The sequence below is a fragment of the Mytilus trossulus genome, chromosome 9, assembly GCF_036588685.1.
Source record: "Mytilus trossulus isolate FHL-02 chromosome 9, PNRI_Mtr1.1.1.hap1, whole genome shotgun sequence".
In the NCBI taxonomy this organism is placed as follows: domain Eukaryota; kingdom Metazoa; phylum Mollusca; class Bivalvia; order Mytilida; family Mytilidae; genus Mytilus; species Mytilus trossulus.
Genome location: NC_086381.1, coordinates 16,003,184 through 16,135,732, shown reverse-complemented (window position 1 = coordinate 16,135,732; position 132,549 = coordinate 16,003,184). Strand labels below are relative to the sequence as shown.

At 32.0% G+C, this 132,549-nt stretch overlaps 2 protein-coding genes and 1 long non-coding RNA gene across 12 annotated transcripts; 1 reads left to right on the top strand and 2 right to left on the bottom strand.

The window, feature by feature from the left end:
* Positions 1-8,608: 8,608 nt before the first annotated feature.
* On the bottom strand, positions 8,609-12,694 carry LOC134684247 (uncharacterized). Its single transcript, XR_010101221.1, has 3 exons — positions 12,581-12,694; positions 11,820-11,945; positions 8,609-8,706 (listed from the first exon to the last, which is right to left on the bottom strand). It is a non-coding gene; the product is annotated as an uncharacterized LOC134684247 (long non-coding RNA).
* Positions 12,695-51,770: 39,076 nt separating this feature from the next.
* LOC134685209 (caprin-1-like) lies at positions 51,771-65,936 on the top strand. 3 transcript variants are annotated; one of them, XM_063544720.1, is made up of 11 exons: positions 51,771-51,974; positions 54,044-54,106; positions 55,563-55,649; positions 56,455-56,616; positions 57,082-57,625; positions 60,447-60,787; positions 61,404-61,533; positions 62,299-62,373; positions 62,458-62,532; positions 63,659-63,787; positions 65,013-65,936. In XM_063544720.1, exons 1-11 carry the CDS (start codon positions 51,861-51,863, stop codon positions 65,117-65,119), a joined length of 1,827 nt encoding a protein of 608 aa, XP_063400790.1. In that variant the 5' UTR covers positions 51,771-51,860; the 3' UTR covers positions 65,120-65,936. The 3 variants fall into 3 exon arrangements, with proteins under 3 accessions (XP_063400790.1, XP_063400789.1, XP_063400788.1); XM_063544719.1 differs by having other exon boundaries at positions 62,299-62,532; positions 65,016-65,936; XM_063544718.1 differs by having other exon boundaries at positions 62,299-62,532.
* Positions 65,937-69,145: 3,209 nt separating this feature from the next.
* On the bottom strand, positions 69,146-127,661 carry LOC134685208 (serine/threonine-protein kinase BRSK2-like). 8 transcript variants are annotated; one of them, XM_063544710.1, is made up of 21 exons: positions 127,256-127,661; positions 111,503-111,597; positions 104,003-104,088; positions 100,520-100,660; positions 97,798-97,914; positions 97,368-97,401; positions 93,897-93,965; positions 92,926-93,072; positions 92,414-92,448; positions 90,350-90,401; positions 87,827-87,939; positions 87,101-87,201; positions 85,546-85,563; positions 84,391-84,451; positions 83,565-83,633; positions 82,646-82,851; positions 77,103-77,145; positions 76,645-76,768; positions 75,099-75,276; positions 73,940-74,115; positions 69,146-73,329 (listed from the first exon to the last, which is right to left on the bottom strand). In XM_063544710.1, the coding sequence occupies exons 1-21, from the start codon at positions 127,344-127,346 to the stop codon at positions 73,210-73,212; spliced, it is 2,076 nt and encodes a 691-aa protein (XP_063400780.1). In that variant the 5' UTR covers positions 127,347-127,661; the 3' UTR covers positions 69,146-73,209. The 8 variants fall into 8 exon arrangements, with proteins under 8 accessions (XP_063400780.1, XP_063400779.1, XP_063400781.1 ...); XM_063544709.1 differs by lacking the exon at positions 90,350-90,401 and adding an exon at positions 89,710-89,761; XM_063544711.1 differs by lacking the exon at positions 90,350-90,401 and adding an exon at positions 89,710-89,761 and having other exon boundaries at positions 82,646-82,848.
* Positions 127,662-132,549: the final 4,888 nt, after the last annotated feature.

The following is a 132,549-nucleotide window of genomic DNA, read 5'->3' as shown; positions in this document are numbered from 1 at the left end:
GACAAAACATGCAAAATTATAAACATGGTATCTGTTTAGGTTTTTAAAAGAACTCGGGCATTTTTTCCTTCATTGACAACTAAGAGCAACACTAGTATACTGGTGTTCAAGTATCTTTTTCCTTCATTGACAACTAAAGGCAACACTAGTATACTAGCTTTAAAACCAGGTTCAATCCAACATTTTCTACATAAGAAAATGCCTGTACCAAGTCAGGAATATGACAGTTGTTATCCATTTGTTTGATGTGTTTGGACTTTTGATTTTGCCTTTTGAATTTTGATTTTCCTTTTTGAATTTTCCTCGGAGTTTAGTATTTTTGTGTTTTTACTTATACTGGTGTTCAAAAATCATAAATCCGTGATACAAACCAAAACCGAGGGCAACACATCAACTAATAAGTAAAGAAATTCTCGAATTGATATCGTTTTAAAATCAATTCTTTAAATTGATACCATTTTCCGTGAGTATACATCTTAAATTCTTCGATTAATCTTTACCTGAAGTCACGTGAAAGATTTTAATGAACTCAATCAATGTAAAACTATGAATGATTTGAGTCGGGAATTTATATTCCACAAATTACTTGAAGTTTCATTCATAAAAATAAAATTTAGTGTATTAGTGCATTTTGAAACATTTTTAAGTTAAATAGAAAGAAAATTCTTGTTTCTACTGATACAGACAGTATTCAAATAGCTTACGTCACTGTAATTAAATAATCTTGAACAATATATGTTGAAATGTTCAATAAGGTTATATAAATTTAATTAATCGGTTCTCTAAACAACATCACCAGAAATGAAACATACAGGTTTGGTAATCAAATATGTGTTTCTATGTACAAACAATAAAGTTTTGTTTAAGTTTTTTTCATTTGTTTTTTTGAAAATTTTCACATATATATAGAAGTTCGAACGGTTATCCTAGTTTCCTACATCGTGTAATCTCTGTATTTTTTTAAAGGTTATTATAAAAAAAACAACGACCCTGAATAAAAGGCATTTTTACTGTTTCCCATCAAAAGAAATCAACTCGGCCGTTATTGTTAGTTTCCACTTGTTAATTTTGAAAGGTTAATTTATAAACTAATAAAAAAAAATAAGAACTAAGACGTTGAATTCCTTATACTCTGAAATTCGATTACCGTCTTCTTATCATCAATATTGATGATTTTAAGGAATAATATGGTTTGTAGGTATTCCAGATAATTCCTGTCTGTCCTGTTCCGTTATACTTTCCGTTTAGATTTGATATAAAACAGACACCACTTTGAAACCAAAACGCCCCTGTATTCTTTTTAGCACAATCGCCATAGTCTCTGTCATAGGTGTAAAAAGTGTACCCATTACTGTAATCAAGACTGTTTCCTGAAAGGAAAAAAATAAAGCGTATGTGAATATAAGACAAAATAGCAAATGGAAATAAGACTTGACATCATTTGTAAACATTCAGATATCACATTGTTTTTGATGATTTTGTATAATTCTATTCACATAATTTTTTACATTTTTACCATATAAGCACGAGAATCATCGAATTATTGCGTCACAGAAGGAAGCTATAGATGTCTTAGTCTTGAAATATTGATAAGTGAAAAGACTTTATTGATTGTAACATATATAGATATAGGAAGATGTGGTATGAGTGTCAATGAGACAACACTTCATCCATGTAACAATTTATAAAGTAAACAATTATAGGTCAAGGCAATAACAATCAAAACCAAGGAGTAAACAACGACTCACAAAACAAAAGGACATTTACACTTCAACACGGAGCTTTGGCTCACACCGAACAGCAAGCTATAGGGCACCAAAATTACAAGAGTAAAACCATTCAAAAGGGAAAACCAACGGTCTAATCTATATGAAAACGAGAAACTACATAAAAAGACCCCTTTACATCCGATTCCTAACTTAGGACAGGTGCAAATATTTGCATCGGTATTAAACGTTTTAAAGGTGTCAAACATGTTTATACACATACTTTCAATTGACTAGAATAATAAAGTTCTTATATGTGTTCTTTAACAAAACCTTTAAATAGACTTATTAAGAAGGGATATAGTTACGATACTGTTGTCAGGTCATTAAAGATTGCATATTTTGGCGTTAATATTGATTCACTTATAGGGTCTTTGCATCGGAACTAAACACATTTATTCAAAAAACAGTTGTTGGCATGACACGGATTATGTTCTTCTCATATATGTTATGATGGTATGCTACTAAACCCCTAACGGGAAGGATTGTGCCTGATATTCATATGATGAAGTCATAATCTTTCAATAAGTTTAATTGAGGTCTGGAGCTGGCATGTCAGTTAACTGCCAGTAGTCTGTTGTTATTTGTGTATAATTGTCATTTTGTTTATTTTCTTTTGATACATCTTCTGACATCAGACTCGGACTTCTCTTGAATTGAATGTTAAATGTACATATTTTGTTATGCGTTTACTTTTCTACATTGGGTAGAGGTATAGGGGGAGGGTTGAGATCTCATAAACATGTTTGACTTCGCCGCATATTTGCGCCTGCCCTAAGTCAGGAGCCTCTGGTCTCTGTTAGTCTTGTATTATTTTAATTTTAGTTTCTTGTGTACAAATTGGAAATTAGTATGTCGTTCATTATCACTGAACTAGTATATATTTGTTGAGGGGCCAGCTGAAGGACGCCTCCGGGTGCGGGAATTTCTCGCTACATTGAAGACCTGTTGGTGACCTTCTGCTGTTGTTTTTTCTATGGTCGGGTTGTTGTCTCTTTGATACATTCCCCATTTCCATTCTCAATTTTATGTTATATATCTCATAAAGTAGTTAATACGATGGAGGTCATGTCATACAATTAAGTGGTTGAACTAGCTAGAAAAATACGTTTAACAAACCATAATTCAGTTACCTTTCTCCCTTTATTTAACAGTTACCTGCATTGCCTGAATAGCCCGATACATCTAAACGGTAAGTATCTCCGGAATTAACTTTAAATTTTGAATAGTTTGCTTCTACTTGTACGCCTTCACTGTCTCCCGACACAATAAAGAAATATATACATGTGCTTTGCTGTAATTTACATTGAGAGCATGCAGTAATGAATCAATAAAATTGAGAATGGAAATGGGGAATGTATCAACAACCCGACCTTAGAAAAAAACACACATTGCTGTCGTCTCGTTAGATCATACATTTTATTATCATCTTTATTGAAGACACACAAAATCTTTACAAGTAATGAATAACTTATTTTGAATTAGTTGTGTGAAGCAATTGGTTAATCATTGCATTTGTCAAATAACCTCAAAACACAAAATTTTACCAGGATTATAATGTGATACGCCAGACACGCGTTTTGTCTACATAAGACATAAGTGATGCTCAGTTATAAAGCCAAACAAATACCAAGGTGATGAAGGCCACTGGGGACCCAATATTTCTAAACGTTGTGCCAAATACGGCTAAGGTGGTCCAAGGACACAGTTATCGTCCTTTGGTTTTCGTGAATATAGTCCCTAGTGTGAACAGTGTATAACTTGGATTTTTATTTTGTTACTCTTTCCCAATAAATTTCTTAATATTTGATGCATGAAATAGTAAGAAGGGAAACGAAATTACATGGTTGCTGAATCTTTATGTTGAGTAAAGATTTGGTCTAGTCCAAAAAGGTCAAATTCTATCACGTCTGAAGCTATCAAACTGAATTAAAGACCCCTGTTATCACAGAAATGTCAATAATTTGAGTTCGAGCTGGTAGGCGTTTCTATAATTTTGATATTATATGTCCCACTAGTAGTACACTACTGTAAAAAATCTTTTTTATAAAAGAGCAAGGGCGATTGTTTTAATTTGAATCTATTGTCTAAAACAAATACACTACGAAATAAGTGTGTTCTTTGGCCAGGTAATCTATGCCTGGGATAATAGAATCTTTACATTTTTGTAAACATGAAATTTATAAAAATGACCATGTAATTGATTTTTATGTCAACACTGAAGTGTTAACTACTGGGCTGGTGATACCCTCGGCGACAAAACATAGTTACTAGGTTACTAGAAAATCCTGAGGGAATCGCATGAACTTTAATGTGCACGAGATTAGACGCGTCTATCGGGTCTGCCAATTCTTCTATGAATGCATCTCCCGCCATGCGCGATTGTGAACTCAAAAACAAATCTGTAAATTTAGAGATCAGGCAACTTTATGATATCCAAAGATCTAAGGCCTCGAAAACATGTCGTTAGTTAGTTAGACACCGACACATCGTACATGTTAATCATTTCGTACTTGTAACCGTAAAACTTATGCATTATCAATTTCAGTGTTTCCTCCTCAAAATTTTGTGAGAACAATGTTTGTGTTCTAGTACCCTTGTTAATGTACTCCGTAAAGTATGAATCAGTCAAATTATCATTATCTAAACTAAACAAATATGCTGTCTATAAAAACTAGAGGCTCTAAAAAGCCTGTGTCGCTCACCTTAGTATATGTGAATTAAACAAAGGAAGCAGACAGTTCATGACAAAATTGTGTTAATTGATTGTGATGTGTTTGTACATCTTACTTTACTGAACATTCTTGCTGCTTACAATTATCTCTATCTATAATGAACTTGTCCGTGTAGTTTCAGTGGACAATGTTAGTACAAATTTACAAATGTTATGAAAATTGTTAAAATTGATTATAAAGGACAATAACTTCTTAGGGGGTCAATTGACTATTTTGGTCATTTGACTTATTTTTGAGTCTTAAATTGCTGTACATTATTGCTGTTTACAGTTTATCTCTATCTATAATATTATTCAAGATAATAACCCAAAACAGCAAAATTTCCTTAAAATTACCAATTTAGGGGCAGCACCCTAACAACGAGTTGTCCCATTCATCTTAAAATTTCAGGGCAGATAGATCTTGACCAGATAAACAATTTTACCCCTCGTCAGATTTGCTCTAAATGCTTTGGTTTTTGAGTAATAACCAAAAACTGCATTTTACCCCTATGTTATATTTTTAGCCATGGCGGCCATCTTTGGTGGTTGGCTGGGTAAAAAAACACAAACTTTAAACTAAATACATCAATGATAATTGCGGCCAAGTTTGGATTAATTTGGCCTGGTAGTTACAGAGAAGAAGATTTTTGTAAAAGATCATGGATATTTACGAAAAATGGTTAAAAATTGACTATAAAGGGCAATAACTCCTAAAGGGGTCAAGTTGGGCAACTGACCATTTTGGTCATGTTGACTTATTTGTAAATCTTACTTTGCTGAACATTATTGCTGTTTACAGTTTATCTCCATCTATAATAATATTCAAGATAATAACCAAAAACAGTAAAATTTTCTTAAAATTCCCAATTTAGGGGCAGCAACCCAACAATGGGTTGTCTGATTCAACTGAAAATTTCAGGGCAGATAGATCTTGACCTGATTATCAATTTTACCCCATGTCAGATTTGCTCTAAATGCTTTGGTTTTTGAGTTATAAGCCAAAAACTGCATTTTACCCCTATGTTATATTTTTAGCCATGGCGGCCATCTTTGGTGGTTGGCTGGGTAAAAAAACACAAACTTTAAACTAAATACATCAATGCTGATTGTGGCCAAGTTCGGATTAATTTGGCTTGGTAGTTACAGAGAAGAAGATTTTTGTAAAAGATCATTGATATTTACGAAAAATGGTTAAAAATTGACTATAAAGGGCAATAACTCCTAAAGGGGTCAAGTTGGGCAACTGACCATTTTGGTCATGTTGACTTATTTGTAAATCTTACTTTGCTGAACATTATTGCTGTTTACAGTTTATCTCCATCTATAATAATATTCAAGATAATAACCAGAAACAGTAAAATTTTCTTAAAATTACCAATTTAGGGGCAGCAACCCAACAACAGGTTGTCTGATTCAACTGAAAATTTCAGGGCAGATAGATCTTGACCAGATTATCAATTTTACCTCTGTCAGATTTGCTCTAAATGCTTTGGTTTTTGAGTTATAAGCCAAAAACTGCATTTTACCCCAATGTTCTATTTTTAGCCATGGCGGCCATCTTGGATGGTTGGCCAGGTAAAAAAAAAAAACTTAAACTAAATACATCAATGATGATTGTGGCCAAGTTTGGATTAATTTGGTCCGGTAGTTTCAGAGGAAAAGATTTTTGTAAAAGTTAACGACGACGGTCGACAGACGACGGACACCGACAGACGACGAACGACGGACGACGGACGCCAAGTGATGAGAAAAGCTCACTTGGCCTTTTAGGCCAGGTGAGCTAAAAATACAGCATTTTTATAGTTTTTTTCTCTACTGTATTTGATAAGGGGTTCATTGTGGTTGTAAACAAAAGAAAGATTATTCATTACCTAAACAAGTCATTCGTATCTACGTTTCATATCTATATTTAATGCGTTTCCCTCGGTTTTAGTTTGTTACCCCGATTTTGTTTTTTGTCCATGGATTTATGAGTTTTGAACAGCGGTATACTACTGTTGCCTTTATTTGTAGCAACGTCTCTGCTTTATGAGATGATGTATTTAATCTTTCAGTTGATCGAAGGGAATAGCAGTGTAAAGAGTAGACAAGGAGTTTTTTTTATATAACTTTAGAATTGAAAATATTGTAATTGAAGATCTTTAGATTTTTTTTTAAATCCACGTCCGATTAACACTCCCGGCTGATTTGACCTCACCAAAGTATTACTACAGGCCATATTTCGAACAACGGTATACTACTGTTGCCTTTATTTACTGTGAAAAGAATGTTGTGTCAAATATCTTCACGACTAAGCTATAGATTGTTTCTTACAACATTTTTTGGGAGGTTTAAGTACCTAGTAAACTGGTATGTAGTATTCAAATTGTTTTATGTTAATACCGAAGGAATATGACAGTTGTTATCCATTCGTTTGATGTGTTTGAGCTTTTGAATTTTGTTATTTGAGTAGGGACTTTCCCTTTTTTAATTTGTCCTTGGAATTCAGTATTTTTGTGATTTTACTTTCTGTCGTGAATGGTAAAAGATGATATGTGGGATTCCAAATTACTGTTTATACATATAGAAATAGTATCGTAAGAGGCTTTGTATATTTGAACAAAAACTTATTTGTTACATATGAAAGATAAAGCATCTATCATCTCGGGATTCATAGAAGATTTTGAATACGCTTTTCAATGCTTAAACAAACATTCAAATAGAATGTCGGTAATTGGTTCATCTTTTGGCATAGTCCGCAACTGCATCCTTCTGTATACAACAGTTCTTCTAGTTGATTGGAATGCAATATTGTGGGCCATTGACTCACAACTCTGTTTAATGCTTATTGTTTCAGATGCCAAGGTCTTCAATTATGATATAACCAGCTTGAGTTTTAATTGATTGTGGATGATGCACAAAAGCAATCAGGATTTTATATACCAGGCAATGCAGTTTAAAAATTCCCTTCTGAAAATCTTGTAATCAATAGGGTATCAGTATAAAATATGACCTGTGTACGTTTATCTTTGTAGTAGCCCGGTATTGCTTTAGTGGAAAATATTGCTTACATTTATAACATTGATGAACCGATCATCTAAAGACAAGATGTAAACAGCGGTTGAGTAAACGTTCGATGACCACGACACTTTTTTCTGAATACGCAATCCCTAGTACTTTGTCTATCCTATATGGTGTTTTTTTAGGTTTCAATGCTATTCGAATTTAATTTGATTTGGCTTCAAAACAACGATTTTCATATGAATACAAATAAACTGATCATAGATACCAGAACTAAATAAACCAGACGCGCGTTTCGTCTACAAAAGACTCATCAGTGAAGCTCGAATCCAAAAAAGTTAAAAAGGCCAAATAAAGTACAAAGTTGAAGAGCATTGCGGACCAAAATTCCTAAAAGATTTGCCAAAAAACATGTTTCGTGTTCTCATTATAAGACTGGTATCTTTAAAAAATATATATATATCTTGAAACGCTACGATGGATAGATGAGTTATTAACATAACTTTCACATTAAAATATGTATTCACTGTAGAATCCCTACTTTGAATAGTTGTTTTGTGAAAACCATTACAAGAGAGAGCAATTTGAGTCGACGTGTAGTTTTATCAGACGTTTTCGACTGTCAAAAATAGCTTTATTAGAGATGTTCTCAATGTTTGTGCTGACATAAATTATCATTGATATGATTGTATTTTTGAATTAACTGTTCACAAAATTTAGATTTTAAGAATACTAAGGCTTTTCTGCCCCAGGCATAGATAACCTTAGTTGGATTTGGCAAAACATTTAGGTATTTTGGTCCTCAATGCTCTTTAGCCTCGTACTTTATTTGGCCTTTTTAACTCGAGCGTCACTGATGAGTCTTTTGTAGACGAAACGCGCGTCTGGCGAATATACAAAATCTTGTCCTGGTATCTATGATGAGATTATTTGAACCGTCACATTATTAACTTCCAATTCATTAGCCTTTAATTTAGTAAACATGTATGTTAGTGTTTGTCGTCTGTTTTACATGTGTTTCGATTTTGGTTTGTTGAAGGTCAAACATGTGTGGACCTGTACGAAAAATTGAAGTTTTATCAGTGGTTGTGAGATCGAAAAAGAACATAAGAGATTAATGTAATTACCTAACCAATTCTCTTTATCAACTCTTCCGAATCCTTTGGTGTATTCAGACAACGTTCTGTAAAAATCGACAGAATCATCAAACCGCCTTTGTATAACCTTCCAAAAAATATACAATGAAAACATTATAACCTCACTCGTCATTAGACACTGAGTGGCAAATCATTCAATACCAATATATTTTACTGCTGTTTGGTTACTCTGAAAAAGGACTTATATACGTCCCTGCTCTGAACAACAAATTATTTATTTTGTTAAAAAATATTTCCGTACTACATGTACTCCTTACAATAAAATTACTAGATTTGCCAGTGAACGTTATTTTTTAACTACATTCTGTCCAAGGTTACATCTCCTCTTTTAGTCGTTCAATAAAGTTTTCTTGCTTTTGTTAATATGTCGTTTGATTGAGTTAAGTCCTTTCAATTTACCATTTATAGTTTGTCTTTCTATGCTGTGATATTATTTCTAGATATTAGTCTATATAAAATTGAGAATGGAAATGAGGAATGTGTCAAAGCGACAACAACCCGACCATTGAGCAGACATTAGACGAAGGCCACCAATGGGTCTTCAATGTAGCGAGAAACTCCCGCACCCAGAGGCGTCCTTCAGCTGGCCCCTTAATGAATATGTATACTGGTTCAGTGATAATGGACGTCATACTTAACTCTAAATTATACACAAGAAACTTAAATTAAAATTCATACAAGATTACCAAAGGCCAGAGGCTCCTGACTTGGGTCAGGTGAAAAATGGCGGCGGGGTTATTAGACATGTTTTATTTTGATCTCAACCCTCCTCTATACCTCTAGCCAGTGTAGAAACTACAAACGCACAACAATACACACGGTAAAACTCTATCCAAGAAAAGTCCGAGTACGATGCCAGAATATGAAATGACAATAATACATAAATAACAACAGACTACTAGCCAGCTACAGACCTCAATTAAACTGATTGAAATATTATGTCTTCATCATATAAACATCAGGCGCATTCCCTCCTTTAGGGGTTTAGTATTATACCATTGTGTTATTGTTCTATAATAATTTTTGTATTCTTGTCTTTTATGTTTGCTTATGTGTTTTGTCTATATGCCCTTTTGTGCTTCTTTGTGTTTGATTTATAGTGATTAAGATAATAACACAATGTTAACTGCTGTATCCCTATTTTTGGCATTTTTGACAAATATGACTGTTTGTTTTGTTCTCACATCGTTGTCAATATAATGAAATTTGATGAGAATGTCATACAATTGAGAGGTTTAGCTAGCTATAAAACCAAGTTTTATCCATTATTTCTACATAAAAAATGCCTTACCAAGTCATTGATATGACAGCTGTTAGCCATTTGTTTAACGGGTTTGTGCTTTTGATTTTGCAATTTGAATAGGGACATTCTGTTTTAAATTTTCCTCGGAAATCGGTATTTTGGTGGTTTTTTTTATGGTAATTGCAGCACAACTTTCATTCTTTGGACTCTGGATTCGGGGATAAAAGCGAACTAATTAACAGAGTATGATGAAGTAAACATTGGATGTATTACATTCGAAAAAAAAGAGACTTTTAATATTTAAAATTCTGTATATGCCCTTTTGATCATTAACCTCCTAATATTTATTATCCCTGGATTTCAAATGTTTCAATACTTCTTACGAAGGTTAGTTCTTAAAAGCACCTCGGACACACGCAATGTTTTCATTAACAAAGTTTTTACAAAGAAAAATCTCGGTACACTCAAAGAAAAATGAGAGTATACTCACAGCAAAATGAGAGCAGATAAATTAAATAGAACAGGCCCTACAAATAAGTACGTGAGCTTTCATCGGGGAGTTTACCCATAACTTTATATACCTATATGGAGTTATTTTCTTTCAGAACGTCAGGTCATTCTTTTTCAGAATCAACCCGGACGATACCATGTTTCAATGGTATATGCTCCAAGGCATAAAATAATTACCTGTGTAGGGTCATTATTTTCCTTGAAAAACATGCAATCTATGATTTACTTCAAAATTTTATTCGTCTAATAGTTTTTTGTTGCCGATTTGGAAATTTATTTTCTAAAGTACAACCGATGATAGATGTAAAAGAAACCGTCATTGTAGACCCGCAATTTAATTTTAGAAACAAATAACGAGAAGTTTTGTTGATTTACCGCTATAATAAAGAAACATTATCATATAGGTCAGATGAATTTTAATGTAGACTTTCATAAAATAAATCCAGATTTAACATGTATAAGATTTTGAAAATCTAAATAGGTTGATTGCTTAACGTCCAGTGGCAAATATTTCATGCATGTTCAGAACGATACACACTGAATAGGAAATCATACTGAGACCTACATGTATTTATATTCGTCTTCGTGTCAGTTCGTAACTTTTTAAAATTTATGTATACCTTTTACTCTATCAAATGATCAACTAATAAAATAATCTTATATTCTATTGAATAACATTAACATAACTCACTAAAGGGTCGGGTGCGGGTAGATATAATTTTATCCTGATTATCCTTAATAAAATGTATTGCTATTCGAAAGACAATCTTTCTGAATTTTTCATTCGATTCAAGTAAAATGATTAAATAAATAACAATTTTTCCGCCATAGAAATAACATAACAAAACAAAACGAAACGAAAAAAATACCCCTCCCCCTTTTCCATAAGCTAAGCGGTACAATAAATTACTTACATTGTGTCTTGTATTGTCATACACCGTTATCGGATGGTAACAATACATTTGTGTCTTACTTCATGCAGTTACAGTAATATTTTTATTGTGTATTGATAACAATTTTTAAAAGGTTTATATCTTAATTATTTAGTGAGTTTTATTTCACATTTTAAATGAGCCGCAGGGCGTATTAAAACCTGAACGCATTAGAAAGGAATATCCCACTTTAGTGTTGTCGGTAAAAAAGGATACTAAATTTTACAAATCTTTATAAAATTAATATTTTTTGACGGTATATAAGTCAGATAATGCATATATTAAGTTTTTTCTTTCTCGGGGTGTCAGGATTGTTCAAAGAAAGACCTCCCTCCGGTCGGTCTTTCATTTGATCAATCCTGACACCCCTCGGTGTGTTCTACGACAAGAAAAACCTTAAAATATGCATTATCTATAACATAATGAAAGAATGGAAAGTCTTACATACAATTTATATTGTAAATCATAAGATTGTATTTCAGTTAATAAATGTACCGTCCATTTCTTCTCCCCCGTTACTACACAGTATACAGATATTCTTCTCGATGATGTCTTTCCTTTAGGGTACTGTATACACACCATCGTTGTCGATGTCAATGTCTTCACATTCAGATGGTAGATCTAAAGATAAAAAGGCAAAGACAATATACAATTCAGGAAATGAAAATGATGAAAATAATATTTAAATATAACATCTTTTTTTTTTGTCTTTTTCTTACCAGTTTGACTGCTATTTATACACCCTATGCCAAGAAATAACGAGAAATCCTTTTGTTATTTAATGATTGTACCGAGTCAGGAAATATTAAAGACTTTAATTGATATTTTTTTTAAATTCTTAACATATAATGTCTGGCAGGTTTTTGATTGTGCCCAAATATTAGCATAGATATTATCCATTTACCTAGGCAAAAAATATAAGTTAATATAAGAAATTGAATTAACATAATATATCTTAAATGTCAAAAACCGTACCGACAATCGGACGATAACCAAATAAATATAAATAAACAAATAGATGTATGATCTTCAAAATTGAATGATTGGTGATGAAATAAACCCATCATAATATAAATCAAGCTAAAAATAAAATTCTTATACAATTCAAACAAAATACCAAGGACCTGTTTTATGTACAAAACCAAAACAAAACAAAAAGCAAATATAATATACAGACGTTTGGTCTTTTCTTTATTTCTGAAATCATAATTAAAAAAAAAACTATTTGAAGTCACTTATATTTTCGATGTACTTACTTTTCACACAATTTATGCCATTCCAGTACGTCGAACTTTCGCAGACACACGTGTCACTGGAGTCACACTCTAAATTTTTCTGACATTCAATTGACGAAGAGCAATCACCACCCCGTTCCTTTTCTGTTATTGAAAAAATATAATGAAAAATATTGTTGTTTTATAAAATAACATACAAGTGATGATTTTTTTTTATGTAAGGTGTAATACCACTAAATTGTAGTACATCACATCCGGTTTCATACGAAAAAGAAACGATTTTTTGTTTTTCTTTGAATTTTACAGTTGTAGGAAAGTAATCCTACTATTCATTGCAGTAATAATTCTGAGTCGTAAATATATATCGTGAGTTTTTAAAAGCAGCATTCTTTTTTTATTTGGTGTTTCTATATAAGATTTTGTAAACCTGAGGTTGCATGGTTACTAAATCTTGTAAACAGGAAAGAAAGGTTGGAATTTTGATTGGTTAACTCCCTGTGATGGTTAATATCTTATATTCAATGACATTGTATGTGACATTGTGTCTGTACTACTGGATATAATAAACCTTTACTCATGCCGAGTATTTTTTTATTTGAAACAAAGATAAATTATGGACAATTTTTCGACAATTGTAATTTAACAAAGACTGATAGTGAAAATCAATAGTGGCATTACAACTATAAAGTGTTTTGCTTTTAATTTTGAATAGTTATGTTTCCATTTATTATCCTGATACATGAATTTCTGCTAGGCTACTTCTGCAAGAACTAAGTATACCTATAAATTATCGCGTTTTCTGCACATTGATATTTAAAAATGCTCTATGTTGTGTCGACTGCTTTTTACGATTTCTTTACACAGAATACCCGATTACCTGTTAATCACCACTGACATGTAAACGCATGACAAAAGTAAGCTTGCTAACATCTTCTCGAACATTGCGCTGGGATTAGGACAATTATATTTGTTGTAAGAAAAGCTTTGTGCTGAACATGTTTAAACTATTATCGATTTCACTAAGACTGTCAACGGAGGTTTGTTGCTGTTCTCAACTATTAATATATGAAGCAATCTTTAGGTTTTCAGAACTCGATACAAATTGTATGATGCTTTTGTTTCGAAAATATTAATCTTTCTAAATGTTCAGAACTTTTTTGACATGCTCAACATTTTTATATCTAATTTTCCTGGTATTACGAAGTGCCTCCTTTGATTTTTGGAGTGCATACACAGGTGCTTGGATGAGAAAACAGACATATAACCAAATTAATCAAACTTGCCGAAGCCGCGGTAAATAAATTTTTTGAAGCAAACATGACAGACCTTGAACAATTGAAATATTTTGTCCATGTTAATACCTACAATCATGTTAAAAAATATAAGAAAGAAAATACGTACTTAAAAAACATTGCTCGTTTTCTGATTCCCAATATTCTAAATCTGTACATTTACATTTTCCATCTCTGCATTCCATCGAGTCTTTACATTCAGCCGTAGTCTGGCAAACTGATTTTTCAACTTTCTCTAAAGTAAAAAGATGGGTTTAGTTCATTCTTTATTTTCAAACGACTTCAATAAAAAATGTATCCAGTATAAAATAGGTTCAACCAATTTCCTTAGTATTGTTACATTCATAAGACCAGAATTTGTCTACTTATTTGGCCGGCTTTGGCTATACCTTTTCTTTATTTTGGTTGATAATTAAGTTTTTGGATTTGCAAATCTATTGGTGTGAAACATCACTGGAGAGAACATTTTGATACATGACGGGAGGGATTATGCCTGATATTCATATGATGAAGACATAATCTTTCAATCAGTTTAATTGAGGTCTGGAGCTGGCATGTCAGTTAACTTCTAGTAGTCTGATGTTATTTATGTATTATTGTCATTTTATTTATTTTCTTTTGATACATCTTTTGACGTCTTTTAATGTGCGTATTGTTATGCGTTTACTTTTCTACATTGGCTAGAGGTATAGGGGGAGGGTTGAGATCTCATAAACATGTTTAACCCCGCCGCAATTTTGCGCCTGTCCCAAGTGAGGAGCCTCTGGCCTTTGTTAGTCTTGTATGGTTTTTAATTTTAGTTTCTTGTGTATATTTCGGAGTTTAGTATGACGTCCATTATCACTGTACTAGTATGCATATTTTAGGGGCCAGCTGAAGAACACCTACGGGTGCTGTAATTTTCGCTACATTGAAGACCCATTGGTTGCCTTCGGCTGTTGTCTGCTCTTGGTCGGGTGGTTGTCGCTTTCACACATTCACCATTTCCTTTCTCAATTTTATTGCAGTGGTTTTTTCAATTTTGATTAGATTAAATGAATTAATGCGTATCTAAAGACAATACTTTGATTCATTTTTGAAAGAAGATTTGTTTGTTAAGGATGTTCTTTGCAATTTAGCATACCAAATATCTATTAGTTTGTTAAATGTTGGTGACGTTTTCATAAAATATGTCTAAATGATGTTAAAACATTTTTGAAGCTATGATAAAATTGAGAATGGAGATACTGTGTATTTTAATAAAGCTCTAAACAGAGAAAAAAGTGCACAACAAATACAAGGGACAATTGATTATATCTTTCTGTTATTTCATTGTTTTTACTGTTGATGGTAAACTGTTTATGCATGTTTTGAGATAATACTTAAATCGAAAAAAGGACAAAGTTTGGTATCATCAACAATAACGCACATACATTTACTTCCAGAAGATATCAAAACTTAAATTCATTAAAAGAAAAACCTTTCAAACTTACTTGATAAACATTTGTGTTCTTCAAGATATTCTGTTTCAGGACAATTACAAGTACCATCAAGACAGGGTAACTCTGTTCTGAATTCAAACTGATCACTGCATGTCATTCCTGGTAACTTTTCTTTAATGATAGAAAAACATAAAAGTATATCGTTAAAATAACATCAAAAACAACCCAAGAAGGCGACCATTTATACTATAACTGCAGTTAAATATAACCATGTTAAGAACCATAATCAACTTTTACATACAGTTTTTTTAACTTTGCACAGTGTATTTATTTTTGATAAGAGGGAACTTGTTTTATTTGTTTAAATAAATAGATTGGAAACTACATATATATGTTAATATGTTTTATTACCACATATTTCAAGATAAACGAATACCTACCTACATATATTTTAAATGAAAAAATAAAATCACAAACATACTGAACTCCGTGGGAATTTCAAAACGGAAAGTCCCTAATCAAATAGCAAAATCAAATGATAAAACACATACAAAATTGGACAATAATTGTCATATTCCTGACTTGGTACAGGTATTTACAAATGTAAAAAATGGTGGATTGGGCCTGGTATATAGCGCTTAACCTCTCACATGTATGACAGTCGCATCAAGTTCCATTATATTAACAACGATGCGTGAACAACACAGACATAGTAGGTAAAATTGTCAAAATAGCGGTACAGCAGTCATCGCGGTGTCTCAATCTCAATTAGAACAAAATCAAACAAATGTTTAACAAAGAAGCACAAAAACAGCATCTAACAAATTTAATAACCACGTTCATTGCTTACTTATATATGTTTTATTAATCAACCTATAAAAGATTGAAATATTTGAAGTCCTGTCTCTGAATGTCAAGGTTCACATCAACTCTAGTGCAGATTCGTGTGTTTGACATCAGAATGTAAACGTCACACAAGAAGAGATATAAAATATATTTGGCGTTCAAATTTCAAAATTAAAATAGAACAATAACATAATTGCATTATAATAATAGAACCCACAGAATGGCAGGAAGTGTAATGGACAGGGCCCCACGTCATATGTACAAAAAAAACACAAAAAGTCACACGTACAAAACACACCAGCAACAATGAACGGTAATACAAACAACACATTTGCGGGATGTATAAGGTCAAATGGATATCACCGAAAACAGACCAAACAGTAAAAGTAATATTAATAATAGAATGAAGACAAATAAAAGAACAATATATTTACAATTTTAACGTTATTAAAATGATTTATTATATACATAGTAGTAAATACAGATAAATTGTATGTGTAATACAGTCAATGACAAGCTTGCTGTATCAGTCACCGTGATGATATCGATATCAGCACGGTTGCAAAAGCTTTATCACACCTTTAATCTGTATGACGTCACGTCATCGATTGCAGTCACTGTTGCAAATCCCTAATCTGTATGACGTCATGTCAAACCTATAATCTGTATGACGTCATTTCAAACCTCCTTGTCTGTATGACGTCATGTTACTTAAAAAACATCTACTTGAGGTATATGTATATAATAAAGTGTATATGATATGGATTTTTCAATATCGCATCCGTATCAACTCGAGACACCAATATAATCCCAAGAGCTCTGCTTTTTTTTTTTATCAACGTTCTGATTACATTGTGCAAAGTCTTAGTATAGAAGCTGCAAGCTCTTGAATATCGAATAAGTATATCCCATATAAAAATGAAGTTGATATATTGCTTCAAAGGTGGGGGAAATTAATAATTTCAAAATTAAAATCGTCTCGTTTGTCCTAGATTCTGGTACTGAGATGACTGTGTATGTCAAATTCGAGGTAAAAGTCTAAAAATAAGGCGGAGGAATCCGTGTCTTTGTATCTTTAATTTCTAGTTTCGGTGGATCTATTAATGGAACCCAATCACAAAAGTTCGGATTGTTAATGGAAGGAACATCATCAATATATCTCTTTTATTACGATAATAAAGAAGTTCTTATTTCGAAACAATGTTATACTGAATCTTTTTACGACTGATCGGATTCAATTAATCAATCTTTCTTATTTGTGTCCTTATCACAATGAAGTAGCAAGGTTTTTATATATTCTAACTGTACATATAAGGACTGTAAACATAAAAAAAATACGTACTAATAACACAGTAACTTCCATCCCAGTAATCGGTCTCTCTACTTTGACATGTATCCTCTTTGCATTCTAATGTTTCCTTACATTCTGGATAACTGTAACAGGCAGAATTCACGGTTTTTCCTGAAACATAGGATAATGAATTATTATCTAGTTTACCCGCAATATCCTCAACAACAAACTGCACGTTAAGGATGTACTTAGGTTAGGTTTTGGAATAAGTGTCAAATGTTTGGACTCCTCTGTGTTTTTCCATAAGATAAAAGGTAAAAATAAAATTGACCCATAACACCCATTTATTTTTTAACATAAGACTTAATAGTGCATAAAAGGTCATTTGACAAAATTTAAGCAGATTCTTGATTTTCTTTCTTTTGATTTGAGACCCAAATAATACCAATGCAAATATAAGGTAAATATCCAAGTCAACCTTTTCCCGCCATATTTTATAAACAAATATCTCGAAAAGGAGATCCATGATCTATTAGTATTTTCAGCTTATTCAAGTCCTTAACTAATACTCTCCCTGCTTAAATTATCAATTTTGAATACTTGATTTATTTAATTTACCTATTATCATCTAAGTACATCCTTAAAGTGTTTTTTTTTTAAGTTCCAAAAATAAAAATATTGATAATTTTATAAATCGGATTCCCTTTGAACACTCATTGAAGTATACATGGAATAACCGAAATGCATTATGAAATAGGAAGACATTATCATTGTTGTTGTCATTTGGAGAAATGTGAAGCTGATTGCAGATCTGTGATCGTATCTTTTAACTTGTTATATTTCAAAAACAGGGAGAATTCTCCTTTTGACATCTGTTTGTTGTTTAAGACCTAGATGTCTTTTTTTCTCTATATAAAGTTCCTGGTTTTTATTACATCTTCTCCACATCTCTATTCCTTCACGTTGCTTTTGCATACATCTATAACATACGGATGTGATACTTGAATTCTGAACAAATGTATAGTACATATCTATAATTTGGATACATATCAATCTATCCATACTCAATGTACAAATGGAACCATTCCAATAATCCGAGGAAGGACACTGGCATATCTGACGAAAGCATGATAAACTTGGTTGGCAATCTGCTGTTTTACTGCATTTCTCTTTAGAAGCCTTCCCTGAATGGCAGAAAAAATAGCATAATACTTAATGTTTATGTGTTCTTATGTGTCTCTGCACATTTTCGATATAACTAAAACTTTTACCACCAACTTCACAGTGATGGGATTATATCCTAAATGTGTTCTCATGTGTCTCTGTACATTTCTAAGATAAAAAAAAAACTTATATTCATTAAACTAAAGTTTTAAGTGTTATACAGTTAATAGTACACGAATTATTTCTTTTTTTTCCAAATACCAAATTCTATAATCGAACTACAAATGGTTGGTGAACTATAATCTTATCACATCAGGAGGCGTTTATATTTTATCTTCCACATTTGAAAACCAGCTTTGTATACAATACTTTAGTTTTATTTCATGTGAAAATACTCAATTATTGGCGTTTATTCCTTAATTTAAGTAAATGTATCCAAGACACTTTGAGAACACACAATGACGTACACATGAACGCACAGCACATTCTTATTTTGGCATAAATCTTGGTATCGTCTTTTCTAGTTTTCTTGCATGCAATATTTGCAACCGGATGTGAGGTAACAAACAATCAATCAATCAATCGTTAGCTTTCGACGCGTCAATAATTTTGGAATCATAAAATCAAAACTTTAACGAAGTTAACATCAATTCGAATTGTTGTTTTATTATTTCAAAAGATAATTAAAACATCAATTATGACTTCTTTGAGAAAAGTTAGCATACATGCTGGTTTGTTTTTAAAGAATTCTTCACAATTTAAAAATTAGTTTATATTTTTTGGCAGATTGCGCATTCTACGTTACCACGTTATTGACTGTTCTGGCATATTTGTTGTTCATATGATAACGAACATGATCCTGTTGTCTTAACCATAATATTGTCATCTTTTCTCCCAATATGCTTTTCCGAATTATACTTCTTATTGGGTAATCAGTAACAATATGGGTGCCATCTGTGTAGCAAGATCTGCACTTCTGTTAAGTTTCAGGATTAGAAAATTATTTTCTAAATTTGAAAATGCCTGAACCAAGTCAGGAATATAACAGTTCTTGTCAATTCGTTTTTGATCCGTTTTGTTATTTGATTTTGCCATGTAATTATGGACTTTCCAAATAGATTTTTCTCGAAGTTCAGTATTTTTGTGATTTTTACTTTTTACATGAACGATGGTTTATTAATTTGTTGTTGTCTATGGGTTAGATACGAATCAATTACATATCCTCTATTGTGTGATGTCTCATCATTAGACTTTACAGAACTGTTTGTATTTTTCACACATTGTTGTCAATATAAGTTTATGCGACTGGCATACAAGTGGGGGGTTTAGCTAGTTATAAAATATGTTTTTTACCACCAATTTGTACATAAGGCAATGCTTGCACAAAGCCAGGTATGTGAACGTTTTTTCCGTTCGTTTGAGGTTTAGATTTTGCCATTTGTTTTGGGAATTTTCCTGTAGTTCGGTATTGTTGTTATTTAGCTTTTTATAAAAGTAACACAACGAATATCACATGTAGAGTAATATTTGTTAGCCCTTTCAGAGCACAGGAGATCACCCCTGGTGTGTTGGGGTTTGTACTGCTTAGTCTTGACATGTCTATGATGTGTATATATATACTGTTATTGGTTTTCGGTGTTTTGCAATGATATTGTCAATTTCGTTTACGACTCAAGAGTGCTATTATCACTTTGGTATCTCTCTTATAATAGGTAAAAAACAATGCAAGTTACCGATATCAGATCACTTAATTATCTTACTTCGAACACATTTGTTTTCATCAAGGTAATACGTATCTAGACATGAACATATTCCGTCCACACAAAACAGATCGTCTTGGCATTCCGTTTGAGAATAACACTGCATACCGAATATCTTTTCTGAAATTAACAGTAATTATGAAAATAAAAAGATTTACTCAAACTACTACTTCTTCGTCATTACCATATACAATTTAAAGAAGATATGACATAATTATGTGTTCCCATAAACAAAAATATATAAAATCAACAAATGTCTATAAGATAACATTTTTTTTTTAAATTATATCTAATAATTTTGACAAGTTATATCGCAAATGACATTTCTGGTTTAATGTGACCACAAAAATTCACTGTAGCTATTTCATAAATTGCAATTAACATTTGCGTTTTAAATATAAGGTCATTTTCAATTTGGCATACCCCAAATCAAATGCCAACCACAATGTTCTGGTACAATTTTAACACCCACAAGGTTGTAGTATGATATAACCATATTACAATTGTTAAAAGTTATATTTGAAACAAAACCTTCAAAAATGATCGAAGATTATTAATTATATAAGTTTGTCGCCAATCTTAAATTATTTGAAAATCTTTAATTATGTTTTGAGTCACCTGAATATTGAAACTTTTTGTTGTCTGACAAATGATTATTACAGCATCAACATTCTTGACTGTAAAGTATAATATTAACGTATAACTCCACCCTTTTAAAATTTGGAATCAAAAAGCTTACTCGTAATGCAGCTGGTGCCATCCCATGTTAGATCTGCAACGCACTGTCAGGTACCATCTAAGCAAAGAAGTTTCCGACTGCATTCCAATGAATTTTTACATGTGGAGTTAATCGTGTATTCTGTGAAAAAAGCAAGAATATCTTAATATACAAATTCAACAAGGATGACAACCTGAGCAAGTTCTATTCAATTCAATTCACATGAAAAATGAAAAATGAAAGCAAGTTTATCTCAGTAGTCAGTGATCCAGTACTGACATGATTTATAACATATTTTCTTGATTCGTCGTAATTAATTTGAGGAATTAATAAGAAACAAAGGCTCAAACTTCTTCAGGCAAAGATGACCGTATATGAATTTGACCTTATTTTCAAAGTTCCTGCTGGCTTTATGGAGAAAAAAAATCAATGGTGGGTTCCCGATCTATGACAGAGATTTCTAATAATAAATGACGTCATGCTATCCCAAATCTATGGCAAGTTTTGTAATTTTCTAATCTATGGCAGATTTTATGCAAATGTAGAACCAGGTAGTACATATGAACAATCACTGACTTGTCTTAAGTAAGTTGAAATGTACGACAACAGGGCATGTCTATAAACATTTGTGAAAAATATCTATAATGGTCAACCAATAAAAAAAGAATATAAGGGATATACCGTAATACAGAAATCATGATTAAAATGATCTTCTCCGGTAAAATAAGCATTTCTTAATCTGTGTATTGTAGCTGTTTACACCAATAACAACACTAGAAAAACTGGAAAGCAGTTTTTTGTATTTTTATTTCAGCGTTAATCATTTTTTTTCACTGGTGACGATTTAAGTCAAGGTGGTAACCATTAACTTCATTTTCTGACTTTTAATTCGTGCCAGTCGTAGACGCTAAAATATTTACTATAACTCCATTCCCAAAATATCCACTACTAAAAACAGCTGTGTTCTTGATCGCGGTATTTAGACGGTACATCACATAATTATTGTTCCTCTTATGGATAAAATATCACATCTTCCTTTAACATGTTTAAACCATTGCCAAATTGTTCTAAATGGAAATCGGAAAGTTATTTCCTGAGTATTTTAAACACATGACTCCATGAGATCCAACAATTTTGCTGAAGTCGGCGACGACTTATATGGCGTTATTTTATTATGCGTTTTATTTTACTCTTTTTCCAGGAAAATGACATAGTTTCTTAATCTGCCATAGATTTGAGTATTTATACATTCTTTCACTTGAAACTATTAAGTTTGAGCATCACTGGGGAACATGTAACCAGAAAAGCGTTCTTCGCACGCACGGATTTTATCAAGTGTTATTTTCATTTCATATCCCAATGAATTATACTTACACTCAAACATATACAGATTACTTTTGTAACGTCGACTAACAAAATTTTTGAGCCAAATGCAGCTTGAAACACCTATACAATTGGTCAAATGGTAAATCATTTTAGCTCTTTGTTTAATTGAGATGTTATGGTAAGGCAACCAAAATAAACTATTTATTTCAACATGCAGAGGCAAACATTGTCTTGATATCCCTCCTTTTCAAAATACAAATTCTTCAGCTTACATGTATATTTTTAATCAATCTTTACGTCAAAACTTAATTTACTGGTAGCTTTTTTGTGAACATACTTTTAATCTATTGTTTTCTGTGAAATATTTTGTAATTTTGTTTGTCTTGTGGTCGTCTTTAACCGTGTTGTCTGAATTTTAACTCTCTTTTTTATGATAGATCAACCCCAAAAATGTGTCTTTATATATGTATAAGCTTGAGGCTTTCGTTTGTCCTTCTGAATATATTTTGAATACTATTGAAATTCAGATACATTCATCTTGTAAATTTTCATTTATGTAATCATGTTATAGTAAAGTTCACATCTCATTATATGCATAATTATTCTACCAAACAAAAAATGTTGCTAAATTGTAAACTTTAAGTGATCTTGATGTCACGGGTTCTCATTTGATTTGAGCCTCTCTAACATAATTAACCCAGGAAACCATTTTAACCACAGGAAATTTTTAAAATTTAATATTTATGAATCCTACCTATGTCATTGATAACTGTTACGGCATTTTAAGAAGTTTCTAAAATCTTAATTTGATATTTTCTTTTTCAAGCAGTCCTCCATACCGATACAAAACTTTTGACCAATTATAACAAAAAAATGTGAAATAACAAAAATACCGACTCCAAGAAAGTTTAAAACGGAAAAAACTTTAACAAATGGCAAAACTAAAAGCTCAAAATCATCAAAATGGATGGACAACACTTGTCATATTCATGACTTCGAACAGGCATTTTCTGATGTAGTAAAACGGTGGATGAAACCTGATTTTATAGGTAACTAAACATTTTACTTGTATGACAGTCATCTGAAAATGCATGACATTGTGTGAGCAAAACACATAGACATAATAGTTTATTACTCATCATGGTTCATATGTCAAATATAGATATAACCGTGCAGTATATCTTTGATAGACGGAGAACTCTTATTCAATGATACAGCTCAATAAAGCCAAACAACGTGTGTGCGAAATGAGCATGAACATTATCTTTAAATAATTTTAAATGCCTAATTCTGAAAAAATACATTGTTTTCAATATCAAAAACGTCAAAATAACACAATTTAATCTTGTCTCATGTCTTGGTCAATTAAAGTCTATGTGTTGTTTTGACATAAGACAAACAATTTATGCACTATGATTGTACATGTTCCATTACTTGACGTTTATTTTCGAATATGAGTTTCACAAAATCGACAAAAGGACACGTTGATAATTTCCAAGCCACTCTTATAACAGATATTGGTATAATAAGATGAATGTTAACATATATACAGTACTTAAAGCTAAGATATTAAGGTAAAACAGTAAAGAGTGATTGATAAAGCTTACCTGGTTTTAGTTGATCATTTTCGTCATTTATTTTATCAATAAAACTTCCCTCATTTTCTGCTAAATTGAAAATCAAAATTATAACAACTAATGTTGAAAAAATTTTTAGGAACATAAATCCTGAATATTTCAAACCGATATTTATATATACTTGTCGTTTGGGGTGCTCGAAAGGGTTATATCTGACTAAAAAAGTTACAAATTCTACTACAAGACGTATTGTTTGCATTTTACTTTTTTTATAATGTGATATAACACAATAAGAAAAGAAAATACAGTTAACTTATTTTCTTTTTGTGAACTGAGCACATTTGTATACCAGGTAAAGATGGCGATTTTTTAAGCGTTGAAGTTTACTATGTGTCCAGCCTTTTTTGTGGTTATTGTGGGTACAAAATTTGGTTATCTATGGACTTTTCCTGTGCGTAAATGATACTCTTGCTTCATGAAAGTGTTCGTTTGTTTTGCAGAATGTAGAAACATACAGCCACTACCGTTTGGTCCAGATTGGGATGTTTAAACAGATGATCCGTGTAGTTTGAGTGTCACTAAGTGCGTTAAAACATTCATACCTGTCACCTCTTGTAAGAGGGTATCTTGTGGAAGGAAAAGTGTTTAACCATTTCAACTTCCAGGAGTACTGTTTGCTTGTATCCAAAAATGTGAGACTTGATTTTCGAATATTTTCAAATGATGAACCTACTATACAATACCTATAATTACATGTGAATCAATGGAAAATAGGTTCAAAAGAAATCAGAGGGACAGTCAATCTCATAAATCAAAAATCAACTGACAACGCCATGGCTACACTTCTAATGAATCTGCTTGAGAGAGAAACATTTAAAGAAGAATATAACTTTTGAAAACATCATGACTTTAATGAATATTCGTTTCAAAAGAACTAATTCATTAATACTTCACCAGGAAGTCAAACATGTATATGGAAGGTAAATTTTACTATTATTTATTGAACAAGATAAGAAAATCACTATTATTTATTGAACAAAACAACGGAAGTTCAAAACCGCTAAACCTCACATTTATGGATACTGGTATCAAATGGTAATTTACAGATAATTGACCAGTTTATTGCATTGATGTAAATGATGATGATGATTGCAAACAATCATTTTTCATTAAACAGTGATTTTCATATGATTTGTCAATCATTACATTAAAGATTATGATGAAGGTCCTGAAAATTTGATTTCAAAAAGTAATTTTCTGCCTAATTTGATGATCGTGTTATCTATTTTAACAATTATGAAAGTTAATTGGTGAATTTGCCATCTTTCACATAATTTTAAATTTTAAATAGTTCGGGAATTTACCTACATTACAAAATAAAGGCATTATGTAGTGGCTTTCTTTTATCATTGTTCAATCTAAACAAGAATCAGCAAAGTGCCATACAAAGTTTGTGTTTGAAAAATTGTGACATTTTGAATGCTTGGTTTTAATAACAAATACTGTTATACTGTTTCCTTCAAGATCATACGTACAATTTAAGCAATGAACAATGAAGCGGAAAACCAATTTGATAAATTATTACAGCACAAATGTAATAATGAAACATTTATCAAAGGTATCAGGAATATAATTTAGTACGCCACACGCGCGTTTCGTCTACATAAGACTCATCTGTGACGTTCATATCAAAACAGTTGAAAAGCCAAACAAGTACAATGTTGAAAAGCCAAACAAGTACAAAGTTGAAGAGCATAGAGGACCCAAAATTCCAAAATGTTGTGACAAATACGGCTAAGGTTATCTACTAAAGGCAACAGTAGTATACCGCTGATTCAGAAATCGATTGAAAGAAAATAAATCTGAGTTACAAACTTAAACCGAGGGAAACACATCAATTATAGGGGAAAAGTCATATGTTACGATGTCATAATGTGTAATTATTCGACACGGTAGTAAGACTTATGATCTTATAATGGTCTAAAAGTTACATTTTAGTGTGGCTGTATGAATTGATCCAATCTATGAGGGTAAAAAAAACACAGTTTAGACAGAACGATTCTGAATATTGTTCTGCTTGTCTTACTGAAAAGAAAATTTTGAAAATTGTGTTTGAATATTAAGGTTCATATGAACCATATGCCTAAAAATCACCTCAAAATTTACTCTGAGTACAAACCAACCTGTGCATCAGGAAACGTTTTAAGGCATAGCATGCCCTAGATAGAAAGAATTCAAATGCATTGTATGATTTAGAAAATTCATAACTTAACTGGATTTTACCATGCACTTTTGCAGAAGATGATAGAATTAACAAACAGTTGAGTTTCCCTTGACATGATCCACTAAGGTACACAGTTCAAATCGCTAATTATTGTCAGATATCTATTGTCCATTTATTGTCCATGCCAATCAATACAGCTAATTCCAATCATTATTTGTGGGGAAGTTCTCAAACCCGTTTCCAAACTTATTTTATTTTGGCACCTTTTGGAGGAATAGAAAAAAGTGCACTGCAAAATTCCTGGTAGGTTTTTATTTTTCTTAAACATAAAACATATTTGAAATTTATTTATCTAGGGCATGCTATGCCTTAAAATTTTTACAGATGTGCAGGTTTGTCTGTATTCAGAGTAAATTGTGGGGTGAAAATACAACCATTTTAGCCAAAGGGTACACATGAACCAGGCGTGCATTACTTCAATGTATGCCTTTGCACTTTTTTAACTTCGTTATCTGGTTGTTTATTACGTCTGTCTTTGTTAATGTGTTTTTTTTGGTTAGGAGAAGTAACATTTTGAACTTCATTTTGTTGGGGTTTGTTATTGCATCTGTCTATATTAATGTGTTGAGGTTTGTTAGGTGACACACCAATTTGAACTTTATTTTTGTATCTGTCTATGATAATAATGTAATGAGGTGGGTTAGGTGGAATAACATTTTTAAATCAATTATCTGGTTAATTACTGCATATTTTCTAGTTAGTACAGCCAGCTTCAGATGGTATGAGCCTTACAAGTTGTTGTAATTACTAGTCCAGCAGGTTATCAATCTATCTGGCTGATGATGCTACTTCGAAAGGAGGGTAGTAAACCTGACATAATAATGACTTCACAGTTCAGCTAACAAGCAAGCTCACTGACTTTGGACATGCGCAAAAATGCGGCGGGGTTTAACATTTAAATTTGTTTTTTTTTTATGTCAACCCTGTTTTTGGTAACAGCATATGATTTAATATTTACTTCATCAATAGTGATACCAAAAACCTACTTCGGTATACGAAAAAAAACAAACATTATTTAACCGTTTCTAAGCACAATTTTGGTTGCTTATCTTTTTATCAGCATGATATACAATTGACTTGCTTTCATTTCTTAATGCTAGTTATTCTTGCATGTATTTACCATTCTAACCTGATTTTACTCTAATTTGTACAATTAAAAATCAAAGGGCTTTTTTGTAGTTCAATTTAATTTCTATCTTTTTCGGCTGTTGCTATGGTCAATTTCATTTTCCTGAAGAAAAAAAAATGATGACTCTCAGACATCATATATATGAAAGAAAAATAATTTACGGTAGCAAAATCTTTAAATATTGCTATATTTATACCACATATGGTCGAAAACACAAATTTTTTTAACCGTTGCTAGGCAAAACATGTGTTGCTAGGTTGTTGCTAAGCATTTTATTTATAGGTTAGACAATACTCGGACTTCTCTTGAACTGAATTTTAATGTGCGTATTGTTATTCTTTTACTTTTCTACATTGGCTAGAGGTATAGGGGGAGGGTTGAGATCTCATAAACATGTTTAACCCCGCCGCAATTTTGCGCCTGTCCCAAGTCAGGAGCCTCTGGCCTTTGTTAGTCTTGTATGATTTTTAAATTTTAGTTTCTTGTGTATAATTCGGAGTTTAGTATGACGTCCATTATCACTGTACTATTATGCATATTTTAGGGGCCAGCTGAAGGACTCCTACGGGTGCGGGAATTCTCGCTACATTGAAGACCAATTGGTTGCCTTCGGCTGTTGTTTGCTCTATGGTCGGGTGGTTGTCGCTTTGACATATTCACCATTTCCTTTCTCAATTTTATTGGTCATGTTTTATGAGATTTAAGCCCAATGCGAAGCCGAGGGCTTAAATCTTCATAAAACATGACCAAGTATTGTCTGACCAATTTAGAACATATTCACACTTTCGAGTGACCTTACAAAATTAGTTATTCCCATTGTAATAACCAAACCTTAAAAAGAGTTCACATTTTATAATGAACCAAAACATAGGTAATCATCATTTCAATGGAAGGAATGAAATAGCACTGACATAGTTTATGAGGACCGAATGGATAAATTATTTTCTTCTGCTTCAGGTAAAATTTAATACTAATATATGTTGAGATTTTTCGTATCTTAAAAAGCAGCACAATGTTATATAAATCCCCTTTTTGAAATTGGATTTGTTTGATAAATATAAAACTCTGTATAAGCATTTAAATTTATACCATTCAACGTTAAATGCTTACTTTTTTATTGATAACTTTATATGTATTGTGTTTCTACGTCAAAACATCCTTTGCTTTATATATCAGTCTGAAATTGTTTTCTTGAAAGAAAAAAAATATTCCTCAAATGCCCGGTTTATCATAAATAAAAATTATTTTACCTACATCCTTACCCCAACTGATTATATTTGTGTACCATTAGAACATTTATGAACATTTGCAAAATTCAAAATAATTTGTTTTAATCTTTGCTCTTTCATCTTTAATCAGTAGGCTTTTTTCCAAGGGAAAATGCCTCAGGTGATTGTACACTTCATTAGTGCAGTTATTAAGAGTACACTTTCATAATTAACTGACAATAAAAAGTCATTCATGTATAGCATTTCATATTGCATGGAAAACCATGTACTATGAAAATTAGAGGGTGAAAAACTGACTTTTCATTGGACGAGAAGGGGTGAGTATGTTCTAAAAACTGAAATTGAAGTGACTTTTCATTTGAAAACTCAAGTTATTGTTAAACAAACAATACTATTTTGAATTATGCTTATGTGTAATGAGAAAGCAATGCATACGTGATAATTTGGCTATTTATTAAAACTGTTGCTAGGCAACCTTCCTTTCACCGGAACATAAAAAAATCATAGTTTTGAATAGTTTCTACACTAAGGCTATCAATGATGTATATATAAGGTAGCAATACACAGTTAGGAGTTTAGTTTCGCATTTTGGCCCATGTGGATTTTTCAAATAGGAAAGATATTGTGTAATAAAATTCATTTTTAGACAGATGAGTGCTAATTTAGCCTTTAGAGATGGTTTATAAGAGCAGCAAGATTATTTTTTACATGTTTTATTGGCTGTTTTCTGTTTGACAATCCGTATTTTCATAGCTAGACCGGCCATCGGTCCAGAAACTGATGTACTGTTTACAAACACTCTTTTTCTACACGAAGTTTTTGACGCAATTTTACAAAAAAATGAGATTAAAGACATATGATTTTCTTTGGATTTGCTGAATGATATGTGAACACAGTTTCAGAAAAGGTATTACTTCAAGCGATTAAAATTCTACTTTTAGCCAAATTTTGGGGAAATATGTGACATCCCCCCATTTTGCAATATTTTATAACAAATAAATGCAGATTGTTGCCATGGCAACACCAAAAAGAAATTATATTTTACAATTTTGTATTCTGAATATAAACTCTATGGAAGATTCTGATTACATACATTATGCCCATATATGACACAAACAGTAAGCTTGATATTGCAAGAAAGCAATGAAAAGGGGATGGTAAAATTCATAAGGGCAAATTTTAGTATTTTTTCCTAACTGTTTATTGCTACCTAAACTTATTTGGAAAGGAGGCCAAAAACGCCTCTTATCATACCTTGTCCTTTATTTTCCGGAAACATATTAAAGATTTAGCAAAATTATGAACTGAAAAAAACCTGTTAGTGTGGTCATTTTTTAAAATTTCCTGTTTACAAAAAAAATACTCAGGATTTTCTTATCCCTGGTAAAGATTACCTTAGCTGTATTTGGCACAACTATTTTAGAATTTAGGATCCTCAATACTCTTCAACTTTGTACTTTATAAATATGTTGATATGAGCGCCACTGATGAGTCTTATGTTGACGAAACGCGCGCCTGGCTTACTAAATTATAATCCTGGTACCTTTGATAACTATTTACACCACTGGGTCGATGCCACTGCTGGTGGAAGTTTCGTCCCCGAGGGTATTACCAGCCCAGTAGTCAGCACTTCGGTGTTGACATGAATATCAATAATGTGGTCATTTAAAAAAAATCCCTGTTAACAAAACTTTAAATTTTTCGAAAAAAACAAACTAAGGATTTTCTTATCCCAGGCATTGATGACCTTAGCTGTATTTGGCACAACGTTTTGGAATTTTGGATCCTCAATGCTCTTCAACTTTGTACTTGTTTGGCTTTAAAATATTTTGATATGAGCGTCACTAATGAGTCATATGTAGACGAAACGCGCGTCTGGTGCCTTTGATAACTATAAGTATCAATATTTTTAAAATCTAATAGCTTGAGGTTTTCATTTTCCCTTCTCAATATATCCTGAATACTGTTCAAGTTTAACGTTTGTCCTTCTCAACATGTTCAGGATATAGGTCATTTCTAGAGTCATGTCTTTCACCGGAAAAGATCGTGAATTTCGCACGCCTTTATGACGTCATTTACCAGATAGAAGGCGACACTGTATCCCTGCTCTTAAAAGGTTTCCAGCACTTTCAAAATCGTCTTTCTGTAGGGTAGTATAGAAATAATTAATGTTCTGTAGGTACAAAATCGTGATTGCCGTATTTCTTATGGAGTGACCATCCTTTCGGAATTTAATTTCACAAATATTTTGTGCAGTATAAAATAAAACTTTTTTAACTGTTTGCTCATCATGTGTTTGAAATTTCTATACATACATTTTAGTCACGTGGTGATGGAAGTCACATGACAGATTCGTCTGAAAACCGTATCCCGGAACTGGCCTATTGTTTCAAATACATTCACCTCACATTACTTAAGTTGTGTAAGTTTTGAAAGAAATGTTGACAATAGTGATTCGAATTTGTAAAGTCCGATACCTTGAAGTGATCTTATATGACTGTGTGAATTTCTAACATAATTAATCGAGGACACCCCTTTTTATTATTCTTGTAATGATTTGAAAATATATAGAATACCGCCTATAATCCCAATTGTATATTATTTTTAAAAAAAATACCGGTTACTTTTTTAATTCGTTTGACGCACAGATCAAAATTCTATTGCGGTGTACCGTGTGTGGAAGGTGTATGATGTCATTCTGTGGTTTACATGTTGTGATGTATTTTTTTTTCTGAGTGTTACTCGTTTATTTGTTTTGTATTCAATTACTACGAAATGTTGTCTAAGCTATATTTTTAACATAACCATATAAGTGGGAGGTTTGGTTAGCCATAAAACCAAGGTCAATCCACAATTTTTTCGGTACTAACTCAGGAATATGGCAGTTGTTATCAAGTAGTCCATTTCTATGAATGTTGGCGTTTGTTTTTGTAGCAGTTCAGTGTTTCTGTTATTCCGTTGTAGTCTTCTTATAGTAGATGTGTTTCACTCAGTTAAGGTTTGTGACCTTGATTTGTTTTCGCTTAATCGATATATGACCATTGAACAGCGGTATACTACTGTTGCATTTATTTACAACATATTTGTTTGAAGTCGAATTAATAGGGGAATGCACATGGATTCGTGCGGAGTTCACCACCACCTATGATTTAAAGTATATCCAAACAAGATGTAAGTGTCATACATATAAAAAAAGAGTTAAATAACGATTTATCAGTACGTGAAATTATATAAGGTGAAGATATCATTTTTTGAAGTGGCAGTTATAACCTCAGTAAGCGTTCGTTTGGCTGTGCTGAACGTAGAAATATGCAGCCACGTCCGGAATTGCTATCTGTCGTGTTACATGTGTTACTGAATAAGAAAATTTTACAGTGTGAGAAAGAAAGGAACAAATCTCCAAATCCATTAAAATTTGGCAAAATCAATTAGATTATTAGATATACAAGCATGACACTAACACCACAACAAGATACAAGTCACCAATCTGGTCAATTTCGACGAACGACATTACAAATAAACAGGATATAAAGTATGGGACTGGTTTATTACTTGTGAGCTTACATAGATATGATGGTGTTTATATGATTCAAAAATGACATGTTACAACTCTAAGATACTATAATCTGATTGGTCAATTGTGTCGTCTGTCGTTCTGGTGAAAGACATGACATAATGTAAATCCGTTTTGAAGTGTAAAGGCTGAACTTTCGGACAAAATAAAACCAATAAATATTTTTTTTATTTTTTTTATCCTTAAAGAAAGACAACTCGATTGAAAAAAATGTTTTACGTATCAAATAAATGTCGAAACTTTTATAAAGTTAAGAATTTTCTAAAAAGATGTTGTATTTTTCATGTTTTTAAAAACCGATGTTTGTCATCAAACCTGAAGATTAGAAAAGACCATTTTGTCATAATGTCATTTTATGATACAAATAAATATTGCTTTACTTCTAAATGTATTTTTAGACTATTTAGTTTAAAATCAAACGTTTCTTTTCTTATCTATCAAGTTGAATCAATGTTCACATACACATTTTTAGTATTTATGATCTGTACATATTCTGAGGTTAAACCGAAAGTAAGTCTTTTTCGTTTATTGATATGATATATTTATATAACACATATTTCAAAGTAAATTCTTTTGACAAGTTTATATTACTGTATAGCATTTATTACTTATGTCAGCACATCTTTATTTTTGTTTCAAAATATTGCATATCATTTTAATAGGAAACCTATCTTATTATGTCTATTTTCAAATCAAAAGTGCGTTAACCATCATAAGATGTGATTTGTGAATTAGATGGTGTTAGCCTACCTTTACGTGATTGTGAGAAGCAAACTGCCTTATGAATTGAATTGCTGAAATCAACACAAGAGTAAGGCAACAGAATCGAAAATGAAACAACAACTATTTCATAAACTTCATTTCAGTGAGATATCATCCGAATTAAAAGCCTGTATATAACATGTATAATATACAGGTGAAATGAAATGACATAAGGTACATGTCACAGTAAAAAATATTTATAAAACTAACCGGTATAAAAACAAAAAACATACAAGAATTAAAAGCAATTAGCCAGAAAATAATTGAGGTCTTTCTACATCCATTATCAAAGTAATTGTTAAGAAATTGCTTCCAATTCTTCTGAAAGTAAGTATTGGCGTCCAGTGATAGTTTTCTCTAAGGGACGACATAAAAAAAATCAAAAAATGAAGGATAAAAAAATTTAATTCAAATAGTTTCGGAATAGGGTCAAAATTGCTGCAAGTTTTGTCTAATTGACATCGATTTTATACATATTCTTATTGGTCTATCAGTTTTTCCCAAATTAAGTTAAAAGGGGGTAGGGGGGTTGTGAAAAAAATATATGAATTAAGTTTTTCATCCTACATTTAAATTTTCATGTTGTCCCTTACAAAAAATACACTTCTGTCTGAAATAAGGAAAAATAATTTGCTTTATCCTGTTAGAGAATGTCACTCGCTGATTAATAGGATAGCTTGAATTACACAGATTCGCAAAAGATATTGTTAATATGTATTTAATACATGTTAAAGGAGATAAATTGCAATTTCTAGTTTAGAAAATGTCACTTCCGGTCTATTCTGATAGTTGTTTTCATACTGATTTAAAAGTATATAGGGTGCAATCAACAGTTTTTTTCTATGACGTCACATTTTGAGGAACCATGCATAAGTGACCCTTAGTGGTGGACTGATTAATAAAGATACTTGTATAAAACTAGATATCACTCGAATCAGAATGTTCTCTAGTTTAAAATGAAATAAAAATAAAGTGTACTTTTAATAGTATAAAAAAGTTATATCCAGAGAAACTGGGAAAAACATTGCCTAATTTAAGCTTAAAAAACCTGAAATCAGGTCATGTGCACACCCCTGAAGACATGATACTTGCATATTTTTCATAATCAAAATTGTATGAATTTCATACATTTTTACCAGGTCTTTCAAAAAATGCATGCTTCAGGCTACGTTCGCCTGCTCCGAAAAGAGCTACAGTGGCTGCAAATAAGTTTTCACTTTTCACTGCCAACAAAACAGACTGTTTACAGTGTTGTCTCCCCTCAAAACATGTATATTTAATCTATTTTTTTAAATTATTTTAATCATTCAACCTGCTTTAATTATAGTTAATTAACATATTTTAACAACCAAATACAAAAAACATGATAATTTTTCACCAATTATGTTGATAAAAAGGGACTTCCCTCCATGTCTATTTTTAGTCGGGTAATAACCCCTAGTTTTTTATACGAAACTGTTTATAGCACCCATAGTGTCTATGTATACTTTTCCTTATAATTAGGGAGACAATTAGCTACTTCCGGTTTATTGAATGTCAATTCTGCCCTCAAATGATGGGTCAATGTCTGCCTATAGCCAACATATTTGGTTTCAATATACTGTTTTATGATAAAGGTGCAACAATAGTTAATTCCGTTTTTTACAAGGTCCTTTCCACTTTCATTTTCAGGTTCAAATGTCACACAACATTTAAAAAAAGACTCTTTTGCGTTATAATAAACCAAGTTGACGTAAAAATTAATTAACACCTAATTGAAACATTTCAGGGGCAATAACTTCTTTAAGATTTCATTGTATTGTTTCAGACCAAAGACATCATATAACTTCATCACAATAAAGCAAACATTTTGTTTTATTTCTTTTCAAAGTATTTCTCGTATGGGGTATATATCGTATATGCTGATTTTCCAAATAGATAGTCATTGGCACTCACACCACATCTTCCTATATCTATTTAGGAAATAATTCCTTCATGTTATGCTCTTTGCTCATTTTAACATGGGTAGGCATTATATTTGTCGATATTTTACACTGAGCGTTAGCGAGGTGTAAAATGTGGTCAAATATAATGCCTACCCATGTTAAAATGAGCATAGAGCATGACATGAAGGAATTATTTCGATTCTAATATGACAAATTCAATATATTAATAGGTCGAACCGTACGAAAATACCGTAAGAATGTTTGGCTGTTCCCGTGTCCTACCCGAGGAGTCTGTATATTACATTTCAGAATTGATAAGTTTAAAAACTACGAGCAGGGAAAATTTATGTTGTTCGATAAAAATATATAATAAAAGTTTATGTTAGCTGCTTAAATTTAAATGTTTAAAAGGATAACGATGAAAATAACGTTAATTTAAACAGTAAGTCCGTGCGCATGTGTCAAACATATTTTTTGTGCTCATAAGAACACGGCTTTGTTAACAAAGCGTAATAAGGACGTCATATTAGAATACCTAATTTATTTATCAAGCAGTTTATGAATGTGATTAATACAGGAAAGCGATGTTGTTTTCCACAGATTTTTGTCAATATTACGGAAATCTATGTGACTGTCATACAAGTAAACGGTTTAGCTAGCTACAAAACCATGTTTAATTTCATCTACAATTTTTTACACGAGGAAATACATGTACCAATCCTAGTATATGGCAGTTGTTTTCTATTCGTTTGATGTGTTTGAGTTTTCGATTTTGCTTTTTGATTAAGGACTTTCTGTTGTAAGTTTTCCTTGCAGTTAATTATTTTGCTTTTCTATATATTTTTGTTTCGAGCAAGCAAGCACTTGGGAAAAGCCAGACGAGAGATTTGAAAACATCCCAGATTTTAATATATAATAAGTATTTTTATATGTTGGAAAATATTTGGTGGAGGTCTGAAACATTTCGGATATTAGAACACAAATAGTATTGAACAATAAATTTAAAGAATTTAATAATAAAACTAGATTGTTTTTAAAATTGGATTAAAAGCAAAGTCCAAAATCTTTGTTTATATGAATTATAAAAACAAAGAAACTTACTTAAAAAGTGTCTTGGTTTGAGGTTCAGAAATGTAACTCCTTATATCGCCTATAATTGGTGTACACAATTCAACGTATGGTCTGAACCTTTACATAAAATTGCTTAATCTTTGTGTACTAGTTTAAGGCCCTCCAAAAGGGTCGTAATTTAAAATCCGATCTTCTTCTGAATGTTTACAGTAGTCCGTCCTTCCGTATCTACAGTTTCGCGCAGCCTGGCCTTTATATACAAGAATAGGCAATGCTTTGCAGGTATAAAGAATCCCAGACTTTGATATAACGTTGGGTATCTTTTAAAATATGATTTGATTTTTAGTTCATAAAAATTGCAGAATTTAACCGTATTTTTTCTTAAATAATCATCGAATGTTGCAGTGAATTTCCGTACTTTAGAAAAAAAAGAAAAATATTATAGGATTAATGAACACCAAGCCAAATTCAAAGAAAGAAGTCCATGAAAATTGATAGAAATAAACGCTTTCAATAAGCGGTGGTGACAAAAAAGTGCCATATTCCTGATTTACTACAGGCATTTTTCTACAGAAAAAGGTTGAAATGTGCACTCTATTGTTAACTTTGAAGTAAAATTGAGTGACCTCACATTTTCTTTCTAATAATCAGTGGATGTATCTGTACGGATGTCAAGTTGAAAACGAATTTTGAATGTTGAAAATCGAATGTGGAAAACGAATGTTGAAAGTTTAAAATCGAATGTGGAAAACGTGTGTTGAATGTTGAAATGTTAAATATTGAAGTCGAATGATGAATGTTGAAAATGGATAAAAGAAAAAGAAAGTTGAATGTTGAATGATGAATATTGAACCAACTTGACATCTGTTGTATCTTTATGGTTCTTTTTTCGCACATAGTTTCGTGGTGTAGTGTTTTGTAGGCTGGTGCAGTAATTTTGTATTTTTTGTTCAGTTCGGGTGATTTTTGGTTCGTCTCAATTCCACATTTGGGGGTCAATAAAGGCAATAGTAGCATTGCGCTGTTCAAAAGTCCTAAATCGATTGAGAGAAACAAAAATCGGGTAACAAGCTAAAACCGGGGGAAGTTACGAGAGGAAAACAAAGACACAACACAAACATTTAAGTGCAACAAAAAACACACGACAATGCAACATACATAGAAACTATTTTATAAGTTAACAACTACCATATTCCTGACTAAGTACATGACATATTTTAAGAAAAAATATAGGGTTGTACATAATTTTGTGGCTAGCCCAACCTCGCAATTTATGACAATGTTCAATGTACCGTTAAAATGACAACATTACATGACATGAATACAGTACAAATAAATGCAAGCACACTCAGGACAGAGAAGTACATAATAAAATAACACAATAATTAATTTCGACACATTATCCATAGAATAAGAACGAATACCTATAATAATTTAGGACAGTGTACAAAACAGTGTTGAAGAGTAACAAACAATGCGTCACAAAAATGTATCAACACTGCAAAAAAAGTGATGTCTGTCTCAGTTAAAAAAAAAATGGAAATCAATCGAGATTAGGTTTGTAACTATTTCATTTGATGTATTTTATTGCAATTAATAAGATATTAATATAGAGTTGTGTTAGCAATTATGTAATTAATTTATCAACTTACTATGTCGGTATTTCTTCCTAATCAAACTGTAAAACAAACAAATCCTGTACATATATAATTCAAAGTTGCTTTCAACTAAGATCATATTAATGAACTGGGTAATTAATTATCATTACTTTTACATACCAATTGAAAATTAAAAAAAAAGAATTACAGTTACAACCGATAAGACATAAAGCAATATCTGATCAGAAATACAAATTTAAACAACATAACACGGTTTTGGAGGTCAAGCTGTGTTGTACAAGAATCTATAAAATATTTTGGGATGCTATGAAGAACAAAGACGCTAAATTGAATCAAGTGTGGACATCACAGTATAGAAGCTTACTACATACCAATTGATAATGTAATAATTATGTCATAATGAAATTATCACAATTTGAAAGATTAATTTGTCTTCTTTCTTTTGGTACCTCATTTATAATATATAAAGAATAATGAAATGAATTACATCAGTTTAAAGTTGTCTGATTGGGAGTGAAAAAAACTTTGTATTGTGCTACCTTTAATTTTTGTTTGGTAAGAGTACTTTGATATATGAATAATCATTTTCCCTTTAATCAATTTAGCTTGGGTTTTTTTGGCAATGAAAAAAATATATATTATCATTTCTTAAAAACAAGTATTATATCTTTTTACTCTCTATTTTCAGAACTAGTTCAACACACACAAATGATATGGATGTTCTTGGATTTTTGGTGGTAAGGTTTATCCTTTTCGTATTACCTTTCATAGCATTAACAAGTCTTGATACTAAATTAGAATTAGAGCTATGGTGGATATGGATGCCTATTATGTTTAGCATTCTAATTTCTGTTTTTCTGCCGTGGAAGATTAAATGGATATTCAGATATTTAGTACCTGTAACAATATCAATAGTTCTGTGTCACAATGTGTACATCGAAACATTTAGGTCAATTGAAAAATCAAGCAAATACAGGGAGATGATCCATGACTGCTTGACATATATAAATGTTGCATCGTTTATGAAAGTATTCCAAGATGAACTCGTCTCTATTACAAATGTTATAGTATATCTTCTCTATAAATGGATCCGAAAATTTGGTTTGCGTAGCGTTTTAATATATATAATGATGTGTGTGACAAATGCTGTCGTAATAGTGTTCTTGTCTGACTGTTTTGTATTAATTGCTCAAAACAGGATCCATTACTTTTATTATTTGAAACCGTCTACTATCTCCGTGCAACTTGAAGTTGATTTACGAAACGGTGATTATATATTACCTGAACTACAGTCATATGAAAAGCATCATTCTTACAAAATACTTACTAATGGTGTGTTAACATATGAGGGGTCGTATGCCAAAATAAACACTATTCGTGCACCATTGTGTAGGAAGGTGTATTATCGAGTTCCGGGAGAGGATGTCAAAATCTCATGTAATGCCAAAATATGGAAAACACAGTTCCTTGACTATAAAAATATAGCATTCATTGACGAATATCGGTCTTATTACTGGGAACAAAATTTAAAGCCCATTCATGACTTTTACAAAGAATCATACAGAAAAGATAAAACGTTTTACTTACAAATAAGATCAGTTAGACCCGAAGACTTCAATACGGAGTTTAATTTATGGGTTGAAACAGATGTAATCTATCTGGACAAAATTCTTACCATAAAGGTGAAGATTGGATATTTTTTTCTGCAATTGCAAAAAAACATTGAACATTATATTCACGTTCCAAATGGTTTTGTGTTAAACATTTATAATCTGATGTTCTACGCACAATCGATCCCTGATGACTTAGTAGTTTCCTATAACGTATCAAGTATTGTGAGCAGAAATATTTCTGGCGATACCTCAGCACTTTGCGATGAAAATTTTGATGGTTGTAGTCCCTTTGTACAGTATTTATACAAGCATTTCTACTTATCTGTTTTCGGAAAACGTAAACTAAATTCAATTCAGCTGTCATCTTTACGAAACAAATGTTTTTTTGCAAACTCACTTTCGTGTGTGTGTAATTTTGTTTACGGCAAACACACATTTTATGTCCACAAATATACATTTATAAAGAATCTCAATAGAACTGTGTTGACCGAAATTCAGCTTCCATACACGTTTGTTGTTTTGCCAATAGGTCTGACGAACCATACAAGACAAAAATATGATAATCTAAGGAACGATGTCCTTGATCGCATATCAAGGAGAGAAGACTGGAGACATTCCTTTCAATTTTTCATAGATGACGAAAACTCATTTTACTATTGTATGCAGTATTTGGAAAATGCGGCTATTTTTATCTTTATAAGTGATGTTGGTATGCTATTCGTATTACTGGTCAAACTTTATAATTATATATTTGTGCGGCAGCTTGCGATGCTTTTTCTTATTCAGAGTCCTCAACATGCACTTCCTGATACCTGTCCATGTAACATTGGAAATTTGTCTAATACCGAGGATAGGAAATATGATATCATGATAATCTATAATGAAGAAGAATATAACCTTGTGAAAAATGTGTTCGTACCGTTTTTCGAAAATCATAACTTGTCAGTGTTCGTAGATGATCGTGATATGATACCAGGTAGAACAAAAGCGCGTGCGTATTCCGAAGCAGTCCAATCGTGTAGGAACTTTGTTATCATTGGATCGGATAAATTCGTAAATGACCAATGGAACAATGATTTTATTTTGGGGGATTTAATTCTGCAAATGATTCACGAACACCAAGGACATCACGTGATCGTGGTCAAATGGAATAATGCAGAAGTACCACGAGCGTTCCGTTGGGATCCAAAAATAACAACTAGTGAATGGTCTGAACGCAGATCCACGTCGGAAAACATGGCAATTTTTAAAAACAGAGTTCAGTCAATTCCATGTATTGGGAGAATGTTTTGTTAACTCGAACATAAGAAATAGAGCTAAAAATGTTTATTAAAGGTACAATATAGAAAGTATTGAAAAAAATAGATCTTGAGATACAATCAAAACAAAATAATCTTAGTATTAAAGCATGACAAAAAATCCAGGGTCTTCAAGTTGGTTATGTATCCCTTATTTCTTATTCGTTGATATTCCTTATTTCTTATTCGTTGATATCCCTTATTTCTTATTCGTTGATATCCCTTATTTCTTATTCGTTGATATCCCTTATTTCTTATTCGTTGATATTCCTTATTTCTTATTCGTTGATATTCCTTATTTCTTATTCGTTGATATCCCTTATTTCTTATTCGTTGATATTCCTTATTTCTTATTCGTTGATATCCCTTATTTCTTATCCGTTACTTCTTCCTCATTCTTAAAGTTTTTGTTACTTTTTCTTTTACTCTTACTTTTTCTTCATGTGTTACTTTAATTTCGTTTTAAAATGTTACCCCTTTTAAATGCTTTCTCTTCTTAACTTTGGTGTTAGTCATGAGTTCGCTTTTTAGCTCACCTGGCCCGAAGGGCCAAGTGAGCTTTTCTCATCACTTGGCGTCCGGCGTCCGTCGTCGTCCGTCGTCGTCCGTCGTCGTCCGTCGTCCTGCGTCCGTCGTCGTTAACTTTTACAAAAATCTTCTCCTCTGAAACTGCTGGGCCAAATTAATCCAAACTTGGCCATAATCATCATTGGGGTATCTAGTTTAAAAATTGTGTCCGGTGACCCCGCCAACCAACCAAGATGGCCGCCACGGCTAAAAATAGAACATAGGGGTAAAATGCAGTTTTTGGCTTATATCTCAAAAACCAAAGCATTTAGAGCAAATCTGACATGGGGTAAAAATGTTCATCAGGTCAAGATCTAACTGCCCTGAAATTTTCAGATGAATCGGACAACCTGTTGTTGGGTTGCTGCCCCTGAATTGGTAATTTTAGGGAAATTTTGCTGTTTTTTGTTATTATCTTGAATATTATTATAGATAGAGATAAACTGTAAACAGCAATAATGTTCAGCAAAGTAAAATCTACAAATAAGTCAACATAACCAAAATGGTCAGTTGACCACTTTAGGAGTTATTGTCCTTTATAGTCAATTTTTAACCATTTTTCGTAAATCTTGGTAATCTTTTACAAAAATCTTCTCCTCTGAAACTACCAGGCCAAATTTGAACAAACTTGGCCGCAATCATCATTGGGGTATCTAGTTTAAAAATTGTGTGGCGTGACTCGGCCAACCAACAAAGATGGCCGCCATGGCTAAAAATAGAACATAGGGGTAAAATGCAGTTTTTTGCCTATAACTCAAAAACCAAAGCATTTAGAGCAAATCTAACAGGGAGTAAAATTGTTAATCAGGTCAAGATCTATTTGCCATGAAATTTTCAGATGGATTGGACAAACTGCTGTTAGGTTGCTGCCCCTGAATTAAGTCATTTTAAGGAAATTTTGTGGTTTTTTGTTATTATCTTGAATATTATTATAGATAGAGATAAACTGTAAAGGGAAACAATGTACAGCAAAGTAACACCTAAAAATAAGTCAACATGACCTAAATGGTCAATTGACCCCATAAGGAGTTATTGCCCTTTATAGTCAATTTTTAACAATTTTCATAAAATTTGTAAATTTTAACTAACATTTTCCACTGAAGCTCTTAGGCCAAGTTCAATATAGATAGAATGATTGTAAGCAGCAATAATGTTCAGTAAAGTAAGATATACAAACACATCACCATCACCAAAACACAATTTTGTCATGAATTCAAATGCGTCCTTTGTTTAATATTCACATAGACCAAGGTGAGCGACACAGGCTCTTTGGAGCCTCTAGTTGATGTTTATTTTTATGTATCTGGTGTTTGTTCTTAATTCGTGTCAGCGCATATGTACTACCTTGAACGTTGTACGTTATTGCGTTGTCATATACGTTGTTTGTGCTTGAATAAAGGCAAGAGTAGTATATCACTGTTCAAAAGTCAGAGAATACAGAGAAAACGGATCCGGATTAAAAACTAACAAACATCAACTATGAATAAAACAACAAAATAACAGAAACAGTGAACTGCACAAAAAAACGCGTTGTTTGTGCTTGAAGAAAGGCAAGAGTAGTATATCACTGTTCAAAAGTCAGAGAATACAGAGAAAACGGATCCGGATTAAAAACTAACAAACATCAACTATGAATAAAACAACAAAATAACAAACAGTGAACTGCACAAAAAAACGCTAACATACATAGAAACAGACGATTACAACTGACATATTCTTGATTTGGTACAGGACATTTTACGAAAATGTTTGGGTTGAATCTGGTTGTATTGATAGCCAAACATCACACTTTTCTACCTCAGGAATAGATAACCTTAGCTGTATTTGACAAAACATTTTGGTCCGCAATGATTTTCCACTTTATTTGATCTTTTGTTAAAATATTATTCGAGTGTCACTGAGTAGTCTTTTGTAGACAAAACGCGCGTCTGGTGCAAATATTAAATTTCAATCCTGGTATCTATGACGAGTTTATTGATATGTCAATGTCAAAGAAAATAGTGCTAAAATGACAATACTATGTGAAAGGAATCCAGTATACAAAAAACGCAAGAACACTCAGCACAGAGAAATACATAAAAAAATAATACTGTAGTACATTACATGAGACTGCAGAATACCAACGGAAATCTTTTATGAATTAACGACAACACAGGACACCACAAAAGAGGGACGAAAGATACCAAAGGAACAGTCAAACTCATAAATCGGAAAAAAACTGACAACGCCATGGCTAAAAATGAAAAAGACAAACAGACAAACAATAGCACACATGACACAACACAGAAAACTAAAGATCAAACAACACGAAACCCACCAAAAACTAGGGGTGATCACAGGTGCTCCGGAAGGGTTAGCAGATCCTACTCTACATGTGGCACCCGTCGTGTTGCTTACGTGATTATAAATCCGGTAAATAGCCTAATTCGGTAGGTCACATTCATGAAAGGGAAGGGGATTGTAGTTACGACGTAAGGAACATATCTGATATCATTTGTGAAACGGTTATTCCATAACGGCCAACCAACTCGTGATGGCGTCCGTAAAATTTACGAAGTGATGATTTCAACTTCACCATTTAGAACTCTTGGTTTAATAGCTTCCTTGGGAGCAGCAGCCCTCTATCAAGAAAATCATGATAGGAAATGACATAACAGTCATCACAAACTGCGCGTCAAGGGAATGGATGAACGCCACGTATATTATCAAAGGTAGTCGTGTAAATATATGTCTCATAGAGAACAAATTGATATGTTACAACTATCTTCTTTTCCTCATTTGAAACATCACCAATTGAGCCTTGTCATCAATCTTTACTTCCTAAGAGCAACCAGACTGTCGCAACTATAAAAACAGCATCTCATTACTTACACTCCTTGTGCATTTCCCTTTTGTATGTGATTGGTGTTGCTAGGAAATTAAAGTCTTAAGTCATCTGTGTTCTTTTGTAACCAGATTGCGTTTTAAATCGAAAATGAGGTCGGTGACCCAGTTTTGGTATTTGCTTCTTTTTGTTTTAAGTTTACCTTACCTAAAGAAGAAAGAAAATATAAAGAAAATATTAGTGGTAGATCAGAATAGAAGAATTTGTCTTTAATTTGTTTGTCTATGTTTTTCTTCGATACGTTGCAAAATAAAACCAATCCTCAATAAGGAAACAATAACTTTGTTTTTGGAGCTTATTATGGTCATAATACGATAAATGATTGTATATCCTCGCTGCCTTTTTGGGATCACCTGCCTCTTTTTAAACGTGGCCTATGTCAAATATGCAAATGTACTACATTATATAGAACCTTTAGAATTATAACGAGCTTAACGTTTCAGTTCGCCTTTGTACTGTTTGTTATCACCTTATTGGGACAAGGAAGTGTTTGGTTACACAGGGTGAGTTTTGAAATCCCAATTATTGTACACCATTGGCCAAAATTCCTCTCAATATGTTGAAAACAAAAAAGCATCGCAGACGGCAGAAGAAGATAAAAATAATCAGAAGAAAAACAAAAGGTATTTCCACGAAAAGTGAAAAGACCTAAATAACAGTTGATTCTGGCTATATCCAAGGGTTAAAGAAAACATTATTTATGGATGTTTTTATACCACTTCATACTGTTAACTGTATATAGTGTATCACATAACATTCATATCTAACATATGCAAGTGTTATTTTGATACATTTTGATATATGTTCATATCTTCTGACTAAAAAAGACCAAATAACAGTTCTGCATGACTTTTTTTAATTATGACCCACATATGTATATAACAATAACATTAGTTTGCTTTTAGTTTACCAATAACAAAATCAATATTAATACCAACAAAAACAATATTTAAAGATCTAATGACATTGTTGAATTGGTAACCTTTTGCGGAATATGACAGTTGTTATCCATTCGTTTGATATGTTTGAGCTTTATATTTTGCCATTTTTTTTTATAATGGACTTTTCGAATTGAATTTTCCTCAGAATTCAGTATTTTTGGGGTTCAGTTTACTTTTTAGCCATGCGATTATTTATAGAATCAATAAGTTTTACACGGATCGGATCTAAATCTACAGACACGGTTATCGATTCACACTGACTAGTATCATAATGTCCATAATGGCTGCCTATTCAATTTCGTGATTTAAAAAAACCTCATATACACGGCCGACACTCGGCTAACCGGTTTATTGACATTAGTTGATATTTCATAATAGTAATATAACGTGAATAATATCACGTTTTAGTGAAAATTATGAAAATAAAGTCTGTTAATGGGTTGGACAATTAAATATAGCGTGATATGGATTGGCCGCTGGAATATGCATGAATTCATCATTAAAATCCGACTGTCTTTCTAATACAACACAGGGTATATAAAACGTGTTGTCTTTCTCATATGCACATGCTATTTGTCACTGGACGTCATCAAACCCTAATTTGTCAGCATCATCCAATTTGTTCTTCTCTTCTAATACTTATCATATGTTATTTACAAAGCATTCTAAAGAAGTAAATGGAAAGGAGCGAATGCAGCTACATTTGGTTATCTTGATTTTTTATTCCGTTAAGTTCCTTTCTACTTAAAGTGCAGAGGAGAACTGTAGTTGTCTGCATGTAAACTTCTAGCATTTGTCACCAATTTGAGTACATCGCAATCCGTTACTGTCTCAACACCCAGGGCCTGTCTTTTTTCGATGTTCAAAATATTGCATGCAAGTAAAGTCAACCAATGTGTCATTTTGTGTACATTTTGTGTGTGTAAAATGTGTATAGATTTATTGAGGAGTAACCCGCCTTTTTATTTTATGGATCGTTTATCGAAGCTAGAAAGAAAGAAAAAATACACAACTGGATTCAGCTCATTGTATTGTTTTGTCAGACATGAATAATTTTTATGATAAAATACATTTAAAACGTTATACAATGAAACATACTGAACTTGCAATGATTTTCTCGATAGCACCTGATTAACAGACTTTAGCCAATCCGATTAGCAGACCAACCGCCGATATAGCCGCATACTCAACATAGATTAACCGACTAATCTCTCGGTTACCCGAGTGTCGGCCGTGATATACATATATATATATATATATATAAAGAGACATTTATTGTCGAAATCCGGATATGGTGTACTAAAGAAATATTGACACCGAATGTTTGTGGCACAACATCCTGTCCACAAGTTAACAATTTTTTTTTTTTTCTGTGACGTATTAAATTTATAATAAGATCCATTTTGTTACAACCTGTGATCAATTTTATTTGACAATCGCCAATGGCAGTCAGCAGGGTTAAAGAACATCAGTTGTTCGACCTGTTAGTCAAATGCGTTTTGTTTAAATATACTTTTTCACTCTTTTGGTCTTTTGGAAAATGTTGTTTGTGCTGTTTTTAGACCCTTCTACAACGAAATTTGTTTGACATGCACACGTATAAAAATTGCGGTTTTTATCCAACGCAGTCATAGGTTTGAACGTAGTTTTCAATTTAGACTCGTATATATATATATATAATATACTAAAATTACGAGGTCCAATTTGTCAGCCGTCATCACGTGAAAACGACGAATCAAAGAATTCAACTTTATATACAACTTATATGGTACAAAAGTGTAGATTAAAAATTACACCACTCCAGGCCCTTTTGTTTTCCACGTAATACACTAGTTCAGGGAAACAATGCGCATGTGCAAGATCGATCGTGATTTTGCGTTATCGACTAATTAGATACGAGATTTGATAAACTGGGGGCATTGTCTGTTTATTGATTTATGAGATCGGCATCGTTATTACTGTAGTCAGATTAATGCAGACTTTATTTTCACATGCTATGGCAAACGAAAATGTATACAACATATGACAAACAAAAGGCAGCAGGGAACAGAAATTACAGATTATACAATAATATTATGACATTATATGTGATCTAATTTTCAAAGCGGTTGCATTTGAATAAATGCATAGTTTTACTGTCAGAGATTTATAATAAATTATCTAACTTGTGCCGATTTGGCCAAGAACAGTAGAATAAATATAACATTCTATACGCACAGATCTATACGTTGGACATGATAAAACAAAATGATATTCGTCTTCCAAAACATTTTTATTGCAACATATACGAAATTCTATTTTCTCTTGGAGTATTCAAATAATGTGCCGCTAAGCAATTCTGTTAATATAGATACATTACAACGAAAATCTAAATTTCTTTCAAAACCAAATACTACTTTAAATTATATCGTTTATAAATACAAAAGTTGTTACATTCTTATAAAGCTGAAGAATAGACTATTTTGACCGTTATGTTAATTAATCTTAATTACAAAAGGAACGGTTTGATATATGTCACCTGACTTTGTTACCTTCACGCAAAATGGACAGATTCATGCTGTGATGTTCACTTAGCAGATCGTCTGTATATTCAAGAAGCTACGGGTGCTATTTCATTACCATATCTGAGGAACTGATCTTAGGTCATAAAAATAAACAGTCAATCAACACCTAGGCCATATGGTATCATAAAGTTTTACCTTAAACTATTAATCGCACCAGGCGACAGTTAGACACAATTAATATACCCTTACTAATCGTAATCATGCTCTGACAGTTAGGTACCATTAAAATATATGTTCAAAATGCTAGCCCTGATTGCATGCGTGTATTTAAATATTATTTTTGTGCTTAATTCAAGTGCATCGGATATTGACAATTTTTGAAAGGAGGGGGATCTGGGTCGTTCGGCATTTTATTTTGATATATTGTGAAGCATACATGTATACAGAATATCCAGTTAATTTCAATGAGATTTATATATAAAGATTTTGAACAGAACAAAAATCTTTATATTTTTTTGTTGTATCTTAAGATAGTAAATTTTCACACATATACATATATAGTTTGGCATTTTATTACATACTTTTAACGAACAGTTTTGTCGTATATTCATTTTTGTGTCAGAAAATTCACATTAGTAGGTAGAAAAATGATATTAAATGCGATTTTTTTGTTATACTACAATTACTATAGAAAAAATACCCTCCCCCCATACAAAAAGAAATTAATTATTGACGTCTTGTCGAATGCAAGGAGGTCTTTAAGATTTATGAGTGAAATAGCTGCCTACTTGGATCTTTTGACATCCATCCTTCTTTTTGACAAGTTTCGCGAAAGCGATACTTAGCGATGCTAGGTTCCATCGTCGGCATTTACGCCGACTAATTCAGCATTTAGGTTCAGTCTGTGGTTAAAATTTTGTTTAACATCAAAATCGTTGTCAATCATAATGGAATTTCAAGAAATTGGGACAGAAGCTTCTTTATGTCCAAAATACAGTATCCAGGGCAAATTTTTGCAAATATTTACTTTTATTTTCCCGCATTGTACTACTAGATGGACTTCGTTTTTCCTGAACAGTTAATTTCATGTTTTGTCTGAGGTTAAAGATTTTCGTGCAGTCATCAATAACCGTTTTGTTTAATCGTCCAGTTGCAAGTTAAATGCATATCCATGCAGGTCAAGATCACGATAATGATATATGAATGTTGTAACTATTTTGTTCTACACTGCGCTGGACTTTATCTCGTTTGTTCAAAATGCAACAGTCAGAGTAAAGACATTGAATATATCGTATAAGTGGGTGTGGCTTTTTTGCTAAGATTTTAATTCCATATGACGATCTGTAGCTGTTTGATTTTATGGGAACTTATTTTATTATGGTTTGAACAAGGAACGTATATATACTGTACCAAGGTTTAACGTTCAGATTATTTATACAATATTGAAAACATAACATTTATGAAGCCATGATTTTTTTTGATTTTTGATTTTATACATCGCATAATATCATTCATTACGACTATGTGTTATATAATTGGTACTTCAAATGTTTTCTTTATGTTGTATTTGCATAAATTGTCATGTTTAATGTGTTTATATCTTGGAATACGCATTGTATCATATGTGCTTTGTCCAATGAAAATATTTGAATTTGAATTTGTTATGACCAGCAACTACTTTTCAAAAAGCTCCGACTCACATGACACTCATATGGTTTAGGTTGTTTATCTATATTCTCCAGAAAAAAAGCTAAAAATTATGTAGTGTCACCATTGTATGATATACTGTTTTGGCAATTAATGCCATTACGCTAGCATGTTTCTGGAAATTATTCTCAATAAAAAAAAATTATTCTGCAAATAAACTTCTTCAAAGTTCTTAACAACTTCCAGGGACTTGGAGAATCTCGTTCCTTCTTTATCAACATTTCGTTTTGGTTATTTGCAAGCAGTAATTTTAAATTTCTTTTCCAATTTTCTCACGTAATTTTTAAACAATATGTTCCGAAATTTTTCAAAATATTATTTATTTTACTTTATTACACATAAACAAACAAAAAACAGATGACCCTCAACGACTTCACAGGTAAACGGGAAAGCAGCAGGCGTCCTTATAAACGCCTATTTAATAAAAACACCGAATATTGATGTGTACAATATATGACTATGCCCCCAGTTTATCCAAATCTCGCATATTCTCGCATGAATTTTAATTAAACGTTTGACCCACTCAGAATTCAAGGTCGCGAACAAGCTTTCCCTGAACTAGTCTATTAATATTGCCAATAATTAAGAAGTTCCGGGTCAAGTCCGATACCGATACCAATAGTATAATCACCTGTTACTTATTACCTTATCTGTACGTTCCGCATCTGACAGGGGCACCACCAAACAGTGTATGCAGGATTAATATGCTATATACACGGGTCATAATCACAGGGTTGACACTACTAAATTGTCAAATTGTTACCGATTATAGTATTTTAATCAGTAAGACTTTCTAAGATAACAATACGAATACTAAAAATCTGGACTAAAAATAAGGCGTTTACATAGGTACAGTTTTCAATTTGTTAGCGGGCATGAGTGACGTAAAACAGCGAATCAAAGAATTCAACTTAATTTATAACTAATATAGGACAATGCTGTTGATTAAAAAATACTCCATTCCAGGACCTTTTGTCACACAGTTTTCCAAATAATTAGTATTTATCATGACCAATAATTGATAAGTTCCAGTTCGACGGGTTCAAACAGAAAGATTTGAAAGCAGAGAAAACTGTGTATCTTATAATCCGCATGATTTTATCAGATGACAATACTAATACTAAAGCAAGGCTTGCGCATAGTTATATACTTAAGTCACGGACCCGCGATGTCACGGGTGTGTTCTAGTATATATATATACGACAGTCAGCAGGGTTAAAGAACATCAGTTGTTCGACCTGTTAGTCAAATGCGTTTTGTTTAAATATACTTTTTCACTCTTTTGGTCTTTTGGAAAATGTTGTTTGTGCTGTTTTTAGACCCTTCTACAACGAAATTTGTTTGACATGCACACGTATAAAAATTGCGGTTTTTATCCAACGCAGTCATAGGTTTGAACGTAGTTTTCAATTTAGACTCGTATATATTTATACGACTTATATAAACGAGTCTAAATTGAAAACTACGTTAAAACCTATGATTGCGTTGGAAAAAACCGCAATTTTTATACGTGTGCATGAAAAACAAATTCCGTTGTAGAAGGGTCTAAAAACAGCACAAACAACATTTTTCAAAAGACAAAAAAAGTGAAAAAGTATATTTAAACAAAATGCATTTGACTAACAGGTCGAACAACTGATGTTCTTTAACCCTGCTGACTGCCATTGACGATTTCCACATAAAATTGATCACAAGATGTAACAAAATGGATCTTAATATAAATTTAATACTAAACAGAAATTATAACTTGGGGCCACGATGTAATGCTCTAAACTGTAATGGACTCGCCGATTGTTCTTTTCTTATTTTTCACTTTCATTTCCTTTGTAAGCACGAAACATTCATCTACAAAACCCTATCCCCTCGCTTGCAAATCTATGTTGTATATATTGGAAAACGTCACAATATTGGAACGTCGTACAAAACCATCGCATTTCAGCGAAAGGACCATCGCACCTCCGAGTCCTACATATATATCAGTCCAAAATGGAGCCTTTATCTTTTTTTTTTTTTTTAACATACCGTTCAAAAATCTGAGATTTTATTCCTATCGTATGTGCATACAAATGGATGCTCAATAAATTTTTAATAGCTACATGTATTTACACTTTGACTGATAAATCATGTAAATGTTTCGAAACGATCATATAATGGACATTTTTCAATAAAAGTCACAAAGTTGAATTTCAGGAGGTCTAGGGACATGCCATTTTGGTTATTTTGAACCACTAAGGAATCAATATCTTATTAATCCCTCTAAAAAGAGAATGTTTCTTTGCTTAAAAATGTTTATGATCTAGTACTGACTGCACAAAACAATACTTGTATAAATCAACTTTTTGATACATTTTTTTAAGCGTCTGGGACACGAAATCACGTTTTTATTGAATATAATCTGTCCCAAATATTATTAGATGTTTTCCTTATATAACTACTAGATCTGATATAAAGACTCCTTTCCACTGAAAGTGGAGTGCTCCAATCTGGTGATTTATATTTATAACAGAATGTTTACCTCATTCTTATTTTCGTCTGGAATTTCCTTGCACTTCGCTCAAAGTAAAACAGGTATCCAGTCTACCCGGTGCTTCATAAATTTATCTAATTTGGATTCAAATTATGTTTCAATTTATTCTCTTTCTCTTTTTTTCCTAAAATTCGTGCCTTTCAAGTTTACTTTTAACATATTTACCCATCTCTTGTATTTGAGCAATCAAAACTCCGTACTCTTAAGACTGAGGAACTACGAAAATTATCGAAGCACGTGAAAAATCTATGTCGAGTTGTTGCCGTTGAACGATGCCTGCCGCCTCTACAAAAGCAGAGAAACAAGTCAATTCGGATGCTGGGGATCCAATGAAACAGATCCTAGCAGTTTTGGAAAAAAAAGTTCGAAATCTTGAAAAAAGAAAGGTAAATCATTGTGAATTATTCATTTGCTCATAGAAATTCGACCCTAGCAACTTCGGTTTCTTCATGTATTCTCAATCGATAATTATAACAGTTTATTATATGTGTCATGGCGTTAAAGATTGATGATTAAAGATGCCGCTTTTCATACTTTTGTTGTTATCTTTTGGATTATATGTACAAAGACTATTTAGTATTGTTCGAAAATGGTCATGACGCATTTACTAGACAAAATGGCGGACAAAACCGGAAACGTATTAAAAATGCAAGGTTCCTTAATGATTCCAAAACGGTCGTATTACAAGCAGTCGATTTCTGATAACTTAACATCATTTTGTAAAGAAAGACGTATATTTCAAAGAAAGATTTAATTCTTTCAAACTTCTGTAAAGAGTTCATTTTTAATTCTTGAATCAGACTGAGGAAGATCTTCAATTTTGGGGTATAATAAACTCCTTAAAGTAATTGAGGACCCATTTATGAGAATCTTCCACAACTTAGTGAAATAATAAGACACTATCATCAACTCTATAATCAGGCTCCCAATTTCTTACTGTTGTGTGCCAGTGATCTGGAAGGTTTTTTTCACTATGGGCCCAGGGCCCCTCAAAAATAAATTCAATGGGCCATTTTAAAAAATAATGGGCCATGTTGTCAAATGAGTGGGCCATTTGAATTGACTTCTGTAAAAAAATAAAAAGTATCATTATTTTCCCATGTTTTGGAAAAGAGGTGTTGGTACAAATTTACCTAAAAATTATGATTTTAAATAATATTGTTCCTGTGATTCTGTAATTTCAATGAATATACAATAACTTCTTCCAAAAAGGACAATATTAAAGATAAACCTTTATTTACAATGTTTAAACTGTTACTGTTGACTTGTTTTCATGTTCATGTTTTTTTTAACATTAAGTTTGGGTCTTCGTCGATACCATACTCATTCCAGACGTTCCGTATTAGAGGACATTTCAGGAACGTCCTGTGCACTTCTTGTATTATTATTATTGCTTCATCAAGATGCCAAGAATAACAGTAGAGAGTACCATTAATTGATAGAACAAAATAATAATTCGCTGAAGTCATGTTTACAAAATGTCAAAACGAGCCAAAGACCAAAAAATGACAAGGACATTTAAGCGCCTATAATGGAGACAAAAACTATATTCATAAAATGGCTTCAGGGGTTTTCAATCGAAATAATAGCAAGCTAAACTAAATCAAAAGATTATATATTAGAGTTAAATCTCGTCTGTAATAGCCAAATTTCACAAATGTAAAGTTGTTTATAAAAAATTATATCATGAATGATGGTTAATTGCGTTTTTTGGGTTATCAGTTAAACCGCATGGTTCTATTATAACCATAGGAAAACACCCGAGACGTTAAACCGCATGGTTCTATTACCATAGGAAAACACCCGAGACGTCCTAAAAATATATAGGTGCTCCAATGATTGGAGGAACATTTTACAGTTGTTTCCACACACATGTGGCACGGAACACGATCGGAAATCTATTTGACGATATCTAAACGTTTCGAAACGATGTGAAAAATATCATGCGCCACGTGGGCGCTTACATTTGTCACTCTATGCGCCATTTCTGGTGAATATGCGCTATAGGCGCAGGGCGCACGTCCTTCCCGATCACTGTGTGCACAAGAGCAAATCCTCAAAAGTGAATAGACCACATAAATTTTTTCACTTTCCCGTATATTTCTGTTTTTTATAGCAATTTCAACATCATAATGCTATTAATGTTATTGTGTCACGTTAATGATAAAGTCCCAATTGTTTGATTGCTTCATTTACTCATTTTGACCTCTAAGTTTAGAAAATTGTTCATTTAAGAGAACTTGATTGGTATATTCTTATTTAGGACAGGTTCATTTAAACATGGGCGGATCCAGGGGGCCTAGCCCACCCTTCTGGGGAAAAAATTGGATGATTATATTGGGAATCACTGAAGCATGACTGGATTAAAGACTATGCAAAAATATTTGAAATTATAAATTTATGTTTACATTCTGCATAGAGTATATATGTATATAAGTTCTGCTTATTTTTTCAGGGGAAGTTAGATGCTTACCGGGAGAAGCAGGATAAAGGAATTCCTTTGGAGAAAGACCAGCAGGTACAGTTGTGTATGATACATGTTTATGTATATACTACAGATCATGTTGTATTTTCTTTCACCACCTACCCATTCAATAAGCACTTATAGTGAAATCTTTTGTTGAATTTCAAAATTTGGGTGGACAGACGGGACATGACCACAGTCTAATGCATCATTCTTTTCACTCAAATTTAACCAAAAGGTTTTGTAGAATTATTAAAACAATAGCTTAAGCTCAGCATTCTCAGGTATATATATATATTGTATCAATTACTATGATAAAAAATCAGTTACATATTCCTACACAATGATGGGTATATGAGACCATCCACTGATTTATCCACTCCTACAACTGACTGGTTGAAAAGATTGCATCCAAATGAGCTGTAGTATACTTATTCAAGTTTTATCTGTTATTTAAGTGCAGCGTTTGGACTGCAAACATGCTAAATACCATGACATTGTATCTAATGTATACTAATAAATCTAAAGGCCATTTTTTTGTTCACCTAATAAATGTATAACCGAAGAAAGCTACACGTCAAACCTTTATCTTTGATAGGGTATACTGAAAATTTTACCAATTTACATCTAGTACTGTTTTAAACAATAAGCAATTAGACATCCAGAATTAGCTGATGTGATTTCCCATTTATTAGTCGTTATTATATGTCAAACTTTACCTATTACCATTAATAACTGTAGGTTTCATGTCTGTCAGGCACACCACCAAGCAGGTGTATTTGGGATTTGCTATACACGCCGGTCATGATCAAAGGGTTGACACTACTTAATTCAATCATTGTCACATTGTTTCCTATTGTAGTATTTTAATCCGCATTACTTTATAAAATGACTATACAAATACTAAAAATCTAAAAACATAAAATAAGGTGTAGGCACATTTTCCAATTTGATAGCCAACATGACGAAACGGTGAATCAAAGAATTCAACTTTATTTATAACTAAATATAGTACAAGGCTGTTGATTAAAAAATACTCCATTGGAGACCCTTTTCATTTCCAAATAATTAATATTACCAGTAATTGATAAGTTCCAGGTCGACGGGTTCACTGAACAGAAAGGTTTTGAAAGCAGTGAAAACTGTGCGTCTTATAATTAGCATGACTTTATCTGATGACAATTCCAATACTAAAAACCGGGCTAGAATAAAGGATTAAACTGTGTACATGAATTTGTGATTAATTGCATGCATGTGCTGCCCTTTAAAAATTTATAGTATTAATGTTGATGTAACTTATTTATGGTAAATGAAAAAATGATTGAAATGTTATAAACATGGAAACATATATATTTTACAAAAAAAATTGAAATTAAAAAAATAGGAATAAACATGATAAATTATAGAGAATATGGATTCCATTAGGATTTTGAACATAAGTGTTTGTGAAATTTTTACTGTTTAATAATGTGAGGTGTATTTTGATTTATAAAAGAATGAATTTTTGCAGGTTGCAGTAGACAAGTACAATGAAGTTGACCAGAACTTGATCTTTGCTCAAGAGCTTATGAAGCAGTTTCTTTCCATCAATGCTGATGTAAGATAACTTATACTGTTGATAATTATAATTTCATTCCAGTGTTTTGGAATTAAATGATCATTTCTGCAAGCTGAATAACTTTGAAAGTAAAACTAGGTCAACATTATCAGTTACAGAAAACTTAAGTTTAATAGATATAGGAAGATGTGGTATGAGTGCCAATACAATTTTGAAATCTGATAGTTAGCCTTTACATTAAGAAACCATTAAACAAAACCATTCAACAAAGTGAACAAACAAAAATGGGGTTGTAATCATTTGACTGGAAAACCTTATGTACAGTGCATGTATTTAATCTTGCTGCTCCTTACTATGATTTCTAAACCTCATGCCTTTTCAGTTCATAGATATTTAATTATATTGCTTCAACACAGATTTCTTTTCAATTGATAATGATATTATATATAACTTAAATTTGTTCAGATTTGGCATTTCATACTGTTGCCAGTGTCACGTTTAAACCTTTCAAATTGAAGTTTTGAATATGTTTACAGCCTATTTCATTTGAGTGTGTAGCCAAAGGTAATATCTTTGGTTAGCTTGCTTGTTAGCTGAACAGTGAAGTCATTATTAGCCTCCTAAAGAGTAGACTAGTCCGATAAATAACCAATCTATCTGTTAGACTAGGCTACTTAGAAAGTAGGGTAGTTTACCTAACCTAACAATGACTTCACGGTTCAACTAACAAGCAAGCTAACTAAAGATATTACCTTTGGCTACACACTCAACGAAATCGGCTGTGACATTTTTCAAATACACCAAGAAAGTTACTTTATATTTGATATGACATTTATAAATTTAGGCTGAAAAGTACAACAAGAAGCATGCAAAGAAGGAAAAGTTAGAACGTCAGACTGCTGAACTTAAACGTGTAAAGGAGATGTTGAGAGTTCAAAATCTTCTTGACGGTTTAGGTTCAGATCAAGTGAGAAGTGATTTCCAGAAAGGCAGACATGGAGCTGTGGTAAGTTAGAATATTTTTAAGTATGTTCAGTTTAAGTAAAAAGTTATTTTCAGAAAGGCAGACATAGATGGAGAGGTGGTTAGTTTGGTGTTAAGCACAAAGTAATATCTTTTGTGCTTTGATCAAATTGCATTAATTCCTAGTAATATAATTTGTAGTATTACAAGTTTCTATAAACATTTTAAACTGCAATAATTACATGAAAAGAATATAATAGAACACACAGACAAAATGATAGTGATTGGTATTAACCTGATATTTAAAGAAATATTTTAATATGCTCACGCACAACAGACACAAGACATGTCACTGTACTCTTGCAATATTTTTCTTGCTTCTAAATACATGAAATACTGCTGACTTTGTAATTAGTTAAAAGAAATTCACTCTTCAATATATAAGTTTTATAGAATCTGTGTATAATTATATGCCCTACCATGTTTTAAAGTGCAATCTTAATTGCAGGTTTTGTCGGAAGAAAATCTGAATCAGTTGGATGATTTGTATAAACTGATTAATCCATCTCGGGAAGCTAACAAGGATCATCTAGCTCAACTAACCACTGCCGCAGATCATGTTGTCAACTTAATTGATGCAAAGGAGAAAGAAGTAGTAGGAACAACATACAAGGTATTAAAGGCACTCATTGATGACGTTAGTGGGTGTGGCTACTTTGAACAAGCTCTCAAGGAAGAAACTGCCGAGGAGTGTAATACTGAACAGGAATTTGTGGTTGTCAACGCTCAGGAAGTTCCTGAACCAGACTCTGTAGAAGTTCAGTCTGCATTACCACCAGATGTGTCTGAAGAACAACCTGAAATGACAACAGAAAATGGACAACCACCAATGAACAATTTACAGGACCCAGATTCTTTTTTCTCAGAAGCTCCAACGGCAACAACAACACAACAAGACGTATCTTACCAACGCCAGCGACCATTCCAAGAAATAGTCTCTTCAGTACAAGGCAACTTTAATTTTTTACAAGAATCAACAATTGATATGGAATGTAAGATATGCAATTAATACACGGCCTACACAGCATATGCCTGTCTCACTTGAGCTGTAATTGATTCTGCCACTGTGACTTTACTGTAAAGTGAGAAATTTTTGCAAGGTTTAAAAATTTAGAAAATTTCAGGTTTAAGATTTAGATTTACAACTCTGGTGTAAATAATTTTATTTTGACAGATTTAAACCATGAACAAGAAATTCTCAAAAATAGTAAACTTGTAAATAGGTTTAGGTAAAAAATAAAATATGGTAAAATTTTATGAAGTCTGCAGAAATACCTCACTTTACAGTGTTCATTGTAATACTAAAGCATTTGGAGTTCACCCACCTTAAGTTTACTTTTATTTGGATGTTAGAGCAAACAGGCATGCTTTCTATTCATTTCTGTGTGAAAGCTTGGTTTGATTTATATTAATTTTACTTAGCTAAGAGAAAACAGTTTTAGGGTATGATATACATGTTGTGTTGGATGTAATTTTGATTGGGTTGTTCCATTATTCAAAGTTAGAAAGAAGAGGAATGGGGAAAAGTATGTTTTCCTTGCCATAATACAAGGAAAACATTTGATATAATACCCCACAAATTTAATTTGGCAAAAATAGAACCCTCCACAAGTTATTGATCATGAATACCTTTTGAACCCCTGCAAACTTTTCTGGAACAGTCCTTAGTAAATTAAGATTATAGTTATTGGAAATAGGATAAATTGTTCTTTCTTTACCCAGTATCTTGTAAAGAAACAATACTTAGGCCAAAAAAAAAAATAGGTGTGTTTCCGGTCGCCCGACCGACCCAAATTTTTTGGCGCCGACCCTAACTTTTTTTTCCCGGAAAAAATAAAATTAAAAAAAATCCGGATTTTTTTCATTTTTTTTCCGGAAACGGTTTTTGTTTAGTATAGCCTTTGAATGGCATCTTTTAAACATTTGATTTCAAATAAAATTTTAATACAGTAAGCATTTGTGTGATACAGATTGAAGTCAAACAACGGCATGGCTTCTGCTATGGCCATCAGTCAAAGTGTGTTTATATCAATAACAATCGATGAGTGTCCACACAGGAACGAGAAAAAAAGTATAATAGCCCCATTTTCTAATTCTACCACCTTTATTGATATATTCAATCAGTATCATGACTTTGGATTAAAGAACAATGAATTTACTGTGACTGGAAAAAACCATGAAATATCTCCCACATTGACAGTTGGGGAAGTTGTGTATCAGTTCTGAAAAGTTTGAAAATTTTATAAGCTGGAAGTCCTGGCCAAGTCTTCTGCAACTTTTGAACATGGACTATTCAAATCTTGTATACTTTATACAATGAACTGATGAAAATAACCTGAAAGAATAACAAACTGATTATAAAAATACACAAAAAACAACCGAAGCAGGCCAGTAAAAAAAAATAAAAAAAATACCTACCTACCTACCGACCCTAATTTTTTGGGGCATGCAACAGGAAACACACCTATTTTTTTTTGGCCTTACTAGAAATAGGGGGGGGGGGGCTTTTATATACCTGTATTGATTGATTGCAAAAGGGTTTAAAGCATTAAAAGCTGAAAAGACAAACTCAAGTTTTCTATTTGAAGGAAAACACAATTATTTTTATCTCTTTTTGATTTAATTGGGCTACAGTTGTAGATAACTAAAATGTAATTAATTCAAAATGACTAATAAATATGTTTATACAATATCCTTGCAAGTTGAAATAAATCTGGTTTCTCCTTTACTGTTAATAATATGAGGAATGTGTCTATCCAATCTGTTTTAAGTTTGACACGTTAAGAGTCGTGTACACCAGAGTATCAATGAATTGTTGATAATTATTAGGTGTTAGTCTCCAGCTATCAGCCATGGACTGTTGTAAGTATTGGTTTGCCGTGTATTAAATAAATATATACAATTAACATATAAAAAATAACATCATTCGATGTACAAGGGTTTATAAAAAAAAAAGCAGATACGACATGCACCAACACATTATGAAAGGATATTTTAGTTCTTATTGTATTTTTCCTTTAATTTTTTTCCTTAAAAATTATTTTGATGTATGAAACTTAAATATCTGGGGTAAATATTTCTCTTGAAAAATCACAATATTCTGAAGTAATTTGCTTCATCAAACAGTCTTAGTAGATTTAAATATTTAAATGTAGTATAATTCATATAACATAGCCTGTTTGCTGTGTGTGTGTGCACCATTTTTAATGCCATATACATCACCTATATATGTTATTTGCAATATATTAAACAAGTGTCGATACAATATATAATTGGATCTTTTCACATGTTTGTATAGGAAAATTCCACATGGAAAACATTTGCTTTTGAAAATGATAAAAAATAACACCATTATTAACATTTGGGCTTTAGAAAGTTATGTATATTATTGTAATATTTTTTTGATAACGTTCAATTGTTTAAACCATATTAATGTTTGCACTGGGAAAAAATACATTTAGAAGAGTACATAGATTATGACAGTAGTTTGCTGTCCTAATTGGTAAAACATTTGTTTGCAAAATAGATTTTACACTTGAAAACAACTACTTATATTGTTAGTGAATTATCATATTTTCCCTCTCTTACTCAAAACATGTATATAATTAAAATCAACCAATTCAAAAACAAAAGTGTTTCTTCTGTAAGTGAAAAAAGGTAAAGTTCTGTAATTTTGTTCAACCTGACATGTTTACAGTAAAATTTATTTCTAAATCATATGCAGTTCATGTATTTTAAAGTATTGGTGAGACATCAACCTAACAACTTGTGGTTTTTTTGACAATCAAAGCTAATGTTTACTATATTTTACAGCCCCGCACATGGATCCAGCTGTGGTAGCAGCACATCCTATGCCTGGAAGACCACAATCAAGACAGACCGATAGTGGTATGTCACAGACATTCACCAACTCGGGTTATGGAGGAGAAGTTCATCAGCAGCAACAAACACCATCATTATCACAGACAGCAGAAACACCACAGTCATATTCACAACCGGGGCATTCATCACAATCATATGGACAAAACAGTGACTCTTTATTCAGTGAGGACACTATTTCACAAAAAGTTTTAGGACAAAGTGTGCCCGATTCAACAATTTCCCAGTTTGAATTACATTCACAGATGCCACCTGGTCGCGATTCCAATCAACAGGTACGAGCTTTGTAAACATAATGATGGATAAAGTATTTTCTCATCATCTTGTGCCATGGATTGATGAGTATTGTTTCATGTGTATGTGTATGCATGTTATAGGTCCAGCTTAAAGGATTCAAACTGTAAGTCAACTGAGTATTCTAAAATTTTTCTTACATATAGGACTGTAAGGAAAATAACCTTTATCATGTTTATTTTGAAGTTGTATACCGACTTTGAGGAAAGTAGATTTTAAAATTGGATCTATTAACTTTCTTGGATTGCAGAAAACCTGTCTTTTCGTGGATATGTGATTTCATGGTTTTACCAATGTCTGCTAATAACCTGAAAGAAAATTTGGAATTCGTTGAGCATTTTAATTTGTGGTTCACTTCTATGCACAAAAAACACAAAAAAGTGGTATCCAATGAATAACCAGTATATTAAAATGCAAAAAAAATTTACTATAAGTTTGAAGATCATGTCGTTCTACATTTTGTGTTAATATAAAATGAAATTCAAGAAAGACAGTTAGGGTCACTCAAAACAAAATATGTAATACAACTGTCAGAAAGGACAATTCACAAATTTTGAAATTAGAATTAATAAATGTAAAATTGTATTCTTTGAACAGAACTCCCAGTCCGCCGAGTCCCAAGATAAGAAATTTACCATGAATCCAAATGCCGGAGTATTCCAGTCTCAGTTATACTCTGCCTCTCACCCAGATGGGGAAGACTCACAACAAAATGAACAATCAGAAGGTAGGTACAGGTAGGACAAATAATCAATGAATTAAATGTACACATTAATTTGTGTTTTACTGTAAAAGGCATATTAAAGGTTGAGATTTCCTCAGGTTTTATATCACAAGTGTAAGACCATCACATGATCAATGTTTTCTTGTTGATCTCTGACTTTACTGTAATTAGAACCAATTAACAAAAATTGGGGTCGATTTCCCAGTAAAAATATTAACATGATGAATGACACAGGACGCATTAGAACCATGGTGAGTTAATGCAGAAAATGCTATGCCAAACTAGTTATTATCGTATTATTCTTAGGTTTCAACTTATGGTTAACCCTGTTCTTTGGGTGACATCATCTTGAAACTTAACATATTCCTTGTAATGTGAACTTAAATGACACATTTTTAAGTTGACTTTGATTTTTATGGTCATCTCAGCATGAACACATATTCTTGTATACTTTTAATATTTGCTATAATTGTATTGGACCAAAGCTATTTTAACAAGATTATAGTTCACCTGGCTGTTGCAGGCCCTGGCTACTGGTCACTTGGGAGAATGAAGTCGCTTTCCTATCAGTGACTTCGCTTTTTCTGACCCTCAAAGGCAGTATCTAATTGCCCAGGTGTTCACATTAGCCGCTTTCAACATCAGAAATTTTCCTTTGTAACAAGCTCATGAAACAGCAAAGTTTTACTTACCAGTCAAGGAATTGAATCATTTATCAAAGGCATAGACAATTTATTTTTAACACTAATGAAACGCAATTTTTTGAAGGAGGAAATTTCCAGTCAAGCAATAGTTATAGAGGTAACCAGTGGAAAAGCCGTGGGGGAAGAGGTGGTGACCGAGGTAGTGATCGAGGGGGTGACCGAGGTAGTGACCGAGGTGGTGACCGAGGTAGTGACCGAGGTGGTGACCGAGGTAGTGACCGAGGTGGAATGTCAAACGGCTACAGAGACAGAAATAACCGTGGATCAGAAGGAGGCAATTATAGGGGTGGAAACCGAGGTTAGTATGGCATACTTGCACTAAAATTATCTTCTGTTTTTTCTACAGATTACAGAATTATATTTAATGCAAGATTGTTGCCACATACTTACTGCTGATCAGAAACATATTTTGATATTCCAACATTAACATTTGTAAAGTCAAACCATCATTAAAGAGCATCAGCATGATCACTTGTGAATAGGTTGCAAACGAAAGATTTTGCATTACACAAAAGACTTGACAACTTTAATATTAAATTTACATTTCAACAAACTTATAATTTGATTTGCACAATTTTGAATTCAAAGCGTATGTTAGATTATTGTAAACTAATCAACTATTTTCACATGACCGACTTTTGACTCAGGAGTATATAATTTTCAACAGGTTACTCTTTCTGTGATAGTACAACCTGATAATTGGTCAAGTACGAACAAAGTAAAAACAAACATATAATTAGTGTTATTTGAGGGGAAAGTCTCCTGTTTCAGATGATTTTGTCATGTAAAGAAATGTTAATTTTCCCCAAAATTTTACTGATTGTAAGCTTGGTTTTACTTCTGTAGCCAGCTAATTCCTGACTTGGTAGCAAACTGTTCTACCATAGAAACGGTAACCAGTCAAAATGATTATATAATCCATAGTCAAAAGTCAGTAATTTGAAAAATAGTCTATTCTCATAGTGATTTATAATACTGTTGTTTTTTCGTGTACCCATATAAGAAAAGAACTAAGTTTGACAAATTGAAGATCAAGAAATTTTTGCTTGCATTTATTATTCAAAGTTTTGAAGAATTGACAAAAATGTGAGACTTACTATTTCATATTTCTGTCTTGAGCTTTTCTTGAAATTGTATCAGATATCAGAATGTAAATATATCATTACTCACCAAGTGACAGTAAACAAAAACTATCACAATAAAAATTACAGTCTTTAACACTTCATATTTGCATTATTTTGTATTATTACCTTAAAAATATGTATATTAATAGTTTGTAGTATATATTATAAAAGAAGATCACTCTTTCATTGTCCTACAAATATAATTCAAACTGAGTTGTATGTAAAAAATGCATTTTATTGATATTTTATTCTCTTTAAAACCATTATGATTCACCATGTGTAAACCATTTACTTATTTAGGTGGTTACCAAGGCTACCCACCAAGAGACAACTATCGACCTGATGGTTACCAAGGTTACAATGGCAACTACTCTCGTGATCGTGATGGAGGATTTAAACGTGGTCAATCACGGGGTGGACCTCGGGGAGGTGCGTGTCAACTTTGTACATCTTTATTGTCACAGATGTATTATCCACAATACTGTTACAGTTATAATCCTATTTATGCGTTAATGTCATTCCAGAAATTAATGTCTAATAATAAACACACACATAAACCATCAAGATATCAATTAACTAATTGGTAAAATATTATTATTCAAATATTAATTTTTACATACCCAAAAAAAAAGTTGTCATGATTGAGTCTTGATAACATTGGTAGTTATTAATTTGACTATATAGAGTAACAAAAAACATATCTGAGACAACCGTTTAAGATTCAGATTTATAAGTGGTCATTAACTATACATTGAAGGATGTTTGGATTGACTAAGCAACAACCCTGTTAATATAAGAATGCATTAAAGAGGCATGCAAAAACAGCTCTCCCTTGTACATGGGCTGGGATTGATGTTTATTTTGCATGAATTTTGTTATTGGAGCATGATATTTGTTCAGCCCCCCAAAACATATATATTTATGTGATAAATGTTATGACTATAAGTTACTTCTGAAACTAATAGGTCAAAAAGTTGGAACTACCGTATAAATTTTGGTGGATTTGCATTATTGTAAAAGAGAAATTCATTCATGCAATGACTTTCTTATGTCTTTATTTAATTTGTGTTTTTAGGACTTGAAAATTGTTCAATTGAAGTTGCTTGGTCTGAGCAATTAAAATTTCATATTTCAAAATCTATTCATCAAGAAAAGGGAATTTGGGAGCATTTAGTCATTACAAATTCCTCATTCTTTTGTCTGAATCAAAAAAAAGTTTCTAGATGGCAACTTGACATTCCCTGCATGAGTGGATGAAACTGGAAGGGAAGGAGAAGAATCTTAATGTTTTTGGGGGTCAATAGTTCAAAGTTCAAGGTCACTTACCAGAAAATTTTCTTTTTTCAAAAAATGATTTTTGGATTATGGGTTTAATTTCCTTGCTATAACAGCTGCTTTATGGTTCATTAGTATCTAAATTATAGATTGATTTCAACTTTAATAAGTTATGGAATCGCATACTTCTTCAGTCATTTGGCAAATGGTGGCATTTGTGTCATTCCAACACTCTTAGCAAGCATTTGAAGGCTTGTAATAATATATCTGTTTCAAAGACTGAGTTTATTAAATCATTATGAGAAGTTGGGATTCTTATTCATAATACTCTGATTCACATTGCCACTCAGCTTTTTAATATAACACATTCTCATTTCAGCAGGAAGAGGAGCTCCAAGAGGTGGCCGTGGAAGTGGAAGTGGTGGACATCGTGGTGGCTCATCAGGTGGCTTTGGAAAGCCACAACAGGCACAACAAGTGTCATAGACAGCATGTCAGAAGCTTTTATATATATAAAGTTGTGGATGATTAAGCATGTGGACTGTGGTTTATTTGTGATAGCATTCTTAATAATTGATCTTCGGGCAAATTTGATTACAGTTTTTGAAAGCTTTTTGTTTTCCTTGGGCTTTATATGTTTGAACCATGCATTTGCTAACAAAATTCTAAACATCCTCATTTCATGTCAAAACTTTAAATTAAATTTCCAGAATTCATTTATGTATTGATTGTAAGGGGTACTTATAAAATTGTATGTATGAATGTGTATGTGTCAGACCACTCTTTGTTGTCCACAACTTGATGTATAAGTAGCATAATTCTGCCATTATAGACGTGGCAAGGCAATATTCAACGGCAAACAACGTTTAAACCTAAGTTGTGATTGTACAGATTAAAATGAACATCCAATGAAAGTGCTTCACTCAGATGATTTTTTTGTACTTTAATAATGTGGTGTTGTAGAGACTGATATGAACTCTTTTGTACAAAAATTGATCAGGAATTGATTCAATACCAAGTAACTTACATATTTTTTGTTTATTCATTCAGTGCTATGATTTTGTTTATATTTGCATCTTTGAACAAAACACAAAAGTCAATCAAAGAAAGTATTGATTGCATCCAGCATTTTTGTCAAAAAAAAAGAAAAAAAATAATAAAAAAAAAATAGAAAAATTTTGAGACATTGATGAAACTTTGAATGGTGTTAATCAGATTGTGATATAGTGATATATCGGTGGATAATGTTTCTGTAATCTTTGTAACATATGAACTTGTGCATTAAAAGTTTCATTTAAACATATGTCTTTTTTATGTTATTCTGTTATGCCTTTTATAAATCCTTAATCTTTACAGAAATTCTTACTTTATGGCACAAGGAATCCTGACATGAAGACTTACTTTTCAATATGGATTCTAGTTTAAGAATCCATGTCAGCAGAATGCATTTGAAACAAAAATCTGAATATCTGCTTCTTTATTTCACATGCATACTTGCATAGGGATTACTATCCACTATAAATTATTTGTATAAGGCTTTACATTTCAGAAGATTATGTGTAATATGTCCATTGTCCTTCACTTAGTTGTTTAGTGACTGCTTAAACACAATTATTTTATGAATTTTCACTTACGGTTTGAGTAATAGGATAACTATATTTGATATATAGGTTCCTTGCAAGGCTACATGTTGGTTCACTTGACCACAACCTCAATTCATGATCAGTGATCAAGGTTAAAGTTGTATGATGAGGTCCATTTCTAAGATACCATGGGGGGGGGGAGGAGCTTCCAGGGGTTGGAACACCCCCTTTTTTTTTAGACGATCAATGCATTTGAATGGGAGCATATAGTTGGAACTCCCCCTTTACTCTGGGTTGGGAACTCCCCCTTTTTAAAATGGCTGGATACTATAAGCAGTAGGTCTTCTATAGTTGGTGTAAAGAATGGAGGTAAGGTGTACATGTGTAACTTGTAGGTGTTTTTTTACCTTTACCACATTTTCGTGGTCAAGTGATTTAAGTGGTGTTTCGGTCTTTTTTCTAATACTTTATGCAATAGGTACAACTATTTGGTGTAAGGAAATATTTTAAGATGTACATTTTAGTCTGGCAGGTTTCATTTGACTGACCACATTTCACTGATCATTGTGCAGTGTTGAATTTTATGTTTTAGTCTGTTTTTCTTACGATAACTTATAAGCCAAAAGTTAACTATATGTGGTGTATGGAATGATTATAATGTGTATATGATCTTCTGACTTTGATAGATATAAGGAGATGTGTTATGAGACCAACTTTCCGTCCAAGTCACTACAATATTTGTAAGTAAACCAGGATAGGTCAAAGTACAGCTTTCACCACAGTGCCTTAGCTCCGATGAAAACAGCAAGCTATAATAGGCACCCAAAAATGACTAAGTGTAAAACCATTCAAAAGGAAAGAAAACCAATGTTCTAATCTATAAAAAAATGAGAAACTCTTTAGAACAACATCAACAAAAGACCTCCTGACATGGGACAGGTGCAATCAAATATAAAGGGCATCAACCTTCATTCTTATCCGGAATAATTGTGTAACATTGCACCATAGAAAGTCACACTGGTTTATTTTACCTTGACCTTATTGTCATCAATCATTGATAATATTAAGTTTATATGAATGTTGCAGTTTTAGGACTTTCAACATTAAAAAAACCATAGCTAGTAAATCAGGCGAGACATTTCAGCATGTGCTTTCTTGATCTAATGTTAACTTATAAGATGGGGAAAATAGTTAACAATTAATTTGGATCAGAACATAAAATGTATTATATTTGTGTAGGAAACTGGAAAGAACCTTGAACCATTGGCAAACCTGCAGTGTCGAAATCACCTGCCATATGCAGGTTTTGAACCTAAAACTGAGGTATAGTGTTGACACTAGTGATACAGCAGTTGAACTTCTTAGTCCACTCAGCATTAAGGTTGCACAACATTTAAGATGTCTTGTCTACCACAGTAGATCCCAAGACTTTAATGAGGCTAGATTGCCGAGATGCATCTAACCTTGTATACACATGTGTTAGGTTTCAAAGTTTCCTTCTGTCATGACTTGTCCTTGACCTAATTTTCATGGTTCAGTCACTGCTTAGACTATTGTAGTGTATTGCTAGTAAACTCACTTATGAGTAAAAGAATAAAAATATTTGGTATTTGACATCCGTTCCATGCAACGTCTACATTGTCAGCAGACTAGGAGATCATTTCATGGATCAGTGATCAAGGTTAAGTTCTTGTGATTAAGTCTTTATCTCTAATACTGTGGATTCATTTATTTTCGTGGGTACCAATTTTCGTGGTTTGAGGAAAACTAGCATATTCGTGGATATTTAATTTTGTGGTTTTGGCAAAGTCTACACTCATTCCTTTACAAAGTTTGTATTTCGTTGAACATTTGAATTCGTGGTTCTCCTGTACCCACGAAATCCACGAAAATTGGTATCCAACGAATATTAATGAATCCACAGTACTATAAGCAATAGGTCAACTATATTTGGTGTGTGGAAGTATTGTAAGGGGTCCATGTCAGACTGACATGTTTCCTCTGATTGAGCTTATTTATCATTGCTCAATGCTTATGTTTTTTTTTGTGATGAGGACTCATTTTCATGCCCCACCTACGATAGTAGAGGGGCATTATGTTTTCTGGTCTGTGTGTCCATTCGTCTGTCCCGCTTCAGGTTAAAGTTTTTGGTCAAGGTAGTTTTTGATGAAGTTGAAGTCCAATCAACTTCAAACTTAGTACACATATTCCCTATGATATGATCTTTCTAATTTTAATGCCAAATTAGAGTTTTTATCCCAATGTCATGGTCCATATGTCTTTCTGTGTGCCATTATCTTGTGAACTAGTTTGATATAAATATGTATTGGGTTAAGGTAATATGTCTTTCTGTGTGCCATTATCTTGTGAACTAGTTTGATATAAGTATTCAGCATGATATTCTAGTACAAAGCAGGGTCCATGATACATATCCATTTAAAACTAGTCACCGGAGGTACTAGTAAATGCCAATCCACCAGCTTCATCATGTATATATATTAGATCCATAAAAGGATTGCAACTTGACACACATCATCTGACCTTGAACTCATTGTCATTTTACATAGGTCACAAAAAAAAAATTCCTCATAACATATATTATGAATAAAATAAAAAAAGGAGAGGGTTGAAACGTGTGATACAATCATGCAGTCCTAACTTGCATGTATTTGAAAACTGATTGTCCACGAAGCTATCAATGTCTGAGGGGGGATAGGACCTTTATCGGGATTCCGGGATCGGTTGTTTTTAAGCTCAGGATTTCGGGATCCGGAAATTCTTTATTCGAATTTCGGGACCTCAGAATTCGTTATTTTAAGTCCGGGTTTTCGGGATTTCATGTTTTTTAAGCCCGGGATTTCGGGATCAGGACCCCTCCTACCCCCCCCTCATGTCTAACAATAGGGAGAAAAAAAACTAAAGAAATCACTTGTTTATACAATGTATTTATTTATGTATTTATCACTACATCCTTAATGCATACAATGACTCAGCTATCAAAGTTTAATGTAATATTACAATACTCAAAACACCTGTCCATTTCTACCAGATGGTTATTAATGAATGTAAAATTTCAACAAATCAGACAAAATATTGTTCAAGAAGAATACTGTAAATTCAGAAATTAATGCAAGGTTATTATCATTGCGAAAAATGCGACTGAGTTGTAAACCCAATAATTCAAACTCGCGATTTTGAAATATTTTATATGAATTTAACAGGATTTTTCTCAAAATCGTAAAAATTAAAATCGTGTTTGAGTCTAAAATGACAAAATCGCAATAATAAATGCACGGAATAATTTCTGAATTTACAACACATTAATACTTTGCATCAGAAGGTTTTTAATAGTTATACAAGCCTTACAGTACAATAAAAGGATTTTTGCATGAATATTGTTGAATATTATAATTATAATTATGGTCGGCAGTAAAGGTGAATATTCAAAATTGTCAACCCTTAAATGTTATTTCTCTGGGCGCACCATGAAGTGAAATAACTTTTACCCTGGACAATTTGGATATTCACAACTTTTACGGGGCAACAAGTGTTTTTTTTAATACTGAACTAAAAGCTGTGTGTCTTAAGATACATATTTAAGTGTTGCCTTGCTGTAGATATTACTAAAGTACTTCCACCAGAGAATTATGTAGTGTCTTAGAATTACTCATATCACAAAGGTGAGGGGCAAAGGTAGACTTTCTAAAAATTAAAGATGCCCTGAGAAGAACTGTTTGTTATAATATTCTAGTTTTTTTCTTGTCACTCGATAGACTTTTTACCTGAAATCTTTAACATAATTCAAATCAAAAGGCTAAAAAGGTTATTCCCAAAATAAACAAAAGGGTTATTCATGGCTGGGTGTAATGTTGTAAGGTTATTCCTCCTGCCTGGTAATTAAATCAAAATTGAATGAATTATTCCATGTGATGTGATAATGTATTACCGAATCAAATCATTTATTATATCTGTGAGGTATAATAACACCACTTGCAGAAGTAAAATTGAACTTGCGAACTCATGCAATATAAAATCTACTTGGGATATTATTCACCAATACTCATACAATAACTACTATAACATAAGTAAATAATAGGAGTAATAATCAGGTGTTCTGAGTTTTGTAGTATTAATGAAAGACCTAAGAAATACATTCTTATACATAATCATAAATGGTGTACAAAAATCTGTATATAATTCTGAAATGTTTGACATACGATTACATTAAATTCTTTAAAATCATACATTACCCCTAAGGATATTGTTAATACATGTTGTATGAATGTCTTAAAGATAGTAATTAGTTCTTTTTCTTAATGTTTTTATAAATCCACACACGTCAGGATTTTGAATGTGCAAACCAGCAAAAACTGCCAAAATTAACTCATTTTAAGATCCTGTTATCAAATATAGTTTGGCCATTAGGTATGGTCAAGTATAGGTTACATATAAAAAAAAAATTATATGAAATCATAGTGATATCACAAGTGACCTTTCAGCACTTAAAAGTCTGTATTATATAACCTGTTCAATTATCAATAAAAGTTAAATAGTTTTGAAAGGATTGAATAAGTTTTCTATTTTTTTCCAATTTCAGTAGCCAAATCCTCCTTTGCCAATCTGCTTAAGTATCAGGCCGTAGTGAAAACATGACAAACAAAATCCTGCTCAAGTTTCCATTATTTAAGGTGTTACCTAACACCTTAACTAAAATCAATTTGGCTTGTTTAATTTTCTTAAAATTTTGACCCTTTGACGAAAATATAATAAAAAAATAAAAAAATTTAACCAACCGTTTAATCAGAAAAATTACACTGGTTATATAGCAGTTTGACAGACACTAACTTTGATCATTGAGAAGCTTAATATTTCCTTAAACACACAACGTCATCAAAATGTTCTGCTGATCTTACAGAGTTATCTCCCTGTAGTGTAAGGTACCACCTTAAGTTCAGAATGTATAATGGTGCACAATATAACATTGGTTTTCTTATCCGGTTTTGGTATTACAAGATATAATTTGGTTGAAATGCACTAGAAATTAACAAACAAGGGGAATTAACTCCAAATAAATCTGCCTTCATTTAACCAAATTTCACTAGATACCTCTTGACTTACCCGACACGCAGATATAAAAGACCTACCATTTCTAACACAGGATGAGATTAACTTCAAAATAGGACAGTAAAACCATGTTTTGAAACTCTTTGAAATTCTTCTAAACTCTTCTAAAATGCCTGGTTCATACAAAGATTGGCTCTTTTAAAATACTTTTTTTAAACTAATTATGTCTTATATTATAAACAGAGGGAACACAACAGAAAGTATTATTTAACTTACCGGTGTTATATTTGAAGGTTTTGTATTCAATCAGACCAATCATTAAATATTACTTCCATCAATAAATTATACTAATTAAACAATCACACTCTTTGAAGAACTGTAAATTCAGAAATTATTGCGATGTTTTTATTAATGCCAAAATTGCGACAGGGTTAAAATCGCAATAATTCAAACTCACATTTTGAAATTTAGTATACAACTTTAATAGGATTTTTCTCAATATCGCAAAAATAAAAATCGCATATTAGTCTATAATGACAAAATCGCAATAATAAATGCACGCAATAATTTCTGAATTTACAGTAGAACAATTCAAAACATTGCTTCATCAGTGCTCTCTTATTTAAGTAAAAGAAATCACTTACTGTAATATCATAATTCATAACCTATGATTAGTGTGATTTTCAATATATTAAATGGTGTCATTTTATTAAATGGTAAATGATTAATGAAATGTAAAATATGATCTTTAGTGACCTACTTTGGTCTGTTTTATTTGATTATCACGGGTTTTATGTAATTAAGGTTTTACAAATATTATTTTTTCTCTCCATCTTGCAGTCATCAACAAGTCATGATTTTTATGTTACAATGTAAATAAGTAAACAAAATGCAGTATTATATATCACAACTCATGGTTACCCATATAACATAAAGAGGACATTACAAAGGTTTTGTCAAAATAGATACTAATGGCAATTTGATTTTAAATTATGACAAACAAAACAGTCAGCTTAAAATAATCAAAGCTAACCTGCAACGGTTTTAACAGTAATATTAAACACAACCTGAAGGAGAAGTAATGTGATAGTAAGTTTCACTCAAGAGCAAACATCATCAATTGAAAAAATAAATGATTATTCAAGCATAGTGAATTCTTTAAATTCCCACAAGTAAAGTTAACAATTAAATTGTACCAACTAAGTTCCAACAGTTTAAATTACATTACATTAAGTTAGAAAATTTCATATATCAGAAAAAAGCAACGTATTTCTTTATTAATTCACACTCATTTTACAGAAATGCCTGTAAAATTATTAAGTTATTCTGAATAGTAGTTTTTAATAGTAATTTTTCTCAACTTCAAGATACAACTTTTAATAATCTGTCCATATAAACTGGTCTGACAACGATGGTGGGGGCATAAAACACAAACTTTAAATTAATACCTTAGGAACAATCAAGTCAATTAGGGTTGAAATTAGTTTAGTGGTTTAAGATTTAGAAAATAAGTTTCTATCACTATATCTGGTTAATAAAGACAGCAATAAGGGTGCTTGCTGCAATATAATGGTGGTTTTCATATTCAGCTCTTTTTTATCTTAAATTGTATATCAATAGATATCAACATGCATATGTCATCTTCTGTGACATTTATTACAGGAGAGACCAAATATCCATTTCAAAACCTGATTTTTAGATAATATGAGTCTGTAAATATGAACTTATGAGCTTAAATATGCTATGCGTAATTTAGATTTAAATGACTTAACACTGAAGACAATATCAGTGTGCAAAGATAAATAAACGAAGTATATGATTGGTCCAGTTTACAATATTTGGATGAATATGATAACGTAATGATCCCTGTCTTACACACAACCATATACTCCATCATTTTGGCTTCAACACATATATGCATATTCTTCGTCATACTTTATCTTTACGATAATGATGATCGACTAATACTTTTTTCCCATTAGTTATCACACGGGGTACTTCTCTTCGGACTGGTGTGGGAGTTTTAGAAACTCGTAACTTCTCAAATACCTGTTAAATAAAACACAATAAAATCATCTGATAACACAATTTTAAGAAATTTTAAAAGTGTTTTAAAAATACTTGCAATTTCTTTTCAGGGTATAAAACTGAATCTTAATTACATGTGACTTTTTTCATTTGATTCAGATAGTTTTTTTGGTCCTTTTTTTCTAAAAATATATATCCTTTGTCATACGGTAGGGTGTTTTTTTGTTGGTAAAAAGGATGTAATATAGCAACTGCATACCTGTCCTTCCGAACAGGAATGTTATATACAACAACAACAAAATTCTTTTTAGGTCATATATATGACCTTTGTTATAGTCTTTTATCTTTTTAAATTTTAGTTCATTTATATGTTTTAGCGTTTAGTATGACGTCCATTTTCTTGAACTAGTACATATTTTAGTTTAAGGGCCAGCTGCAGCCCACTTCTGATAGCAGGATTTTCTCGCTGTTTTAGAGACCTATTGGTGGCTTTTGTTTTCTGCTTTTTTTTTTGGTCAGGTTGTCATCTCTTTGTCACATTCCTATTTCCGTTCTCAATTTTACTGATATCCCATCCTAAACAAACAACCTTTTTTTTTTAATCTTCATATTAATCCAAAGTAGAATATACCTCTTCATCGCCATTATCCCTAGCTGAACAGCTGTGTGTTGGAGAGAGTCCTGTTTCTGATGAATAAGAAGACGTACTATCCGTACTGACTTTTCTCTGGTTTAAAGCGTCACCTCTTGGACCTAACATTAAATTTTGTAAATGTTCACAAACTCTTCTAAATCTACGTGATGGTCCTGAAATGAATAAATGATGGAAGAAAGGGTAAGAAAGTATTTGTTTACTTGCTAGCTCTCAAAATTGGTACATTGATTCTGCTCCAGTACTTCTCTATTTTCTTTATCAACCCACTAGTTACTGTAAATTCAGAAATAATTGTGGTTTTTGATATTGTCAACTGTGTAATAGTCGCAAAATAAGATCATGCAACATTGTATAGGATACATAGAATTCGAAGTGTATATAGATTTTCCAGAAATTGCAAAAAATAAATCTCACATTTATGTTCTTTCTATAAATTTCACAATAATAAATGCACACAATTATTTCTGAATATAGTATGACTCAGACTTCTCTTGAATTGAATTTTAAATGTGAGTATTGTTATGCATTTACTTTTCTACATTGGCTAGAGGTATAGGGGGAGGGTTGAGATCTCATAATCATGTTTAACCCCGCCGAATTTTTGCGCCTGTTCCAAGTCAGGAGCCTCTGGCCTTTGTTAGTCTTGTATTTTTTTATTTTAGTTTTTTGTGTACAATTTGGTAATTAGTATGGCGTTCATAATCACTGAACTAGTATATATTTGTTTAGGGGTCAGCTGAAGGACGCCTCCAGGTGCAGAAATTTCTCGCTAAATTGAAGACCTGTTGGTGACCTTCTGCTTTTGATTTTTATATGGTCGGGTTGTTGTCTCTTTGACACATTCCCCATTTCCATTCTCAATTTTATGAATATAGTAGTTCAATTTTCAAAATTCAAAATACAAGGTTTGGCAAATATTTTAACAAAAATTCAGTTTTAAAAGTTTTAGAATCTATCATTTGATGATTATGGAAAGGTTTAGAAAAAAATTGTAGTATACCAAACATGACAATTAATCAATGTCTGATTTATCAAAAATAACTGAGTTTGAAAACCTTTCAAAATCACAAGGAATATCTAATTCAATAATCTTTCAAAGCGCTAACAAACCTTTCAAACATAAAATAAAACCCACCTGAAATAAGTGAAAAGGTCAAACAATACATGGTTCCTGTAGTGACCCCTGTTGTATGAGCTGGAGTTATGTCCACTTGGAACCGTACACTACGAGAAAACATAGATGTATTACTCGTTCTACGATACTCAGCTCTGAAAGTTGACGTGGACACAACACTGTGACTTAAATCGGAAGTCTGAAAGAAATCACTCAAATAAATAATTAACAAAGTGGTCAGTAACGACCTTACTATTGATAATAAAAGTATAATGGTATAGTCTAGTACATGTTATACAATGTTTATCTCAAAAACAAGTCTCTAGGTGATGGTAGGGTATTGTAAAATCTGTGAATAGCTTTTCTGAATTTACCTTCTTCCATGGTGCTTAAAACCATACCATAAGTCTTGTCAATTTTTTTCTGGTATAGAAAGCTCATACAACTTTTAGATTAATGCTTATATTTTTGCTGCTAGGCTTTATTTTAATTTTTACTTCTATACCTTTGGTTATTTATCTAAGCATGATTGGAAATCAGGAGAGTGGATTTGGGATATAGTTGTAGTACCTTTAACTTAAAAACTCGGGGCACTTACCAGCCATTTTGACTAGTTTTACACTAATAGGTTTGAGAGCAAACCCTAGCAAACTCTATCATTCTATAGTTTACTACAATGAAGCTTATTTTTTGTTTAATTTGATGATTGGACTCTACAGAGTATCAGTTGAGTCGTTGGTATGCCACAAAATATTGTAATAAAAAGTATTAAGCATTCGTAGATTTAAACAAAGGAGTAGGTCCAGTAAGGACTGATTTTGGCCTCAAATTTCAGTTTCATCTGACGAAAGATTTTGACCACTTTTTAATTGTCTATTTCATATGTTTCGATTAATTTATGTGAAATATTTTAACTTATTTCGTCATTAAAAACGATCCGATTCAAGCTCAAATATGAAAAATATACCAAATATGCGAAAAATGTAACTTTTCAGATGGTTTTTGTCTAAAACGAAAGTGGCTGCATCCGTGTTCATCCTCAACCTTTATATATGTTATGTATTATCATCAAATACAACTTCCATTTCAATATTTTTTATGAACACAAATGCGGCCACTTTCGTTTTACACGGAAACCGTCTAAAATTTAAGTAAAATGCTGGAATTGTTAAGATTTCAGTAATTTAGCATGACTTTATGGTGCTAGTACCCAATATATGTACATTGTATTGTCAAAAACAGCCCATATTTATGTAGGAGAACCATTTTACTATCAAATAAATAACTAAAAGTTTACATTTTAACAATTTTGTAAAACTATCATATTTTGGGGCCAATAAAGGGTCTTACCGGACCTACTCCTTTCTTCCTTTACTTGTATACATACATACATACATAGGGAATAATGATTACAAGTTTTAAAGATACTTTGCCTTAAATGTTTCCAGCTTCATGTTTCTATCTTCACTTTAACCTAGTCTCTGCTAAAACTTGCCTATAGTAGTGCAGTAAATAAGGTAAATTTTCCAATAATCAAATTTTCCATCATAGCCTATGTTAAACTTACAGATAGGAATGCATGAATGAGGTCAGCTTTAACTTGACTTATTGTTTTATCTTGCCCTGTTAGAAAATGGAATTCTTCTCTGTCTGATCCCATCAAAGCACCAAACCAAGATTTCTTTGTCATTCTACAATAAAAAAACATGTTAAAAACAGATACACATAGGAATGTTCAAAATTAATGTGTTAAAGGTAACAGTTATACTTTAACAATGACAGTAATTTGTAATAATTTGTAAATGTATTCATCTCTCTTTGAAGGTAATTTCAGCGCAAAAGTAAATAAGGAAAAAAATTTGGAGGCCAGTGTATGTTCTACAACGAAATCTTGGGACGCGCATGTCAAATCCAGCAATGCTCAATCAAATTCAGAAACTATGAACATTTTCAAAATGATTCATGTGAAATGACTCATAGAATGAAGTTGAAGTTTGGATCATAAATAATTAAAACTCAACTTACTCCGGTGATGACTCAGGCGTCAAGGACACGTCATCTGTAGGCACTGCAATTCAGAAAAATATTTAAATATCATTTACAGCCAGTCAATTCTATGTATCAATAATCAATCTCATATCATATAATAAAGGAGTAGGTTCAGTAAGACCTCTTTTTGGCCCCAAAATATAGCAGTTTTACAAAATTGTTAAAATTTAAACTTTTTCTTAGTTATTGGATAGTAGAAAATATTTAAACATCATTTACAGCCACTCAATTCTATGTATCAAAAATCAATCTAATATCATATCATAAATGTAGAAGATGCTATTCACTTGGCAGCAAAATAAGTTCTACACATAAATTTAGTTAAAGTCACTGTTTATGTCCTTTAAATTGTTTGCTTAAAGCAACAAATGCACTTTATGTTCTTGTTAATTGAGTGCAAAGCCATATAAAAATCTGCTACTTTATAACATGAATATTACTGATTTCTCATCATGAAAACATCTCTTTAATGGCTACATAATCACAATTATTTCAAAATGGAATGCCAAAAAATTGTGAAATGTGCCATTTTGAAACTTTACAAATTAACTAGACCATATGTATTCAAAAAGTACCAAGTTCTAAATAAAAGCATGCATAAGTTAGTTTAGAATTCATGTTAATTAAACAGATTTCATATTAACCATAAGGTGAGGATCATAGATACCCCTATCTCAATTACAAAATGTGAATTTAAATACTCCTACCTCCCTTATGAAATGGTATCATAGATACCTCTACCTCCCTACAAAATGGGATCATAGAAATCCCTAACTCCCTTACACAATGGGATCATAGATGACCCTACCTTCCTTATAAAATGGGATCATATATGACCCTAACTTCCTAACAAAATGGGATCATATATGACCCTACCTCCCTTACAACTTGGGATCATAGATGACCCTACCAAAGTTACAAAATGGGATCATATATGACCCTGACTCTCTTACAAAATGGGATCATATATGACCCTGACTCCCTTACAAAATGGGATCATAGATACCCCTACCTCCCTTACAAAATGGGATCATATATGACCCTACCTCCCTTACAACTTGGGATCATAGATGACCCTACCAAAGTTACAAAATGGGATCATATATGACCCTAACTCCCTTACAAAATGGGATCATTGATACCTCTACCTCCCTAACAAAATGGGATCATATATGACCCTGACTCCATTACAAAATGGGATCATATATGACCCTAACTCCCTTACAAAATGGGATCATAGATGACCCTGACTCTCTTACAAAATGGGATCATATATGACCCTAACTCCCTTACAAAATAGGATCATTGATACATCTACCTCTGTAACAAAATGGGATCATATATGACCCTAACTTCCTTACAAAATGGGATCATATATGACCCTAACTCCCTTACAAAATGGGATCATAGATGACCCTACCTCAGTTACAAAATGGGATCATATATGACCCTGACTCTCTTACAAAATGGGATCATATATGACCCTAACTCCCTTACAAAATGGGATCATAGATACCCCTACCTTCCTTACAAAATGGGATCATATATGACCTTACCTCCCTTACAACTTGGGATCATAGATGACCCTACCAAAGTTACAAAATGGGATCATATATGACCCTTATTCTCTTACAAAATGGGATCATATATGACCTTACCTTCCTTACAACTTGGGATCATAGATGACCCTACCAAAGTTACAAAATGGGATCATATATGACCCTTATTCTCTTACAAAATGGGATCATATATGACCCTAACTCCCTTACAAAATGGGATCATTGATACCTCTACCTCCCTAACAAAATGGGATCATATATGACCCTGACTCTCTTACAAAATGGGATCATATATGACCCTGACTCTCTTATAAAATGGGATCATATATGACCCTAACTCCCTTACAAAATAGGATCATTGATACATCTACCTCCCTAACAAAATGGGATCATATATTACCCTGACTCTCATACAAAATGGGATCATATATGACCCTAACTCCCTTACAAAATGGGATCATAGATGACCCTACCTCTGTAACAAAATGGGATCATATATGACCCTAACTTCCTTACAAAATGGGATAATATATGACCCTAACTCCCTTACAAAATGGGATCATAGATGACCCTACCTCAGTTACAAAATGGGATCATATACTGTATAGCGGGTTATTTTCACGGGGTGTAAATTTTCGCTTATTTTCGTGGATAGAACAAAATTGCCAAAATAAATTCCGCCAATTTAAAAGTGTACATGCAAAGGTTATGTTAAAAATGTTGAATCCGCCAAAATAATAACCGCCAAAATTTTTCGTATACCTTATTTAATGAAAATCGAGAAATTTTACACCCGCGAAAATAACCCGCTATACGGTATGACCCTGACTTTCTTACAAAATGGGATCATATATGACCCTAACTCCCTTACAAAATGGGATCATATATGACCCTAACTTCCTTACAAAATGGGATAATATATGACCCTAACTCCCTTACAAAATGGGATCATAGATGACCCTACCTCAGTTACAAAATGGGATCATATACCGTATAGCGGGTTATTTTCACGGGGTGTAAATTTTTCGCTTATTTTCGTGGATAGAACAAAATCGCCAAAATAAATTCCGCCAATTTAAAAGTGTACATGCAAAGGTTATGTTAAAAATGTTGAATCCGCCAAAATAATAACCGCCAAAATTTTTCGTATACCTTATTTAATGAAAATCGAGAAATTTTACACCCGCGAAAATAACCCGCTATACGGTATGACCCTGACTTTCTTACAAAATGGGATCATATATGACCCAAACTTCCTTACAAAATGGGATCATATATGACCCTAACTCCCTTACAAAATGGGATCATAGATGACCCTACCTCAGTTACAAAATGGAATCATATATGACCCTGACTCTCTTACAAAATGGGATCATATATGACCCTAACTCCCTTACAAAATGGGATCATAGATACCCTTACCTCCCTTACAAAATGGGATCATATATGACCTTACCTTCCTTACAACTTGGGATCATAGATGACCCTACCAAAGTTACAAAATGGGATCATATATGACCCTTATTCTCTTACAAAATGGGATCATATATGACCCTAACTCCCTTACAAAATGGGATCATAGATGACCCTACCTCAGTTACAAAATGGGATAATATATGACCCTGACTCTCTTACAAAATGGGATCATATATGACCCTAACTCCCTTACAAAATGGGATCATAGATGACCCTAACTTCCTTACAACTTGGGATCATAGATGACCCTACCAAAGTTACAAAATGGGATCATATATGACCCTTATTCTCTTACAAAATGGGATCATAGATGACCCTACCTCAGTTACAAAATGGGATCATATATGACCCTGACTCTCTTACAAAATGGGATCATATATGACCCTAAATCCCTTACAAAATGGGATCATAGATACCCCTACCTCCCTTACAAAATGGGATCATATATGACCTTACCTTCCTTACAACTTGGGATCATAGATGACCCTACCAAAGTTACAAAATGGGATCATATATGACCCTTATTCTCTTACAAAATGGGATCATATATGACCCTAACTCCCTTACAAAATGGGATCATTGATACCTCTACCTCCCTAACAAAATGGGATCATATATGACCCTGACTCTCTTACAAAATGGGATCATATATGACCCTAACTCCCTTACAAAATGGGATCATAGATGACCCTGACTCTCTTACAAAATGGGATCATAGATGACCCTGACTCTCTTACAAAATGGGATCATATATGACCCTAACTCCTTTACAAAATGGGATCATAGATACCCCTACCTCCCTTACAAAATGGGATCATATATGACCCTACCTCCCTTACAAAATGGGATCATAGATGACCCTATCTCAGTTACAAAATGGGATCATATATGACCCTGACTCTTTTACAAAATGGGATCATATATGACCCTAACTCCCTTACAAAATGGGATCATTGATACCTCTACCTCCCTAACAAAATGGGATCATATATGACCCTGACTCTCTTACAAAATGGGATGACCCTAACTCCCTTACAAAATGGGATCATTGATACCTCTACCTCCCTAACAAAATGGGATCATATATGACCCTGACTCTCTTACAAAATGGGATGACCCTAACTCCCTTACAAAATGGGATCATTGATACCTCTACCTCCCTAACAAAATGGGATCATATATGACCCTGACTCTCTTACAAAATTGGATCATATATGACCCTATCTCCCTTACAAAATGGGATCATAGATGACCCTTCCTCTGTAACAAAATGGGATTATATATGACCCTAACTTCCTTACAAAATGGGATCATATATGACCCTGACTCTCTTACAAAATGGGATCATATATGACCCTAACTCCCTCAAAAAATGGGATCATTGATACCTCTACCCCCCTTACAAAATGGGATCATATATGACCCTGACTCTCTTACAAAATGGGATCATATATGACCCTAACTCCCTTACAAAATGGGATCATAGATACCTCTACCTCCCTTACAAAATGCAATCATACATACCCCTACCTCCCTTACAAAATGGCATGATAGACACCTCTACTTACCATATTTATCCTGTCAAAGCAAACCCTATTTTCATAGACCATAGTAAAAGTGATTAACACACTGTTTTTAATCTTTTATCTAACTAACAATATATATATAAGTATATACTATTTAGTAGACTGCTGTGTGTAAGTATACTCACTGTTAGTATTCAGGAACAGTAAGAATAAATTGTTTTCATTGACTTATGGCTTAAAATCAATATTATTCAATATATGTAACTAGTTCAGGGACTCTCCTTGCAATGCAACAAAAAATTGTTTATAGTTTATAAAGAAAGTCAGTCTCTTGTATGACAAATTATTATAAAAAACCTTTAAGACCTGAGTTAAAAATAGATTTCTTTGATAAAGTGGGCCTATTTTTAAAAACACTGAGCAAGCAACACAATTTTAAATTGTACCAAATAACATAGGTATTAATCATGACTTCTAATTCTCTCCTTAAATATAAATTGGAGTCCTTCCAAATCTTGAGTCTGACAAGCTTGGAATTAATCATGGTCTAACATGCACAGAAGCACCAACTACACTGAGGTGGAGTATAGAAGTTACCTACAATGACAAAGATTTGACCTGAATCTGGACCTTAACTTCAGACTAGTAAACGCAATTTGACGATCGTTAAGCATTTGATCAATAGTGTGTTGAGGAAGCAGTGTGGTTAAACATACAAAATTCACATACACATTGAACAATTTCTGGGCTTTGTAGCAAGGAGATCAAATGTTTTTAAAACTTTCAATATTAAAAAATCTGACATCCCAAATCTTTCCCTTAACTTCAATTCAATGACTATGAAAACAATTTATTCCTACAGGCGGATTCACATCTACAGCATTCCAGCATGCATAGAAACAATGTTCACCTTCTAAGTAATCCATTTCCATAATATTACCGTTCATCATAAGTGTACCTTGTAGTTTACGTCTATGAAACCGTGGAGATCCTAGGAAGTTGTTTTTGATCGTATGCAGTCTGGATTTCCATGGTGTATTGGCTACGTTACTTGGTGAACCAGGTGGCGTTGCTGAAGGACTATGTGGGGGAATACGACGGAGAGACATTTGTGGACTGGTAACCGGAGAACTACTGGTACTACCTGACAGGCTCGCTTTTCTACTGAAATTAAGCATTTTTATATAGACTTTAAACATAGAAAGTTAAAATTGTATGGCTACCATATCATAAAATTCTGTATAACACTATATGATACATCATTATACAATTGGTTTTAGTATCTTATGCTTCAGAGCTGTATAAAATTAAGCTGAACTTCTTCAGGCAAAATTTACATTATTTGGTGGTTTGATGATAAATAGTTGTGAAAAACACCACATTTCACATTGAATTGCATTGATGAAGACCATATATTGACCTCAAGGTGTCATTGGTCTTGTTTTATAGAGTTGCTGTCACATTGACATGTATCACATGTAAGCAATATATATTTATGACCTACTGGCATTTAGAAATGTCTATTGTAACTTGTTTTAATGCATCATCCATACCAATAACTCCAGTTTAAATCTCAAATCTAATATGGATTCATGGGATATCAATTTTCATGAATTTTGTGGATAGACGTACATATTTTCTACAGGCTTTTATGCAGACTTTGGCAAAACCACAAAATCAAACAACAATGAAAATACAATTGCTTCGAACCATGAAAGTTGGTACCCTCGATAATAATGAATCCACAGTATTCCACCAATTATAATGATCATCTCAATGAAATTGACCCTAGTATAACAAGTTCTATTTACAGTACACTTTTGGAGTTAACAGACATCTGATTCCAATTACTGAAAAGAACTAGCACGATAACTTACACTCTTTGAACAGCTAAAGCTCGTCGAGAGGCAGTAGGTGAGCCTTCACTAATACTTCCTAGGGATAATCTGTATAGATAGAATGGTTAGTATGGTTAGTAAAGTTAGTAAGGCTAGTATAGTTAGTAAGATAAGTTAGTTTAAATTATATAGTTAGAATAAAGATGTTTTCACTTATACCTCCTAGGGTTAATCTGTGACAGCGTAGACAGAATGGTTAGTATGGTTAGTTTGATTACTATAAATTCAGAAATCATTGCATGCATTTATTATTGGGATTTGGTCATTTTAGACTTCTATGAGATTTTTTTTGTACAATTTTAGTTCATACGGATAATCTTTGTAGATTGAATGGTTAGTATGGTTAGTATTATTAGCATAGGCGGTTCTAGGGGATCCCCCTTTCGTGGGAAAAATTTGGTTGATTATATAAGAAATCATTGAAGCATGACTGGAACAGGCCCCCCTTTAGGACAGTCAGTGCCCCCCCTCCCCCCCCCCCCCCACCACTCTTGGAGAAAACAATGGACCTTCAGAAATGTTTAATGAAAATCTGTGTAGAAAGAGGGATTATCAAGACTATTCAGTATAATAAATGTTTTTTGAACATATTATAACTTGTGTTGATAGAATTTATAAAGAAGTTATGAACATTGATACTTTTATATCAACTTCACAATACGTAAAATTTCTAGATCTCTTATTTTCTCAAAAGCTAGATTAAAATGATGATTACTAAATATGTTTTCAATGTAACTTATATATGTTGTACCTCATGCATTATAAATCTTACAAATAAAGTAATTTACTGACTTATTAAGCTTACCGTGGTTGACCATTTTGCCCATTTAACTGAACAACATCAATTCTTTTTCTTGGAGGGTCAGCTGAAATAAAAGTCAGATGACATATTATAGATTTTACAGTACATGCAGTGAAATCTATTCAACTACATGTATTTACAAATCAGTTATTATGGATGGAGTTATTGATTAAGATGAAAATTACATATTTTACAGTGCATACAGTGAAACCTTATTCAGTTTATCTACTTACAATGAGTTATTATGTACTGCGATATTGAGTTAGTTGACGTTTACAGATTTTACAGTACATACAGTGAGACCCTTTTCAGTTTACTACTTACAATCACAGTTATTATGAACTTCAATATTAGAGTAAGATGACAATTATAGATTTTACAGTACATACAGTGAAATCCTATTCAATTTAACTATTTACAAATCACAGTTACTATGGACAGATATATTGAGTTAAATAATGATTACAGATTTTACAGTATATACAGTGAGATCCTACTCATTTTTAATTTTTACAAATCACAGTCAATTTGGAGTGAGATATTGAGTTAAAGAACGATTACAGATTTTACAGTACATACAGTGAGATCCTATTCAGTAAGACTATTTGCAAATCATAGTTATTCTGAAGTGATATATTAGTGAAAGATGAAAATTACAGATTTTACAGTACATACAGTGAGATCCTATTCAGTTTCACAATTTACAAATCGTTGAAATCACAATTGTTATAGACTGAGATATAAGAGTAAGAGTAAGATGACATTACAGATTTATAGTGCATACAGTGAGATCCTATTCAGTTTCACAATTTACAAATCACAGTTACTGTACACTGAGATATTAGAATAAGATGACAATTACAGATTCTACAGTACATACAGTGAGAACCTATGCAGTTTCACAATTTACAAATCATTGAAATCACTGTTGTTATAGACTGAGGTATAAGAGTAAGAGGACAGTGAGGATAATAGGCGTGGTGTGTTGTAGGTTGCATTGACAATGGATATAGTTGATCTTTTGAACCATAAAGCTCTGATATCTGAGGAAATCTGAAGATGTCAGTCTACAGAGGATACATTAAACCAATATTCCAAACTACTGTTAGTAAAGATTCATCTAAATTAGATTTAATAGATAAATTTAAAAACACTTACCTTGATGATTTTTATGCCCTAAATAATAAAGATTTTCTTATTTCATTGTGGAAATTTATCCAAAAGAATTAGGACCAATAAATCTAATTAGGAAGCACCAATTGTGCACACTTTAGACCCTGCTTATATTTATCAATTTGTTACTCTTTTCCTGTGGCTACAGTTGTGTTTTAGATCCAATTCAATGATTGTTATTCAAGTTTTAACTGGTATATTATTAAGTCAGAGGTTTTGTTACCACATATTTAAATGAAACCTTTATTAACCCTTAGACTGCTGCATTGATTTCTATTGTACTTTAGTGTAATGCTGAGTAAAATTTTAATCACTGATGAAATAAACATGTTCACTTACAATTGCTGTATCTGTGTAAATATTGAATATTCATCAATAAAAAGTATATAAAAAAGTATTGTTAGATTCTGTATTTTTTATTTATTTTATTTTTGTGTGAGTCTCTGGTCATTTTTTTACCTGTACAGGTGCGAATAGAGGTAAACAAAGGTAAACTTATTTTTTCATGTTTTATCCATCAATTGATGTAAAAGTATCCATGACTTCAGAATTGAACCAATATAGTTAAAAATCTCTTTAAAGAACTAAGTTCCATTGTAATTATCAAAAAATAAAAGTTTCTTCCCAGACCAACGGCCTTTTTTATGCAAATATTTCCCAGTATTTTCCTCGAACTTTAACTGCGCCGACTTTTACTTCCATGTACAAATATATTTATACCACAAGTTCATTGTTAAAGCTTTCATCAATATATAATCTTGACAAACTTAAAGTTCGGGTCTATCGATGTCAGTCAATATTGATTCACATTTGAAAGGCGAAATGATAAACATCGCAAATCCTGTTTCATGTCATCCATTTTGAACAAGGTCTGGGAATCCCCGTAATTCTCTCTTTAAAGGTCTCCTGTTTGCAGTTTTGATAGAATGTTTCTATTTCTGTCTGTTATATCTTCGGTTCTCGTCCAAATCCTTTTAATCCGCCGCCGCTGTTAAATCGTTATCATTGAAATACTTCTGAATGTGTTGGCCATTTCTCCAAATAATGTCCGCCATTTTGTCACTTTTTTCATCAAAAATTTTCTATTTCGGTATTATCGCTTATACCTGATTAAAAGTCAAGAGACACTCGAAAGAACGCAGATTTTCAACCAATCAGAATCCATACAAGTCGAAACTGCCGCAAACAAACGAGTTTCAGAAAACGACTATAGTTGAGAGTAGCAGTAGCGGACTGTCTGATTGGAACGACAATAGTCGCACGTAGCAGTCTAAGGGTTAAATTCTTCATAGATACAAAAACTTCTCGTTAAAAAAAAGATAATCACATCATATTTGATGTTGTTTATAGAGGCTGTAAATTTAGAGTAGGTCCATTGCAAGTACTGAAGTAGACCTAATGAGAAACTTAAATTTAAGTGTTGATGGTAGCCATTATGATGTCACAGAGGGTAAATTTGCAAATTTTTGCCCACAGCATTCATTGCATGATGGCAGTGACATAAGGGTCATAGTTATTCAATCGTAAATGTAATACAAACCTGATTCAGATCTGGTTTTGATATCAATTTCATCTTCAATGCTTGGATTCCTGAGTTTCCTGTCTAGGAGGAGAAAATAGACTACTTTTTCTGTATTGTGTCTGTAAATGTATAAATAATAAACAGCATTGCAAATAATATTATAGAAAATTATCCTACCATAATATCAATTAGTTGTAATATCAAATGACAAAAAATAACAGAATTGAAAGCTTTTAACACTATATATCTATCGTTTGTGTCAACCTTCTTATAACATATCAATTTTATCTCGAATTTCAGTGTAGATTTATATAATTACTTTTTGATTTAATGGAATTGTTTTTCTGTACAATTATCCCTTTGATTTTGTATAGTTCTATCAAATTATTCATTTTTCAATGGCTTATATCTCAAAAACAAGTGCATGGACCCTTCATTGTTTTTTTGCCTTTTCAGTTCCTTCGGTTATATTCTATCATTTATAACAGTCTTTTAAGAAGTTTGTTATTTTAAACAAAGTAGCAAACATCCTTAATAACTGTACTTGGAAGATGTTTAACAATACAATTTAAATTTGTTTTACTGTCTAATTGTGTTTCCTCAGAATATCACCAGCCAAAGCCAGTAAGCCATGTATTTTACCAACCATTTGAAAATGAAATACTTTCAGATCATATATCTTATGTACACATCTTTGTTCTGGAGTGCTGTTCGTTATGTAATTATATGGTTTAATATACTCACTTTGAATTTAGTAATTCCTGTATTAATTTGTCTTTATCTTTAAAGCACTGTAAAGAACTCATAGTTGATAAAACATCAGGGTCTAAATCTTGTATATCTGGTATAATAGAAGTCTGAAAATAGAATCTGGTATTAAAGAAGTCTGAAAATAGAATCTGATATTATAGAAGTCTGAAAATAGATTTTGGTACATGTATTGTAGATGTCTAAAAAAGTAGAAAATGGTTTTTGACACACTCATATGCTGACTCTATAAACTAGTTTCAGGGGTATAACACAAATGAAAGCATTAAAGATTATCTGAATTTAACTTTTTAAATCATAAAATAGGAACTTCACTTTTATGAAGAACTTTCAATGAAGTCTTTGCAGACTAGTAGATCTTTAATTGCCCATTTATCCCAATAGCACAAACAGTAAATTCCATGTTGTACATTTTTTACTAGAAGAAACCAAATGTACATGATTGAGTAAACTTTAGGATATTGTGAGTTTGACAAAGTTTTAAAATGTCAAATTTTACAGAATGGTCTGATTAAAAGATAGAAGATTAGAAAACTGATAAAAAAAACCATTGCATAGCCAAAAAAAAAGTAATTTTTACTGTATTCAATTTTTTTCAAATATTCATGTCCCTTGTATTTCAAAATTTTATATTTTACTTTTAATTTTTTTACAAATAAATAAAATATAACTTGACAATCATGTCCAAACTCAACACCAAAATGCAACTAGACTATAATGACTATTAAATCAAGTCATAACTAAATAAGACCAATAACGAGTCTGGACCTGCATCACTGCATGCAATTGATTGAGGTAACATGTGTTCTGGAGCATAACTGATCATTTCCTATTCACTGAAGCCAAGAAAACCTCCACAAAACATGCACATTAAGATTTGTAAAATTTTATACTATTCGCAAACAGGACATGGCTACATGGCAGATGTTAAAATTGCTTACTCGCTACAACTCGACATCTAACTTTAGATCAAATACTCAATTATTCCCTTTCATAGAAATTAACCAAGAAAACTTTGACGAAAGATTTCTATCGGACAGACAGAAGAATTGACAGACGAGACTGACCAATGCAAGCCGTTACTAGACAAGCTTGCGCCTAAAGCATCACAGTTAATTAATACAACAGAATAGACAGGAATGATTTGTTGATTTGAACTTATTTATTTATAGTGGATTGGGAAACAAGTTACTGTAAATTCAGAAATTATTGCGAGGTTTTTATTATTGCGAATAATGCGACTGAGTTGTAAACGCAATAATTAAAACTCGCATTTTGTAATATTTTTACTGAATTTAACATGAATTTTCTCAAAATCGTAAAAATTAAAATCGCATTCAAGTGTAAAATGACAAAATCGCAATAATAAATGCACGCAATAATTTCTGAATTCACAGTATTACAACTTCTATCAATCCCTCTCCACTTTGTGAGTGCAAGTGATGCCTTGAATCTACAACGGTGTCTTTTTAGTGCAAAAGATATTGCTCACTTTTAACACAGGTCAGCCATTTATTGTCCCCTTCCAATGGACTATCATTGTTTCGCAAGACCATACTAGCATATGGTGTTAATGGAAAGCCGTAAATTCAGTCACTGAAATTTCACCCCAGAAAGGGAATCTAACCTGGAACCTTTGTGTTAGTAGTCCTATGTGCTACTTCACCACAGCTCTCCTTGATTTATTATATGATACTTTTCTATGAGAACCCTCAACTGATCTATCTAATAGCCGAAAAATTTTGAATATAATTTCTTTCTTACAAACTTCCTTAACAAGCTGCCGAAACAACAATCTTTCAGAAACTGAAATATTTCTAAAACTATAACAATAAAATAAAGATTAGTATATTGTATACCTGCACAATCTGTGCGACTGGTTGTTCTAATTCTATATGACCTTGTGAATCCCTACAAAACATCAAATATGCAACATCATAACCATTCTACAAATTTAATAACATTCAGTTACTAATACCATGCAACAAGTACTTACGGGCATTTTGTTAAAATTTTTAATTCAAACATCATGACTATATTGGATGGGTATAAAAATTTCAGTGATTATTTGGCCATCTACACTAAATTTTCTTTACCTTTACGAACTTCAAGAACTAACATAGTTCTTTCTTGACTTGGATAAAGTGAGTTTTTTTTCTGATGGTACTTTATATTATTCCTAAATTTTTCTTTTCCATATGTAGAATTTGTTGCATGGTATTTTATTAGTTTAACTACATTCCCATCATCAACAATAGTCCATATGCAAAGTAAAAACCATAACTATGATGATCAATTTTCAACCCATGCACATGCTTTTGAACTTGAGAAGACTGTTAGAGTGCCTTCTTATTGGAATACAGTTGCCTTACCCAAATTTTTCTATTTTTTGATTAAAATGTATCTGTTTTTAGTTACTAGCTAGGAAACTAGATATAAAATGGTCTGTATTCCAACAAAAAGGCCTACAAACATCATCCCCTTGTAGATTGTGTATACCTGTACTGCTCGTATAACAGGGAGTTCCATCTCATAGTCTAGTTTTGATCCCCTAAAATAACATTATTTCTTGTATAGCAAACCTTATCTAAAAAAAACTTAACACACAGCATCTTTCATGTGCAGATCAAGTTTTTAAAAATTCACATCTAACAGTTATAAATAAAACGTAAATAACCTAAACCAAAGATAATTTTAGTCACAAGCAAATTCTAGATAAATCAGTTTCATCAAAGTATTTGATTTCTTATATAAATGACCATTTAAGAAGAAGATACATGTCCATGTTTTAATCTCCAATTGGTCAACTGACCAATAAAACATCATATCTAATCAATCATCATCATATACATGCAAACTTCTTAACCCTTACCATGCTGAGTTTTTTTCAGAAATTGTCTAAATTTCAAGTATTTGCAAAAATATGCAAATGATATGCAAATGAGCTGTACCCTGATGCTGATGCATACTGATTGCAATAAATCTCAAATAGGGGATCACTGGGTGGTTTGGTCAGTGTGAGGAGGCGGGTAAGGGTGGGCGGGAATTTGCCCCAAAGTTGGTCCTCAGGTGCAAAAAGCGTCAATTTTGACATTTTTTTCATCAGTGTAAAGAAGGTGATTTGCACCAAAATTCACAAAATTTCGGAATTTTTCCAATTTTGAACTTTAACTGGACTTGCAACGGGAAGTAATCGTTTCCTCTGCGTATTTTGATAATAAACACGACCAGTCATTATGTGCCTTTAGGTTAACAGTATTTGTCAAGGTTTCAGTCCTCTGAACTCTGTGATTCAGACCTTGAAGGTAAGCCCACCCCTCCAAAAAAATTTTGAAGTTCGTATTTCAGCTCAAAATGAATATTAAAAGTGAGAAACATGACATGAATAGTTTCAGATTGAGGAAACTTGCATACACTACGAATTAAATGGTATTACGATGACCTCTTAATGTATGGAGCGCCATTGATGCCAAAATAACAGTAATCTGGGTACGGCCGTAATATTACAGCCCCCGCACGACAAGGGTTAAGGTATCAAATCTAAACATTGGCATTTATGGAAGAAATAAATACTCCATAATAGGCTTTAAATTGAATATAGGATATCTTGGTAAAAATTTTATGTCTTTTTTTCCTTAATATTCTGCTATGCTCAAAATCATAAAGGAATGTTTCTACTTTTTTATGTAATACTGGAACATGACATCCTAAAAATTTCATAGAATTGGCTTCGGAAATGAAACCTAAAGAAATAATGCTCTGTTGGACAAAGACGTATCAAAATATGTAAACAAAAAATTAAAGTCTTGATCTAACTTAAACTCAATTTGAAACTGCTATGTAAGTCTGAGATTTAAAATAAATAACAGAATAATTTTTAGGGGGATGTGTTATACACTTAGTTTAATGTTCAGTAAAGTATTTTTAAATAAGATTTGAATAATTCTTTTTGTAATTTAATTGGGTGTTTAAGTGTTGGCAAGCACATTTTGTATGAAACGCAAAAGAGCCATTATGCTTAAAATGTGTGCAGTCAGCAATTATATAACTCTTAAAAAATTACAAAACAGAACCATTCAATTCTTATAATTCTATTTTGATGCAATAACCATGAAATTAAAAGTTAAATCAAGCTTTTCATTTGATTTTCTTTGCATTATTGAAGCATGTCATGGAAAACACATGCATTCAAAGATGTTGCACTCCATTTAGAAGTAAAATATAATTTTGGATTTTCTAGTAATGATTGTCTGTCTATCAAAAATTATGAAATGTAGTGAAAAATCTATGCATTATTTATCAAACCATGTTGTATATGTTGATGGAACAGCTTATTTTATTTAAACAAAGTTCAGCTAACTTACTTGCCTACTAATTATCTATCTATTCAGCATGAAATAATAATAAAATCAAGATATAATAAAATTTAGAACTCCTGCACTCCTACCAAAAACTTGACAATTGAACACACCATTTTGAGTATTCAGCTTTTATGAGTTTATTTCTGACACAGCTTCAACCATTACGTTATCACTGGCATTTTTTCAGTTGTAAGATACTTACGCTATCACCCATGGATGTCGATGAATATCTTCTAACTGAAGAAAAAGAAAATGTTTTTGTTAATTTTTAATTTTTCATTCTTAACATTATATTTACATTCCAGTTATTCTTTTTTTGGCAGGACCAGATGATAAGGTGTCTTTCAAATCAATAACATTAGGCCATCTTACACTTGCAGAGAAATGTGAGTTTGTTCTTTTTTAAATTTGCTCTGTGTTGAAAGCCTCATTATGACTTTGAGATAAAGAACAGCAATAAAAGCATGATACCTTTACTCTTTGTGTATTTTTTGCTATGCATATAGATTTTGAGTCATGGATGGATATCCCATATCATTAGTTTTTCCAATGCCATCTTTCAAAAGTATGTATCCTATCTCTATTCACGTCATATGGAAAGATAGGAAAGAGATTTTGGCCATTCTGTAATTTCATTGGCCATCTTCTTCAGCCTATATGTATCAAATGACTGATAGCCCCTGCTTTCCCTAATAATTGAACAATAATACATACTGTTAATCTTTTCTCTGGGTCTACTTCTATCATCCCTCGTAGTAAATTCTGGCAGTCAGGCGGAACAAAATGTGGAATGTGAAATACGCCTTTTTTCACTTTTTCTAAAAGCTGCCTAAGATTGTCATCATCAAAAGGAAGTGCTCCCTGGAAAATAAATTTTTAAGAGGTAAGAACATAAAAAGCAATACAAATCATATTTTAAGTTCATTTCTAAAAAGTAAATACACTGCTAATAAACATAAACCGTAAACAAAAATTCTGACAAAAAGAAAGTCTAGGAACATAGTTCTGTTTTGAATTCAGATCTTATGTCCATATTTCATTTAAAAGGATCTGATAACTTTCACTTTTATATTTGAAGTCTTAAAAATAAAGATTTCATAAAAGTATCATATAAATGTGGAATATGTCAATGGGACACAGATGATGCCCCAACTTGCATATAAATAAAGTTATAAAGGTACATAACTGACGAACGGTTAAAAAAAACGGTACCCTTTGTACTTGATCCAAGTTTCGTGGTAATAAACATTGTATAAAAGTTTGGATGATGAAAACTAAAGTTAGAGAACAGAAACAAAAATTTCAGCAATTTTTCAAATTTTTAGAATGGTAGAACTCTAGAACGGTTTAAGTGATGCCACCAAAACTCAAACTTGATTTGTTTTTTGTGTGGTAATAAGCATTTGGCATAAGTTTCATAACATTTGGTTGAGGCAAACTTAAGTTAGAGAACGGAAACAACCTTTGGAACGCACAGACAAGGGTAAGACTTAATGACCCCTACAGGGGCATGAAAAAATTTGTGATCTAAATCCCAATCTTCCATTTTGGTCATTAACCATTAGGATTAGCTGTTTCAGGTAATTATGACTGTTTCTTGACCATCAGTACTAAGGTCTCAGCTGCTCACATCTACCACAATGTGAATGCAGTGTTCCATCTTTTAATTTGCTGATAACACTTACAACTAATAATGCATAAAGTATAACACCACAACTCCAAACATCCGCCCTTCTACCATCATACTTTTCTCCCTGTAATTACAAAAGAGTAAATTCACTGAAACAATCACAAATTTTCATCAAAACATATAAATTTTCTATAACTTCATAATAGAAATAGCTTCCCAGAAAGTTAAACATCAAAGGCGTTGGAAGGTCAAACCTTACAGGACACATTAGTTTTAAAGATGCTCTACATAAAACATCATATAATGTAGCCTTAAAAGGCAGTATGCATAAACAGTTTATTCCTTATTTCTAATGTAAAGTTAATAGATAAGTCAAAAGTTCAATTTAAAAATCAAAGTTTTAACTCCCTGACATTTGTTTTGGTATTAGTGATTCCAATTATCAAATCCCTTCATGGTGCAAGTTCATTCTAAATTTCATTAAGAGTGGATATATGGATCAACATTTATCAAATAAATCAAAATATCCTAAAATGTCAGTGTTTATTATAGCTACTGTAACCTTGACCTTGAGAAATCAATAGGGATCATTTGAATTCCAGATACAATTTCTACCAAAGTTTAAATAAATTCTGATTGATGACTTGACAATTATTGTCTAGAAACAAAAATGCTAATGCTGCATTTAACTGTCTAGTTTAGTTCAACACTTCACAAATAAGCTTTTAAAAAAAAAGTTCTTTTCCTTTCAAATATTGTAATACAAAATTTAAATTCATTGCATTTTTCACAAGGGGCATCCATCCTATATTCCATTATTTTTATTGCATCATTGAGTTATTTGCAATTTTGTTCTATTCTATAAATAATAAATATTGGTCTTTATTGGTCACATTATACGTACACTCAGCATAAAGGTATATTTAGCTGTCAAAATGTATCTATGACATCTATACAATATATACATTGAACGTCAACTAAAAAAATGTTAATGTAGTATGAATTTTATCCCTACTTTCTTTGAGACCACCATGCTGAGTGTATTTTCAATGTGTTAGTTCACAATACATCAGTCCGCATGGAAGACATGTCACCCTATCTGAAAACATTATTCAGACTCCCAAGACAACCAGTTTTTGCTTTTACTCCTAAATGCCTCATGCTTAGCAGAGAAGCAGCAAATACTAATTTTAAAGTCTTTTGTTTGTTCCGGCCAGGGTTTCAAACCTGGACCTCCCGCAATTTAAATTATTTTAGGCTCTTCAATTTATCTTGCTACACAGATGATGATATTGACTTAAGACAATATAAGCCACACAAATAAGCCTTCTAAAAATCATTCTTAAATACATGCAGTGAACACTCACAAGAAAATCAAATTCTTCTACTAGAACTAAATATCCATGTGCACAAACTTAAACTAAAAGACAACATTCAATTCTAAAATTAGAAAAAATAAAATAAAAGAATATTATTCAAATGTATCCCCAGCCTCTGCACATACTATATCTAGAATTCCAACAGGCTTTCACTATTAAATGTTGAACACGCTATTATTCAAACTTTTTTTTTTTTTTTGCTTGATTTCTTGTTCTGGAATTTTTAAATAAATTCCATGTTTATTCTGTACTAAAATGTTCTGTGCTGTGCACAACACTTTCTATTACAAAGAAAATAGTATATATTTTAAGAAAATATTATATATTTTCAATAGAATGTACTGTGCCGCAGACACAACACTATCTAACCAAAATACATTGTATGGAAAGTGTTATTAACCACTCAAAAGATTATAATACCAAATAAACATAGAATTTATCAAAAAAATTTAAACACAAGAAATTATACAAATTCCATAATTAAAAATAATTCCAAGTTCAAATAATAGCCTGTTGTTTCTTAAATCTCTCATTGTCCAGCTAACCAACAGTCTAGAATTCATTATAATCTTAAAAGTGTGAGAATACCAACACATAAATAGACATGGCAGAAACCAACTGTATAATTGTGTATTGTAATGCCATATATATCACATAAACAATTTTCTATTGATTTTAGTAGATAACAGGTTGACAATAATGATTACTTCCTCATCACAATTTCCTCAAAATACTTTATGTATAATTTCTATTCATTATAATGTCTTATGTTATAATGTTGTGTTTAGTGGTTTTGTTTCTTCTTTTCCAATTACATTCACTTAAAACAATGATATAGAGAAGTAACAATTACTTCTGGATAAATCATGTTACTGTGCAGTGTATAGATTTATTGTCATATCACTACTTACATATCAATGGTGCATTATATTTGGAAATGCAATGCTTTCAGCAATGTAAGATTTGTGACTGCATATAAAATAGTAATTATTTAAACTAAAATTCTTACCATCATCATCTTGCACATTTTAATAACATATTTTAATCAACTTGATGTATTTCCAATTTCAATAAAAATTTTGGCAAAGTTAACAAATATACACAGCAATTATTAAAATTTTCTAAAAACACTTTACACATATTACTAAAGGTGTTTATGCCTACAATACCTGTCCATGGTATACAGCACATAAAACCACCCATCAAGTTATGAATTTCGCTTTTTATTTGATAAAATTAAAACACTCAACATATACAACTAAATGTATTATTCCTTCAACTATGTACAAGATCAGTCCATTGTTTAACACATTCGAGGCCAATTGCACTAAAGGTGGGTTTTTTTCATTGCAAAAAAAAAGTTTGTTTTTGTTTTTATATAGCCATACTTACAATAAGAGAAAATTTTACAATAAACTAATGGTGTGCTGATGAAATATTGATATATATATTTAGGTCTAAAATATTATCATAAACATCAAAATACAAGGTTGTCACATAGTTATTAAGTACATGAAATTATATAGCTCAATAAATAGATCTTTTTCTGTGAACTGACTGTGAAAGGGTCAACAGAAAAGGACCCTACAATAGTCTAATACTATCCATCTCAATCTTGTAACATGAAATCATAAGGCTATATATAGATTTAATCTGAGAACTGACTGTGAAAGGGCCACTGTGAGTGAGACATGAACCCCAAAATACTCTATTAATTCTTTTTGAAATAAACTAAAAACTGAATAAATTCAGGACTAAATACTTTTTAAAATTAGGCAAACAGGGGTTGTTTAACTGGGTAGTATGCTTATAATTTATTCAAATTTTGTTTTCTCAAAATCACCAACATTGCATATATGCATCATACAAACATATTTTTTAAAAATAAGGTTTAGAACTTCATTAATAGTGGGTCTTTGAAATATATAACTTTTTTTTCAATTGAATAGGTGAAGCAAAATAAAACATAAAACACAAGAAACATGATGCAAATCAATACATAAAATCTATAAAAATGCAGAGTTAAAATTATATGTGTAAAAATATTTGGCTAACAAAAGATGACATGGTAAAATTAATGTTCAAAGAAGACACAAATACATCATTCACGACATCAAAAAACCATGCTTCTGATTGGTCAATCTTACCCTTATGACCTCCGGACAGGCATAATGAGGTGACCTGTGTTATAATTATATGTTATTAATTAAATAATAAATGAGTTGCCTTCAGTTTAAGATTTACAAATATTATTTCAGGAACAATATAGCCAAAGATCATGGTTTTTTGGATCCATTAGCTGATGAACACAATTAATCTCAACCCAAAACTTAAGTGATAAAAATCTATAATTAAAGTTAAAATGTATCTTAAAATTCAATTCAAGGTCAAGTAATTAAATAACACTAATAAGTCAAAGTCTCGGCACATAACTTTGGCATGCTGCACTGATCTATAAATTTTCCCAAGATTATTCTTTTCAAACTTCAATGTGAGTGACAGATTAGACTTAAATCATTTCCAAACTTAAACCAATTGAGCTGTTACAAGTTACTAAAATTTTCTTAATTAATTTACCCGCAGCTAGTTTCTAACATGGATCCTTCCACTTGTAATGATGCCATACCAAAGTCAGCTACCCGTATATTATTTTTGTCATCCAGAAGTAAATTCTCTGGTTTGAGATCACGGTGACTGAAATAAAACATGAAACACATTTGTAGTAAAATAAGAGAACAGAGTTCCAATGTCCCCACTTTGGTCATATTTTATATTACCAAGGGGCATAACTATTCAATCGTCCACTATTATAAAACTTGTTCGAGATATAGCTGATATAAAATCTGAGAACTCTTAAACGAGGTCATTTTCCATAAATGTAACATTTCCAAGGAGCATACCTCTTTAAAAAAGTTTTACCTAACACAATAGTAGAACTTGTAGGAGATATTGCTGATATTAACCTGTATTATAAGTTTTATAAAAATCAGCCAAGAATTATACTCAGAGAGTGCTAAGAAGACAGGATGGACCGATGGAAGATCGGACGGACACAGGGATGATATGACAAATGGACAGAAGAACAAACGGACAGATGTCCAGTATTTCCATGTCCCCAAAAATGCAATGTGCTGGGACAAAAAAACATTTTTGAATCGCTAACATTTATATATTTTTTTTAATTTAAGAACTTTTTTTCCACACTTCTCTGTTCATTCCTTGAGGAACTTCAAAGCTATCATATCTAAACAGCTTCTAAATAAGTTGAATAATTGATTGATGGATTAAGTTTATTTTGATTCACTCCCGCAGCCTTTTGACCATATGGAAGAGTAGAAACTGTAATGATTAAGAACAGCAATAAGTCAATCACAGTATTTCTAATCTTATATATTTTCTCACTGGATTTTGCCTCATGTACTTCTTTCTTAAATAACCTTAAAATTGTACCCTCTCTAATAATATACACACAAACATTTAACCAATAATAAAATGACTGCATAAAAAAATTTATAAAATAATTTCACCATTAAAATATTGCCCCCAGCAGACATATGCCATTTTAGATTTCCTGCTACATGGATAACTATCTCAATTCAAATGATGCCAATCTTTTATTGAACACATTTGTCTTTTTCTTTCAAAGAATAAAAGGGTTTGACAACCTCTATTGACTGTAAACTAGAGATCAATAGTTTGTTATTAGCTAGACCATGATGACAAGGGTAATAGGTCTGACCACAGTGACAGAAATGATCGAATACCACAAAAGAAAACCAATTGTCATTGAACTATTTATACTACGCTAAATCAAATTAAATCACTTGTTACCAGCATTGAAATCAAAGATTGATTATATAATTAATGACCTGACAGAAGAGTGCAAATGACAAATGAAAAATGTATTATAAAGTATACCACAGAATAAAGAGGCATATGATAACTGCCAAGTTCATGCCCATTTTACTCACTGTCAAATTTTATAACACACTCAATATATACTCTAAACAATACATGGAATTTCTTACAAAGTATCGACAATTTGATTATGTATTTTGGAGATAAGTTGTTGTGAACTTTTCAACTGACCTTCAAAAAATAATATGTGAACCCTATATATATACACATTTTTGTAATATGAATATATATTAAAAGACATTGTTTTTTTCAAATGTAATTTTGTTGTATTCTATAGTTTATATTACGGTATGGGTTTTCCTCATTATTTAAGGCTATACAGTGACCTGGACTTGCTTAAATAAATGTCAATTTGCCTTTTGTGGATTATAAGTTATCTCTTTGGCAGTCATTCCACATCTCCTTATTTTAAAATAGATTTTGTTCAACTTCATTTCATAGATTAACAAGTGAATGTAAATCAACGTTAAACATATTTTTTGAAGATCTAACCAGTTAATGAAATCAGTTATCCTGAAGGCTTCGCTATAAGGTCAAATAGCAATGCTATTACAAAAGTAGGTTACAGTAACTTTGTTTCTATGTCTGATAATTCAATGATACATATCTATATTCTATATGCTTGTTTGTCTGGCTAATGAGCCATTAAATATGAAATTTAATAGCCTATTGGAGTGGTTGGAAATACGTTAGTGACATTGTTTTGTCTAGGTGTTGAACAGATATACTCACCAGGGCATACAAGTAACTATATCATTTCAAATGTTGCAATATCAATTGTTTGTCTATAAAGATTAGAAGATATAGGATTGCCAATAAAACAACAATACACTGTCACATATTAGGGGGAGAATTAGGTATCTACTAACATGTTTAACCCTGCCACATTCTATTTGTTTCTGTCTAAAGTCAGGAGCCTGTAATTCAAAGTTAGTCGTTTGTTGCTGTGTTTTGTTTCGTTCATTTTTTTCCACATACATAAGGTTGTTAGCTTTCTTGTTTAAATTGTTTTACAGTGTCATTTGGGGCCTTTTAAACAATATTACAATGAGGTATGGGCTTTGCTAATTGTTGAAGGCTGTACATTGACCTATAGTTATTACTTTCTGTGTAATTTCGCTATAGTGGAGAGATATCTTATTAACAGTCATACCACTTCTTCTTATTCTTACATTGCTCACCAGTCGTCTCAGGGGGATCCAGGGGTTTGACCCCCCTTTTTTTGGACCATAGATGTATTTGAATGGGGACATATGGTTGCAACCCCCCTTTTTGTATCCTGTGCTGGGAACCCCCCTTTTTTAAATGGCTTGATCAGCCCCTAAACAATACATGTATACTGTAGTTGATTAAAATGACTTGTGGTGTCATCCAACCTTACCATATGTTATGACTGTGACAGAAGTCTAAAGCTGAGATAATTTGTCTGAAGAACCGCCGTGCCTCTTTTGGTGTGAGCCGACCTTTCTTCACCAGATAGTCAAATAATTCTCCACCAGACACATGTTCTAGTACCAGATATCTGAAATATAAGAAAGGATACATGTTACTTTTATTTTTCTGAGACATTTTCACTAACACTGCTCTTTGATCACATCTCCAAGGTATGAATGGACAACCTTGAGACATTGAATAAAGTTTATTTTCATAGGGAATATCTTGTCAACAGACTATAGAATATTCATCATTAGAAAAATCCACTTTCATTATATTCACATGAATCAAATACCAGAATACAAAACCCTGCAAAAACTGTATTTGGTTTGGCCTCCTTAGCACAAGGTTAAGGCCATATCAATATGAATGACTTATTTGACATTTTTTTAATTATAACTTTAGACAGAAGTCATCCTATTAAAATTACATGTTTATATGCATTTTAATCAAGAGTACATCAAATCAATCTTTTAAGTAATGATTTTCAATTATCACTAACTAGTTTAAAATTTTAGAATATTCAAATAAATTAAATTCAATATTCTGTTTCTGCTCAATTGATTTAAATGTCAGCTTCTATACAAAGATGTTCACCAATCAATGATGTTTTATTGAAGAAACTCAACTTGCATTTTAATGCCCTGCTTTCCTTCAAAAAGTCTTAAAAACAGCCTATGTTTTAGAGTACATCTGTATGCTGAAACTTAGATAAATCAGTATGCTTTTCTACTATCAGCACTAATAAGATCTAGGTTAGCAATCCTTTTTTCTTGGAAGTGGTAAATTCTAATATCTACTAGTGGTTAAAAGTTATAAAATCAAGACTTATTCCTTGTCTGGACCTTATATGCTGCATGTAATTAATTGAGGCAACAATAATGTTTATTAAAGCATAACTGATCATTCTCTAAAAGATAGGCACCTTCCCTCAGTTGTTCAGGAATCAAGATTATGCACTTACGGAACATAAATTATTTAAATACTACCCTACAGAATGGCGATTATGCAAGTGCTGTAAACTTTTAATAGAGCAGGGATACAGGCACGCCTTCTATCTATATAAATTATAAAACTGTGCAAAATTGACAATATTTTCTAGTGAAAGACATGATTACAGAAATGATGTATGAGTGCTGTAAAATTTACCTCCCCTCCCCTCAGAAATGATTATGACCTTATATTTTAAGTGATTACAAACTATTCCAATGTGCTTTAACCTTGGTAAAGAAACCCCAGGATGACAATTTATGGGCAATTATTTTTTTGTCATCAGAAAATATCTGTAGACAATTTTTATTAACAAAGGAGACAGACTGGCCAATAGACTCAAGGCTAAGCATTTATAAACAATTAAATAAATGTGTTATCACCTTCATAAAAAACAGAAAGCTTTTTATAGAATTGATTTTATAGTTTTTATTTGTTAAACGGTAAAGTGACTGATAGAACCACTGATCGCAAAAGAGAAGAGTGATTGAACAATTACAAGTACAATAAATATAATTATGGTGTTGTTTGTGCTGTTTTCTATAGACACGATTGGTGACAAAACAGATACATGTTTGAATGGTGTTGTTTGTTCTGTTCTCTATAGACAAGAATGGTGACAGAACAGATACTTGTTTGAATGGTGTTGTTTGTTCTGTTCTCTATAGACAAGAATGGTGACAGGATAGATACCTGTTTGAATGGTGTTGTTTGTACTGTTTTCTATAGACACGATTGGTGACAGAACAATACATGTTTGAATGGTGTTGTTTGTACTGTTTTCTATAGACAAGAATGGTGACATAACAGATACATGTTTGAATGGTGTTGTTTGTTCTGTTCACTATAGACAAGAATGGTGACAGAACAGATACATGTTTGAATGGTGTTGTTTGTTCTGTTCTCTATAGACAAGAATGGTGACATAACAGATACATGTTTGAATGGTGTTGTTTGTGCTGTTCTCTATAGACAAGAATGGTAACAGAACAGATACATGTTTAAATGGTGTTGTTTGTGCTGTTTTCTATAGACAAAGAGTGGTGACAGAACAGATACCTGTTTGAATGGTGTTGTGTGTTCTGTTCTCTATAGACAAGAATGGTGACAGAACAGATACCTGTTTGAATGGTGTTGTGTGTTCTGTTCTCTATAGACAAGAATGGTAACAAAACAGATACATGTTTGAATGGTGTTGTTTGTGCTGTTCTCTATAGACAAGAATGGTGACAGAACAGATACATGTTTGAATGGTGTTGTTTGTTCTGTTCTCTATAGACAAGAATGGTAAAAGAAACAGATACATGTTTGAATGGTGTTGTTTGTGTTATTCTCTATAGACAAGAATGGTGACAGAACAGATACCTGTTTGAATGGTGTTGTTTGTGTTATTCTTTATAGACAAGAATGGTAACAGAACAGATACATGTTTGAACGGTGTTGTTTGTGTTATTCTCTATAGACAAGAATGGTGACAGAACAGAAACATGTAATTATTTCGGTCACTTTGTACTTTAACAGATTTATTTTGTGCAAAACAGAATAATGTTTGCTATAAGCTGTTTGGATAAGGAAAGATTTATGAAAATCATGTTTCCTGGCTTATGAATATCAATAATCTTCAAATTACTGTCATTGGATGTCAAGTTAAAACCATATTATTTACTTTAGAGTGTGCAATGAGAATGATTTATGAAAAAAAAAGATCCACCATTGTTTATATAAACTGCCAGTTATGTTGAATTCTCTTATGAGCTCCCTTGAATTACAATGTTTTATAGTAATAGTACATTTTCAATCATATCTTAGATACAAACATTTAAACAATTTATGGTTGAAAAGAACACCTAAATTTTCATGATTTTATTGTCTGCACTTTCTTTGTAAGCAAAGCAGAATCCAGAAGGGCATCTAGTCTTAGAACACAACATTATTTAAAAGCCATGCATGTCTTTCGAAAAATTATTCAAACTTAAATCTTAATTGAATTAAAATTCAAAGAACAAATTCTGCAGCTCCAATATCAGTTTTAATAGTTCTACATACTGTAAATTTATCTTTTTTTCTTTATGTTCAGGAAAAAAAAGTGTAAGATTTATTAAAATGCTGCTATCTATTCAATACATGCTTTGTTAAATTAAATTTAACAAAGCATGTATTGAATAGAATATGCATCTGCAAATGCACTTGTTTTAATATACATCTCTTAACGAGTTAACCAAAGTACATTATTCCACTCAACAAAACTGTAAAATGGTAATAAATCATTTCTTACTTCTAAATGCAACATGTGCCCAGCCAAGCGAGGAGCATTAGAATATCTTTTAATACATAGGCAAAATGACAAGCTTGTTTTTTTGCAATAAAAACAATCAAAGTTAGCCAGATGACAACCTAATGACCTATTCTACTTCCTTGTTCTCTAGTTAATGATACCTACAAGTATTTTTTGTTTTCATATACGTCAAATAGTCCTAGCACATGTGGATGTTCTATAAGCTTCATGATGGCTATTTCTCTTTCAACCTACAATAAAATAAATACACTTGTTAATGATTTTTATCAAATTTATATTCTAAGAAAAAAATTCAAATAAAACAATTATCAACATCTACCTGAATATAATCAGGCTACAATAGAGGATGACTTAATGAAATTAGGTTCAAGCTTTTTGGAGAACACTAATTTATCACCTTTGAATCCTAAAAACACATTCTGTTACTATTTATTCCTATGATATCAAATATTCAATGAGTGATGTACTTTAAAACAAAATGAAATTAACTATCCAAAAAACTATATATTTTTCTTCAAAGTTGTTGAAAACTATAAAAACTCTCAACCAAACTTGGTTGATATCATGAAATTTTTGTTTTTTTTCAATGGTACCGTAAAAATGATGGCATCAAGGTAATGAACAGAATCTTAGTTGCCAGCAGCATGAATTAATGAACTTGTTGACATCAAGCATTACAATGCAGACAGACTATACCAAGAAGTCTATCCTCTCAATTATCAACAAATCTTTTGTTCATTTGTTATTTAACACAAAAAGGATAAAGTCCTTATCTGTCTTATTTCTGTAATTAAGACAACAATGCTTAATCATTAGCTTGTATTTACATACTAAATAACAGTTCAGAGCAATGCCCTTTAAATGCATATGACTTATCAAACTATTTACTATGTAATTTCTTTTTCCTTTCTCATTTCAATTTAGTACATCTGCACCATTTTAGCTTTTACTGACTTTCAGAACCAACGGTAGTAGTAAATTTATGTTCAAATCGCCAAAACATATTCCTTTCATTGGTATTGCCAGAAATTCTTTCGATTTGGTAAAAAATATTTACCACCTCTTTATGAAAACAGCTCAGAAATTCCTACTATCCCCTTCTCTAGTTATGTGGTGTATTTTTTATTCTAGCATGCAGAATTTCTAGTATCCAAATGCACTTATATCTAATCCTTCTGCACACTTGTTTGTTTTTCTGTTGGAAATGATTAGTATTCTGGTTTGTGTTAAACCAGAATTCATTTGGTACAGTAGACATAAAGAAATCAGAATTCATATAAATAATTGCCATAACTTAAATATCAAGGGATTTAAACACCATAAATATATGGCATTTTTTTCTAAAAGATGTGGTGTTGTTCTTTCTGTTGAGTTGACCTCACAACCTATTATTCTGCTGACCCAATTCATTATAAAACCTTTGATAGTATTCCTGAATAAATCTGGATTCATGATACTCAATTTTTATAAAATATCATTATTCTTTCATTGTAATATTTTATTGAATTGCTGGTATTGTATCATAATAGGAAATTTGTTCTTCATTTAAGTAAATCAAAAATTATCAATAAAAATAAAATTATGAAGAAAACAAAACAGACATTATCAAATATAAAAGCAAAGTTAGAACTGCCTCCGATAACTTATATTGGAACTGATTAATCGATAGACAACATTGATTCTGTTGAAGTTCAAGGCAGATTTAATAAAGGGAGCTATACAACACAATGTATATATTCTAATTAGCAAATACCACAAAATTTCTTCAGTGTAAGTTATTTTCCCTATAGAATCTTATCCATGGAAAATGTAGGCAGAAGACCTTGGCATCATAGAATGTTCTGGTTATGTAAACACTTAATACAAAGTTAAACATTATTATACAACATACAAGTGACTTAATTTATCTAAGACATTTCGTAAAAAACCTTCCTAAGGGAATAACTTGCATGTAATATAACAGATTTCCCTAAAGACAATAACTGGTTTTGGAATATAGCTTATATCAGATTTCCAAATGGATTATGGCTGTTTATATCAAACTCTGTAAGACATAAGAGAAACTTATTCTTTTTTTTTTCAAGTAACCAAAAATTGTGGTTATTTTTTTTATTTTAAATTACCCCCAAAGGACTACTTAAAAAATAATGGCAGTAAACACAGCTGTATCAAATTCATCTGTTTATCTATGGAAATAATTCAAACAGAAAAACATGTAAAAATAATAATCCTCAACTTGTAAATTTTTGTTCTAAGTCTTTAGTGTAATAAGGTAAATGCCATTTCACAAACACTGGTATTGGGGATTTTAGATGAACAAACAATAAACCAATTTCATTACAAAATAATTGAACACTTGAATATTAAAGAGTTCATTGTCTACATTCACTCTCATATTATTGTGCTAATACATGTTCCAGATAAACAAGACTGCACCCCTTATCTTATTGATTTTGTATTTACATTGTATTATAGATCAAATTTATTCTTCAGTGTATATTCACTTGTTTGTGTTGATATGTTCTTGATTGAGTTAAGCCATTTCAATTGATTTTTTATAGTCCATCCTTCTATGTTGTAATGTACAGTATTGTTTTAGGTAGAGTGAAGGTTGGTACCTATTAAAATGTTTAAACCCTCTGCATTTGTTTTCATCTGTCCTCATTCAGGAATCTGTTGTTCAGTGGTTGTATTGTAGTTTGTTGATATGGTTCATAAGTGTTTGTCGTTTTTTATATAGATTAGACTGTTAGTTTTCCCATTTGAATGGTTTAACACTAGTAACTTTGGGGCCCTTTATAGCTTGTTGTTTGGTGTGAGGCAAGGCTCTGTGTTGAAGGCCGTAGATTGACCTATAATGGTTTATTTTTATAAATTGTTATTTGGATGGAGAGTTGTCTCATTGGCACTCATACCACATCTTCCTATATCTATTTAACAAATTATATGGCTTCCACAACCTTGTTGCAGGGCCAGCAAAATAACAAACATCAAGAAAAATTAAAAATGGAAATTCCCTTAACAAATGGCAAAATCAAGGCAAATACACCAAACAATAGAAAACAAAGTTCTGTCATATTCATGTCCTGACTTGGTAATTGCATTTATGTCATAAAATGTCATAATAAAATGCTCCGCAAGGCTCAGCTTAAAAGGGCAGCAGAGGCTGAACCCTGCAAAGTTTGGGCAAGTATGGACACAACATTTAAGGTCAGAATTTGAATTGTGATTGAATATTTGACACATCATAGGTTTTGACACACAATCAATGTGGTCTAAGCACTATTTTTTTTTTACCTATTATGGTCCAATATCCAAAATCAAAATACATGGTTAGATCCAGCATATCAAAGAACATCATACATTCAATTTTTTGTTGAATTTTGGACCCTGATTTGGACCAACTTGAAAACTGGGCCCATAATAAACAAGAGGCTGTCACAACAACAGCAAACCAGATTTATTAACATTTATTTGAGTCCGGGCAATACATGTATCACAAGAACCATTACTGATGAATGGTGAAAGTGAAAATCGTCAATATCAAATTTGACCTCCATTTTATCATCAGTATCAACATATTAAAATTTGAAAAGCTTAGATTGAATGGTTCATGCGTAAATGCAACAACGTGAATGGAAACACCATTTCACGATCATTCAAGAGCCATAACTCATGAACGGTAAAAGTCAAAATCGTCATTATTTAACTTGACCTCTATTTTGTCATCAGTAACAACATATAAAAATTTCAAAAGCTTTTATTGAATGGTTCATGAGAAAATGCACGGACACGACTGGAAATACCATTTTTCAATCTTTTAAAAAGAACCATAACTCCTGAACGGTAAAAGTCAAAATCGTCATTATTGAACTTGACCTCCATTTTGTCATCAGTAACAACATATTAAAATTTGGAAAGCATTGGTAGAACAGTTCATGCATAAATGCAGAGACACAACTGGAAACTCCATTTTTCAATCTTTCAAGAACCATAACTCCTGAACAGTAAAAGTCAAAATTGCCATTATTGAACTTGACCTTCATTTAGTTGTCAGTAACAACATATTAAAATTTTAAAAGCTTTGGTTGAACGGTTCATGAGTTAATGCACGGACAACATTTGATTGCCGCCTGCCCGACTGACCGCCCGCCCGCCCGCCCACCGTACATTCCCAAATCAATAACCGACATTTTTGTCACAAAAATCCGGTTAAAAATCTAAATACACTGTACATGTTAAGATCCAGCATATCAAAGAACCCTGAGAAATCTTTTTTGCTGAAATCAAACAAAGTTTTATTTTGAACCCTTTGGACCTAAATGTAGACCAATTTGAAAACGGGACCAAAAATCAAAAAATCTAAATACGCGGTCAGATTTGGCATATCAATGAACCCCAAAAATTCTATTTTTCATGAAATCAAACAAAATTTAATTTTGGACCCTTTTGATCTCAATGTGGACCAATTCAAAAATAGGGCCTGAAATCCAAAAAACTAATACTTGGTTAGATTCAGCAAATCAAAGAACCCCATATATTCAATTTTTATTGAAATCAACCAAATTTAATTTTGTACCCCAATTTGGACCAACTTGAAAACTGGGCTCATAATCAAAAATATAAATACACGTTTAGATTCAGCATATCAAATAACCCAAAGAATTTATTTTTTTTTAGTTAAAAAAACAAACTAAATTTTATTTCAGACCCTTTGGACCGTAATGTAGATCAATTTGAAAATGGGACCAAAAATTAAAAATCTAAATGCACCGTTTGATTTGGCATATCAAAGAACCCCAAGAATTCAATTTTTCATAAAATCAAACACAGTTTAATTTTGGACCCTTTTGATCTCAATCTCCTAAGAATTCAAGAATAATACCCCATTGAAAAATTGTTAAAAAAAAATAAGCAATATAGAAAAGTATTGTTTTGGCCCCTAATTCCTAAACAGTGAGGGCCATGACCCCCAACATATCACAACCTTGCTTTTTTGGTATGGAACCTTATGGTACAATTCCAGAAAGATCCATACACTTACACACAAGTTATTGTCTGGAAACTATAAAAATTCTTATTTGGGCCCCTTTTTTGGCCATTAATTCACAAACAGTTGTGACCATAGCCCCTAAAATCCATCCCAACCTTACCTTAGTTTAGTGGTTATAAACCTTGCGTTAAAATTTTATTGATTTCTATCAAAGTTATTAACCGGAAACCATCTGTCTTCGGAAAACCTTGATGAAGATGACGACAACAACTTGATATATAGGACCAAAAATTATGACCACAATGACAATGTGATACCTATTTACAAGGTGTATAAAAAGTCATACATGTCATAAATGTCATATATGTCATAAATTGTCATATCTATCCTTCCCACATGCAGGTTGCCTTTTATGTAACATCGACTTCATTTGAACTGTGGTGGAAAGTTGCCTCATTGGTAATCATACCATATCTTCTTTATCATATCATTATATTTTGGGTTGTTGGGTTGCTGTCTCTTCAATGTACAACCCATAACCTTTTATTCATATTAAAGCCTTCTTATTAATGGTAGGAGAGGGTTGCCTATTCTATTGATAAGACCTTCTAGTAATAGTTAAGATTAACAAGAGATGTTTTGAGTTGGGTTTCCTTTTTCCTCATTGGTCTATTAACACAATAGAAGAAGTTTGTACTAGTTTCATGATGTAAATTTTGTAGATTTTTCCTACATTTATTTGTAGTAATGTTTTTACGAGTGGATAGTATTGATGAAATGTATTTGAAACATACAAACCAAACAAAATGTGACAACAACAGATTAAAATTAATCTTCAAGTAAAGATTTGGTATAAATATTTTCCCAAGATGATTGAGCTTAATTTTTTCAGACATCAATTACTGTGTTTTAAATGATGCATTAATGAGACCAAAGCAAGGATGTAACTATAGGAAACTCCCCTAGATTCACAATTTCTCTTGGAATTATCAAAGATCTGTATTATCTAGCATTATTTCCCCACCATACAGGAAACCAGTACTGAATAATTTCACTATCAATGCAGATATATCTCATTTCTGAAGATAAGAACATGTAACTCAGATTCAACTTTTTAATCAGATATGACAGAATGATTGAAGTTTCTATTTAATTTGATTTATTTTAAAATTTACACAGAATTTAATACACCAATATTGCACACTGCAACATCACAGCTAGATGTAATTAGTTTTTGAATTGTAAAAAACTTGAGTTTTCCACACCTGCTTATCCTCATCAGTTTGTTTATCTTCAACCAAATAATATTTCTATTAGGAAGCAATCACCAACAGCTTTCTAGCATAATTCAATTAATATTGCTGTACCCTGTACATCTTTATTATCAGGTTCATTAAGTATTAATTATTGATATCTGAAGTATTAGACTTTCGGAAGTCCAAGAATATCCAATACTGTGAAGTTTGATATTGTTCAACATAACGGAAAAGGGGTTGGAGGGTCCTGATCCTGAAATCCGGGGCTTAAAAACATGAAATCCTGAGGTCCCGAAATTCGAAAAAAAAGAATTCCCAGATCCAGAAAGATTCAATCCCGAAATCATGAGCTTAATAACACCCAATCCCAGAGTCCCGATACAGGTCCTATCCCCCCTCATACCAGGGTAAAGGTTTTTGACTTTTCTTTTGGGTAAAGGTTTTAGACTTTTCTATTTAACCTGTGAAGGAAAACTTATTTTGTGGCACAGATCTTAAATTCTTTTCTTTCTTTTGAATTTTTTTTTCTCTCTTAGAAGTTTACCAATACTTTGTACTCGGTACTGGTTTATATCTACATATATAAAATAGCATATGTGGATCAAGGCTCTGTGTTGAAGGTCTTACATTGACCTATAATGGTTTACTTTTATAAATTGTTATTTGGATGGAGAGTTGTCTCATTGGCACTCACACCACATCTTCCTATATCTATGTAAGTTAATGAATATCTAAACAATAACACAAATAACCAAAAAACATAAGGGTTCATCATACAGTCTTTAACAATAGTCAGGGTTCTTTACAATTTCATCAAGCTGTAAATCACCTCTGTCTAAACAGTTGAACACAAGTGTGCACACTCTAAATTACATCACTTGCTTAACTGATTATGCTAGTAAAGTCTTTAAGATAAAGGTTTGACAACATGTATCAAACAAAAAAACTTAACATTATCAATGATAACGTAAATTTGGGTAAGGTCAGATGAACATTCACAGACATACATGTACACTTGACAATCCTTCATACACCAAATATAGCTGACTTATTGCTTACATATAGAATCTGAGAGCCATACCTAACCACAACAACTTAACATTGGCCATGCAAATGAAGTCAAGGTCAGGAAGCTGGACATGTTCACCTTACAGTCATTCCACATATCAAATAAAGGGATGCAAGAAATGAGGTCAAGGTCAGTTGAACCATAACTGACAGACATAGTCTTTGCAACAATCCATTATACCAAAAAAAGTTGTCCTATTTCCAATAATAAAAAGATGACAATTTGAAGAGATAAGATTTTTGCAAAGCAGAGGTAAGCTTTATCTCAGGTTTGACTGTATGCATTTTTTTTAAAACACTCGATGAAATCTTTATATTTTTTTTTACCTTCATTAAGACAGATTCACTAAGTTTCTCTCTATTGACAATCTTTATGGCTACACGTTTTCCTGACACACAATGAACACCAAGCTTCACAAGACCTAAAATAAAGAATAAAATCAAAGTTAGACACATATAAAAATGTTTGTTTACATACATATTTGTTTGAATAACAATAAATTCTGAGCATATTACACAAAATGTATTACTGGTACATGTATTTATATGGTATAGTTTTGAGAGAATTTATTCTTCCACAAATTCAAAAAAATAATACATGATAAAATACAAATTTCTTATATACATGTACATGTATGTATGAAATGTCTTCAAGAATGATACCAACCACTGATTTGTTTAACCAATAAACAAGGATATAAAAGCTTTAAAATACATTTGACAAATACATATTTTCTGACCCACTCAAGAACAAACCTATGATTTTCTGATAAAAAAAAACCAACAAACTGTCCAATTTACAACTTGATAATGATATACATATAAACGGACATTTATCTTATCAATAAAGCATTTGTTTGTTCCTTAAACCCCATATGCAAGAACCAAAACCAATCATTTGTGCGTTCCATTACAAAAGTAAAACCCCAAATGCAAGAGTCATGATCACATTTCCAAGCATTGCTCTATTTCACAAATTTTAAACCCACAACCAATTTGTTGAATTACTTGTCTGATTTTAAAAACCCACAGTGCAACAAGGAAATGCAAAATATATGGATAATGTCCCCCTAGCAAATGAAAGATCTTAAAGAAGGGTTCATAAGAAGGAGTTTGCTAGTACTATATTGCAGAACATAAGCTGGTCCAAAATAAGGCAATGCTGAAATTTTGGACAGTGCAACAATGACTCAGACTGAATTAACTCAGACTGAGTTAACTCAAACTATAAACTTGCATATGTACAGTAAGTACATCTTTATGATTGATCTATATTATAGACTTAAAAGACAATATTATAAAATAAAGAACCTCAATCTGAAAAAAGTTACTGACATATATATAATATTGATTTATGGTTTGTAACAATCGGCAATGACATTGAAAGCAGAAACTATATAAAAAAAAAAAAAAAAAAACCCACACATTTCTATCACATCTACTGATAGTAAGTACACTGTAGTTCTTCATTATGTAATCTTTCTTTTGAAACCAGGAAGTAAAGTTTGTCTGATACATCAGGGTGGTAATGGGGCTATCACGAAGGATGATTGATGATGAAATTATTGCTGATACAACTTAGTTAAGTTGGTCAGGCTACAGACTGTCCGATGTAATGAATTGTCTTTGAAAAGTTAGCATATAATCATTGGCAAATTCATTCCTAAATATGTTTTTTTTTCTTACTTGACAGAGGCGGATTAAGGGGGAGGGGGCACAGGGGGCCATGAACCCCCCTTTTTTGAAAAAAATTGGTTGCTTATATATGTGGCTTATATAGGGAATCACTGAAGCGTGACTGGAGTAGGTCCCCACTTATAAAAATTTCTAGATCCGCCAGTGCTTTAGTATCAAAAAGAATCGACTTTCAACAAAAAACCTTCAAAATACTGAAGAATTAACATTTTTTTCCAAATGACAATTGCCTTTTGTTCTCCATCTTTTGATGTCGGATTGACAGCTGATCACTGATTATAATGGTTATAGTATGATGCATATTTTACTTGCATATTCACAAATAGTGTCTTTGTTCACATGCATTCCCAAATCAATTTAAACCTAACAGACAAAGTAGCTCTTTAGAAACATGAAAGGTAACATGAACAAAAGTACCATCTTGGTATGATATATAATACAGCACACCTGCCGTCAGTGTAATTAACTCAAAATTATAGAAAACTTCCTGGAATAAAATAGTAATCACAATGTTACGAAAGCAACAAATTCCATTGATATGAGATAGAAAGTCCACATCTATTGATCTGTAGGAGTTAAAAGAGAAGTCATAGTATTTATAATTATTCTATAATGTACAACTCAAACTGTTTAAATAGTACATAATTATTAACAGTAACTGTGAGACAGCAGAAATCACCAAAAATATATGACAGCACATCAGACTTTTTGAACCACATAAGCCCTTAAAAAGTAAAAAGACATGTACATGTACATGCAAAAACATACAACTGAAAATATCACTTTATGCTAAAGATGTCATGAATTTTTTTTTTTTCATATACAGTGTATTTATAAGAGGAGTCACAAATGGAAGAAATATCATGTTATAATGTATCCACTTTACCAAATATTGCAGTATTTGTTCCGATAGCTATAGAAATGAAGGGTATAACAAATTTGTTTCAAGAAAAAAGTTTCTAGAGGAACATCTATCAGGCAGTACAATTTGTCAAATATATGCTTTGACAAGATTCATTGATTTTTTTTTATGTTTTGAATTTTTGTTCAGTGGATACATATTTGCCCTGTACAGTGCAGATACAACTAGTTTATGTCATGCCAAATTTTCATGAGAAGGGGCCCGCTCCAGTCATGCTTTAGTGATTTCCTAAATAATTAAATACCATTGAGATGAACGCCATCTCTGTGGACCCCGCTGTCAATAACGTGGGGTAAATAAGTTTTATTGACCTAGGAAGTTGTACATACATCATGCCACACCCTCTGGTGTTGGTTAAAATGGATGTCAAGTATAATATTTGAAATCATAACGGTTCTCAAGATATAGAGCGGACATGATCTTCACCACAGGACACTGGGTTGTCAACTGAAACCAAAGTTTTTTTTACCTTGACCTTTGACCTAGGAAGTTGTACATACAACTCTGGTGGTGGTTAATAAACATGTAAAGTATAAAGTATGAAATCATAATGGTTCTCTAGATAGGGAGCGGACACAAGGTTAAAGTGTTACGGACGGACAGACTGATCACTATAGGGCGACCAGCCTAAAGGTTGGGCCCTAATTCAATTTTACCCACTTAACTGGAGGACCAGGCCCACTACTGACATAACAAAATGAACGTATGTCCAAAAAAAATAATTAAAAAAAGATTTAGACTTTTGGACTGAGCACTTGCACTCTCAATTTCATCATTGGTCGACCATATCAAGAACAGAACTGTTTTTCCTGGATAACAAAACATAACAAAGAACTGGCCAGTTTCAACAGTCAATTAACAAGCTTATTAGATTTCCAGACAGGCTAGTTAAGGTAACACAACTGGTCATCTAAATACTTATCAATCGTGTGTAATGAAGTAAATGATGGCTTGACTGAAGAAAACATTACTCAATTGATAGCAATCAGTGGGGTACAAGTCAGAAAAAAGAAATAATGAACAGTAGATAAGACATTCACAAGCAACATGAGCAAGTAATATTGTAGTGCAAGTTTAAAGTCCAATGGACTTTCAATCTAACTTCTGCATTTTTTGCAGATTCAGCATTAATATGACGTTCAGGGGAATATACATGTATATACAAAATGTATATACCAAAACTCGCTCAAATATACATGTATACCAAAACACACTCATGTTTGAATAATGCATCCAGATTGAGTAATATGTCTTTGAATACATTTTACCATCTATTTAGCTAGCATATTTTGTTATCCACAAGATCGAAACTCACATCTTTAAAGTACTGCTATTTAAATTTTAATTGTTAGTCATTCTATGAGAGTCTCAGAGAAGAATAGGTTTATGTAAAATGAAGAACAGTAACCTTCATAAATTCATATGTGCATGTATATATGGCCTGATTTAATTTATGTACATAAAACTAAACAAAAAACAAATATGATATACAGCAACAACCTTACTCATTTGGGACATCAATTTCTATATGAAAAAAACAACAATAACCAAATTCCAAGTAACCTTTTTGTCATGTATACAGCAAGGGTAAGCCATAGAGTGCATGGCCATACCCGTAGCCAGGGGGGTTCGAGGGGTTACTCCCCCCCCCCTTGACAACAAACAATCACTGTTAAAGTCAATGTTCTGTTTGAATTGTTACTGTTAAAGTTGAGTTTGTGAGTCCAACAAACCCCCTTTGGAAATTCATGGCTAGGGGCCTGAGGGCGTTAGTACAAATCCCCTTGAAAACAAAAAGCGCCTTTAAAGTCAACATTCTGTTTGAATTGTTACTCTAAAAGCTTAGTGTGATTGTATTTAACCCCCTTTGAAATTCCTGTCAGTACACAATTTTTGTTGATTATAGTTCCCCATGGTTTGATTAAATCCATTGTAATAAATATAACTGTTATCCTGGTTATTTTCTGCTTTTCTGATGTAATGGGTACTCAATACATGAATTGTTGTCAGTAATAACACCTGTTTCTCTTCTACCCCCTTTTCAACTGGTGGTTTTTAATGTGCATGTAAGGTTTTCCGTAACAAGAGAGCCGTGGTGTAGTGGTTAGTGCATCGGACTACTAACACAAAGGTTCCTGGTTCGATTCCCGTTTGGGATGAAAATGGTAATTTTTGAAATCTCAAGAAGAGATTTTATATGAATTTATAGGGTTAAATATACTTACCATGAAATTACATTTATATTATATAGAATATGTTTGCTTTCACAACATGTTCTCATCGCAATTAACTAGGTGATTAAAAATTACATCCATGAGATGTACTCACCTACGTCATAGTTCACCTGTGTAACATACACTAGCTTTAGTTTTAATTTGTCTTTTAATTGAATAATTTCAATTAAGTGAACAAAAAACTGAATTTATTCCAGGGGTGGTGGTGGATTGTGGTAAGTATATTTAACCCTATAAATTCATATAAAATCTCTTCTTGAGATTTCAAAAATTACCATTTTATATGAATTTGGTTAAATATACTTACCATGAAATTACATTTATATTATATAGAATATTTACTGATTAACAAGCAGTATTTCATTTGGTGGAGGATAAATTCTCTCACACACATACAATTTCAACATAGAAAAAAATAATGTGAAATTTTTTAAAATGTAACTCCATTAAATTTTTGTAAATACGGATATTAGTAAAAACCGAAATTACTGAATTTATTATACAATGAAGCTATGCTGCATAACTATATGTATCAATGGCAAACTTTGCAGATTGTATAAATACAAGTATGCAAAATTAATAGACTTGATGTAGAGTTGTCTCAATGGCACTCACATGTATATATATATACCCCATCTTTCTATATCTGATGAATAAATAATCTGCAGGTCAGTATAGAAATAATTATATTAAAGCTCCTTCATTATGAGCTAAATGTGTTGTAATATTTATGCAACAGTAAATAAGCATTTGTTTCTGAATAGGTTGTTCTTGTTGCTTGTACAAATCGACAAGAACTAATCCAACCTTAATTTCATTTACTTTCAACTTTGAAACTTAAGTTTATTTGGAAACAATATTACCTTTCTTTAACTTTCCATTGTTTTCTCTATATCAGAGACATATAATTCAATTTATATGTCTTTGTCTATATTAATATAATAACAGATAAAATATGATTGCTGTCGTCTTTTGATAACCTGTTCAATATCATATCTTTCGAAATAAATTCTTTTCTACTTAATTAAAGAATTATAATCAATTAAAAAATATACTTTGTAAATACAAAATGTAGGTGTCCTTAATACAATCAAAGTTTATTAAAGACTCAAACCAAAGTTGTTTCATGATTATGCTAAATCTGGATTAATCTTTAAACTTTTTTAAAGTTATAGTCCCTGAGAATTTGCTTCTCTGCTAGATATACTACTTTTAATATTTTATAGATTAAGAATAAAATATTTTCTTCAAGAGAAGTCTTGTACTATTGTATAATGACAATTCTCTAAACTGACTAAATTTTAAAAATCTGATAAAATTTCTATGATTGGTAGAACCTTTGAATACAATGTCTACCATTTCAACCATGAACAATATTTTTGTTTTGTATTGGACTACTCAAGTGTAAAAATACAGAAATGGACAAATCAGTGGAAAAGTTTCAGTATACATGTTTCCATTGATATACTGCTTCCACAGAACATTTGGATGTTGAGTTGAAGTAAAGTCATGATTGTTGTCCTTATAAATCCAAAAAGAATGCTAACAGATGATTTTCTCCAGCTATGAAAAATCTGTCTAAAATAAAATGTTTTGATATTTCTAATTATCATTTCACAGCGGTTGTAAGTTTCTAGAATATCTTGCCATGTACACAGTTCCAAATTTAAAGAAACAAAAATTTGACATACATGTAATGAACAACTCTTGTATGTTGCTCTTGACAATTGTTTATATTAATTTCAGAAATTATTTCGCTATCAGAAATACTTAAATGCAACTTGTCAAATATAGTTCTATAGTTGTATTTAAAGAAAAACACTTGTTTGACAAAATGGAAAACACTTGTACTAACTTGCAGTATCCTTAGTGTTCTTAGTTATTTCAGAAATGGTTTCACTATCAAAAATGCTCATTTTATTTCTGTCTTGGTTCACCTCATCTGAATCCTATACATTCTGATATGATTCAATATATATAAACCAAACAACTTTTTTGTAGTATTTTGTGACTTCAACCCAGCTATTTGGTTAACTTAGTCACTCAGAAGAATTTCGCATTTGTCCCCAGATTTGGAAAAAAACAAAATTAATGTGATTTAAATAATCACATCTTTCAAAACAATATTGAATCAAAATTCAAAGTAATGGTTTAAAATAAACACATTTTAATTTTGTGTAGCATATTCTTGCATTAGATACTAACTCTATGCTATATATTTATATTATTCTGGCTGGTAATATGGAAATTGAAAAGTGAATAATTACCATCAATTCCGAAATTAAAATCACATGCATTCGGAAAAACTTTCCTGCATGTAGATAATACACAATTTGACTTTGACCAGACTAGATTTTTGTAACTTTATGCTTATAATGAGCAAAAATAAACAGTGACATTTTAATATTTAGGTATAATATTAAGAAAATGTCTCGTATTTGATTTGATATAATCATGGAATTATCATACTATATTTTACTTCCATGTACTATTCTTAGACAATTGAAAGCTATTTGCTAACTATTAATCAGTCTTTTGAATAAATTGCTTTTCCTACATTTTGCTGTTAGATTAACTGCTTCTACAATGGTGCTAAAATTTGAGAACCAATTGAAAAGTATATATATTATATGTTTATATTGGTACATCATGTGTTACTCCAAAAATAACCTCTTCTTTTTTTTTTTCTGCATCTGACGTAAAGACTGACTAAATAAAAGGTTTATATAAAGAGCTGTATAATAGATAGTTTCAAATCTTGAGAACTACTTCTATTTCCTAGATCATGTCTAGTATTTTAAATGAATCCGGCATCCACAATGCTTAAATCTTATTTATTTATTTACCAATATTTTACTTATTTTTTTTACAAGATCTAAATTAATGATAATCTTGTTTCTATAAATCAGCATATTTGAGTCCTCTATATTTCAGAATTCTGAATCAATATTTAACTCTAGGAAAAACAATGTGTAGCCATTGCATAAACTGTTGGGTTCTACCAATCTCACATTAAGAATAAAACAGACCCAATGAATGAATCCTTATAGCAGAAACTTGCCCATCTGTTGGCATTGCTTAAAAAACTTAAGATGTAAATTATTAGGCATAATTTTCTATCTTTAAAAGAGCATCCAAACTCCTTTCACTTTCATGATTGGAATAAGATATATGTATAATTTGACAGTGATTCCCATATAGTGAGGATAAGATATTCTCTTAAGTCTTATGTTATCACCTCTTTTTTTGTGTACTCAAAACAAAACAGAATTAGTACATATTATATTATATGCATTGGCAATGTACACTCTGAATTATGTAATCAATATATAAGCCATTACCTTGAATGAGTCTTTGTGAAATGCATCATGACATCCCCTAAACTCTTTATTCAATAGACAATCTAATGTTTACATAAAAACATATACATGTAAAAGCCTTTGTTTCCTTACTGCCGACAAAAACAAACAATTGGTTATAGCAGTTCATACTTATAATATTCATGTTGTTCTTGTCATAAGTAAACTGACCATGAAATTTAATATTAGTAAGAAGAGTTTTCACAAGCTATCAACTGTATTTAGAACAGTGCTCCATTCTTACTGTCACCATGTCTGTTAGAGCATTGGAGAATTATTTATCAGTAAAAAATAATTTAATTATTTACAGCAATTTGCTGTTCTGGAAAAATATTTCAGGCTTCTAAGAATTACTGTCCTGATTTAAACTGGACATATTTAAAAGAAGTATGTATTGGTATGCTTAAACTGCAATCACATTTGTATTGTACTAGATAACAATGTATTATTTTAGTGTCTTTAATACATGTATCTGTCTTGACTATTTCCCGACACTTGTTCAATATATTATCAATATGAGCAAATATGTTAATTGACTAAACTGTTGGTTCATCACAAAAACAATGTGCAACCATATATTAGCTATGCTTGTGTTGTTTTTAAATATAATAAAAAGTAGACATAATTTTCCCTGGGTGGAAGTATGTGTAGAAAAATCAGATAGACTTGTACTTAAATTCACTAGTCTGATTCTAATTTATTTTATTTGCAACAATCATCCACGTGCAATTCTATGCCTCAATAAATATCAATGTGCAATCAATAAATAGTTATGATTTAATTTTATGTAAGATATCAAATCTGTATTTTATTACAATGAAAGCAACTTACAGATTCTAAATCATGCATGTTGTTCTAGTTCCTATGTTTCCTGTATGAAACATGTCAACATTAATCAAATAGACTTGGGCAAAATCCCTATTCTATTTTAATTCTATAGTGATCCATGAGCACGTTTTATTTTCAATAAATATGGTTTATGTTCCCTGAATGGAAGGTTAACCAAATAAACATCATCAGTTGTGGGCAAAATCCCTATTCTGATTGTGATGTATTTATCAACTGTTAAAACATTACCACTGTTGGTCTACGCTCCCTGTATGAAACGTTTTCCAAATAAAACAATCAGAAATGGGCAGATTCCCTTTTCTGATTGAAATTTATTGAACCAATTAAGGTTCTAGTCACAATAGTGGTATACGCTCCCATACGGACGTTATCCACATTAAAATAATCAGATCTGGTCAAAATACCTATTCTGATTCAATAGTTATGTGTTTACACAGTCTCGTGTACCAGGTGTACACGTAACAGACTGCAAATTGTAAACAAGTGACAATAGTGGTATACGCTCCCATACGGACGTTTTCCACATGAAAAACAATCAGATCTGGTCAAAATACCTATTCTGATTTTAATATAGTGATGTGTTTACACAGTCTCGTGTACAGACTGCAGTAAACAATCGACTTTATCCAAACTTTACACTCGACCCGTTTCGTAGCATTGCTCTAATGCAGTGAAAAATCCGGTCAGCTGAGCGTGAAAAAAGAAATAAACATCCGTTTAAAAATATATCTTTTTTTAAAAACGTAGTACTCACGTAACATGTCCGATTTTGACAGATAAATTCTGCCTTTCCTCAGACCCGATTTAATGTTTGAAAATGGCGGCTAAACAAAGGTCATTTTCTATGTCGTCGTATTTCCAGACTCGTAAGCTGTAAAAATGACGAAAAACGTGCATATCAGAATCTTGGCAGAAGTGCTGTATTCTGATTCACATTAAATCAATCGTATACCGATATTCCGAAAACAAATAATGTCTTTTATAAAACATAAGGATTTTCAACAGTAAACTGTTAAGAATCCTTGCCGACGAGAAACATGCGTTCTCTCGAACGCAAAAATTAAAACTAAAGCTAGTGTATGTTACACAGGTGAACTATGACGTAGGTGAGTACATCTCATGGATGTAATTTTTAATCACCTAGTTAATTGCGATGAGAACATGTTGTGAAAGCAAACATATTCTATATAATATAAATGTAATTTCATGGTAAGTATATTTAACCAAATTCATATAAAATTTCAGGAACCCAATTTTCGGCTCTCCCTTGACACCATTTGCAAGTATGGTCTTGAGGAAACGATGATAGTCCGTCGGACGGGGACGATAAATGGCTGGCCCGTGTTAACAGAGAGCCACATCTCTTGCACGTTAAAGACACCCTTGTAGATTTCGAAAAAGAGTAGGCAGCATTCGCACCCGCAAAGTGGAAAGGGATTAATATAAGTTGCAAAACTTGTTTCCCAATCCACTATAAATAAATATGTTTAAATTAAATTAACAATATGTATATGTATAAGGTAAATATGAGACTTAAATAAAAATATTGTCTTGTCTTGTCTTGTCTTGTCTTGTCTACATAATGTACATAACTGTTTCACTAATTGTATAAAATGTTTGTAAATACTAAAACCAAAATGTAATAGAGTTGGAATAATTGATGAAAGTTACAGGAAAAACCCAGGACCAATCAATAAATTGGCCTTTAGGACACTTTTGTCATTTAATCATCGATGTATCTCTATGTTATTGGAAAATCATATTAATTCTCTCATGTTTTACTGTGTAGATTTGCTCAGGCATTAAATTATTGTTTGAATATTTAGAGTTTATATTCATGTATGTATTGAGACACTGTGATGTTAATCAAATATTCTATCCTTATATGAAGGCACACTTTTCACAGGCTTTTTAATGATATTAGTTCAATTAGAAGTGATTCTGAGGTCAAATGCACTCTATTATACATTAATATCTGTCTTACATCAAACAGAAGAAAGTTCATAATACATTGTCTCTTAATGACATACATGTACCGGTGTATGTCTTCAAATCAAATCTATATTAAGTTATATTTTTTGAGAAAATTAAGTTCAAGTACATGTACATGTACCATCTCAAAGGGTAATGCAGCTTTATAACTCATGAATCTTTCTTTTGAGTTCAAAAGATTTATTCCCATGATCTCATCCCCCTCCCTAATTTGCTCAAAGTAAGGGACAGGTGCACAACTTGTCTTATTGATTTTGGAATTCTGTCTAATCCATCTCAAGGCATTGTGGATTCATGGAAGACAATACAAGATGACAAACATGATCCTAATGGGTTGCTTCAGCTTCACTTGTATGTGTGAAGAAAGGCAACAGTAGTATAAGGCTGTTCTACAGTCATAAAATCGATTAAGTGAAAACAAATCCGGGTAATAAACCAAAACCGAGGGAAACACATCAACTATAAGAGGAAAACAACAGAAACACAGAACTCAGCTACAAAAACAAACGCCAATATACATAGAAACAGACTATTTGATAACAACTGCCTGACTTGTAAGACTGGAAACAGTTATACTCTATACTTAACATGTGATGATATTAATTTAATTCATCATCTAGCTAGGTGATTACAGATAGGTTATCTAACAGTACATAAACATATTAAGGCTAATTGATTTACCAAAAAATCTTACATATGTTCTTTATTAATCTGGCTACAGGAAGTCAAGATATTCATAACAATTAATCCTCACTTTTTTACAAAACAATTTGAAAGTTAACATCAATATCAAAAGTTTACCGAAACTCTAGGGAAAGGATTAACATGTGTATCTACAATGTTATAATTTTGTTCTTCTGCCAATTATTAAAATTAATTTAATCAAAAAACATGAAATTAAGATTACAAAAATTCTCATCAAAATAGATAAAGTTAAATATCTCCTTTTGACTACATGTACATGTATATACAGTTGTTGTTAGGTTGTTGTATCATCTATACATCGTGAATATCCTTTACAGCTTATTTCCTAATGCATGTAGTTTAAAGGTTTGGTTGGTTTCTAAAATGTCTGTATACATGTAATTGTTTGTCCAAGTATTTTAATTAACTTCAACAATTTCAATAAACAGATAGGTTGGGTTTCAGCTTGTATAATGTTATGGAATGCTTGAGCAAACAATTATACAAACAATACAGTCAAGCAAGCCAACCAAACCTTTAAACTATTTATACATTAGGGAAATAGCTGTAAATGTATGTAATTTGTTCTCACTGAAAATTCTGAATTCTTAATCAGGATTCATGCAAAATAAAAAAAAAACAAGTGAAACTGCGAGCTACTGCTCACTGATGATACCCCCGCCGCAAGTGGATAATATTAATAGTGTAAAAATATGAAAGTGTTCGGTAAACAGGAAGTTGTCAAGTGATCAATCTGAAAACCCATCATACCGTATAGCTGACTTATATAAATCATGAAACCAAATTTCAGAAATCCTTGTATTGTAGTTCCTGAGAAAAATGTGACGAAAATTTTCAACTTGGCTATCATGTGTAAAATCATACAAGTGTTCGGTAAACAGGAAGTTGACAAGTGATCAATCTGAAAACGCATCACACGGTATAGCTGACTTAGATAAACCATGAAACCAAATTTCAGAAATCCTTGTACTGCAGTTCCTGAGAAAAATGTGATGAAAAATTTTCAACTTGGCTATCATGTGTAAAATCATTCAAGTGTTCGGTAAACAGGAAGTTGTCAAGTGATCAATCTGAAAACGCATCACAGGGTATAGCTGACTTAGATAAACCCTGAAACCAAATTTCAGAAATCCTTGTATTGTAGTTCCTGAGAAAATTGTGACGAAAGTTTCATGGGACGGACGGACTGACGGACGGACTGACGGACGGACAGACAGAGGTAAAACAGTAAACCCCCCCCCCCTTTTTAAAGTGGGGGTATAAAAACATGTGGTGATGATGTGCATTTTGCAAAGAAACTCTCAACTATGAAATGCTGAACATAAGCAACACATGTATATGTATAAAATTGTTAATATTTGTGAAAGACCCTATCTTCTTCATGCAAATCCAGGATGCAAATGCAATTAGCTACCACAATAAAAAGTATTGTTCTGTAAGAGTTGTACACAGGATTATTATTGTGATTATTGGTAGATTTAAACAAGGACAGATAAATCTTGACCATTTTTTACATAGGTTGATGAAATGCACTGAAGCTAATGACATACTTATATGATATCAACATGATCAAGAACCTTACAGGTGGAAATTATCTCTGGTGTACATGTATGTCAGAAGTAATTTACAATTGAAACAATATGATGATTACAACCTAAAGTTACAATCAAAACACAAATTTTTAAGGGGTATTCATATACTAGTAAATATTCAATAAATTACCTTGTGTGTTTTCATTCTAAAGGTCATTCACGTAAATCAATAGATATAATGCAAGATTAATGATCTAACATCAATAACTACCTATTATCATAAGTGGTAATTACCATATTAACATACACATAAATTAAGTATAATTTTATTGTTTGTTATACTTTTCATACACAGATGATATTTTGTGTACATGTAGCACGAGTAGCATGGTCTAAACTTTTAATAAGACTGTGTGGGCATCATTTGATATAATTGACCTCATAATGATTGAAAACACCTTACAACATGATGTATAAGTCAAGATAACTTCAGGAACAGCTGATCGCTACTGTTTAGAGTGCCATGTGGTATAATGTAAACAAGGCAGCTTACTTCCTGGGGTTAATTTTGCTTTTCTGAATGGTCCTAACAAAGTTAACCTTGTCACTAAAAAATTTACAGGGATCACCCCATGCTATTTCAGGGTAGTGCTCCTCCACCCTAGAATTCAATACACCATCCTTGGATTTCAAGCACCTGTCTCATTAATGTTCTCAGCATAAATAATGTGATAATTTGAGATAATATTAGATATTAATAATTCTTATATCAGTATACGTATAAATTTAATATACCATGATTAAGTATAAATTCTTTTGTCATAAAATCAAAATCCTATTGTGGAAAGAATCTTGTGGAGAGAGAGAACAAAATTTGCTACGATAATTTGAAGATCTAACATTGTAGAGCTAAAGAGATGAATTAAAAAAATTGGTTGATTATATAGGGAATTACTGAAATGACTGAAGCATGACTGGAGATCTCCCTACGCCTTTATAATTAGGTTGAACAATTTCAAATAAATGACATATGAAATGTTCCCTCCAATGATCCCTGAATTATATTACAGATATACATGGATCTAAAAACTTATCGAACATTTGTCTTAAAAAAAATATCTTACTAGACTAGAAGAGATCCAACTGATTTGACAGTGTTGAATTAAGACGATTATTCTCTAACAATTAATACAATTAAGATTTTTGCAAAAGTTTGAGGCAGTCAGAATATCAAAGTATTACCAGATGTTTAAAGTATCTACACAAACTGACTCACGCTTTTTATGTCTTAAAATAATTATAAGATATCTGTTTTATGCACATGTGATAAAAAAGATTGTGCTATCAGTTGATTTCACTTTTTTCTGCCAAAAAAAATACCAATCAATTTAACTGTATACAACGGCTTTGTACTACATGTCATATCAACAATTTGATCTGACTGAAATCATTAAGTTAACTTTATGTAACAGTAAATTACAAATTTTACATGAAGGAAATAGGTAAAATTTTGGTTTGTCTTAGTGAATTGTTACATCTCTAGATCTAATACTGATCATCATTGTGATGGTTGATAATAGTTTTTCCTTTGTTCATTATATCAAATTATTACATCTATGTCATGTATGCTTTTCCAATATTCAGTGGATGTTTTTTATGTACATGTTTTGCGCCTTTTTAAAGTCCACTAACATAACTGATGACCATGGACAATTTGATGGGGCCAGTTACTTATCTGACAGCTTAGAAACTATAACAGTGCTTCCTAATGCAATGCATCATTTAGCATGTTTAGTCATGTTTTTTATTTAAATAACAACAAGCCTTTGATGCTTCTGACTTATTCACAACTTTTCGTGCCTTTTTGAATAGTATTCTTATTGAAATATTAATATACTTTCTTAGTGCTTAAATGTGCTAGATATTATTTGATATATCGTTATATATAATAGAGTATTTGTTAAAGCACAAGTCATTACGCTTCACCTTTTGTTTTATTTTGAAAAAAGACTGTGCATGGACTTTTGAAAAATTAACCAAAAGTCATACATAAATGCTTACCCATTACCTCATGTAGAGGAAACATTTGATGATTTGAGTGGAGCTAATTATTTTTTTTAGCAATAGATTTAACTAGTGGTTACAATTAATGTTGTGGCAATGCATGAAGATGATATCAGGAAAACTGCTTAAATTACAACTTGGTTTGGACTTTACGAACATATATATATATATGAATGCTGTTCGGTTTGTGCAATGCACCTGCAACATTTCAACATTTGATATATATTTTTTTAATACTACAAGCATGGGGTCATGCATATGAATTATTGTGTGAACCTTTGGTACATGTACAATGTACCATGTGTACCAATGTATGTTATTTCATTGATACTGGCAGAGACATAATACAACTTTATTATATACATGATATATATGTCTCTGATGTTCATAGTTTATAAAAATGTTTAAGGGTTATTTTCAACATGTCTTCAGTTTTTCTTTCTTTCATTTATTTTTTAACTTAAACCGCAGTTTTTAATGAGTATTCTGTTAGGTGGAACAAATATACGTTAACACTACAACCAAAGCAACTTGAAGCTATTTTCTTATTTTTTGTTTCATCATACATGTCATAAGAAAAGAGATTGTTTAGTGTTTAAAAAAATAAAAGCAGAGTAATACAAAAATAACCTGTCCATTAAATCAGTGATGTAGACCATAATGTTTCATACCTATTGGGTGCAAACATATATAGCATTGGCACACAGATTATTGGAAAATGTGGATACCTGTTTGGCCCTTTCCAAGTGTTTTCTCCAGCTTATATGGTCCAACATACTGCTCGTCTCTGTGAAGTGACATCCGCGTGGACCTTGACATTGTATCATAAAACGTTTATAAGAAAACTTAATAAAATGCCACATAAATTTCCCAAGTAGAACCACTGTCATTAACATATAACAGATCAATACAATTCACCGGAATACATTTTCCAATTTCCACCCAAAACCATGTGTTGATAACGCGTAAATCCAATATGTTTTTTGCGTCTATTTGAATATTTTAGATTATTGGTAGACATTGCATTAATTTCTATAAATTAAACACTTTCCAGACTAAATTTAGCATCCTTTTTTAACCAGTCTCTGATTCATCATAACATCTTCAGCATCCGAAACAGTAGCGCCTTCTGTTGCTAAAACAATGCAAGGGAGATCAATCGAAAAGATTTCCCGCGGTTTCGTTTTATTTATAAATATGATTTTTTGACGGCTCTGATTGAAATATCTCAATTGAAGCCGGCAAAACGGGATATTTCTTTAAAAATTGTTATTTTATCAACGAAAGCAATATGATGCTTTTGTTATATTTTCCGTTCTTTGTAAAGAGTGAAATTAAATATTTGCGGTAATTAATACAACGGTGCTTTGTCAACATATACATGTACATGATATACGAATAAACAAATAATGATATACCGGTAGAAAAAATAAGAAAACAATTAGCAATATTTGAGTTTATCAGTTGTTCTACCCAGAGGCGGGTTAAAGGGAGAAAAAGGAGGGGGTAGCTAGAGGTTGTGCTGGATTTTCATATGACTTAAGGCATAATCTTTTCTGTTTCCTTATTCTTCATTGGCGACTCGGGGAGGTAAAGGGGAGGGTTGAGATGTCACAAAACATCTTTAACGGCTGACGCCGCCGCATTTTAGCGCCTGTACTAAGTCAGGCGCCTCCGTGGCCTATGTTATTCTTGTATGTTGTTTTTATCTGCTCTTTGATCTAGTTCAATATTCCCTATTCCCTATTTCCATTCTCAATTTTATTTTTATGTTAGATAAATTACTTTTTTTTGGTGGTCCTTCAATTTCTCCAGTTGACAGTAAATAAGGCAGCAACCATTTGATTTTATGGGGGGGGGGGGGGGGGGCTATGGGTTTTTTTGGAAAAAAAAGTTTGTTTCCAGTTTTTGGAGAGAAAAAAAATTGTTTTTGATTCTGAGAAAAAAAATATGTTTGTTTCACCCTCAGCTGCCACTATATGTAATGCTAAAATTGAAAGAAAAAAATTGTTTTCGACTTGTTGCGAAAAAAATAGATTGTTTTTCGCCACAGGCAAAAAAAAAATTTGTCCAGAAAAAAAAACCATAGCCCCTCCCCCCCCCCCCCCCCCCCCCCCCCAGAAGAACAAATGGTTGTTGCCTAACGACATATTTACTCTGTCTTATCTTATGAAACACACGTTTTCGTATCTTTCAATAAAAACACTTTGAAGAAACTGATTTCATATCTATTTGCTGCAACTTGTCTAAACATCAACCCAACAATGTTAGATCTGAGTTTATCAGTTGTTCTACCCAGAGACGGGTTCAAGGGAGTAAAAAGGGGGGTAGCTAGAGGTTGTGCTGGATTTTCATATGACTTAAGGCATAATCTTTTCTGTTTCCTTATTCTTCATTGGCGAGAGGTAAAGGGGAGAGTTGAGATGTCACAAAACATCTTTAACGGCTGACGACTCCGCATTTTAGCGCCTGTACTAAGTCAGGCGCCTCTGGCCTATGTTATTCTTGTATGTTGTTTTTATCTGCATTCGCAATTTTTTTTATCTTCCCTCGCCGGGATTCAAACCTATGCTACTAATATATCGTAACACCAAATCGCCTGCACTGTAGCCGTCCTGCTAGACCACACGACTACCTGGGCTTCACTATAATAAAGCTTCGGTGGCCGTGTGTTACCTTTCTTCGTCAGTTTTAATCTAGAGTCGTACTACAGTACATGATATATAAGGCATGGAGATGTTATTGTTATAGATCAGCTAAATTATCTATAGTAAAGGATCCTACAAATTAATGTAAGATACAGTCACAGAAAATAATTATATTTATAATTACGTCTGAGTCAGTGACAACTCAACAACAGATTTATCCATCGGATCACCAGCAATAATGATGATACATGACTGTGTACATAATGTATATATACAACTCGTCTAGACATCAACCCAACAATGTTAGATCTATGGAACGCAAATGTTTTGTTCTTCCCTCGCCGGGATTCACGAACCTATGCTATACTGAGATATCGTTACACCAAATCGCGTGCAATGTAGCCGTCCCGCTAGACCACACGACCACCTGGGCTTCACTATACAAAGCTTTCGGTGGCCATGTGTTACCTTTCCTCGTCATATAAAGTTTTCTTCTGTAATGATTAATGTGAAAGTTTGATATAATAATACAATAACTGGGAATGTGAATAGATGATTTATAAAAAAGAAGATGTGGTATGATTGCCAATGAGACAACTGTCCACACGAGACCAAAACTGACACAGACATTAACTATAGCCTGGTCACACCGTACGCTGTTTTTTTTTCAGTCTTTGAACAAATCTTTTGAAACTATACTTCAGCAATATATTTTTCGACGGTTTGCAGATATTCCTGTGGGGACTTACTGTTTAAACAACATTTTAAATTCAAAAGTCCACAAAATACAATTACTAGTATACAAAAGCAAAAATTGGGATTCGGAAACAAGACTTATTACACACCTTCAATAGCAAACTTGTTCTTGCATGTATTGTAATGTACAGTGTATGGAAAACTCAGAAAAGATCCGTCAAAATATGATGATAGAACTATTGAATAACGTATATTGTTAACTTAGTGACATTTTGCTCAAAATAATAAAAAAAAAAATCTTTAATTATACTGTGGAAAATAACCAAACTAAACTCAGGTTATACAAATAAGATATAGACACCAACTCTTGTCCTATTGAGTAGTCTAGATTTTGGATGTTTCAGTTTCACACGGGATTTTATATACAAACGAGCAGAGTATTGCTTTCCTATTGTTTAACTGTTTAACTGTTATGCTGTTATGGGGCAATTTAATTCTTTGTTATCTGTTATTTTGAAAATATATTTGCTGTTAGCTGTTATTGGGCTTTTAGTTTTTTTTTGTTATCTGTTATTGTGATAATGTATTTGCTGTTAACTGTTTTTGAAAATTGGAATGTTAGCAAATTTTTTTTGACAGTCAATATTCGGTATAAATTGAAGATCATTGGACATTGTGGTCTACCACTACTAATATGTTTGTCCCGTATTCAGAGAAGGATTCCATTAACATATGCAGTAACCCATCACAGAAGTGAGGTCCAGGACAATTCAAGTATAATGTTCCTTGTTTCCCGTACGAACATATTAAATTAAAACAATTCTTAATATGACAAAAAGGAAAACATATGGCCAGCAATATCTGACAAGGATCTCAATTAAGGACTAGGTCCTAACAACCAGTTAACCTTTTATATAATAGGTACACAGACTCAGCTCTGTGATTCTTTTCAAAGCAGAACCAAATGCATTGTACAATGAAATTTCCAACGATGTACTTGGGTCCGAAGCTGCACATTAACTCATTACAAACAAAGATTTATTTTGTTATAAGCCATTGTTTCCCTACTAAACTATATATTCTACTTACTAGTACAGATCAGTACACTTGGTACAATAAAAAAAATCAAATTGTTCAAATTAGGCCTTTGAAAATAGTGGAATTTTGAGTGTCAAAAATTGTTCAATTGAGTTATTTATGAAAACTAGAAAATACCACCTTTTTCTAATGAATAAAATCCCTTAACTCAAAAACATAAAATCTGAAATTAATAAGAATCGACAGGGAGTTTACAACAATAGATATAAACATTTTAGCAAAGTTTCCACGAGAACTGCTGAAAACATTTTTGTGTTAATGTCTGAAAACAGGAAAATCCCCCCTTTTTAATTGATAAAACCTGTTAACTCGGAAACTTAAAATCTAAAATTTATGAATAAAACAAAACCTAAAAGGGAGCTTACGTCAATAGATATAAACAATTTCCCAAAGTTTAATGCAAATTGGTTAAAGAGTTTTTGAGTTGTCCGACATGTTGACAACAGACGGACAACAGCATACCATAATACGATACATAAATCAATACTAAAAAACATAGTCATAGAAAATGGAATGCATTACAAAGGATTATATCCGTAATAAGAAATACTGATTTGTCAAACACCGAATTATTTTAAATCACATTTACTGTTATCTGTTTTTGTCCATTTTAATTCCTTGTTATCTGTTATGAGCCAAATCAATTTGGTGTTTTGCTGTTATTGGGACCCCCCTTGCCCCCCCCCCCCCCCCTCAGTGATATGTTTTGTATTGTTTTGTTAGTGTTTACTTTTGTAATAATTTGTTGCTGTTTTGGTGTTTTTATATTTTTATATTTTTGTTTTTGTTTTTGTTTTGTATCTTTTAAAAAAGAACAGAGAGAGAACAAAGAGAATATGCACTCATCCATATTTGTTTCAAGATGTGTATACGACCTTTTGGAAGCTTGATTGTAATTTGTGAGACAACTTATGAAGTAGAGGATACCAACTTTCGGTAACTGGTTGTCTTCGATAATAACCAAAACCCAAATATAAAAACAGGACTAAAGTAAAACGTAAAAATAATGATGTGCTATCCCGTTTGGATATAAAGTAACCTAAACTTCCAAACCATTTTATTTTCTCTCTATGTAAGAATTTAAAAGTCAAGTCAGTAAAGGTTTTAACTAATTTATGGGAAATAAATCCTTGACTAAATAATCTACCAATAATACAAAGAATACGAAACTGAAACCCATACCGTCACTACATATACATGGGCTATAAAGATACGTTAAGTTCTGCTCTCAAATTCCAAGTGTCGTGTTCTGTATAGAATACACACACATGACAACAAGAATTTTGAACACCATTGCTAAGAAATAGTTTGTATTGTTTTCATGTAGGTGATCAAGGCAATTGAGCAGTTGGAAGGACTAAAAGACTGTCAGCAAATAAAATACTCTTGTAAGGTTCTTATGTGTATGTGTTCTTGTAATGTATCAAATTCATACGTACAATAATGAATATAACTTTAACAACAATCACAAACCACCTTTTTTGACGATTAATACCTTTGAATTTTGACATATAGTTGGAACCCGCCACCTTCCATTAATAAAATTGAGAATGGAAATGGGGAATGTGTCAAAGAGACAA

Bases quoted from the DNA above. Each gene is read 5' to 3' on its own strand.
- LOC134685209 (XM_063544718.1), top strand. From the start codon at position 51,861: ATGCCTGCCGCCTCTACAAAAGCAGAGAAACAAGTCAATTCGGATGCT. The intron at 62,533-63,658 runs GTTAGTATGGCA...TTACTTATTTAG, and splicing joins TTATAGGGGTGGAAACCGAG to GTGGTTACCAAGGCTACCCA. The intron at 63,788-65,012 runs GTGCGTGTCAAC...TTCTCATTTCAG, and splicing joins ACGGGGTGGACCTCGGGGAG to CAGGAAGAGGAGCTCCAAGA.
- LOC134685208 (XM_063544710.1), bottom strand. From the start codon at position 127,346: ATGTCAAGGTCCACGCGGATGTCACTTCACAGAGACGAGCAGTATGTT. The intron at 104,089-111,502 runs GTAAAAAAAAAT...ATTTTATTGTAG, and splicing joins GTGAATCTGTCTTAATGAAG to GTTGAAAGAGAAATAGCCAT. The intron at 73,330-73,939 runs GTATATTCTACT...TTTATTTAACAG, and splicing joins GGGATAATGGCGATGAAGAG to GTATTTGAGAAGTTACGAGT.